General features: G+C 42.4%; 1 protein-coding gene across 1 annotated transcript; it reads right to left on the minus strand.

The window, feature by feature from the left end:
• Positions 1 to 16,384: 16,384 nt before the first annotated feature.
• Positions 16,385 to 101,468, minus strand: GLRA1 (glycine receptor alpha 1). The gene is made up of 9 exons (XM_063120893.1): positions 100,826 to 101,468; positions 71,379 to 71,509; positions 56,012 to 56,079; positions 34,308 to 34,531; positions 29,634 to 29,716; positions 28,618 to 28,755; positions 24,268 to 24,482; positions 22,550 to 22,696; positions 16,385 to 16,699 (listed from the first exon to the last, which is right to left on the minus strand). Exons 1-9 carry the CDS (start codon positions 100,879 to 100,881, stop codon positions 16,385 to 16,387), a joined length of 1,377 nt encoding a protein of 458 aa, XP_062976963.1. The 5' UTR covers positions 100,882 to 101,468.
• Between the last annotated feature and the right edge of the window lie 42,711 nt (positions 101,469 to 144,179).

A 144,179-nucleotide genomic window follows, 5' to 3' on the forward strand; every position in this document is an offset into this window, starting at 1 on the left:
ATGTGTTGGACTGCAACTCTCATGATCCCAGCCAGTGGGCCAATGGACATGCCTATTGGGGATGATAGTAGTTGTAATTCAACCCATCTGGAGGGCAGCAAGTTGGGGATTTCTGCTGCAGAGTGTCTTCCAGTTCAGTAAATTGGATATGCTCTTCTATGGATAACACAGGTTATCCACAGAAGCACAGGATGTAACATATATAAATGGAAGCATAGGATGTAACATATATAAATGTGGCACTTCATTTGGAGAACATTGCTAGATGGAATAATATTTATTTATTTATTTATTTGTTACCCGCCTCTCCCTCTGGAAGAGAACTAAGTTACAAATTTGGCACTACTTAGCACTTTAACTAATTTCAGGTATAATATTGTTGTGTAACACTCTCTTCTTCCCCAAATCTTAACATTTCCTCCATAATAATACTGGTGCAGGGCTTAAACATTACAATTTGGTCCTACCTAGACTGTTGAAAACAGCTTGCAGCAGTTCACCTCTTCCTGTGCTGCTACAGTTCACTAAATACACAAATAACAGCTGGTAAGACCCATAGTCAGGCTAAACATGCTTTATAAAGTGCACAGCGTACAAGTCTCTTACATTGAACAACAGGAGGCCTCAGGTGCCCATGTTTTTGGGTAACTAATTTGGATACTCTGTTGATAGGCGAAACTGGAGCTGAAACAGATGGGGCTGAATCCAAAGAGTGGCTTGTGGAAAGGGAACTCACTTCCACTCACACAAAGATGAGAGGGTTTCCCAGTTTCCATGGACTGGTATGGACCAGCAGGCAGGTGAGGTTGCTAACTGCCCAGAGAGTTTCTGCTATTGGGTGGTATAGAAATGTAATCAACCAATCAACCAATCAATCAAATAATTTGGTTCTTTGTTTCATTACTAATACGACCTCTGTGGATTTGAGCTCAATCTGATTCAACCCAACGTTAATCTTAAAACAAAAGGAAGTCCCACTGTAGGGTGGCCAGATGCAAAAAAAAAAAAAAAAAAAGGGGGGACAGGCAGGCTCTTACACCTTTAATGGTTGTGCAGAAGAGAGAATTTCAGCAAGTGGGACTTCTTGAGTTTCATTAATGCTAATCATTTCAGAGCATTTCGTGGGCCCATCCATGTAGCTTTGTTAATCTAAATGAAATGGTCTTTGTAGCAGGCCTGATGATTTTTGGGATGCTTCGGAACAGCAGCCTATTGATGACTCCCTGGCTGCAGCCAGGGTGGACTCCCCTAATTTAACCACCCTGTGTTCTTTTACATTCCCCCAAGAGAGCATGTTGACAAGGCCTCACTAGAAAACCTGACAGAGCAGTTGCCACCATCAATTTAGCTCCTTCTCAACTTCAACTGCCATCCTAGAATTTGGCGATCAGCTGATTTCAATCAAACATGGTGTATTGCTGAGGACCTCCTTTCTAGTTGTGATTTATGTGGAATGCTGCTCCTAACTTCTTGTTTGTGTCTATTCCATTTTTCATGGAAACGTGACCACTATCTAAGAGCTAGTAATTACTCACCTATCCTTCTGGAAGATAGCAATACGATTCCACTGTCAGCATAGATGTCTAATCTGCCAGTTCCAAGTAATGAGGCAAAGTACTGAAGGCTAGTGGTTCTGCCAGGGATCACCCTTGAATGTAGAGCAATCAATGCCTCTGTGGAGTATTTTCATGAATGGTCCAGGCCACAATGCAATTTATACCACAGATGTCAATGCCGACTCATTTTCCTAAGCTTGGTGGTACCCAGCATGTGATGCACTACAGCAAGAAGTGAATCATGGTTAGGGTATCTCCTGCTGATACCCTACAGAAGTTAGCTTTCCAAAGGGCACAACAGACTGACTCTATTACTGGGGCCAAAGAGACTCCTAAATCAAGCTCTCCAGAATAAAACTGCTGTGAATTTTTTATCTCGCACTCAGCTTGTATCATCAGGGATGGTAAGTTACAGCCTTGTCATCCATTGCAAATGTCACTGGGGAGACCTTTACATGCATTTCAAACCTGTAACTATCCTGCTGAATTCTTGACTGTTCAACTTAACGCACAACCTCCTCCAATTTGCTTTGACTCTTGCCAACCGGATGGATACAATTTGCTGTTCTGGCCCATTGCTTTGACATGCTACAGCTGCAAGCTTCTGGAATGCACGGTCAATGCCTGCCTGGCTTGGATCTTTGAACACAACAAACTATAGCCAGTGTAGATTCTGCAGCCATCAGTCTACTATTAATCACCTGGTTTGGTTGGAAACTCTGGTTTGCGATGCCTTCCTGAGATGAGGATGTCCAGTGATTTGTATTATTGTTTTTTATCCTGAAAATGTGTATGACTCCTTTTTAGGAATCTGGAATCCTTAGATCGTTAAGATTTTAGAGACAATCTGGTTGTTTTAAATGGATATTGTATGTAATCTGTTTTTATGCTTTTTATGGTTTAAAATTTTGTATATCTTGTTTTGATGTTCAGTGTTTTAATCTTTGTAAACCACCCAGAGAGCTTCGGCTATGGGGCGGTATATAAATGTAAATAACAACAACAACAATAATAACAACAACTACCACTACTCATGTTCATAGAAAACTCTTTGAAGCAGCATACGTTCAAGTTTTGCATGAGCAGGATTTATTCCAAGCCCTTTGATCCAGAGGAAGATTTTCCTCAAGCTCTCTGTACTTCCTCCTCTAAAAGTGAAGCGGCATTGCCACATCACTGCTTTGTGCAGTTTACAATTGGTTGTGGGGAGAGAAACAATGGCTGCCATTAAGGATGTCATTGATTCCATCCTTTGCACTTTGCTCCAGTTGATACAAAACAGACGTTAGTCTACTGTTGAATCTTACACTTTTACATGCTTCTACCTGGATCTCAGTGTCCTCCTAGAACTTGCCATATACTTGCCCAGCTTGCATGGCCTATGACTACCTCTCTATAGTGCCAGCAGTTGTATCACGAGCATTGTTAACTCTACAATGATTATGCTGAATTTTTTTTACAGATGGTTCCCAAATTCAAGATTATGTAAGAACAGCATTTATCCACAAGCATGAAAGTGTAGCTAGAAAGTTCCCAACTGATTCATTTGTGTTGACCTTATGCAGACTCTTTGACCTTGGATTATATTAAATTTCTGGCCTTGCGAAAAATCTGCCACATACACTAACTCCCAGCTTAATCTCGAACCCGTCCTCCCACCCCAAAACTGGAGACTCTTCATTCTGAAGACTAGAGACTGGACTCTTCATTCCCTAGTCTGGACTCAAGACTATTACGTTGGGTCCATGGATAATTTAGCGTTAAAAGCAATGAAATGGCAGTACAGACTGCCAGAATAGTAACACAGCCTAGCTTTAGGCACAAGGGACCCTGTTTTAAGTATTTTTTACAACCTACAACATTTCTATTGGATGGAAAGGTGGGATATAAATATATAATGTTCTAAGATGGACCTCTCCCATTCCCAAATATCCAAGTGCATATTTGTTGAGGTGTTAAAACTACCATCCTTGTCTCTCTTACTAACATTATATAGTTTAAGCTCCATATAGATATGTCTCTGTTACTAGTAAGGTGCTTTCAAGCTGTGATTTTGATAGCAAAATGTGAAACTGCCATGGAAACAGAAATATGAAACTGTAGGGACAAATAAAATGTGTGTTGTGTCGAAATGGTAAAAGAGAACTAACATAACACAGAACCCTGATCCTAAGAGTTGAACCTATTAAGGTGGGTAAAACAAGTTACAGATTTTTTTTAAAAAAAATCTATGACAGTTTATAGATTTTTGTTATACAGAAAATCATCTACATGTGTGCATTTTTTCACATCAATAAACCAGACTGACATTTAGGACAGGCTTCCCCAACCTTGTGCCCTCCAGATGTAGCGGACTACAACTCTCATAGTCTCAGACCATTGGCTATGGTGGTTAGGGCTGATAGGAATTGTAATCCAAAACAGCTGGAGAGCACTGGGTTGGGGAAGGCTGATTTAGAGTGGCTGGATTAGTGTTGCCGCACATGAAATGGGTGTGATTACTTATACCCAATTGCACATTTAACTCAGTGTAGTTTAGTTTATGGCAGGGGTGGGAGACCTGTGTCCCTCCAGATGTTTTAGCCTACAACTACCCTCACCAATTGCTACTGCTGATGGGAGTCCTAGGCCCAAACATGTGGAGGGCCAAAAATTGCGCATCCCTGGTTTATGGGTATCATGGGACAAAGAGACAGGTTGGCATCACCTATAATCCAGAAAGGATGAAACTGCATTGCCTCTCAGATCTGCCTTGGTAGGACATGTTCATACTTTAGATGTAAATCAGTTTCAAACATGTTTGAGAATTCTTGGCAACTTCACAGTTTTTACAGATTTGGGGTGGGTTGGGGCAGACAAGAAGCCATGATAATGAAACAAGAGAGGAACATTGTACTGTAGACGTGCTCTTAGTGAGAGTGTGATTGGTTTAGGATTAAAATGAGGCATTGTAAAGCATGTCCAGTAGCAATACAGTGCTTGGATGCATAGTCATGTCCCTTCATTGCATCCAGATATGAAATCACACACACACACACACACACACACACACACACACACACACACACACACGCTCACACGCTCACTTAGGGCATAATCCTATGCATGTTTAGACAGAAAATGGTCCTACCGGCTGGCTGAAGCATGCTGGGAGTTGGAAGACTTTTTTTTCTGCCTAAACATGCATATGATCAAACCCTTATTATTGTCGCAGGTGGCTTCTGTGGCCCAGTGCTGTCTTTGTGTTTGCACCAAGTTAGAGGAGAATAGGAATAGGATGCTTGGAGTGGAGCTGGGGAAGAGAGTTATTTGGGTAATATGAGGCTGCAGCTGCCTGCCTCAGGATAGCGACTCAGATCCAGATATGTGGTTGGTTAGAAGCAGTCAGAGGGAGGTTCAGCTCCTTGCCCTAAAAATGAGATCTGTGGCTATTAAACTCTTATCAGACTCAAACCTGTATGTCACTTTCCCAGTATGTCGCTTTGCCTCCAATTTGTCCCTTTACCCTTAGCTGCTTTTCCTCACTGGTGGGTGCCTTTTTATCCTCCCTTTCCAATTCCTCTGGAGGTACTGCATAAGTCTTGCTTTTCTTTAACAAAAAGGGCAGCACAGCCTGCGAAGCAGGGGAAAAAAATCAATTCACGGACGCAAAATGATTAGTTTCAAATGTGAGTCTCCATGCTGTGCTGAAGTTACTTCTGATGGCATCAATGAAGTGCCTCGAAAGTTTAGCTTGAGGGGAAAATGCCATGAGCAAAATTGATTCAGTTTGGAGTACAGACATACCATAATAGGCCAAAGCAATAGGCAGAAGCGGTTGAAGTGCTGGGCCTCTCCAATTATTTTGTGGGTTTAAGCACAAGTTATGGCCATTTCTACACCTGCCTTTTTTCCAGAGATCGTCCCACGATGATCCCTGTGCATGCAATTGACACACAGGGGATCCCAGGAGCAGGCAGGGATGATCCCTCCATTTTCCTGGGATAAGCTGTAGGTGTAAAAAGGGCCTATGTGGTTTTCTCACAAGAATGGGTGTTTTATGTGGCAACGATGGATTGTGAGCTGCTGCTGCTGCTGCAGTGTGGTGTCATTTTTCTGAACACAGCTCTGTGTGCGTGTGCTTAGCTCTTGCCTGAGAAAGCCAAATCGTGAGACTAATGAATTTAGCCTCTTATCTTCAAACTTGGACATTTGGAAGTGGTAATCAATACCAGTTAATCTGTGGTCCTCTACAAACTGATAACATGATGTAGTGGTGCCACCTCTCTCATCCTTCAAATCCTTTCTCAAAACTCTTCTGTGATGGCTTTGGCAAGTCTTTGGGGCTCACTGCCACTGAAACAAAGCTTAAGTACATATAACTGCGTTTACACGTGTTTTTATCCTGTTAGCCTTTTCCTTTGTTTTTCTCCTTTTCTTCCCCCTGTTGAAATTTAGATTGTGAGTTTTTGTGGAGTAATCCTTTGTCTTTTTGCTTATGCTTCTCTGTCAAGAGAGCTTCGGCTATTGGGTGGTATAGAAATGCAATAAATAAATAAATAAATAAAATTAAGTACCATGTGCCTTGTAATGCTCCATAAAGAATAATTCCGTTTATTTAGGTCTCCACTTTCATTGAAAGTTGCAAGCATGATTATTCTAGGTTTCAACGTTATACATACATATCTGGGTATAAGCCCAAATCAACTCAATGGGGCTTACTTCTGAGTAGACATGCATAGGATTGCAGGGTTATTTAATTTATATACCGCCCTGTAGCCGAAGCTCTCTTAGTCTTGTCTGATGCTTAAGCCCCAAAAATGTGTCAGAAAAAGCACAATCTTATTTTTCAGAAATAGCCCCCAAAACGTGTCAGAGAAACATTATCTTTCTTTATGAAAAATAATCTACTTAAAAAAAATACACTGGATAAATCTACTAAATGCCTGGATAAATTAAGTACCAACAACACTTGAAATGTCTTGTGGTGTTTCCCCGCCCCCTTACTTAAAAAAACATTGTCCCTTCATCTAAAAAGAAAAAGCATTGTTGAGGAAGCAATTATTTTCATGAAGTCTTGGTGTAGTTAGTAATTTTAGATTCTGGTGTACAATCCCATACACTTATCTCAAAGCAAGTCCCACTGAACTCAATATAACTTAGTTCTGAGCATACATACATGGGATTTCATACATTAAAGACTGTTAATGGTCTTAAGGGATCTCCTCTTTAGATGGTAATGTGTATTCTTTTACTTCCAAATGTGACAAGCCACATTTGGGGGCCCTCCTGCTGAGTGGAATCCTGGACCTCTGCCCCAAAGTCCTGACCTTCTGGCATCACTGGTCCTGATGACGATATTAGAAAGGTATGGAACACCATCCTCCTACATTGTGACACTTCGGCAAGTTACACAATGATGCCATTGCTGTCCATAGGAACGGGGTTTGGAATGCACTTTATGAGAGTTCCTGATCTTGCTGTTATACTGATCTCTCACTTCTTCAACTTCAGTATCAACTGTATCAACTGTATCAACTGCTTCTGGTGCCAACTATGAATCTTGTTATGCCTCCATCGCTCTGCAGGACTGAAATCATTTGGGAGAAGGGAATTTGATCCTGAATGGGCCATATGGGCTATCTCCAAAAGGATGCAAACATGGCTGGATAGTGCTCATAAAGATCTATGAATATACATTCATTTGTACAATTTATTTTAAGATAACTCCCCCCCAATGTTATAAATGATTAGAATATTCTATTGGAACTGCCATATACGTATTAAAAAGGGGGGGGGGAAGGAAGTGGTAGGGGGAGACAAAAAACTCCAGTACTTTTTTCTTCGGCAGCTCTTTGTCTTCTGAATGTCAGAGCCAAGGAGGGATTGAGCAGATGATTGATTTCTTAACATCTGTTGCTGACAAAAACATCTCTTTGGCCCATAGCAGTGTGAGCTCCAGGAAGCTTCTGATTTCTGTTTTTCCTCACCCTATTATTCAGAATCTCTTTTCAAAAACATTTATGCTTTTAATCAGATGTGGAATGATAGTTCTAAGGGATTCCACACACATCCTTTGACAGAAACTACATGCATTTTTAAAAATATGAACTCTATGTGTGTGCATGTGTGTATATGCATTTATTATTCTGCAAATAGGATGAAATATTTAAGATGAAATCTGCAACTCACCATTAACTCAAGCAGTGATTTGATGGAGGTTTCTGTGGAATCTTTTAGTAGGGAAGCTTGGGCTCAGACTCTGTTGTCCCTGCTGCTAATTCTTTCCTGATTTCCAGATGTATAATAACTCTCTATGTTTCTTATTTTGTTGTAATCCATATGCCAACCCTGTAATGTAGGGAAGCATCTCCACACTGCAGACTAAGGGGTGACTAAGTCTGCCATCCTATGGGCTCCATGAGACAGAGGGAAATCACACTTTCCTACCGTTGCTTCTCCACCCATGCATTTATCCCTCATTACTTCCTCTTTTGAAAGAGGAAGTAAACAACGTGCACGTGGCCCATTCACTTGGCAGTTCTGATCATGCTGCTTCTCCGATGCACACATCAGACCTACTGGGGTGGTTTTTTGTGGCACAAAGAAGGCTAGAAGGGGTGGGAGGTGCTCAGGAGGCAGACATCATGAGAGGGTCATGTGAAAATCCATGAGTGCCCAGTAACGAGCGTGCAATAAAACACTCGTCTGATGGAGCTCCATGCATACTTACAGAAGACTAAGCCCCACTGAGCATAGTGGACCTTACTTCTGAGTAAACAGATAAAAGGGTTCACTACAATGCTGGAGAAAGTGATTTGTCTAAACTCAGGGTTTTTTGTTTGTTTGTTTAGGCACCATGCTATACCAGCTTCCTAATGCATGTATACTAACTTGCTTTAACAATGTCATATTACACATACTCCTCTTCATATGTTAAATATTTGCTATTCTGTCTATCCTAAGGCATGGTGGGAATTTCCTCACTGAACAGATGGTTGGAGTCGCCAGTTTTGACAGTGTTGATCTCCTGTTGAGGTGGAAGCGGGTGCTTCCCGCTCTCAAGCAGAGGACTGATACAGTCAAAGCTGACAGTACCGACTCCCTGTTCTTTGCTGTATATAAACCCAATCTGGCAAAGGTCACTAGCAGTGCAATCCTATGCATGTTTACACAGAAATAAGTCCTACAACCCCCAGCATCCCGCAGGCAGCCTATGTAGCCCCCTATGTTGGATGAACTTTCTTTTACTGTTTGTAAGCACCCTTTTGTTCATGCAAGATGGCATCCAACTAGGAAAAAACCACATGTTAAAGCTAGACCAAATATTTGGCAGGGGAAAAAACAGTATCATAAATGCTGTTATCATATATTTTGAGATGCTATGGACATGAATGTTTTAATACTGGAACAAATATGCTTTTGTTAAGAGTCAAAGGTAAATTGAATTCATGACTTCAAGGCTTTTCTGGAAATGTTGTAGCTCCCACTCCCCAGGTGTGGCCTTAAATTGCCCTAATTTTGCCATAATCTCCAACTTTCCTACAAAACAACAACAATCCTATTGAATACATGTCCCAGCAGTTTCACCTATTGAGCTGCAACTTTAAACACATAGACCAGATTTGCATGACATGACAGTCCACCATGAATTACGGTAATCATAGAATCATAGAATAGCAGAGTTGGAAGGGGCCTACAAGGCCATCGAGTCCAACCCCCTGCTCAATGCAGGAATCCACCCTAAAGCATCCCTGACAGATGTAGCCATGGAAGCAACTGACAGCACCAGGCTCTCATAACACAGCAAGCTATGAGTGCACCATGGGTCACATATTCAAAATGGCTGCTTGATCGTGCAAACAGGCCCAGAATCTGACTCTCTCACTTCCCAGTCAGTTGGCTAATAGGAGGTACCAACAGTCCTGGTCTTACCTTAGCCTCTTTCTACTGATTAATAGGTGGCATCTACTCTCCTTCCCCAAATCATAATAAAATAGCAACTCCTCGTATTGAGTCAGGTATACGAGCCATAGACCTATTGGACTGCTTCTTCCACATGTAAACACTCCTGACAGGAATTAATCTTGGTAATAGGCCTGAACTAAATCACCTTTTAAAAACAATACATATGCTATCATTTATTTGATACTATTGATTTAGTTGAGGCCTGTTAGGGACAGCACTTCTCCTTTCAACCTTTAAGCAGAAATCACAGATAGCAAGCCGAGTGTTATGCCAGCAGACAGAAAATGCTTCCTTTCTTTCCCTTTGCCAGCAATTTCCATTTGTACTGTTGAATCTCTTATCTAATTGCTCTGTACAATTTACAGATACAATAAAACAGTTCAGTGAGAAGAGGAAGGTCAATAAAAAGTAATGCTATGAAAAAGGACGTGCATTACAGGCTGAAGCCGCATGTTCTTTTGGCAACGGCCTTTCCAGCCCTGTTATTAGCTATTTGGAAGTGGTTCTGTAGTGAATATAGTAGGGTTCCATCACAACTGATTTTAACTCCACTGCGGTCTTTTCCAAGCAGGGGTGTAGGTGGACATTCAAGCATTGAAATTCACCAACAGTGGCTTCCTGTTACATGTGAACTGGATTATTATTGACTTACTGACCCAACTTGAAAATCATGACAAGCTACTGTCAATTAATTAACTTTTGGGCTGCCGTAGCACGTGCCAGTCTGCCATTTTGAATAAGCAAGCCCTGGCATAACCCAAGGTCTGTTCTAGGGCTATGTTGGCTTTGGAGGCCTAGTATTATGATAGAGCAACGTCATGGGAAGTATGTGGCATGCAAGGCCTCACCGTGTCCTCCTGTGGGACCCCTTTGTTATAGCACTGGGAGAAATTTAAATGCTGGCTGGATCTAACTTCTCAGGGTGTTCACAACACTAGCCTAGGGTGGGGATGTTCAGGGAAGGCATCATCGGCAGACTATCAGGGCACTGGCAGTGGAGGCTGGTGGCTCCAATTTCGGTGGGGCTGTGTTGCCATTCTGCATTGAAGTTGGAACTAGCCAGAACTCCAGAGGAGCTTTCCAAGATGCTGAACCCACTTGGGGCTATGGTTCAGTATCTAGGACAGCTCCTTTAGAGTTCTGGCTGGTTCTGGCTAAAACCCAGAATAGATTCACAGCCTCACTGAAATTGGAGCAACCAATCTCCACTAGGTGCTGGGGCCCCTTCAGCTGCTGAGTAGAATGAGGAACAAAGTGTTAAAAATGGTTTCCAGTGGGACTTGCAGCAGCTTCATTTAGAATATGATATGCTCAAACCACAGAAATGTAAACACCACTGATAAGAGGAAGAGCGTGAAGACCTCAGGGCAGAAATCCAGCAATACCTTAGTGTGAGGGGAAAAAACTTGGTGCAAAACAATTTCTGTGTCAGAGCGAATTGTAATGCTCTGAAGGATGACGGATTGCTATAATTATCTATCAAAAATAATGAACTGGCTTGATAAATACAGCTGCACTGTACTGGTCTCCCTTCTTTTTTAGCCAGATGCAGCTGTAAGAGCAAAGTTGCCAAAAGAATGGCATTTCTGTGCATTGAGGGGCATCTAATCCTGATGCAGCGGAACAAAGAGGGATGGTTGGTTTTGGCTAGAATGGGGTAGGCAGAATGCTGTCCCCTACACACACACACAATCTAGTGCGGGGTGGTGGGAGAAGGGGTTGCTAATAGTAAACAAGCTGCAGCTGCCAAGGAAAATGAAATAATATCTTTTAGTCTCAACTAAGCTCTCAAGATGTGGGATTCCTCATTTGAATTGGAGAGGATAATTTTGTGGTTGCATAATTATGTCGCAACCTAACTGAAATTAAGGATAAAAATGCAGAGATCCCACAAGCCCACTTAGCTGCTGCAGTGCAAATAATGTTTTGGGCCTAGCAGCAAAAGAAACACCACCTTTGACTTGATGCATACTATTAGAGTGCAGTGCTACATTGATAGTTGGGTTCCTGGGCCATTCTGATAGATCTTGGGGAGCCATGTGTGGGTACACTGCGGCATCTCTTATTCCCTGCACCTGCCAGCACCAAGGAAAGATCTGACCTGACATTGGGCAGGATCTACACTACTGCTTATAACGGTTTATAATGGTTATGACAACTGTTAAGGCCCAGGACACATTACAAATACCACTTTCATACTGTTTTTAAAGTGTTATATCCTGCTTTGTGTAGATCGGCCTAGGGGAAAGCACCAGTGTCCATGACTACTGCTATCCTGGCAGTGGGGTTAGGATCAGTCCTTGACTTTAAGACGCTTAAGCCTGATTTGATATGTACCACCATATTTTTGTGAACCGCCCAGAGAGCTCTGGCTATTGGGCGGTATAGAAATGTAATAAATAAATAAATAAATAAAACCAGTAAAATTCAAAATGCTATCTTAAATCATTTTTTTTAAAAAAGGTCTGTGCAGTGATTTAATCCAACTAATCTAGACTAACTCTTCAAGCAGAAAAAGGTTGAAGACTATGGTCTTGAAAGATGGCCAAGAAATGGATTAAATCAATCCATTCATGGGCTAAATAAACAAAAAAGGTTAGTAGCAGGCTTTAGCTGTATCTAAAGAAGTCATACAGTATGATGTGTTGATCATGAGGAAAGGGCATTTGCACAAGTGACATTAAGCAAAGCTTTTCATCTGGAATGGGGCACTTGTGAAGGTTATGCATGCGGAATAGAAAGCAAAAGGGAGCCACTTTAGAACACAATGTACAGTTTGATCAATGTATGCTTGATCAAATGCATGTTACATAGGCAGAAAATCCACAAACCAGTTTGGTCAAAAAGGACATTGGGTCATGGTAGATCACCCCCCCCCCCCATTCTACTCGCAAAGCAAATAGGAGGGGCTGGGGAATGTCTTCAAAACATGCCTATTTAAAGAGTAGCATCCAGCCATGCTTTGACCTCCTCTCAAGCTAGCGGAGTTCCACCCAAGAGAAATTGCCTTGGTGAACACAAACCCAGTCAGGCAAGTCTGGATTTAAAGCGGACGAACAGCCGTGCGAGCCATTATTTAATGCGTCTTGGTCTGTAGCATCTGTGCCAAGGTGAATCTCGACTCCATTTCACATAAGTAAAGAAAGAAAAGGAGAGGCAGCCAGGGATTTGTGTGTGTGTGTGGGGGGGGAGCGGGGCGAGGAAGAGGCAGTAGCTGTACAGTCTGCTCTTGTATCAAAAAGGGCAGGTAGGGGAATTCCTCCATCTGCTCACTCACTTTAGACAAGAACAGGACGGCCAGCGTGCTTACCGAGTATACAGCTAGCACAACAGGCTCTTCATGCTGCGGCTGATTCAACACGCAGGCTCAACCCAGAGGCAGCTGTGGCCTCTAGATGCAGAGTGCGCTCTTCAGGTTGTAACAGCAACTCTACTATAACACTTTGCTTTAAGAGGGCGTCGTGTATGGGTGCATGCACAGGCATGCATATGTACGCACATGCATGTATCTGCTTTCATTGGGAAGAAGCCTTTATGTCACGTTGTGAACCCCTCCCCAGAAAACTTATGAATGAAATGAATGAATAAAGAGGAAGGAAAAACCAGGCATCCCCCAAGATTGAATTTATTTGAATGGAGGGAACTGTAATGGGGCATAAAGGCCTGCTAATAGCTTGTCTTTTCCTTATAGTCTATAGCAGCTTTCCCTAACTTGGACTGTTTTGGACTGCAACTCCTATCATCCCCAGCTACCATGCAGGCTAGGGATGATGGAAGTTGAAGGTGGACACATCTGGATGGCATGAGATTGGGCCATACTGGTCTACCCCCTCCTGCTTATAATGGCACACATCACCAGACCCTTTAAAGTCACCTTTTGCCAAGGTTTTAGCCAGTCCACCAGAGTCTTAAAGAGCCAAGCTTTGACCGATTATTATCCGAGTTCATTATGTACAGTGCCAGTGCCAGGCTTTTGTGGTTCTTCGAGGAAGAGGGTATCGATGGGCCTCCCTTATCCCATTTGGCCCTTTTGCCATGTGAAGAAAAAGTAAAGGAAGACAATATTCTTTTAAAAATGTACAAAGTGCTCATTCTTGATCCTGCATAATGCCAGCCAGTCTCAAAGCAATGTGATTTAGGGGAGGGAGCTTTCAGGCAAAGGCTGCTCTTTCCAGGCAATATTTCTCATTTAATTTTACACCCAATCAGGAAAGGTTCCAATGATGTGTTATTGTTGAGCAGTTTAGAAAATATGCCTTTTTGCTCCTCTTGCCATTCCTTCTTCCCATGACGGGAGCAGAGGCCATGTTTACAGACTGGCACCCTGAAATATAGGGGAGGGATCCCTGTGTTTTGAAACCTAGCCTGTTCTCTAACCCTACTGAAACAGCATTCTGCTTTATCCAGTCGTTTTGAAATTCTGAATATTCTGTATATTGCTCAGGCCATTTGGATAACTGTATTGCATTGTGCCTGATGATTTGTAATGGAAGCACTTATTGAAACAGGCATATAGATGTATATTGACTGAAAGGAAGGGGGCATAGCAATTTGGAGACCGAAGGGCAATCTGTTTTCCCCACAGACACAGCTACAGAGGAAGTCTGTTCACACTTTCTGAAACTTTCTCTTTCCCACATGTGTTAATCCTGACTTGAAAGTACAACTTCCTTCACACTTGGAGAAGGACATTTGATCTCCAGTACCTATTTCAGGTTTAGATGGTTGGACTGGATTATGGAAGTTAAATGGAGGCTATCAAAACTTCTGCAGATGTTGCCCCCTATTGGAGATTCAGGTATGAAAAATGTGAATGTAATTCATGGCCGATTCCCCAAAGTGGGGGCACCGCAGCACTGTGAAGAGAGCCCCAGTGTGTGTGTATGATGCCCACACTTTATGTATTTGCTATGGGGAACACCAGTGCAAGACTCATATTACCTATAACAGTTGTAAGATGTAGAGCTGCCTTAACTTGGGCTACAATTATATTTGCCAATCCTGTCATTCTGGGCTAATATTTGAGTGTGAAGTGATTGTCTTTCTACTCGCTAAATCTCTTTTCATTTTAACTTTCTAAAGTGCAAAAATTGGGAAATTAACCCCAAAGCAGCAAATTAGTGCCTAGAAGATTGTATCAAAGGACATTGCGATTGCTTGCACATTTCCATACATGTCCCTATGTGTATCTACAGACACACATTCCCTTCCTCTTCTCTCCCCCCCCCCCCGTTCCCCACCCCAAACACTGACTAAACATACTGCTACCATCAAGGGCTCTGCAGTCAGTTTTAACTTCCCCCGTGGAGCTGGTCCCTTCCCCAGTCCATGTAAACGTTGATGACTGTTTCTCTTCCCCTGCAACGTAGCATTAATGGAATCCGGGGGGGGGGGGGAGAAGTTATATACCAATGCCAAACTGCAGAGGAACACAGAACATCTTATTTGTGTTTTGCTAGCCATGACAGCTAAATGCAGCACCAAGGAGACTTACAAAAATATAGTTGGGCTAGCAATCCCGCTTGAATATTACTAATGCTATGAAATGTCAGAAAATAAAGATTATCTCAGAAAATAATGATTATCTTTTCTGTATATATATAGCATTCTTTCCCATATCCCACCCCAGGTTTACCAATTAAAATTAATTTTCTGTTACTTCTATTTACACACACACAAACACACACACATGTGCGCGCACACACACACACACACACACACCTTTTTCCTTCTCTCCTGAAGTGCAGATGTGGAATATCTTACTTAAGTGGATTTTGTTTTAAAGCCGTGGCTTCTCATCATAAGAGCGATTCAATTTTGATTTTTTGTTCTTTAAAGAAATATGGCAAGCTTGTTAAGATTAACGATGCTTTTGAAACGTTGTAGCGTGACTCTGGCATCATGCTGGGGGAATTCCACTGAAGTCAAGAAGTGTGAGTTGTGACTGAGCACTGCCGCTCCAGAGACACAGCTCCCATCACTTCAGTTGAAGTACAGAAGGTGCAACCCATGTCTCACTGAAAACAGTGGGAACATGGGGAGGAGGGGGGGGGAATAGCCAGTTGCTGTTAAAGGCTGTAGGTTGCAATTTTAGATGAATGCCATTGAGGCATTTTATCATTCTCATCTGCACCACTCTCTGAAAGGGATATATGACAGGACTCTTACCTACCTATCAATCTATACATTAAATAGGGCGTTTTATTATCATCGTGATTGCTTTCTAATACGCAACAAATGCACCCTCCAATCCTTCCAGCAAACCTTAACCATTTCCCATTCTCTCTTTTACAACCCCCACCCCCCACCAGCCCAAATCATTCCATCTTCAAACCATACATGAACAACATGGGGCAGTATACAGTTATATGACTTTTTCTCTCACTTTTTTTGTTTTGAAGTGCTTGCTTAGAACTGGTATGGCCTTATAGAGCAAGAGTCTGGTTTAAGCATAATTGCAATCCTCTTTGCACATGGAATCATGAATCATTCCATTGGCTTTAGATTCTAAGCTGTTAATAGGCTAAAAAAGGATTTCTTTTTGCATTATAATTAAGCATGAATATATATTTAATATATTACACTGCTTGGACTGCCGCCATAGCAATCCTAAACTTCCCTATGCTGTAAAACAACTTGTCCCTCCCATTATCTCCCCGACTCAAGATTTTTTTTGAAAGCTTTCTTCCCATAGCACCCCCCACCCCCTATATCCCTCAGTTCATTTTTTTTAAAAGTCACCCACTTTTTAAAATAGATATTGCCACATTCTTAAATTCATGCATCACTGCATTGCTATTGCACATGGTGTGTATAGAGAAACCATTTATCTTGCCTTCGCAACCATCCATTCTCTTTAAATGTCGCGTACGAACACCCCCTCATGGCTTGTGTACATCTTCCCTTCGGACAATCTTGTAGATGATCCAGTAGAAAATGTTGAAGATGAGGAAGGCCATGGGGAAGCCGATCCGTGAGATCTTATCTATTTTCTTGGCTCGCTGGACAAATAGCTTGCGCATTTCGTCAGAGGACTTTGACGGGGGTGGGGCTGGGTTTGCTGTGTTGTTGTTGTTGGCTCCTTTGACTGAGATCCCATCCTTGGCTTGCAGGCAGGCAGGTCCCATCCCATAAGCTGAAAAGTTGAACCTGCCTTCTCCAGTATCATCCTCCTGAAATATATTAAACATAGGGCTCTACTTACAAATAAGATATAGACAGTGCACCCTTGCTATAAGGCTCTGCTGTCATAGCTCCCACAGTCACTGGGGACATGTATCCCATGATACCTGGATCAAGAGGGGCAACCCTTCCTTGGGGAGATCAGCCTTATAGATGGGTGCAATATGACGCACAGAGGCAAAGCAGGGGATCTATTTACCGATGGAAAGTGGGCTGGCCAGTCTTCCCTTCAGGAACCATCCTTTTGTCTTTAACAAAAAAATATCCCCTGTTTTGCTTCTGCCCCTCTTCCCCATCCATACCTTCTTTCGTCTTGGCTTGCCCAGAAGGAGCGGGCTCCATGTAACTCTTATAGTAAAAGTCATTTCATGAGTATTTCTATGGAGTTACATGGACTTTTAGCAGAAAGGCTCATTGCTTAAAAGATATCTGCATGCACGGTTAATTTAACAGTGAAACCGTATTCCCTTTGGAGGTCCTTTTGGGCTTCCCTTCCTCACTTTGCTCCCTTGCTCAGATTCTTAGATAGGTCTACAAGATCATGGAGACACATCTATGCTGCAGGCTTAAACTGGTTTAACAGTCATCTCAGGGAACTCTGGGCATTCTGCGTGTGTGTGGTGCTAGCAATATCAATCTGAGAATTCCCAGCATCCTCCCTACATAGTGGCTTCAAAAGTTTAAGACTGTGAAAAAAAGTGAGAATATGGGTGGAGATACTTACGGTACGTGTATATTTGCTCCCATACATAGGTAGTATATTAAAGAATAAAATATGTCGCTAGAAAATATTCATTGCAGTTCAATGAATAAAAAAGAACCTTTGACTTACTTTTGAGGATGGAGAAGGGGTCTACAGAACTGGATATTATCCCTGTTTCATAGATGGAGTGACTGATTTGGGCTTACTTGGCAGGGCCCAGAAGAGAAGCAAAGTAACGGATGGCTTATTTGTTCCAAATCTGAAATAGCTGTTATGATGGCTAGGGCTGTACACAGCTCCCCCCTCACCTCAGTGGCCATTTTGGAGCCTCAGAAATGGCCCCAATTCAACTCAGGGTACTTTGGGGCTTGGCTGCCTTGCCTTGGCACTGAAGCTCCCGTCCCCACCAAAGTGGGTCAGCCAGGCACAAGGCTGACCAGGAGTCCATTGGACTCCCCGTTCGCTCTAGATCTAGGGTCACAAACTAGGGGAAATGGCCCTTTAGTTTGTAGTCATAGATCTATTAAAAAAAGAGAGCTCCTGTGATCTTATCTTTAAATTGTGGCTCAGCTCTCAGGGAGGAGGACACAGTGGTGGTGGTGGTGGCAGCACAGTGGTGGGAGGTGACTGGGGAGGGAGAGGAGGGTGGAAAGAGATAGGGAAGTGAATCCAGTGAGTCCAATGGCTGGCCTCGTGCCAGCTTTCCTGGGTGGGCAGGTGCGGGGAGGGGCCCACCATTGTTTCGAATTCACCCAAGGCACCCTGAGGGTTTGGTACCAATTCACTTTGGCCTTGGGGTGCCTCGGCCGACCTGGTACCAGCTTGGATTTGGGCCGTGGCAGGCTGAATTGATCCGCCTTGGCTCAGATTCAGGAATTCAGCCCAAGGTGGTGCTCAGCCCTACTCTAAACACAAAGTTCACTTAGCAATTCCAGAAGTTTCTGCCCTAGATATATGGTTCTATTTTTCTAGTTTACATACCAGTTCACATAAGCTAGGACATCTGATTTAAGACTCCAAATAGACACATTCATTAACTTGGATGAAATATAACCTTTCCAAGTGAAATGTCAGGAATCAGTATTGCTATAATGAAAATCATCATTAATTAATCCCTCTGGTGGGCTTTGATTTAGAATGATGTAGCAAGCCCTCTACGTATGCTTCTTTTAAAGCCTTCCTTTGCAGAGTATCTTTTAAGAATGGCCCTGCTTTTCATATTGCATGGTATGGATGAATTGTACTGCCAGATGTTTACAGCAAGGAAGTATGAACAGAGCTGAGAGCACTTTGGTAAATCCAAGCAAATAACAACAAATGAAGTTTTGGTTCATCTGGAGTGAGCTGCAAGGCATATGACTTACCTGCAAAACCCTTTAGTCTCAGCAGAAGGATAGATCTGCAAACCAATTTCCATTTGCTGATAGCACTCCCTACAGTCAACACCCAAATAATGGGACCTCTGCCTTATGTACATTCATCTACCTGTTCTCTCCCTTCAGTGTTTCCTTTTACGACTCGCACCAGCACAACGCTAAGTTTGTTTGTTTTTTATCGGACCACAGAACCATTGTTTTTAAAAGAATACCATTGTTTTTATACTGTTTATGTTTTTGATGGTTTTAAATTTTGTATACTTTTTAATGTTCACTGTTTTTAACTTTTGTAAACAGCCCTGAGAGCTTCGGCTATGGGGCGGTATATAAATGTAATCAATCAATCAAATCAAATCAATATTATGCTTTCACAATTCTTCAGAAAGCGTCTTCAGGCTTTCTCCCTCCTGGAAACTTTTTCAGTTGTCAATGGTACTAATGGCAGGATTCAAAGAGCTAGTTTAGACTTGCTCAATGGCTTGGGCACATCCAGTGGACATTTTGACTTCTTCTTTGAATGACAGCCTCCTCCACCAAATGCTGTAGCACAAACTGCTTTAGAAAGTCCCCTAAGTTTCCAAAGCAGCTTGCCCTGCCATATAGGGAGCTGCTGTTCAACAAACAGAAGTTCAAAACTTGGTGGGTGTACCGAACTAGGCTGATGTAAAGAATTCCCTAAAATTTCACTTTTATCTATGTTGCTACCTCCTTGCCTCCACTTCCTGTTCCTGGTATCTTTAAATAAAATATTATGGTTCGGTTTTTTTTAAAAAAATTAACAACACACTTTTTAGAATTTATTCTTGGCTGGTTTTATTGTAAGTTTGCCAGTTTGCTTTTCTTTTCATTTTTTTGCATTAAGTTACTCGAAACGTCTGTTTAAAAGGAAGTCCTTTCTGACCCTGTTTAACCATACTGGCATTTAACATTTAGTTGATACTACAAACAAGCATTATGTACATTGAACAAAATCTATTTCCAGTGTCTAGGAATGTCTCCCGTTCGTCCTTCTCTTTTTATTTGAGGAATGGTGAAAAGAAGAACAGATATTGTGCTGGTGTAACAGCTCTTGGTAATAGGTAATGTTCTGTGCTACATGCAGTTGTAGAAGACTTTCAAGTACTTTAATATATCTGTACACTAATATTCCTCCTGGGGAATTCCCACGCATGCATAATATTTGTCCTCAATTAGAACCAAGATAAAAGGAAGTCAGAAGTTCATACAACTATTATTTCTACAATTTTTGCGCTAAACTATGAAAGAGATTCCAATTTATTCAATAGGCAGATTTAGATTATGGTGACACAGGAAAATGTGGGTTATCAAGTTATTAAGTGGTTTTTGCTATTTTAATTTACGTGATAGATGAAGCATTGAGAATTACCATCCATTGAAAAGTGAAGTGGTGAATCAAGAAATGGGGCAGGAGGCGGCTTTTCTAACCTCAAGATAATGTGGGGGCTGCCTTCACAGCGCAGGGTTGGCGCTGCCGCTCTCTGAAAACCCTACAGTTTACTTCTTCTGGGCTGGCGGTGGGCAATCCCAACACTGAGGAGAGAGTGCAGGGCTTCTGGGTGGCCCTTTGGTTACCTGGTGGAAGCCAACCAATTGCCCTCTTCCTGGTGGAAGCCGACCAATCGCAGGTCGTCTTCCATCAGGCACTGCCCCTGTATTGGCCCCGGAGCGACATCAGACGGCAGAACAGCTGTACTGACATTGCTCCAATTGAAAAAGTCAGGGTAAATCCCAGACGTTTTCAATCTGCAGCTTCTTGGTGTTTTTCAGAGGTGCTTTCTAAAAATGCATTGCCTGCCCATCTTTTCATGTAAAAAACAACAACACCTCTTGCCAGCAGGTGGCAGCAATGCAAAGATATATATATATATATACATACACACACACACACACACACACACACACACACACACACACACACATCTCACATACACACACACATCCAAGTCAAAGTCTGTACTAGAAAAACAGTCTTCATTTTCATTTCATTTCATTTTTTATATTTCTATATCACTTCATGGCAGAAGCTCCTTGGACTGTTCATAAAAATTAAACTGATTAAACTCATGGGGATAGAAGGTGAACACTAAAGAGCTACATAGGAAATTGTGAATAGATATTCCGGTGGGTATATTTACATTTGTGGACTTACAATTGTAACCGATTGTAATACTAAATACTCCCCATCGGGCTTCTCACCTACCACTTGTGATATTTTCCAAAGGTAATTTTTTTAAAGAAAAAATCGCCAGGGGATCTGGTTCAATGGCTGTCTCTCCTGAACTGTCTCCTTCCTTCTCCCCCAAGTGAAATTGGGCCACTGAAAAATAAGGCTGTGGTTCCTTAAGCATGCAGAAGTATGTAGATCTGAAAATTAAAATGATTAAAAAAAACAAAAAAAAAAAAAACAAAAATCCAAAACCTACGTGCTTCCAGACTGTGTAGAATGTTGAGGTGTCAGTTGAAGGGGGAGAGGAAAACAGGGAATTGGCCCATACATTACAGCTGATAGTAAGAATTCTGGAGATGAGCATATGTGGGTCAGATGGCTGTATGCTGTGTAGTTTAATCTCCACCCTTGCACTATAGAGGGTAGCAGCTTTCCAGAGTCTCAGGGAGAAGTCCTTTTCATCACCTGCTACTGGATCTATTTAGAATAGCAGGGGAAAGCCTCAAGGAGGGTGGGTGGGTAAGAAAAAGGTGTCTTTTCCCCCTCCTGAAACACCTCTTGCTTTCCCATTGTGGCCTGAACAACCCATGAAGAAAACCCATGGTTTGTGGTTGAGTTGTGAACTGTGGGTTGTTTGTGGGCAACAAACCATGGTTTGTTATTGTTGCTGGGTTCAGACCCATGTTTCAGTGACAACCCGCACTCAACCCTTGATTGTGGGTTATCATGCTGTGTGAACCCAGTCACTATATTTGTCTCTTATATGCCATGTATCATCACAAAACCTCTTTGGAATGGGCAGTTTGAGGTGTCACAAGGAGTACAGGCCTGCAGAATCTATCCTGCTCAGCTTGAAGTCACTCACTGGCAAAATTCAGATTAGTCAAGTGAAAAACAGGACATTTGACCAGTGAGATAGTAGGTTCCACTTACCTTGAGACTATATGAAACGGGTTTCTTGAATGCTGTTGTTCTAAGATCATCCCTGCCTCCCAACCCAATGAAAAAAAGCAGCATGGACCATGAATGATATTGCAGAACGTGAGGCAATGAGAGAACATGACTGGGAGAGCTTCCTTTACAGGTACAGGTTTTTGGATTGGCAAAGTTAACATATTTTGCTAAATTGCCAGAGCAAGCTGAATGTCATAGGAGCAACGACTGGATTGGCCTTCTGTGTTGATACCTGAACACCAAATCTCAACTGCCCCCCTCACCCCCGTAATATATTTGGGGCTGTTTTGCCTTTTACACAGTGGACCAGTTTATAATGTATCCACTGTGAACATCCATGAGTAGCATAATATCTGAAGAGGAGATGGACACCTGTAAGCACATAAGAATAGTCACTGAAGATGTGCCAGGGAGCATCATTGGGCTGTTGCTCCCAGCCACAGGCGAGTGCACTTTACGATACGCAAATCTCCCTTTTAAACATGACAGCGTTCATCTTGGAGACACATCGCTGACATGCTAAAATCGGGGCTGTCAAAGAAAAGTGGTCCCCGTGCCAATTCTTGATCAGGCTGGCCATGTGCTGCAACCCATCCATTTCAGCTGTGCTCTACATTGTTGTGTTGACTTGTGTATTGCTTACCTTGTGGTGCCTTCTTCTTCTTCTGAACCTGAGTAGCTCTTTGTGCTGCCGGGACACAAAGTTGACAGCAGCATACTCCAGAAGAGCTGAGAACACAAACAGCAAGCACACAGCCATCCAGATGTCAATGGCCTTAACATAGGATACCTAAGGGAGGACAGAGTATGAGATTCGTAACTGGTTTCTGGTGCTCTCTAGCCAGGTATCACAAGATTAACTAAGTTCGTCATTCCAAGTTATCCAGCTGGTGTGGTTAAGATGCATCATCCTGTCCTTGAGGAAGTGGCAAACGTCCTTCAGGAGCCAATCACTTTTTACTTTCTCAACATTTTAAGAAAGGAAAAAACAGTACCGTAGAAATTATGAAAACGAACATAGTATAATGTTAATCACTAAAATGCTAAACAATCTAGTTCATTAATATTATAATTCTTTTATAGCCAGAGTAAATCTGCCAATGCAATTTGATTAAAGTGAGCTTTCTAATAATTGACTGAAAAAATCCAATTTTCAACAAACATTGTAATTCTATTTGCTTGGTCCCTCTCTTCTCTAAATCTAATTAAATCTGTAAGCTTAACCACTTAAAAATATCCCATGTTCTTTTTAGCCAGTAAAGTATTCTGTGCCCTTTTAAGTTGAGGGTCTTTTCTTTTTCCATTTATTTAGTTTTTTGAAAGTATTCCCTGTTTTTCCAATTCTTGCTGCAAGTATCATATTATTAACCAGTTCTTGGTGGCCTCTCAAGACCACATCTTAATGGAGACATAGGCAATATGCACAATTGAATGTACTGCTCTCAGCGTTACTGGAGGGATGTTTCAAGAGAGTTCCACTGAAAAATCATGTACATCCATGCGGAGAAGGCACCGAAACACATGGCCATGTACTGTTGTTTTACTGCTTTTATGGAGATTTATGGGAAGAGTTAGGGTGGTACAATGAAGCACTTCTAAACAATGGGTCACTAGTAGTGATCATCTGATTTGTATGTAGCTGGTCAATTTTTAATTTGACAATTTTGTTTGTTCTGTTGTGTTTTTGGAATGATGTATTAATTGCAATGGCTTGAGTGTGGTGTGTGTGGGTGTGTGTATACACACACCCACACACACACACACACACACGACTCTGCCACATCCCTCCAATATTCACAATGATTTCCATATTTCCACCACATCTGGAAATAATCAGCAATGGAAGACGCGCGGCGCCAGTGCATACCCTAACTCTTTCCCTACTGATTTTGCTTAATTTAACTGGGGTTAAAGACCAATTATGGAGGACTTTGAAATGATCCTGCTCTGCTTTCCAGTGAAGTAATCAAGCACACATTTGGAAATATATTAAAAAGAGAGAGAGAAAGAGAGAAATTCATGGGTTACATAGGCCAGGTGGAGGTGGGTCAGAAACAATCGAGGGATGTGGCCAGTAGATATCCTGAAAGATGTTAGCTGAATAACTTCACTTTAGGAATATAGGAAGCTTCTTTAGACCAGGACAATATATTTGTCCATCAAGCCCAGTATTGCCTGTTCTGCCTGGCAGTAGCTTTCTTCAAGGTCTTGAGTAGAGTTTTTCCCCCCTCCATCACCTGTTACCTAATCCTTTGAACGAAGATGCCAGGAATTGAGCCTGGGACCTTGTGCCCACTGAGCTACAGCCTCTCCCATAAGGAGTTCTGCATTGCCTGCTTTATAAACAGGAGGATATGTTACCTTGGGCAAAGATGCTCGAGAACCAGAGCTTTGCGTGGTCATAGTGAGCACAGTAGTGATACCCAGACCAACTCGGGCAGGTGCAGCATCCATGTTGATCCAGAAGGAGATCCAGGACAGAATTACAATCAGCAGGCTGGGGATGTACATCTGGATCAGGTAGTAGCCCATCTGTCGCTCCAGATGGAAACGGGCTTCTATGCAGGTGAACTTGCCTAGGAATTACAGGAGGTTGAATGAAAAGATTAGCCTGAGGGGAACCCACGGAGAGCAAGACAGATTTTTGGTACGATGAAGCACTTCTAAACAATGGGTCACTCGCATGCTTCACCATTCCTGCTCTGGCTTGTGTACAAATTCAGGGATACTTCAAAGGTGACACTTTCCTTAAAAAAGTATAAGGGGCAAAGATGCAAACTTTTGGGCACAGAAAAGTAAGAATGAACTTGTTCATATGACATGACAGCCAGCCAAGATGTAATTAACCTGTGGGGGCTGTTGTTTTGTGCTGGGTGTCCATAGATGTCATTTTACATGGTGTCCATGGGCATCCAACTTGCCACAGCTTGTTATGTCATGCAAACCCAGGTGGCAGGGTTTGTTTGAGGGTTAGACACTCAATCACTAGAGTTGTCTAACCCTCAAACACTCCCTGGCACCTGAATTTGCATGACACAACAAGCCATGGCAAGCCAGGCGCCATACAAAAATGGCACCCATGGGCACCTGGCATGATGTGACAGCCCCCGTGGGTAATTTAAGCAATAGTGGGATGTCATGTTGAATGATCCAGATGGCTGTCTTCATATGGCAGTACAATAGACCAATAAATATTCAGAGGTTCCTTCTATGCAAGCCCAAGAAGAATAGCAAGCAAAGGCTACTGTCAGCACAAGAAAGTTGAGCTTTGGACAAGCTCTTTGAGTTTTGTTAAAATCCCCTCTGGAAACATTATGGCTCTGAAGACTGCCATCTAAAAGTGTAGGCCTGCGTCCATCAGGATTGATGGCTGCCACAGAATTTTCCCCAGTTCGCCTTCTTTTCCAATGGTATCTACTATGAGCAGAAGTTTGGAATCAAGAGGGGTGAGCTTGATTATACCTTCTGGTTGGCAATGGTGTTCTCCAAGGAGAGCTTTGATAACTCGCCAAGAACTTCTTGTCTATGTGCGGGGGTAACAATGGCTACATCTTCATGTCCATGAAAGAAACAACTGTGAGTAGCTACTGTTGCCACATTCTCAATTATGGCCTGACTGTCAAGCTCCTTTAGGCATCTGCAAAGACAATCCAGTCCAAATATTTGTTCTGAGTCATGGTCCCCCATCTGTTAAATGTCTCTAACATATTCATGCATGTATTGAAATGTTAGTCACAGAACTAGAAGAGACTCAGAAAATAATTTTATTTTAACTTTTTTTTAATGGATTTTAAAAATTGTATCTGTACTAGCTGAGCAATATAGTAAGCTGCTTTGTGAAGGCTTTTTGTCTTGAAAAGTGGGATTTATTATCTCAAATTTGCTGGTCTTGTGACCGTAAATAAAATTCATTCATTATCTCAATTGATCAGTCAATCAATCAATCAATCAAGACATTGCAATCCATCTGTGTGGATTGTCAGGCTGAAGCACCCACATGTCTAAACTGAAGGAATTCCACAAATCAGAGGCATCCCATATATAAAATGGAAAATTCTTCCTTACTGAATCTTGTAGAGATTTACTTGTATGTTCTATGGACTGTTAAGAGTTGATAGATCCTACTTTGAGAACAGCTACTGCAAAGTATAGATGATAGATAACATAATTCAAGTGTTTTCTGTCATTTGAGCATTGTATTCTTTTGCCTGTGCCTTGAGTGCTATATTCCTGCATTGAGCAGGGGGTTGGACTTGATGGCCTTATAGGCCCCTTCCAACTCTGCTATGATTCTATTATTCCTTTAGTGTAAAGGTTGGATATAAGTTATCTGAACATAAATAAATGAAATGTGTTTAGATACATTTGTCCTGAGCTCTTGCTTCAAAAGCAAAGGGCTAAGTTTGGGGAAAGGGTCAGTCCCGAACTAAGGTCCCAACCACCCTTGACACTAATGACTCACGTAGCTGTTTTGAAATATTAAATACCAGGTGTACAGGTGGGCAAGAGGGGGAATAGTCATCAGCATGGCAGTGAATAGCAAGGAGAGGTTTAGGTCTTCCATCATCAGCTGTGACCTCAGCAAGAGTCACCCTCTCCTGTATGGCAATGAGCATTTGGGAAAAAAACCTCTCATTGGCCCCAATGGGAGGTTTTTTTTCTAACATCAATTTCTATGTGTGTGTGTGTGGCATTACTGAGATAGTTGCTGGAATTGAAGGAAAGCTTAAACCTCCCCTCACCATGCTCTGCAGTGGCAATGTTTATCACTGCCCCACCTCAAACCCTGGCCTGGTGTTTAGTTTTTTTAAAAAACAAAACAATGATGTGAGTGTCAATTTAGGCCTTAACTTGCATGAAATCTTTGTAGACTGGGGTTGGGGGAAGTGCCTGGAGACAGAAAGCACCTCTACAGTAAGGAGAAAACCTTCACCCTTACAATTTCTTCTTCTTCTGGGGTCTTTCCGCCGTGACTACAATTCCTTTAGACAGCAACCACATGATTTGTAATTGAAAACTTCCCCTTTCAGCAATGTTCTGAAAAGTTAACTGAAACAGTGGCCTATGATATCCCATGATAATTTTAAATAATACATTATTTCTGATCTTTTTTAAAGGGAGATTACCGGGGGAAGGCACAGGATACGTCTGGAGGTTGACAGTGACATGTAAAGGACCCACAAACTTCTGTAAGTGGCCAATCATGAGCATGCAATAAATCACTCATATAGAGAAGCTCTGAGTTTGAAATAAAGAGTGTAGGCAGGTAAACCTTCAGGTTTAGAGACAGTAGGTCATTGAATACCAGTGCTGAGGAGAAATACAGAGGGGGTTTGCCTAACAGGGTTTCCAGAAGCATCTGGGTAGTCAATGTGTGAAACAGGATGCTGGACCTGATCATATTTTGTTTTAATCCAAACCCCACTCTTGAATCAATTTCTGCTTCCTCTAAGGTAGGAGTGGACAGAAAATAGATCTCGAGATGTTTTGGACTTTAATTCCCAGACTTCCTGACCATCATCCATGCTGGCAGGGGTTTCTGGAAGATGAAGTTGCAAATATCTGTAGGTTTACCTTCTACCCACCTTTGCTCTAAGTTATGTAAGACTGAGGCTACTCTGCTGGAGCTGGTGAAGTGATACTGCCTGGACACAGTTTTGATTAACTCTGTGGAAAAGCGCTCTTTACATTTATTGAAAGATTTTCTTATCAAAATTTGTCATAGGAAAGATATTTTCTTCCTGGAAAATGAACATTTTGATGACATTTTTCTTTGCACAAATCAAACAATTTTAGTTTCCCTGTTTTTTTTTATTCCTCCAACATCCATTGTTCTCTAATTTAGAAGCAATTTGATCAAATTATTTAAGTTTTGGAAACCACAAAACCATTTTCAAACTTTTCAAATGCATGCTTAAAAATATACAGATGTAGCCCATAGCTTCTTTGCTGTTTTTCCCCTTGCACACACATAAGCATAATAAAATCCTCATTTGAGGCTGTTCCTACACCAGCCTGAAAATCAGGGCTGGTCACAGCCGAGTCCCTGTGTGTCCAAATGATGCACAGGGACTCCTGTGATCAGGAGAGGACTAGCAGGGGTTTTCCCAGGGATAAATAATCCCTGAGAAAACCCGATTCTTCCCACAGTCTCGGGATCGTCCCGAGACTGTGGGAGGTGTGGGCAGCTGTCCCGGCTTCTTCCCTCCTCCCCGCAAGTAGCGGAGGTCAGCAGAGAGAAGGAACTGGGCCGGGGGCAGCCCAGTACATCGGTGGTGGGGTGGGGAGTAGGGTTGGGCTTTTTTTTTTCACTTACTTTTCGCTGGAGTGCAAGCACGCTCTACCTGTTGTGCCTTTTAAAAAAATGGCAGATGTGATGGATGTGACGTCCCTCTCCACTTCCGGGACGTCGCGTGGCCGTGTGGACACAGGGCGACGATCCTGGAAGCAGGTGAATCTGGGATTTCCCCCCCCTCCCTCCCTCTACACTCATAGGTGTAGAAAGGGCCTTTCATTTGAACTTACTGTGTGCTCTATAAATAGTCCCACGTTAATGAAAATGGAATTGTGTTAGGTCAGATAGGTGGCTCGTTGGACAGGTTGAATGATCTCTGTTTATAACTAAAGTAAAATATAGGGAGCTGGCATCCTGATCCACTGATTATTTATTTTTTAAAGACAAGTGCTTAGCATATATGTGCCCATACTGACCCGTGTTGTAATGCTTAGTGCAGTAGCGCAAGTCCTTTTCTTCCTTTAGGATGAACTGAGGCAGGGTTAGATCATCAGCAACCTGCACAGCTCCTTTCTCTTGCCATTCAAAGATCAGATCATTCATTGTGTAGCCGACTGTGGACACCAAGGGAACAGGCGAAACACATGAGCACAGACTGGAACTTAGAGTTAATTCAGACGACCAGGTTAGTATTAGTACCTACTAGTACAAAACCTTTGTTTACTAGCAGCAAGATGCTAGTACTGAACAAACTTAGAATTAATGCTACTCTTGTCCAGAGAGTTTGCAATCTATGTGAGGTCCAAAACTACATGCCTAGGTAAATATGCAGCTGCTATTAAAACTAGACACTATGCATTTAGTTTTCTCTTCCTCTCATCTAACATTGTTCAAGTGGAACGTGCCTGGTGATGTGCTGTCACAACATTCTTCATTTCTTGTGTTCCACCATTGGGCTCCATTATCTCCTGCTAGTGATGTGGAGAGTGGTTGGAGAAAAATGGAACATCATGCGCACGCGGCATGGTATTCTATTAGTTATCAGGGAGAAAGAAACTACTACACACATGGCAGCAGTTTTTGTTGACAGCAATTTGTTCACCATAATGTCTACTTTGGTCCTTAAATGGACTGGAGAGGAATGAAGGACAGAGGTCAAAAGCTGATAAATAATGAGTGAGCATTGTATCCTACAGTCTTCTGCAGACAAGGGATTCCCCCCCCCCCCGCCTAACCCCAGAGTATTCTCCAAGGAGAATCTATGCTAAATTTAAGCTGGACTGCTTGAACACTGGCAGGGAGTGTGATCAGAGAAGCATGAAAACTTGCACATGACACACAGTCTGTCCCGATGCTTCATCTCTCCCTCCTTCCCTCCAGTTTCTCTTTCATAATTGGAGGATTCAGCTAAGAGCTGAACAGATGATGCAGCATGTGGGTGCACGCACACAGAAGGGCAGTTATTTTTAGAGGGGAAACCTTCAGGACTCACAGCTCTCTAACTGCATGATACACGTCTGGACGTCCATGGGGAAGTTCTTCAGATCCATGGGGCAAGCCAGCGTCAAGGTGATCCTGGGAAGAGATTAGAGACAGCAAAGTAATTCTTGACATGACGAGCACGTTTTATTCACGCCATCAGGGTGAGAGCAAGCATACTGGGGTGTATGTAGGACAGCATCTGGTACTGCCACTGCACCTCCGCTGTTTGTGTGGCGCCAGTGAGACTAGGGATTCCACACGTCGTACTGAGGGCGCTTCCATGCACCCCCAGTGCGCCTCCAAAGCGATCGTGTAGCTTGCCTGGCGAAGAGACGAGGAAGAGGCGTCCTTGCCGCCGCCGCCGCCGCCACCCACCTCCCTCCTCGCCGGCGGCAAGGACGCCTCTTCCTCGTCTCTTTGCCAGGCAAGCTACATGATCGCTTTGGAGGCGCACTGGGGGCGCATGGAAGCACCCTCAGTACGACGTGTGGAATCCCCCCCACTGCTAACGTAACAGGAAGCTAAAGCTTCCTAGAGCAACTTGGAAATGAGCTGAAATGTCAGGAATGGGACACGACCCTTCTGACCTGTTCTGTTCCAGAAACAAGACTTACATTGTCATTCTGGAAATGCTAACTTCCTGTTGTACTTGTGGTGGTTTCTGCTGGCTTTCAAGCAGTACTGGATACCGCCCAATCAGGGCATTACCCTCTGTGCTGGAAATATTGAAATTGTATTTAATCTGTTTTTAAATTTGGCATGTTCAACAATTTTGAGGCATTCAAACACTATACAACATTTTAGTATAATGTTGTAATGTTGTATAATGTTTTAACAGTTGTATCTTTTTTTCTGAGCTGAATTGTTGTAAACTGCTCAGAGAGATTCAGCAGTATAGAAATGAAATAATAATAATAATAATAATAATAATAATAATAATAATAATAATGGTTAAGTTCGAAACATTACCTCAATTTCTCCTCCACATCCTCCTATCTACTGCTGCTTAATATTTATACTCTCCTACATAAATATGTGCATATATGTACAATAATACAAACCTAGAACATCCAGAAAGAACCTTTTCCCTGCCATGTTAGTTTTGAATGTGCAGACGATGCGTTAAATCCAAAGTTGTGTGAGTGGATTTCTGCTTATGCAACAGACTCTCCTCTTGCTTTCCTTCCCCCAGAACCCCCCCCCCTCCAATCTGCTGTGGAGGGTCCTCCAACCCTCTGGAGCAGATTTGGGTACTGCTGCAGGATCTGTTCTTTCAGAGTTACTTGTTCTGTTGGTGGACGGCCAGCCCTGGATCCAACCTATTTTTTTTCTAAACAGAGGAGGGACGTTAAAACATTTGATCCCCTTAACCAGCTGTTTGATATGGTACAGCCAGCAAAGGTACATCATGTGAGGCTGTTGATTATGCATGCTGGATTCTCATCTGCCAGGTAATGAGAAATCAGCCACCATGTTTTGCAGGAAGACAAACAGAATAAGACCCATTTTTCACAACAAGAGCACTTCCAGGCAATTACATGTTGAATATCAATTCAAATGAGGCCCTAAGTGTATATGACAAACTGGTTAATGTGCACAGTTAAACTATGGAATTCATTACCATAAAACATGGTGATGGCTACCAATTTGGATGGCTTTAAAAGGGGGTTAGACAAATTCCTGGAAAAGAAGGCTATCAATGGTTACTAGTCCTGATGACTATATGCTACCTCCAGTATCAGAGGCAGTAAGCCTGTGTGCACCAGTTGCTGGGGAACATGAGTGGGAAGGTGCTGTTGTACTCATGTCCTACTTGTGGGTTTCCTGTGGACAATTGGTGGGCCACTATGTGAACAAAATGCTGGCTAGATGGCTATTCATATGGTGTTTTTTAAAATGTTCTTAATGCAGCCCTATGGAAGATGCTGCCCTCCCTTCAGTCCCCACAATTAGCCTTGCTTAAAATGTCTAGATTAATAGAAACTCTAGCAAGAACTGCTGACATCTTCCCTGCTAAATCATTCCACCTATCCCCTCCCCAGCTTACATGAGTATTGCCTTTCCGTATACTTTTCAGACAGCAGAAGTATAAGAACACATGTCTCCCACCTCTCCGAGCAGAACAATAAATGGTAGGTCACCTCTGGTGGCAGTTGTTTTATTACCTACCTATTGTTAGCTGGAGAGCATTTCAAGCAGCCGTGTGAATTAAAGCTTTAGGTTCCCAAAGACCCGGGCTACGTGCTTTGGGTACTGCTTTGCTGTCTGGTGTCTGCTGTTTGAACTGAAGCCACCTCCTGTTTTTTGTCTGCATTACAATACTGGCTGTTTATTTTGTTCCTCGGCACCAGCACAGCACCTGCGACATGAGCCAGGTGTCCCAGTGGGATGTGCTCCTTTGCATTTTGGGATTGCACTGCCAGGCTTCAGCAAGCCGGTGTTTGCAAACATAGCACGAGTTCACGGAAATGTAGTCTTCAGAATCTATTGTCAGTGTTTTCCTCTCTAGCATTAGACTGCACTTAACAAGAAAATTGCATGTTCTTAATTGCATTCTTTTTTTGAGGGGGGTAGGGGGGAAAGGGAAATTTGGAGGTGGCTAGAATTGATTATCTCCAAATTAAAACGAGTTCAGTTATTTCAGTTCACATAGCATTAATCTGAAATCCAATGATCCAGAAATAACTGTGTTGAGAAATGCCAGGGAAAAAGCCAGCTCTATCTGGTTCTACTGTGTGATTTGCCCTCTCTCGATCAAAATAATTTCCATTCCCCTGAAAGCAAAGGAGAGCAAGCTAGAACATCTTTCAGACTGTAATAACCCAATGTGTGGAAAATCCCCTTTTATATTCTCAAATTGGGCCAGATTTTCAAAGAACTGCTTTTGTATAGGACGGGTTGGGTGGAGGGGGAGGTATTTCAATCTTGCATTGTCTGTGATTCTTCTACAATCCTGTGGTTCAATTTATAAAGCAAGAATACATACACAGGAATCTGGAACCATTAAGGCATAATTAATACATGCTATGTAATCCTTAATATGGCTGCAGTCATATACACAGTTAACTGGTATTAAGTCCCATTGAACTCATTAGGATGTACTTCTGAGGAGACATGCATAAGAATTTGCTGCATTGTTTTTTTCTTAAGAAACTAAGAAGAGCCTCATTGGATCAGGCCAATGTCTGATAGATAGGCTACATTATTTGTAAGAATCCCTGCAGGCCCAAGGTTGTACACAAGTGCAAAAAAATCTACCTTCTGCATCTCCTGGTTTAGGGTAATAATAATTCTTAAAGGAACCCGGGGCAATTGAAAAATTCAGTGCACAAAAACCCTTTGCACACTGGCACTTTTTCTGCCTTTATGACACAAGGACAAACAATATCTCAGCCTTTGATCCTGGTGTGCATAGAACCGAAAGGTGGCAAAATCGACTGCTTGAGTTGAAGCTGAATTTCACAAGAATGTCACAGTAATACCAGCAACTTCAGCTTTCATAAGCAAAAGTATACTTCATGGGCGAGAGCTGCTAAAAAAGGTGACTCTGCTGTAGTGTTGTTGAAGGGGTCACACGGCTGCCTGCCTAACCTTTAATGCACGTTAACCATTCTGTCGCCTTGATGTCAATGGGACAGGTGCAGCTAACCATATCTTCTTTTCTATTTCCATGTGCACTTGTTTCTGAGCCACCATAGGGATCGAAATAAGAGACAAATGAATAAATGTGAAGTTGCAGTATGGTGCAACTATGGTATAGATGATTAAAAACCCACAGGTTTTTCTCATAGCATTGTACTCATGCTAGAAGAGATCCAATGACAACAACAGGGTATTTTGCTCTCCAGGGATGGACGTGGGATTGGAGAAAATATTAGATGTTTTGCAGGCAGGGGGGAGCTACATTCCTGTTCACTGACCAAAAATCAGGATGGATGTGCTCTCCATTTTTGGATGTAAGAAGTGCACGGCTTCCAACAACTCCATCCAATGGCAAATCATTGCTGAAGGGGAATGGAATAGCATTGTTGATGTTTCCTAAATGTCTAAGAACATAAGAGCCCTGTTGGATCAGACCAAAGATCTATCTAGTCCCACAGCCTGCTTCCCACAGCAGGCATGCAGATGTTTTTAAAGTCCTACATGAATGGTACAGAAGAGGAAACATTCAACGTCTAATGGTTAGTGGGAGTCATGTTGCTCCTAACAGATTATGTCACAGGCATCATCCAAGCGCACAGCAACCATATCCCAGGCAGCACTCATTGTAACAATGGATGTGCTATTAGGCTGTGGGAAGAGATTCCATTTCTCTGTGACAAAATATTACAATTTGAGCAATAGGAAAATGACACACACTTGAGCTGAAGGGCTTCCCTGCAGAGGGGATGGCATTATTCTTGATTAAGAAGGGAAGGGGGCATGCATTTTTCTTTCCCTCTTTATAAACAGACACTCTAGTTAGATCTTGATACTCGTGTATTGTAACAGGTGATAATTGTCTTTGCATTACTCCATCCATTTACAATGCCTTTTCAAAGGGAACATTACTCCAGAATGAAAATGTTGGCTAGTTCACGATTCATACAGGCCTGCAAACGCTGGGCTTGCTTCCACTTTTTATCACGTGCAGGACCTACACGCTGGAGACCTGCACATGAATTCTACCCCTCCTCCCCCTCACCTGATGCTGTACAGGACGTCGCCATTCTTGGAGATGCGCAGGAGTTTGTTATCTGTGGTGATCTCGTGAAAGTGAGCCCCTTTCTCATTAGCAAAGAACAAATCCGGCTTCCAGATGGAGTCCAACATGGATGGGTCCAAATCAAGGGCATCATCTGGATACTCTTTGTATGACAGCCGGGGGTCATTCCATTGCTGCCGTAAGAAAATATTCACTCTATAATCCTGCATGGAAGAATGAAAATAAAAGTTAATGGTGGTTGCCCAAAAGGAATGTGTCAGAAATGGCCTTTATTTTTAGCTCTTTAGCCAAGGGGTTGATCAGAGGGCAAACAGCTGCAGTCCGCAACACCTGCCCCCATGCAGCGGTTTTCAGACCGTACTATGACAGACAGTGTTGTGGTGTCTCTAACTGAAGAGGAGAATTTCTCCAGCCTCTCAGATAGGCAAAGCATTAACCACTTCCAGATTGGGCAAGGGTTACAGTAATGAGATGCCTCCTGTGTATGCTGATAATGTGTGCAGGATGAAAAACAGGGTATGGAAGGAACAGCCCACATGTTTCTGAATTATTATCATTTCCCCAGTGTCTTTAAAGTGTGCAAGCTACTCCACACTTCAGTTTCACAACAATCCTATGAGACATAACAGGAGCCATGAACATAAGAGGAGCCATGCTGGATCAGACCAAGGGTATATCTAGTCCAGAATTTTGTTCACACAGTGGCCAGCCAGCTGTCGACCAGGAACCCACAAGCAGGACATGAGTGCAACAGCACCCTCCCATCCATGTTCTCCAGCAAATGGTGTACATAGGTTTACTTCCTCTGATACTGGAGGTAGGACATAGCCATCAGGACCAGTAGCCACTGATAGCTACTCCTCCAGGAATTTATCTAACCAAATTGGTGGCCATCACTATGTCTTGTGGTAGTGAGACAGTCCACCATCAATCCCATTTTATACATAGGTCAGGCAACCAAGAGAAGGACACTGAAGAGGGAGAAGAATGGATGTGGGAATTACTTGCAGAATGAGCCCCCAGAAGACCCCACTCAGCTGAGAATGCCATGGACCAAGACTGCAACCATCTCTATGGCCTGAGGAAATCTCTCTGCTTTCCACCTCTGACTCTGAAGACGCCACATCCAAATGCTCAGCTGAGCAGGAGCACCCCACCTCACCCCAGCTCCACTACTGAAGTCCACCAGGGGGGGATCTACACTACTGCCTTAAAGCACTTTAAAGCGCTTTATAACAGTTTTGACAACTGTTTGGGCCCAGGACACACTGCATATACAGTTTTCAAAACATTTTCAAAGTGCTTTAAAGCGCTTTAAAAGCAGTAGTGTAGATCCCCCCCTGCTCTGCCTGAAGAATTGAGCATTGCCTCTTTAAGTACTGATAGGGTAAAACTAGAAACCTGGACCTGCCTACACCCTGCAAAACACTTTAGTTGGTTCCTGACCTTTGCTGGAGCAGCATCCTAACTTGCTGCTTTTGGGTGTCTGCATTTATTTATCTATTTACTGTATTTCATTTCTACACCACACAATAGCTGAAGCTCTCTGGGCAGTTCACAAAAAGTTAAAACCATAAGAACAGCATAAAATATAATATGAAAGCTTAAAACCACAATATCAAACCACAACAAAAGTACAACCAGATGAAAACAGAGCAGCAATGCAGAGATTTAAAATGCACATTTAAAATAACAGAGTTAAAAGACTAGGATAGTAAATTGCTAAAATATTGGGAAAATAAAAAGGTCTTCATGGGGTGCCAGAAAGAGTATAACACAGGTGGCAGGCGAGCCTGGAGCTCACTCTACAGCCAGGTGCCACAGCAGAAAAGGCTCTCCTCTTGGTAGCCACCTGCCTCACTTCCTTTGGCAGGGGCTCATAGAGAAGGGCACCTGAGGATGATCTTAGGGTCTGGGCAGGTACACATGGGAGGAGGCAATCCTTCAGATAAATTGCCCCCAAGGTGTTTAGGGCCTTGAATGTTACTAGCAGCACTTTGAATCAGGCCCAGACATGGACTGGCAGCTGGTGCAGCTGGAAAAGTAATGGTGCAATGTGGACTCAATGGCCAGTCCCAGTTAACAATCTTGCTGCCCAGTTTTGGACCAGCTGAAGTTTTGGACGATTTTGAAAGGCATTCCCACATATAATGCATTGCAGAATTCGGCTGAGAGGTTATCAGAGCATGGATGACTGTAGCTAGGCTATCTCTGTCCAGGTAAGGGCACAGTTGGTATATCAGTTTAAGCTGATAAAAAAGTGCTCCATGCTACTGAATCCACCTGTACCTCAAGTAACAGTTCTGGATCCAAAAGCAGCCCCAAACCACAAACCCAATCCTTTGGGGTGTGTGTGTGCAACCTCCTCCAGGACAGGTTGAACATCATCTATCTGGGCAGACAAACAACTCACTAATAGTACCTCCGTCTTGTCTGGACTGAGACTCAGTTTGTTGGCTGTCATCCAGTCCATTACTGTGCCCAGGCACTGATTCAGAACAGCCACTGCCTCACCTGGGTTTGATGAAAAAGAGAGGTAGAGCTTGGTGCCATCCGCATGTTGAGGACACCTCAGCCCACATCTCCAGATAACCTCTCCTAGCAGTTTCATATAAATGATGAACACATAAGGGATAAAATAGAGCCCTGTGGAACTACATGGCCTAGTTCCCATGGTGCAGAGCAATAATCCCCCAACACCACCTTCTGGAATCGGCCCTCCAAGCAGGGGCAGAACCACTGCAGCGCAGTGCCTCCAACTCCCAGCCCAGACAACCTAATCTATCCTGAACAGTTCCCAACTCCACTTGGAGCTGTCCATGGTCCTACTTCTTGCCTGAACTCTCCCTTTGTTTTCCACTTGCAGACCCCACTTTGAACAGGATAATGGAGAGAGAAAGAGCAAAGTCTGATATCATCCATGTGTCTGGTTTAATCTTATTTAGTTTTATTTATTTATTTATTAAATTTATATACCGCCCCATAGCCGAAGCTCTCTGGGCAGTTTACAAAAGTTAAGAACAGTGAACATTAAAAAAGTATACAAAATTTAAAACCATCAAAAATATACAGAAACAACAGTATAAAACAGTATCCATTTTAAACAACAACAGTTCTGGGGTCCATTAAAAAACAAACAAACTTAGCATGTGTTGTTAAATGCCTGGGAGAAGAGAAAGGTCTTGACCTGGCACCAAAAAGATAAAGTTGGTGCCAGGCGAGCCTCATTGGGGAGATCATTCCATAATTGGGGGGCCACCACTGAAAAGGCCCTCTCCCTTGTTGCCATCTTCTGAGCTTCCCTCTTATGTGAATAATCTGGATGACTGCAATGCATTATAAGTGGGGCCACCTTTGAAAATAGTCCAGAGACTACCTTTACAGTGCTGTTAAAGTGCTTACTACAGTAATACTATATACAGTTTTTGGAACAACCAAATATGCTAAGAAACAATAAGCCTTATTACTTAAACCTCATTTTCCTTGTCCTGAGCTCTAAGGAGGATGAGGGGGACATAAAAGTCGTAAATAATGACATCTTGTGTGTTCATAAATGCTCAGATCCTGGCCTAGGCTAGGCCAATGTATTTGTTGGGTTTCCCCTTCATACCATGAACCTCTTTTTCTATGCATAAGAAGAGCAGTCTCTCTGTGTATGAGAGACACACACACAGAGAAGACACACACACAGAGTGTGTGTGTGTGTGTGAGGGAGAGAGAATGAAAAATGGGGCTATTGTTATTAGAGAGACCTCTGGTTCATAGGGTTCTTGCATGTGGCTGCAAAACTAGACAGTGCTACAGACTTTATGGGCCTTCCCTGTAATTTAATTGGAATGTGTCTCACTAGCACTGTGGGGAATGACTTTTGCTTCATAACCTCATGTCTTACAGCTCCCCTGTGTAACTCCAGGACAGGCCAAGCCAGACCCTTTCCCAGGACAATTGGCGGCAGCAGGAGGGGGGGGAGCTTTGGCTTCCTTTGTCTGACCAATGGCTTCCATCTGCCATCTGCCCCCTTTCTCCTCAACTTCACAGAGAAAAGAAGCAGGTGGCCTTTGATAAACAAAAGAGGTGATAAAAGCCCAGAGTCCCTTCCTTCATTTGCATTTTCGATGTGCTTGAGGAATGGCAGGCCGTAAACCAATTTCACTGCCCTTGACCAAATTAATTGTTAGGATTAGGATTTATGTTTTTTATTTAGTGCTTCTGTTACTTGGGATGACCTGAAGCAGTGAGTCAGAAGCCAATAATACAGTGAAGGTGCATGCAGAAGCCATTATATGGCTGCTCATTGCTAACTAATGCAGAAGCAGCTGATCCCCTTACTTCTGCATGCAAGTCAATGGTCTTGCATTGGCTTTAGAATGACTGGCTATTTTGGGATATTTAACCTCAGCTTGAGAAGTGTGAAAATACATGATGGCAGTGGCCTTGAGCCTGCTCCACAGAAGGGTTCCCTAAGGCTGGTTTGGGAATGGTGTATATAAACTGAAAACAGGGAACAAAATGGCAGTTGAATGGTGGGCAGGAGAATTTATGCTAGATGACGACTTCTTCTTCTTCTTCTTCTTCTTCTTCTTCTTCTTCTTCTTCTTCTTCTTCTTCTTCTTCTTCTTCTTCTTCTTTGATACATGCCTTGGTAACTTTTGGACTGGATTACTGAAACATGCTTTATGTGGATCTGTCTTTGAAGATGATGAGGTTAATCAGCACCTAGATTTGTCTTATTGTTGATCGTTTGAAATTGTTTTAGTTCTATATTGTCTGTGTGCATGCTGTCTGGTTAAATGTTTGTCTATAAATGGTTTTACACTTTGTATAATGTATTTTCTTAATGGTTTTTTTTGTCTTTGTAAGCCACCCAGAGAGCTTTGGTTATTGAATGGTAAAGAAATGCAAAAATGTAATAAATGAATGAATGAAGAGTGTTTTTATTTATTTAAAATAAATAAATTGTTTTTGTGATCTTTTCGGTGGCAAGTAAAGAAGTGATTTCTATTTTATTTATTTTTAAAGTTCCAAGGCTTTTTAGCTGTTCAGGTTTAAAAATTCTGTTAGTGCATATTTAGATTTTTGCACTGCTGTTGACTTTTATCTTGGTTACTTGCATTGTTTTTATTCTCTTTTAAACTTACGGTTTTACATTATGTTTTGCAATGTTATTGTACTGGATGGTGTTAAGCTTTGTCTTGTAAACTGCCCAGACAGCTTTGGCTAATGGGCAGTATACAAATGTAATAAATAAATAATAAAAGAAATAATTTCTATCCTTCCTTTCTGCCAAAAAAATAAATAAATAAAAAAAATGGTGCTCAAAGAGGCTAACAATGGCCTGGTTCAGACAACATACTAAACCATGCTGCAAGCAGCATGGTTTAGCATGTTGTCTGAACCAGGCCAAAAAAATCTTGAAATCTTAATAAACACAGTGGTATAGCCAGGCAATTTTAGACCCTGGACTTACAGGTGTTACGGGGGCCCCTTTAGGCAGCCGCATGTATTACTTCACTTGGAAAGAACACAATCAACATTCCTTTTCTCCTGTCCCTCCCAAACATACTCAACCACCATTCCATGCTTTACATCTGCTTCTAAATTCCTGAGACGTTTGAACAAACAGCAACTGTTTGCTAACCCTGATAAAACAAAAAGAGAAGTACTCTGAGCATGTGCACTTTCACATTTTAAACTCAATTAAATGGCTGCTGTGAAAAAAGAAAGGCAAATTCCACGTTAGGCATAATTAGGAAAGAAATTGAGAATGCAACTGCCAATATATATTACCCCTTTACAAATCTGTGGTGCGACTACACTTAGAATACTGTGCACAGTTCTGGTAATCACACCTAAAAAAGTGATATTCTAGAGTTGGAAAAAGGGCAGAAAAGAGCAACTAAAATGGATAGGGTAATCATAGAAGCTTTTCTAGACTCAGCACAGCAACCCCTTCTCAGCTTTTGTGAGGTTTTTTCTGGAGAATTTCTTACTCCCTGGATGTGTGAGCTGTATAGTCACCATGTGTGCAGGTGTGGCTTTTAGCCACCTCTGTGCATAGCCCAGCAGCAGTGGCAAGAGAAGCTGAGGAAACTGGAACATGGCATGTATTTCACTTTAAGATGCTCCAGTTGTAGTCATTAAGTGCCACCCACGCCTCTCATGTACCAGGCACAAGAATACAATCTAAAACCATCATAGCCTTTTAAGAGAACAAAGATTGTTCAATATATGTACACAGGGTGGATTTCCATTAGTATGCAAGGCATTGTGTGAAATGCATGTTGAAACTCTGTTTGCAAATATCTTCATATCACTTTTGCATATAGTTAGTATTTCTGATAGAAATTCAGGATTTGTCTGCTGGATAAAGTCCCCATTTTACCCTAGACCTTTTTGCATTGCTAACAGTGCCACATAAGGTCTTCCTACTGGCTCCTCACCTCTATTTGAACTTGAAAGTACGCCTCAAAGAGGCATGAATAAAACTTTATTCTGCTCTTTGTGAGGAGGGCTGGTTTTCAAGAAGTCACCTTCACATGTTCTGGTTAATTACCCATTTCTTTCTCCCCAAGGTAAGATGTCTTTAGGAAAATGTTGAATAGCTGAAGACAGCTAATAATGGGATTGGCCTTATGCACAACTAACCAGTCACGCAAGTCTGAAGTCAGGGAAGAAAGATGCTGGCAAAGAAAATGGAAGGATTTGAAGTAGAAAAGGGGATTGAATCTCTGCAGACAGCAGCTACCTGAACAAATCAAATGCATTGATTTCCTCCCCTTTTTGTTTGTGAAAATCAGTGATGGCTGCAGTCAGTGAAAATCAATGTAATTGGCCTAACAGGCAGAAACCAAAAAGCTCCTTTGCTTATTCAGCTACAAACCAGCTGAATGCTGGCAGGTCAACCCTGTTCCTGTGCCTATTTCATGTAAGACATGAAATAAATCTATGTAGTTGAAAGACTCCAGTGGGAGCTGCTCAGAGTATTGCCTTGCATGATGAAATGCTGCACAAGAGGAAAGCAAGGAAGCCATTGCTTGGAGAATTTAGGACTTGTGGAATAAATGGAGATTTGAGAAGATTGCCCAAGAGCAGGGGATTGAGGGAAGAAAATGCCATTTACCTTCAAAAGGGATTTTAGCAGGAGTATTCCAATGTGAGGGCATTTTCACACACAAGCCTGAAACCGGTTTTTGCTGAAATTGTTCTCTAATACAGGTGTAAAAATGTTGTTAGCTAGACTGTAGCTCAGTTTTCTCTTCTCTACTATGTCCTAATTTAACATGGCATAAATAGAGAATGTTCTCGCATAACTTGTATTTCTGTCCCCAGCATATATGACCTGGGGGGATTCCACACGTCGTACTGAGGCCGCTTCCATGCGGCCCCAGTGCGACCCCAAAGCGATCGTGTAACTTGCCTGGCGAAGAGACGAGGAAGAGGCGTCCTTGCTGCCGCTGCCGCCACCCACCTACCCCCTCGCCGGCCAGGACGGAGAGCTTGGCGGAAGAAGGCGGGGTTCCGCCGAGCTCTCCGAGCCAGCCGGCGAGGAGGGAGGTGGGTGGCGGTGGTGGCGGCGGCAAGGACACCTCTTCCTCATCTCTTCGCCAGGCAAGTTACACGATCGCTTTGGGGTCACAATGGGGCCGCATGGAAGCGGCCTCAGTACGACGTGTGGAATCCCCCTTAATTGCTTTTTGTTCTGTACTTTTTTATATGATTCTTCCCACTTTTCACTTTCTTCACAGAGATTTGTGGTTAGAGAGTAGCAAGAGAGAGTGGGGTTTTGGAAAGAACAGGGTTAATGGATCCAGGACTCCTGCTAGAGGCTGCCATAACAGCCCTGGGGTCTGTGTATATATGGGGAAAGCCCCACGGTGGCTGTGAATCTGCGCCAGTTATATGACATAGCCACAGATTCACAGCCATTGCGGGTTTCCCACTTGCTCTGACTTTTTCAGTGGGAGTGAGGTCAGTATGGCTCTTCTGCCGTCTGACCTTGCTCTGGGGCCGATCCAGGGGGAAGGTGACTGGTGATCAGTCATTTTCCACCAGGAGGAGGGACGGATGGAGGCTCCAGTACCCGCATGACCACCAGAAACCCTGTGCTCCTTCCTTGGCGTTGGGATTACCCAACGCCACCCCAGGTAAGAAAAAATGCAGGGTTTGGGGGGGAAGGTGGTACCAACTCGGTGCCATGATGACAGGGCCCTGGAAAGCTGCCAAGTATGTTCTTTGTTACTTTGTATGTCCTTTGTTAGGTTGATGGCCCATAACTTTTAGGAGATAGTTTGAGACACCTTTGAGAACCTTCTTGGAAAAAGGGGATGCCTTCTCCCCACTCCCAGCTACAAATGAGGTGATCAAGATGTCTCTGTGTGAAAAGAACAATTGATCGTAGTTTAGAGAGAGAGACTGGAAAAGGCAACAGGCCCAAAGAGTTCACAGAGTCCAATAATTAAATGGAGAGTGTTTTGGGTTGCTAGCTATCCCCTGGAGATCTGATGTGGGAGCAGGGGACTCTGGCCGTCTGCTGGAAGATTTAAGCTGTGCCTCCACATCTATGCTCAACCTGTACATTTGTAAATAAACACAAATACTACAAAATGTCAATAAGCCTCCAGTGACCTCCTTCCAAAGGAAACTAAAACCAGGTAAATATCGTGTCCCTGGAACAATTCATCTTGTGGAGATGTGGGGGTGAGCAAAACACTATTAATACCCATTTACCAAAGAAACACCTTATTTGATTTAAGAGTTCATGTCCAGATGACTCCCAACAATTATTTTCAGTTAAGATATTTCCAGCTTCTGGATTCTTGTGCCCTTATTAATCTCTATAGCTGCTGTGGTTGTACTGTGGTTGCCTCTAAGGTCACATTTGGTTTAACCTTTTAAAGTGAGATGGATAGCATATGAAATTTCTTTAAATAGATTACATTATATATAGATCATATAGATACAAAAGGGCATACAGAATGAGGGTTCCAAATGTCAGCTCTTGATCTTTAATTTAAAACTCACTTTTGCAACTTTTGCTTCCGACTCTGAAGCACTCAGAAGGAATGACCTGTTTAACGTCAATTCATTTTGTATAATTTTACGTGGTTCTATCTCATTACATATTTAATTTATTAAAATGACAATAAAAACAACAACCAGATAGAAACATTATTTTTTCAATACTGTCTAATAGCAAAATCTCTAGTCAAAAGGACCAGTCCCAGCAGCTAAAATGTAGAGATTGGTGAATCTGTCATTTTCACTTTTGCCCACATTCAGTTAGTTAAAATCTCATGTTCTTTCTATCCCCAATATTTGGAACTTGAGGTAAATTCTCATAAAAAAAGAACTGAAAAGAAATTCTAACACCCCACCTGCACCAGCAAAATTCAATAGGTACAGCTATTTCCAGCATAATGAGGACCATGATATACAGTACCTGTCTGCCATATAGCTGTTAAAGATGAGCAGTCTGTCAGGAAAATAGAGGTGACAAGCTTAATTCTGCACTAAAAAGGTTGAATACACAGGGTTTCAAAGCCAGACTTTTGAGACCAAACCCACTCAAAGCCCTGGACAGGGAGGGACAAATCTGTCTATTTTGTTTTCTTCCACCTTCAGGTGTTTTTTTTTTAAATCACAAGTTCCTTTTGTCCTAAATATGGAGAACTTTGTGAATTTTGATATAAATATATTTATCAAGAACAGACTGAAATTAAATTCTCACCCATCCCTATTGAGAGTTTACAACAGCACAGTTTTGGCGACAAGGGCCGTTGCTAGATGAGGAGTTAGCCCGGTGTGAGGCCCGGTCTCCCTCCTGTGCATCCAGATGATGCACAGGGGATCCCAGGGTCAGGCCGGGCTAAGTCCTCCCTTGACCCGGGATAAGCGGATCCACTTATGGCCTGGCTTTTCCGCAGCCCCGGGCTGAGGCCGGGGCTGCGGAAGGTCTAGCAGGGTCCGTGGCTTTTCCCGGCTGCTCGCTTACTCGATGGCGAGTAAGCGGACGGGTGGCGGATGGGCATGGTGAGCGGGGACGGGGACAGGTGTGGTGGACGGGGGATGGGCATGGTGACGGGGGATGGGCAGGGGGAGTGGGGAACCCTTAAAAAAAAAACACCTTACAGTTCCGGAGGTGCGCTCCTGTGCACATGGCCCTTTAAGGGCGAAAAAAATGGAGGACGCAACAGGGCTTCCGTTGGCCCCGTCACGTCTTGCGTGTGGACGGGGCCTACAGGCCGCACTACTTCTAGTGTGGCTTGGCCCTTCCTCCCACATGGATTATCTGGTAGGTCTAGCAAGGCCCAAGGTCAACATGTGGATCTCCACTTTGGAGAGGACATTCTACAACCTAGGCAGTGCATCAAGAAGGCTCTGTCTTGTGTTTGCACCTATTGCACTTCACACAGCTGGAGGACTTGGGCTTCAAAAAAGTGCTTGAACAGGTACAGGAAGAAAAAGGCATCTTTATAGACCAATTAGAGCTTGGAAATTTTAAGACCATGAGTTTGAATTGAGCCTGGAAGCAAATTGGCAACTAGCTGAAACAACACTACAATAAAGAATGTTTTACACCACACAATAATCTGACTGCTGCAGCCTTCACCAATTAAAAACAGCAATATGTGCAACATGTTACACAACAGCACTATGTAATCCAATCTGGATGTGGTGTGCACATGAATAGCCATGATGAGGTCCAATTTCCCCCAAAAGGGACATAGCTGGCACACCAAAGTTGCTGAAAAGCTGGAGCATCATTCTTGATGTGTGAATCTGATTCTTTGCGTTACTCCATTCAAAACAGACTGAACCACAGTACCCAGATCAATGGAACTTCAACCAACACGCCTTCCATCTTGTCTGGTTTAAGCTTCAATTTTTTTACCCAGTCCCTCTCCAGCCTAAGACCAAGTTCAGGTCCTCTTCTGCCTCCCTGAGACCGGAAGAAAATGAGGGATAGGACTCATTGTCATCAGCATACTGACAACATTTCAAAATATTTGGATGTTACACAGAAGTTTTATATAGGTGTTGGACTGCGTGGGAGACAAGATGGAACCCTGTGGTGCTCCCCACAGCAAACACCATGTGATAAAACAGTCTCACAGAGACCCACCAAATTACAGCATATCTTAGTCCCATTCCAAGAGGTGGTCCAGAATGATACCATGGTTGATGCTGCTGAAAGCCACTGAGAGGTCTAGACTTGACAAGGATGCACTACCCCTGTCAATCTATCAGTGTAGGCCATGCACTCTGTTTCAATTCCAAGTCTAGGCTGGAAGCCAGATAGCTAAGGATCCAGATAATCAAAATCCTCCAGGAATGCCTGGGGCCGAGATGCCATTATAAGATCTATTACCTTGCCCAGGAATGGCAAATTGGAGACTGGGAATAGCTAGTTAGATCAGCATGATCCAATGCGTTTTTGTTTGTTTGTTTGTTTTAAAGATGGGTCTCTCAACAGTTTCATTCAGAGTCATGGGAACTATGCCTCCCTAAAAGAAGCATTTAGAACTTGTCACCATAGAAGGTGCCAGCTTCCTCTTTGGCAGCTTTAATCATCCAGAAAGGGCAAGGGTCAAGAGCACAAGTGGTTGATCTCACCTGTCCGGAAATCCAGTACACATCATTAAGTATCCACAATGGGACATGAGGGAACTACAGGCACATTCAGGGCCTGTTCTCTAACTGTGGAGTCTAAGACAGAACAGATGTAAGTGTAAAGTGCACAGCAAAATGTTCAAAGCAGGCTACCAAGGGCTCTCCTAGATCCTCACCTGTGCCAGTATGTAATAGGTCATCAGAGGCTACACTGAACAGGTCCTCTGGACATCATCTCATATATGCAATGAGTGCAAAGAGTGCAGAGTAATCTCTAAAATGGGTTCCAACTTGCGTATGGTTGGATTTATCATGGGTTTTCCACCACCATTGTTCTAGCCATTACCACAACACTTTCAGAGTCCCCAGGACTTCTATAAATTAGAGACTTCTTCAGCTCTACCCAGGAGGAGAAGGGTCTAGGCATGGTAATGTCAGTCATCCTGGTCATCAACCAGAGATTCAGCTGAATAGGCAACGCTATCAGAAGAAATAGGGCTGTGCTCTGCTCTGATTCGGATCACGAATCGGATCGGGGGAGCTGCGGATTGAGGCGAAGCGGTTTGCCTCCATCCGGAGTTCCGAATGCAGGTAAGTGGGGGGAGGGGGGGCTCACCTGGCGCCATGCATCAGTTGAAGCCTGCGCTGGACCGCGACCGACACAGGTCAATGCGGTGACGGCGGTGGATCCAGGTAAGGGGGCAGGGGGGCTGCTTCCGTTTTGAGGCCTTGGCCTCAGTTGAAGCCTGTGCCGGACTGCAACAGATGCAGGTAAGTGGGGGGGAGGGGGGCTAACCTGGCTCCACCACCGCAGTCTGTGCAGTGATGGCGGCGGAGCCAGGTAACGGGGGGGTTATTCGGCCCCCATTCACCGCGGAGGCAAGTAATAGGGAAGGGGGGGCAAAATCTCAATCTGCCCCTCCAGATCTTGCTCCGTGGAACGGGAGAGGGTCGGATCAACCCAAAGTGGTTTGGGCCTGATCAGAAAGTTCTGGATCGGGCCACAAAACAGTTCAGGGTGTGTGTCCATGCACAGCCCTAAGAAGAAACATATCATAGAATGATCAGAATACCAATTGAATCCATCAGCCTCCGAGGATAGAACATTTCTATAAGGTCCCCCATCCTGGCAGTCTATTCATACTAAACTTCCATGAATATCCAAAGCCCTTTCCCCCATCCTGATAATTTTTTGTCTGTCCAGAGCAAACCAATAGATAAAGATATGACCAGCCAGATGTGTGTGTCAGGTATTCTAAAGCTACAATTCCATGCACACTTGGGAGCAAAAAGCATTGATCTCAATGGAACTTCTGAATAAACCTAAAAAGGTTCAAGTTTCATGAGTATTAAATAAATACTTTCACTTTGATTTCAATATCATCCTCATCTAAAATAAAACATTTTATTTATTTAAATATTTTATCCTGCTTTTTTATGAATTAAAGCATTTTACAAAATTAATGATATTTTAGGGTGAAATTTTATGCATGTTCAGACAGAAAAAAAAGTCCTACAATTCCCAGTATTCCCCAACCAGCATGGCTGGCTGGGGGATGCTGGGAGTTAAAGGATGTTCCCCCACCCCCTGACTACACATGCATAGGGTTACACCCTAAAATCATTTAAAAAGGGGAAAACTCTAATCAAATTATGTAACAACTATATCATGTACTGTGAAGTGCAGACAATGATATTGCATTACAATCCAATTCACCCCTACATTAAATCATTAAAAAAAAAACTTTTCAGAAAAGGAATGCCTTGTAGGATTTTCTAAAATGTCTTCAGGAGGGTCTATCATAATGAATGTTTCCCCAGGTTAGAAGCTTGCCCCCAGCGCCCTAACCAAAAGCACCTAACTGGTGACACTTGAAGCAGGACCTCTTCCTAAGAAAAGTAATAGGGGATATATAGGACAATATGCAAGGTCACCTATAGATGTTATAACCAGTGCTGCTGATTGGGCTCAGAAGCAAATAAGCAGCAATGCATTTAAAACAGAACTGGTCTCATAAGTCATACCCTCCAACAATTCACAAATGCAAACAGCAGTTCTCTTGTGTACTTATAACATGGCTCTTTTCACATCAAAGATCACTTCCTCTGTGCCCATTACACACCGCCTGAAGGCCCTTTCCGCCTGATGTATGTTAAACTGACCATAGCAGTTTACTTTAAGACACACACACACACACCACCACCACCTCAAAATGTTTAATAGGATATTTAATTCCACCATGTATCAGGTTGTACTTCTTAAAGACTAGCTGCAACTCAAACATCCAGAACTTTTATTGTGTACATAGGCAGGTATGGCAGGGGTGGCATGAAAGGGAAAGGGTATAGTGCCATTTTATGGCTGGGTGCATTCATTTGGATGCACTAGAGTCAAGATTTACACGTCCTGTTCTGAGATTTAACAAGAGAACTTGGAGTGGGCTGAACTTGGAGTGGGCAAATGGGAATGAAACAGAGGCAGCATTTTAACAGAAACTTGGGCCTCTGTTCTGAGTAAACAGAGATAGTTGGATATGTTCTTATTGCCCTATCCTCATAAGGAGAAACATTTTCCAAATAGCAACTTCCAATCAGTTTTCAGCATTGCCACAGGCAGAATTTGTGAGTTTGCAAAGGCAGGGATGACCGATGATCTTCATTGTCCACAAAGTGCCTCAGCTGATGCAGAAGATGGAAAAGGATACTCCACGCCATTCCTGGATCCTGCATTTGTAAGGGCAAGCTAGAGTTCAGAGGGCTGTCTTCACAGTGCCGAGTTGGTGCCACTCTGCCACCAAACCCCACACTATCACTGGTGCACGGTGGTGGCAAGTTATTTATTTATTTATTTATTTATTACATTTCTATACCGCCCAATAGCCGGAGCTCTCTGGGCGGTTCACAAAAATTAAAAACATTCAAAGTATAAAACAACAGTATAAAACCATAATATAAAACACAATATAAAAGCTCAACCAGATAAAATATCAGATTCTTTGATATACTGGATGAAAAGAGCTATCATGATTTAAAATGGGGCATATAACATAAATGGCAGGCAATTCTTATGTTCATCTCACACATTCTTAAGTTGTCCTCGTAAGGGGAGGCAGCATGGGCTTTCTGGCATGCCCCCTCCCCCCAGCTTCCAGCAACCAATCATGGGTTGCCATCTTCCCAGGAACACCCCTGGAGTGGCTCTGAGTGAGGACAGACTGGCAGAAGGGTTTGGCTGACCTTACTCTGGCTGGAAAAATCGAGGTAAGTCTGATTTTTGAAGGTAAGTCCATGCATCTTTGCTCTGGGGTGGCTTCGAGTCTGTGGCTGCATCATATAACCAACACGCATGGATTCAGAGCCACCCTGGGGCAAAGATGACATCAAGACAGGCCCTCAGGAGTACCTCCAGGCTTTGAACTTGGCCAATGATGGATTGACAAAGTATATCAATGACAAGCTTGTTTCCTTTTCTAGGAAATTGTGGTCCCCAGCTAGCCTTACTACTTTTTGGATGGTTTCATTCTTTGCATGAATTCATCCAGTTTGCTCATCCTTATCCATTCTACTGTGGTTCCAAGACACTGGTTGCCCTGGTTCAAATAAAAAAGATCCAGAAATGTCACTACAACAACATTTCAAGGCAGAATGAGCTTATGAAGATACCTAGGCCCATTCATCCATCTGCCTAGCTTGCATAGGGATTTCTCTCTCTTTGATGGCTTCAACTCCTTAAAGTAACTGTCCAGGGTTGCTTGAGAATCAGCCGAAGGGTTTCTAAAATTTGGCTGTCGTTACTCTTCTTAAAAAAAAAAATGACTAAAAACCTGGGCAACTAATTTACTATATTTCTGTAGTAAATATAGCTGATGATATCAGCTTGATGATATTACCACACAAAAAGCTGATCTTTATGTTATGTCTAAAGGGTGGTGTTTCGAGTTCTGCGCTATTGTGGTAATGTTTCAAATACACAGGGCAACGTAGGAATGAGTGGATGATGCAGTTATTTCCCTTCCAATACCACTAGCTCCCGCTAGATCCTTGTGGGCCTCCTGTAGGTGTCTGGTTGCTCATTGCGGGATCAGAATGCCAGACTAGACAGGACTTTGATCTGAACCTGCATGGCTTTTCTTATCCTCTTGTGTCCTTATTTCAATTTTTTTAAAAATTATTATTATTATTATTATTATATAAAATTATTATTATTATTATTATTATTAATAATAATAATAATAATAATAATAATAATAATAATAATAATAACAATTTATTTCTTACCCGCCTCTCTGATTGGATCGAGGCAGGGAACAACAGCAAGCATAAAATACATAAAATACTAATTAAAAACAAAGTATACACTGTTAAAAAACATCCTAAAAGCATCCTAAAAGTATCCTAAAATTCTACTGGATAGAATTACGGCTTTCAAGAAGGGCATGTGAAAAAAAACCAAAGGCAAGGGGTGGAAATGAAGATGTGTCTTAGAAAATATTTACTTTTGCCAACGCGTTTCGGACTTATGAAGTCCTTCTTCAGGGCAATTCAAGTAAGAGTATAATTTCAATTTTCTCCAGAGCAAAATGATCTCCGAAACGCGTTGGTAAAAACAAAATCAATATTTTCTAAGACATATCTCCGTTTCCACTCCTTGCCCTTGGCTTTTTTTTCACACACTACTTGGAGTTTCCTTTCGTTTTTGGCGTCTTTCAACAAGGGCATCTGTCCCTATTGCAAACATTGCCAAGCAGAGATGCAGTTTTAGCTGGAGGTGCTAGTAATGGAAATATGTGCTGTTCTATTGTTCTATTGTAATGATTGCAAAAGACAGACAGATAATGCGCTTCAGAAAGCATCTGTCTATTTACATGTGACCGAGGAAGTGCATCAAGCATTAAATGTATTTTCCAGCTTGACCCCCTCAGCTGAATTTAAAACAAATCGCATCAAGCAAATATAACAGGACTTCTCCAGTACAACTAAAAGCTCATAAAAATGCCACTTTTTTTTTTGTCTTGGGTTACAGCAAGGTTCATCCACAAATTCATGCACACCACTTGATGGTTCAGCTCTTGAAAGCTTATCACTTGATGATTCTCAGCTATATGTGTGAGCTGCCTCCATCGGAATGCATTGCATTTTCTCCCTCTCTCACAATACTAAAACCTGGGGTCATCCTACAAAACTGATTGGTGAGAGATTCAGACAGATAAAATGAAGTACTTTCTTTACACAGCATATAGTTCAACTATGAAATTCAAAATCACAAGATATAGAGATGGCTGCCAATTTCAACGGCTTTAAAAAGGGGTTAGGCAAATTCCTGAAGGAGAAAGCTATCAACGGCTACTAGTTCTGATGGCTATATGCTACCTCCAGTATCAGAGGTAGTAAGCCAGTGTAAACCAGTTGCTGGGGAACATGGGCAGAAGGGTGCTGTTGCATCATGTCCTGCTTGTAGTTTCCTGGTCAACAGCTGGTTGGCCACTGTATTAAGAGAGTGCTGGACTAGATGGACCCTTGGTATGATCCAGCAAGGGTCTTCTTATATTCATTTGAGGTGGTCTGCTAAAATGAAAATTATGTTTGTAATGTTTGATCTGAGATAGCTCTTTGTTCCATGCAAGTCTTCACTTGGTGGCAACTGACCCTAAGATCATGGCTTATGGAGTCTTTTTCTAGAGATTTTATGATATAGGAAGAAACACATATTCATCCAATGTGGCCCATTGAGCCCTGAACACTGTATATGAAATTTTGTGGCTGATACCAACTACCATTTTGAGCATCCTGCATATGCTGTGCACTACGGAACAGCGGGAAGTTGACCTTATTCCCATCCTTCAACCCCTAATGGCCAGTGACGTGGATAGCTAGTGAAATTGCTAGCCACTACTGCAGAGAGACTGAGGGAAAAGAGAAATTTCTACCTCTCTTTATTGGGAGCCAGTGGAAGAAGTGGGGTGTCCCTCAGTTGGCACTGTGCAAGTGCGCAGTTGCCGACTGGCTATGTGGCCTCACTGATGTCAGCAGCTTGCACTGGTGGCATCAAGCGAATCAGCAACTGCTTGCATGGATGGCGCTGACTGTGATGCTCTCTGCCTCCACTGCTACTTTCCGAAGGGTATCATTAAGGGCAGGGCTTCCCCTTTGCCCTGTAGGAATAGATGGCAGTTCCCACTAGCAGCTTAGGGTGCCCATGTGAAAAGGAGGACAGGGCACCTGTATCTTTAACAGTGGTATTGAAAAGGGAATTTCAGCAGGTGTCATTTGTATATATGGAAAACCTGGTGAAATTTCCACTTCAACACAACAGTTAAAGCTGCAGGTGCCCTCTTTTAAATCTGGTCACTCTAGTATAGCTCCTGCACCTTTAACCGTTGTGATGAAGAGGGAATTTCACCAGGTTCTCCATATATACAAATGACACCTGCTGAAATTCCCTTTTCTATGCAACTGTTAAAGATATAGGAGCCCTGTCTTCCTTTTCATATGGTCACCCCACACTAGCACTGCTACTTCACCAGCTGACACTGCCTTTCCCCAGTGATAAAATCCTGACATAAATAGCTGGGTAACTGAAAGATAACAAGAGGGCAGCCCTGCCTTTATTCATACATAAAGATGTTTCTTCACAACTGCTGTATTGCTCTGGTGCAATGCAGTGTGTCCCCATTATAATGAAGAGATATATGGGCATGCACTTAGCATCTTTAAAAGCTGCTTTGCTCATGGCTGTCACACCTGAGGACTGTGTTATGCAGCTGAGAAAGAGTTTGTTACTCTTGACTGAAGCAGTAGGTGATGGCAATTTTGATTGTTACTGGGAACTGGACAGAGATTTACTAGAACCTAATCTACAGACTGACCCAAAGAGCCTTAGATTCACACAACTGTATATTATTTATGTAGCATATATTGACCTAGGACACAACATTAGGGTCGTTGAGCATAATGATTTTAAGGTGCTTTTTCTTTTGACAGTCCATTCCAAAAATAAATTATTATCTCTTTCTTTTATTTTTTATCGTAGCATGCTCTTTTCTTTCTTGCTTGCTCTTATTCTGTGAATCTCACCTCTGGCAACCATCTCTTAGTAATTCCCATGTATTTAACGTCTTTCTAGTTTCCACTCTTACTCTCACTCATTTTTGATGACTACAAACCTGCTTCCCAGAATTCCTGCCCATCTAATCTCTTGATAATGTCTTTCCTTTACTGATGGCCTTTGTACTCCTTCCAGCTCCTATTATTCTCCTTTGGATTGTCCCCCAAACTGTGTTTGTGAACTCATTAGACCTTTGCATGTTGACACAATGATAGCTACTGATTTGTGTGCTGCGAAGATTGCCTCTAGTGTCTTTAAATGTCAACATTAATGTCTTATGTGTGGACTAAAATTCCCAATACTGGCACTTTTACAATCTTTCTAGATAAAAGTTGAAATTGTAATAACTATGTAAATATCACCCCCAAGGGGAGCAGTGTTCTCATAGTGATCCCCAAACTAAAGTGTATGGCCATCAGACTCTGCTGGGTATATCTGATCAGAAAACCAAAAGCTCATAGCTTTAGTTTTCCACATGAAACTCCAAAATGACTTTGAAAAGCAATTGCATTTTAATCCTGAAGAAACTGGTTTAGTATTTTCAGTACGTTGAAAAACTGATTTGCATCAAAAAAATTTTTTTGTAATTGATTGCCATGAGTAAAACTGACATCTACCATTCCCTAATGAAAAGCAACCTCCTGTATTTCAATTAAAACCCCCAATATTAAAGTGGGAAAACATCTTTCAAGAATAACAGCTACCTCATCTTCAATGGTTTTATGACAAGGATGGTTTCCTGCAGCTTCCTTTCTTCCGTGACAAGAAATGGGAGGCTCACAAAGGACTTTGGAACTGAAATCAGGAAGTGTGGTAGATAACCCTCTGATGTGGGCACCACTCCACTAGTACTACCATGAAGGTTGGGCTACCTCCAACATTAGATGAGTGGATTTCCACTTGAGCAAGCCGAGTTCCTCCTCTCCCTTAATGGGGAGCAAAGAATTGCAGGGGTGAGCAGGCTGGCAGTGAAGAAAGAAAGGCTGGTGAAGTGTGTCTGCACAGCTGTAGCAGCACAGCCCCAACAGCTGCATCTCCTTCCCAGAAAGTGACTGGTGAGCCAATCAGCATGATGATAGGGTGGGGCCAAAGAGGTGGACCCAGCAGAGTGAGATCTCTCCTTTGTTCTGCCTCCAGTTCAACCTGAGGCTCCCAAAGTCAGACCTTCCACGTGGCTCCAGGATTGCAGTTGCTGACTTCTCCAAGGGTAAATCCATGGGGGAAAGAGATCACTGAGCTCGCGAAAGAGCTCCAGAAGATGGGCTTGACAAGGAGCAGGCCCCCTGCCCACAAAGCAGGAGCAGGTTAAAGACCTCCAAAAGCCAAGCAAAGAAGAGCAGCATTGCCTCCGCCACCATGAAGCCAAGGAGCACACCCGGAATCAGTCAGCAGGTAGCCTGGCCGATTACAGGACCCATGCCCTATGCTGTCACCAAGCCTATTCCAGTGAGTCAAAAAAGTTGTGGCCAATTTATTATGCCAACTATGCCTGTGTGTCTATTTGTTCTCGTCGCTTCGTCAACTGGACTCAATTAAGCACTCCCCACAAAATGGAAGTCCCTCTTTCCCTTCTTCCCCAGAGCGGATTTGTGGGACACATACAGGACTGAAGGAAGGAAGAAAAATTCTATCTGCCAGTGGTATCTGTCCTACTGGTGGAAGGATTCCATAATGGTTGCATGAGCAACTGTGTCCCTGCCAAGCTGATGTCATGCTGCAGCCACTTATGAGCATGTGGCATCCAACTAACCTTGGATATGGTGCAAATAACATTGGTTGTGCAAATAACAGTGGTTCGCCTGGCACCTACGTTATACTTTTTTCTACACCAGGGACATAGCTAGACAGGGCGAAATCCCGGGGCTATCCCCGGGATCGTCCCTGTGCATCTACATGATGCACAGGGGATCTCGGAACAGGGAGTGATGATCCCTCCCTTGCCCCGGAATCTCGCCCTCCCGTTTGAGCCCATTTTTTCCATGGTCTCGGGATGATCCCGAGACTGCAGAACGTGTGTGGGCATCGTGGTTTGTCCCAGTTCCTTGTGATTCCTTGTGAGGAGCTGGGACCCACCCACGGGGCGCAGAGCTCCTCAGGAGCTCTGCACCCATCAGGGGTGGGGTGAGAGGGAAAAATTAATTTTTTTAAAGAAGACTTACTTTCTGTGCACGAGCATTCGTGCCCTCTTTCTTCTTTAAAACAAACAAAAAATAGCAGCTGAGATGTCGCGCACTGCATGTAGACCAGTGCGACGATCTCACAATCATAAAATTGTGAGATCGTCGTGGTACAACCCCCTGGTCTAGCTGAGGCCCAGGTGAAAACCTTTTTATTTTCCCGGTATTTTAACAGTTTAACTTTGCTGGTTTAAATCTGTACTTTAAATCTGTATAAATCTCTGCATTTGCCATTCGGTTTTATCCAGTTGTGCTTTTATATTGCACTTTTACAATGTGTTTTTATATTGTGGTTTGCTTATACCTTGAATTGTACTAGATGGTTTTAATTTTTGTGAACTGACCACAGAGCTTCAGCTATTGGGCAATTTAGAAATGCAAAAATAAATAAATAAATATCTTGGATTCACCTGAAAAACCCTAAACCTGTAGCATTCCTTGAAATGGGAGCTTTTTCCCCCCCTGGTTAGTGATTACATAGACAATGTTTCCACAAACCTGTAGTTTTCAACTGCTGATCCAAAGCAGGAAGGGAATCTGATTAACCTTCTGCTGCTCACAGGAGAGATTCCATCTCCCTCTGCTTCCAAGAGAAAACTGTGACATATACATTGAGTTTGCTACTTCGCAGTGAGCTTGCTACTCACTGCTGAGAAGGGAGAAAAATGGAATCTGGAAATAGAGAATCAATGACCCTTTCTAGCACAAAGTAAATGGCATACCCGACTTAGAACAGCTGTCTCATGATCTGGGTATGCTTTGCACAGGCTATATATTTAATTTGTACTTACCATAGTGGTTTCTGCAATAGATCCAAAGCTGTTGATGAAAATATTGCAGCTGACATTCACTGCAGGGCCTGAAAAACAAGTGTAGATTGGTCAGGAATTCTTTGTGTGTCAACTGGTAAAGGTAGATCAGTACTCTTGTACTAAGTGTGCCTTGCTGAACATATAGTTGCAGTTAAATTTGTATAATGTAGAAGTTATATTTGATTATGTTATGTGGAGCTATTCATGTTAGTAAAGTTTATATTTGTTTAGGTTACTTTATTCTGTGTCCACCCCCCACCCATTTCTTACAATGTCAGCCATATTGTTTCATATTTTGTATTCAGAATTAAAACTGAAAGGCTAAATTTAAAGTTACATAAGTGGACCATCACATGCACAATAGGAGTTTCCCTTCCCATCCTTCCACTCCCCACCCCATGCATGTCCGAAATCTACTCGAGAGCATCTTCCAAGGCTCTGCATCAGATTTATACACATGGGAGGAGGGGGGAACTGAACAGGGAAAGGGAAATTCCATCCACCAGTGGTGTCAATTCTGTTGGTGGAAGGACATCACTGGATACAAACCAAAATGATGAAAAGGGGCATTTTCATTCCCCTGTGGAAAATTTCAGGTGTAGTATTAATAGTCCCCTTTCATACCATCTTCCAAGCATTTACAGTGAATGTGTGGAGGGAAATCATTGAGGACTTTCAGATGGGGGAAAATCGCATTTCCTTATCATGACTCTGCTTCTTGCTTCTCTTCTGCATTTCAAATGAGTTGAAATTACATGAGGAAGAGAGCAGCGACCACGTGGCTTGTACAGTTCAATGGGACAGCGCCATCTAGGGGGTGTTTCATAGCAAAACTTTGCCTGCACATGGCAAGAAATCCCAACGTATCTCAGAAGAGTCGGGTTTTCTGAGGATTATTTTTTTATCGCTAAACCTGGGGAATGGAGCTAGAGAAGTGCAGGAGGTTCACAGTATCGTCAAAATGACTGGGAACTTCTGTGAGTGGCTGGTCACGAGCATGCTATAAATAATAATAATAATAATAATAATAATAATAATAATAATAATAATAATAATAATAATTTATTTGCCTCTCCCTGTGGATCGAGGCAGGGAACAACACCAAACGCAATATAATACATAAAATTAGTTAAAACCAATACAATATTAAAATAACAATCACAGCATCTTAAAATTCTTAGGTTTAAAATTCAAAATCACTCGTTTAAAGAAGCCCATTGTGCTGCTGTCCCTGCTCCCATTGTGTGTCCATTTGCTGTATGTGCACATGCATTAATTGTACACCCCTAGGCTCTGCATACCCAGGAACATTGCATGGTGATTAGCGGTAAGGAGAGCAGCGCAGTCTTGATCCCCATTCATGCATTCAGCATCACCACTGGAAGATGGTATGAAAAGGGCTTAAATGTGGGCCTTACTACTTACTACTTAATTAGTTATTTACAATTTACTAATTAGTTACAAACTAATTTACAAATAACTAATTAAGTTGTAACTAATTGTAAATTAGTTATAACAAATAACTAATTAAGTAGTTATCTTACTACTTAATTAGTTATTTGTTGCATTTATATCTCACCTTTCCTCTAAGGAGCCCAAGGTAGTGTACAAGATCCAAAGCAGGAAAGGAATCTGATTAACCTCCTCTCCTCTCCATTTTATCCTCGCAACAACCTTGTGAAGTAGGTTAGGCTGAGAATTAATGACTGGCCCAAATTCACCTTATGAGCTTCATGACCGAATGAGGACTAGAACCAGGATCTCCCAAGTCTCAGTCCAACACCCTAAACACTACACCACACTGGCTCTCAGCTCTGATGCTGCTGTCATTGCTCTCTTGTACATTTCAGTATGTGTGTAACTCAGTGGGCTTGAAGGATTAGACAAGACATTTAACCAACCCAATGGTTCAGTGCATAGGAGGAGTGTTGCTTTGTGAGTTTCTCCCCATTTGCCAAGGTGTGTTGTCTTTTTCAGACTAAATCTTATTAGATAACGGGAAGGACCGCCGAGTAAGCTGGGCATGGTTCACTGGAGTTACATCACCTAAAGACCTTCAGCTCATTGACTCTTCGTTACAAAAGTCTAGAAATCCCTTTGGACCAAAGGCACAGAAAGCTTTGCGTACCCTTTCCAATAAAGGGCAGCCCAGACTGGGGAGCAGCAGGAGAGGATTCCAGGAGGAGTGAGAATCACAGGTGGAGAACGGAGCCTCTAGTGTCATCCACCGAAAAGATCAGACATGTGCCACTCTGAACTTTGCTCATTGCACATTTGTTTTAATACTTACAGTTCTACCTTGGAGAGGTTACAGGATTAAACAAGCCAGCAAAGCTATTCCAAATCAAAATAAATCTTTCTGAGTAGCAACAGCAGACTGCAACTTTCAGTAAGGATAATGTACCAATCTATATTCAGGGCTAGGATCTGGCTGGCTGAGCACGAAGGGGAAAGGGGTGAGAAGAGATCCATCCAGCTTCAAAGGCCTTTCTGAGAAACAGCTGTAACTGGCTGTCTGGACACACTGAATTCCTGTAGGATTCCTTGATAGAATCTGAGGTCTGCTTCCTACTTGCATGAAACCTGCTAGATTTTTCTACATTTGATTGCTGTATACTGGGCCTGGATTAAATCTTCAGTGTTCTGCACCTGATTACTGCAAGAGTGCGCTGGGCTCTGTTGCCAAGCTCACAAAGGCCGGCAGCAGTAGTTTAAGGTGCACTTCTAAGCGAGCACTAATTTGGGAGTCAATTCCTCTAAAATCAATTGGGTTTACTTTGCAATCAATATTGTTCTGTGCTGTTCCCTTTCTGAGCAGTGAGAGAGGTCCAGGGACAGCGCTACAGAGTCCAGTGACCTTTGGATGTGATAGCACAGGACACTAAAGGAGCAATCCAAGATTCTCAGATGGAGTGCTCCAATATTGCAGAAGCAAGGAGGAAGTGGATTTGTATTCCTCCCCCTCACACCCTGTGAAGTCGTTTTGTTTCTGGGGGAAAAAAACATTCCCAACCATTCATTTAGACTAGCTCCAGGGCTGGTTTGAATGCTCCCCCATGTTGGAGGTGTGGTTGCAGGCTGGGAGGGCTATGGATTCTGTGGATCCACAGCCACTCCCTCCATACCACTGGCACCCCATGACACATCCCTTTCCTCTCCTCCTTGCGGTTGGAGTTCCAACCTCTGGGAGAAAGCTACAGTGGAGGTTTCCATGGTGGGTGGGGGAAAAGAATCCAGGGTTTGATCTTTCCCTCTGAGGGCGAACCTTTTGCTCTACCCTTGGATGGGAAATCCACCCTATTTGATGGCCTCTGGGACACCCTCATAGAGATCATTTGATTGCTCTCTTCCCTTCCCTTCCCTTTGCAATATCTGTTTATTTACAAACATACAAGCTGAGCAAAGTATTTCAGCAGCAAGAGGAACCTTCCAGCAGGCAGCATCAATGTGACTCCTTCTTTGGCTTCCGTAATAGCAACAGTTTTATCCTCCACTTCAGGCAAGAAGGACAGCTCTCTGTCCTATTGTCTCTATCAATTTATTTATTTATTTATTACATTTATATACTGCCCCATAGCTGAAGCTCTCTGGGTGGTTTACAATGTAGCTTTTACCACAAAGAGCGTCATCAGACAAGCATTTTATCGGACCCTTGTTACGAGCCACTCATAGATTTTCATGGGTCCTTTTCACAATACCATCCGCCTCCCGCATGCCTGCCGCTCCTTCAACTCATTTTTCCATCACACACACGCACAAAAAAGACCCAGAAAATCTGATTCTTTTGGCTGTGATGAAAGTTGCTGCCATTTCCTGCTGTGTGCAGGAGAAGTGGCACGATAAAAATTGGCCATGTATTGTTGCTTGCTTCCTCTTTCTTCCCCGTGTGAAGAAAGAGGAAGTTGTTCATCCCTATTGTGGGACAGGAGCAGGAGACAAAGTGATGGTAGGGAAATGCAATTTCACCCCGTCTGATGACAAAGACTGGTCTCAGACCCCACACTGCAGGTCAATCACTCAGTCTTGAAAAATCCCTAGTCATTCACACCCATTGAGGAAATCTCAGCTGATCATGCCTGACCATTACTGCAAGCAATATATTTTTAAGATCTGAATATTAGCCTTAGAATTGATTCATTGAATGGAAAAATCTGGATCCCATAGAATTTTTTTTGAACCTAGATGAATTTGATCAAAACCAACATTTAATCAGGACATCCTGGCTTCTCTGGCTCTTTCTCTCGTCTTGCAGCCTGCAAAGTACCGGCCTTCTGCTCCTTTCCAGCTTGCCTAAGAAATAGGTTAAGCTTTCAGTTTATATTAATGGTAATAATGTGTTATTATTTTGAATGTAGGGACTCCCTGAAAATTTATTATATGATAGAAACAAAATGAAATGAAAAAGGAGAAAGACAGAAATTCAAAGGGTTGATTTTTCTTAAAAACAAAACTAAACACAATGATTTTTCTTCTTTTAAATGAGTTTTGACTGACCTTTAAATTGCCCTCATCCTTTTGTCTCGGTATAAAATAATTTGCAATTTTAATGGTAAGGACTCATATGTATTAACATACGCTAATAAACTCTTGTCAGTTTCACCTTTGGGGAGAGCCAGCAATATTATAGGATTCGTTTTAGCTACAGGCTAGAAAGCCTCAAGATGTAGCATATCTGATGCCTTTCTTTAAAAGTGTCCAATGTTCCTCAGATATGAACAGAGAACGCAGGTCTCCTGCAGCTTTTGTCTGGCAGTTCATATGCAGCAAATAAGGTCCAACATGCTCTAATGCTTTCACTAAGGGTAGCTATATTGAAAGCTCTGGCCGCTGGCTACCTGGAGGCTGCATCAATTATGAAAAAGGATGTTTTCTTGTCCTTTTCCACAGTGCTGATAGAGATTCTATACTATGGATTCTGAATTAGCAGTTGAGCTGCCTGGTCCACACTGATCATCTCAGGATGTACAGTATCTACGATGCAGTCTTAAAAGAAAAGGTATATACCACCAGGAACTTCACCAGGAACTAGAAAGTGACTTCTGACCTGGAAGTCCCACCTTTTATTAGGTTCTCCCTTCAACAGACTAGGAACTGTGAAGAAACAAATTCTATGATCACTTCCTATACACTACAGTGGCCTCCGTCAACTTGGTGCTCTCCAGAACTTTTGGACTTCAGCTCCCATCAGCCCCAGGCAACGTTGCTGGAATGCTGGGAATTATAGTCCAAAACATCTGAAAGTCATTTCCCTCATCTTAGAGAACTCTGGGAACTGTAATTCCATCAGATTTATAGCAATCCCTAACAGAACTTTCATCCTCCTCCTCAACTTAGGGCCTTGCTAGACCTACCTGATGATCTGTGTGGGAGGAGGGGCCAGCCCCAGTCTACATGTCAGACATGACAGGCAGAAGGAAGGACCTGTTGCGTCCGCCATTTTTTAATTTTTAAAGGGCCAGGTGCGCAGGAGCGCACCATTGACTGGTAAGTTTTTTTTTAAAGGGTTCCTTGCTCCCCCCGGCTCTGATTCCCCCCTGGTCATGATTCCCCCCCATCTCCGGTTCCCCCCCAGATCTCCTCACCCCCGATCTCTCCCCCTGTCCCGATGGGCCCAGCGCTCCTGTGGAGTGCTGTGCCCTGTCCACCGCTTTTCCTAGCTACTTGTGAGTAATTGCGGTAGCTGGGAAAAGCGGCGGACCGGTCTACATGCCCATGGTCTCGGGCTCAGCCTGAGACCGCGGGAAATACTGGGCCACAAGCAGTGCCCGTTATCCCGGGCAAAGGGAGGGTTACCCCTGCCTGAGCCTGGGATACCCTGTGTGTCATCTGAATGCACGGGCTCACCCGGGGCTCGCACCGGGCTAACCCATCGTCTAGCAATAGCCTTACAATTCTCAGGATTCTTTGGGCGAAGCCATGATAGTACAGTTGCCACAAAATCAACATATGTTTGCAATGCAGAAAGGGCCTATATTGTTCATTCAAAGCAGCTGCAGCCGGTGGTGTAGTTACTTAGGTAATTTTAGATTTGGAACTTAATGAGATTGCAGGGACCAACCCATAGATGTGTGCAAGGGGTGTGCTGGGTGTGCCCAGGCACACCCTAATGTCTCAAGCAATAAGGACCAAATTGAGGGGGCCATTGGGGGATCCAGACGCAGTGGGAATGGTCCTCCAGCTGCTTTGCCACCACATTGAAGAATCACTGCCTTCGAGAGAGCATTGTTGCTCCCAGCAGCAAGAGTGAAAAGGAATATCTCTGCTGGGAGCCTCTCTGCCACTAGGCCTCCGTTGGAGTGGCTGCGCCAACCAATCTTGTGCCAACAGAGGCACGTGTAAATGATACCGGGCACATGCCACACCAAAATGCCCACCCACACAGTGGGGACAGCCTTCCAGCTGTCTGCTGTTGCTCCTGGCATCAGGAGCAAAAAGGAATCGCTCTTTTGGGAGCCTCTTTGCAGGGAGGCTCCCAGAGAGGCTCCAGGAGGAGGGCCCCCAAAGGCTAATATCACCTCATAAGTGCCTCCTCCAGCCAGTATCACAAGGCCCCACCAATGCTGGGGCTTGAAGAGCATCTCCTCATTCCCCACCCCACCTGCAACGGCCCTCCCGTGATCTGGCAAGCTGAATGCAGAGTAGGGCCTCAGTGCCTACAGTGTTTAATAAATAAGTGAATAAAAGTAATGTCCTTTATGACAGAGTATTCAATAAATGTTCTTCTTTAAACTTTTTTTAAAAAAATATTCCCTGAGTGCACCCCCTAATGAAATGCGCCGGGCACGCCTATGGACCCACCTCTCCAGATGGTCATGTGTATTATTATTCCACTGACTTCAAAATGTGCTAAACCTGCCCTACTGCACTTGGGGGCCCCACTTGTTCATTCTGCTTAGAGGGCCCTGGCACACCTGCCCAGAGTCCCGTCCTGACTGAGCTAAGAGCATTCATTATACCTTTCTCATTTTGGATAGCTGAGTAAGATGGGTCACAAAGGCCATAAAATCACTTAATGGATGCTTCAAAGGTAAAACTAGTTAGAGTTGCTACCTTCCCCTACCCTCCCTTAGCTCCATTTATGTGGGAACCATGAACTGCAGTTTATGTTGTTTGCTGATAATATGGGTAAGTTTCATTTCCTTTGTGGTCAGTATCTAAGACAGCAGGAACCTGGCCCCTCTCCCCTACACTTCCTGAATGTCAAGTACCGCTTACTCCATTTGAGTGTCCCTTTGAATGCTATAGATGAATTTCTAATTCAACTCCACACAGGATGAGAAACATCCTTTTGTCTTCCCTCAGTCTAATTGTTCAATACTTAGAAGCCCTGGGTTCAAATGCCCATCCCTTTGTATGATTCTAATGAAAGGGAAATGAACTACACCTGGGCGGGATCTATACTACTGCTTATAACGGTTTATAATGGTTATGACAACTGTTCAGGCGCAGGACACATTACATATACAGTTTTCAAACCATTTTTAAAGTGTTGTATCCTGCTTGGTGTAGATCTGGCCCAGCTCCAGGGTTGGTGTAGTTCTTTTCCCATTCCAGGGGCATGTTAGGGGCACAGGACAGGTTTGGGTCTTGCCTCTCCCAGAATGCCTTCTTTTTGTGCTCTCTGCTGTTGGAGTTCCCAAGTTGATATCCCAAGTTGATATAGGCATGGTATAGACATGCCCAGAGAAGACTTCCGACATTAGGGGCTTCTCTAAATGAGCTATTTATAGCGTACTCCTTTCTGGCCACTCACAGAAGTTTCCAGATCAATTAAATCCCACTGTAAACAAACAGGACATCTTCCACGGCTCTCCCCTCCCCATTATTCTGTTGCAAAATAGATCAGAGAAAAGCTGGAATAAATCCTTAATGGCGTGAAATCGGCAGTGTATAAAGCTGGCGTTGCGCTATAAAGTTGTCGAGGAAGGACTTTAAATGGAGGGAGAAGAGGGTAAAATGCTTCTCTGCAACAAAGGGAGGCAGATCTGATCCCCATGAGTCTACTCAGAAGTAAGTCCCATTGTGTTCAGTGGGGCTTACTCCCAAGTAAGTGTGACAAGGGCAGGATCTACACTACTGCTATATATCTTACTCAGAAGTAAGTCCTGACTTTCAAGGAGGCTGCAAGGAAACAGATGAAAATAAAACTCCCTCCTCCTTTGCACACATATCATGGAGTGAGTGAGCGAGCGAGCGAGGCACACCCTCAATTCAACCGACCATGCCTGCAATTTAAAGGTGCCCCAGGAAGCAAGATCTGTATTAAAGAACCAGGAAGCACAACAGCACCTGGTAAACAATGGGATTTCCCTTAATGTAGAGACACCCTAGGTCTCTGTCTCCAAGACCTTACCTCAGAAAGAACATTTTTTAAAAACTGATGCTCTATGCTTTCCTCAAAAAGGGCTCCCCCTCCTCCTCCTCCTCCCTTTTAATTGTCACTATGAGAAATAAAGAAAGAAGGGAAGAAAGGAACTGACCCCGTGCAGCCATGGTATTATTCTCATTTAAATCTAAAGCATTAAAATGCCTCTGTGACTTATTGCCAGTTCATTTAGATGGTGTGCTCAGAGAGCTACAACCCCAAGCTCTGCTGCTGTGACTTTCATATAAATTGGATACTGATTTATGTGTGACAGACTAAGCCAGCAAACTGCCCCCACGGGGGAGGTGTAGTTCATTGAAATAAATCTGAAATTAAATTATCTTGAATAAAATTACAATACAACGGCCTTCAGCAGAAGGGTAATGTATATATTTCATTAAATATTAAAGTTTAATTTCTTTTGTGTATACGTGCATGCTGAGGTGGGAAGACGTTAATTTAACCCTGCGTTTGATTTTTCTCCCATTATCTGAGGCCTTCCCTCTAGCTGGAAAAAATATATATCCTGATATCGATGGTTTGCAAAAGTTAAGTGACAAAGGTAGTTCAAGTTGAACTGCAGAGATGGGTTTAAGCCCCAGCAGAACTATTGATCACCCTTGGGCGAGCCTCTGTCTCTCATCTGTAAAATGCCCCAGCTCTGCCACAGGGAAAGCAAGTTAAAGACGATAAAACAGTTCACACATCAAAACCACGCCTTCTGATAGTGAACCCAGGTGGTGAATGCCAACTAGGGATGTTCAACGGCTTTGCTTGGTCCACATTTCTAAATGAACTGACCTGATTTGCACTTCCTGGACTATGATGGAGATTGGAACACTGTTATCATTTGGTTTTCGCACTACCCTGAAATTTATGAAACACTTCTTGGCTAAAACAAACAAAAAAGTCCCCAAATGCAGTTTTTTTAAGGATAAGATAAATAGAAAAATATGTATATGGTGAAGAAATTTCATGTTCCCACATGTTTTTGCACTAATGTGTCTGAAAATGGTGCACATCAATATTAAAGTTTAATTTCTTTTGTGAATACGTGCATGCTGAGGTAGGAAGACATTCATTTAACCCTGCGTTTGATTTTTCTCCCATTATCTGAGGCCTTCCCTCTAGCTGGAAAAAATATATATCCTGATATCTGTGGTTTGTAAAAGTCAAGTGATAAAGGTAGCGCAAGTTGAACTGCAGAGAGATGGGTTTAAGCCCTGTTAGATTCACAGGAAATAAACAGATCCATCCATCCAGCACTAGGTGTAGCTTTCCCACAGGTAATGGAACTTTTTATAACATGACTTTTTACATCATTTATATATGGATACTTGTTGGGTTTTTTTTAAGTGCTTCATAATCTTTTCTGTTGTCTTTTCTCACTACAACCCCACAAGATAAGCCACAAGGTATGATAGATAAGTAACTATTATTTCCCATTTTATAGGTGAGCAACTGAAAGAGACAGAATTCAGATGACCACATGGAAGTGGCCATCTTAGGGTGGCCATATATCCTGGTTGATAGAGAACAGTCCTCTATTTGAAAGGCTGTCCTCTACTTGAAGGCATCCTTTATTATTTGAAGGACTGTCCATGCCAAGTCTGGTTGAAAGAAAAAGGAACATAAAATGGAAGTGGTGGGGCCTTAAAGTTGCCCATTGACCTGGGCAGAAAACAGAGCAGGCACATAGATCATCTAGTTACAGACTTCTCCACTATGGTGAGATGTACTGTATTTCTATTTAAATCATAATAATTATTTCTAAATTTGCATCTATACATATAAATCAGCATATGCAAATTTTATACAAATCTATATCTTTTGTCCCTTTTTTTTGTGCAATCCAAAAGTGGCCACCTTAGGTCATCTGCAGTGTACAACACACAGTTAAGCCCAGTGTTACTTATAACTTGCCCACAATTGATTGAAAATCTGGTGAAACAAGAGGATAGTAATAATGGGTTGCTACAGATTCATGTGGTTGCAGGTTCCACATGACAGCTTTTTAAACAGCTGCTGTGTGTTTCTTGTGTATGTGAATTCACTTTATTAGTCTCCCAAAGAAAACTCCCAGATCCAGTTTCATCAGACCATATTAGCTTTCTTGGGGTTTGCCTTGAACATTTCCAAAGCCCTGAGCATCTGTCGCTGCTTATTTTGGTCCATGCGGGCAGATCTAAGCTGGCAGGTTCTGGGGTTTAGTTTCTGTTAGATTTAGCGATGAATTGGATTTCAACTTAATTTTAATAGAAGGTTTGTATTTCTTATGTTATTGCTTGCTCTGGGCCTTTGAAATGGGGTAAACTATAAGTTTAATGAAATGAATAGTCATGTGAATATTTGCAACTGGACTGCTGGAGTAGTTATAGCTCCTCAGGATTATGTACTCAGCGTTGTTCTTTTATTTACTTCTCACAGCGCCAAGACTCAAGACACAAGAGCAAGCACTCAGCTTGTTGATCTGTGTCATCCTCCTTAGTTCCCAAGGAACCATTAAAGATCTTAGGAAGGGATGTTCAGAAATGCAAGAACACACTCAGGTTACAAGGACAGAAAGAGAGCAAAAAGGATCCTTTGGTCTCAGTCACTGAGTGGTTTGCAAAACACTCATGCATACACCATTTTGAGAACTACCAAGAGGGCACCGAATGTTACTGTTGTGTATCTAACAGCACTATATATCTATGGGGAAAGCCTAGGGTGTGCTCACCTCCACTCATGTTAGTCCATACTGAGATGTTTTTGGCCATGTACTATCACAGCTTGAACGTCAACAGAAACCACCTTCAATGTGGCTGTATACAGTGTATAGTGATGTGCCAAAAGCCAAGTCCAGTTTGAATTCAGCCAGTAGAGGTGCAGGTTTGCTCTAAGCACAACCTCTTTCCTGTAGGCTGCTACATGCTAAAATAGTCATGTGATGCCCCTCAAAATCAAAAGAACCAAATGGGCAGAGTGACAATACATCCATTCATCTCTCGAGGAGCAAAGCTGTCTGTTGGTTTGCAGAAACAGAACTGAATAGCCATGGCCCTTGCTCAGCTGGTGGAAATATAGGTGGCAAGGAGGACACAAATGGCAAACCAAGGGCTGTTTCCAACTCTTTACAGGGAACTGTGATCATGATCATCAACACCACTTTCATTAGTACAGCTTCTTACTTTTTCCTTTGGTAGTTACCATGGTTCTCCCCAAAACTGGGATGAGAATTTCCTGGCAGCTTGCATGTTATCGACTTGGGATGATTGGGCAGCTTTAAATACTGGGGGTACTTTGAGTAAATGTCTTATCTGTATGCTATAGCAGACATTTGGAAATGCCCATAAATGTCATGGATAAAGGGGTTTTGTGAGCATGAAAGAAAAGACCATAGTATTTGTTCCAAAGAAGCTTCCACACAAGCTTTTTCTGATGAAGCAAACACTCGCCAGGCACATAAAATTGGCTGTGGGATTTTAATATCACTAAAGGGAGCTAGAGAACAGTAAGGAGAGTAGCTGAGCTGAAATTAGGTGAGTGCCTGACCACATGGTCTTCACTGGCCAAACAAAATTCCTGTGGGATGCAGAGATGAGTCACCACCGACGTCTGCTCTGCTCCGAAGCTGCAAAGTGGCTCCAGGGAAGTGGCAGCTGGGAGAGTTCAGTTCCACTTGTATGGGTAACTCAATGTTCAGAGGCTGGATGGCTCAAGGGTCATTATTGCTGATCTGCTAAATTTGGATGTGAGGAATGGTCATGAGAAAATAGAAACTTTGATTTTTGCTCAGCCTCCCAGGGCAGTTAAACACACACACACGCACACACACAAATGTGCGCGCACGCACACACACGGTTTGTGCAAATTCCTTTACACCTGATCGCACAGTGGCCCTTCCACATGGGACGACCAATCTCAGCAACAAAGGGTACATTCAGATGGCACACAATCCGCCAGAGTCAACATCCTCTTTGAGATATGCAGCTTAATCAGAATGGATTTCATGCTGTGTTCCCATGCAAAGCCGCTCTTTTGGGCAGCCCTTGCTGGGTGACCGCTCTGGCAAAATGTAGCATGGCTGCCCAGGGCTGATGGAGCAGCTGCTGTGCATTTGTCAAAGGGCAAGTTCTTTCATGTGATATGAAATCATCTCCGATAAGCAGCTGGTTTGTGTAGGTGACATGGATGAAATCTACGCCCTCTAAAAGCATCTGAACGTTGACCTGTTTGTCCTGCCCCTGCCCCCTCATTGATTGCTATGGGTTAGGGTATTTTTGCAGCAAATGCATAATTTGTGGAAGTAATACATGTAAGTACACATGCCTTTAAGCATCTGTGTCTAGATATCAAGTTTCCCAGGTGCATGTGCATGGCACATAGGCTGCAGAAAACACTGGTGGAATGCCAGTGTTTCCTGCACCAATTATAACATATAGCTCCACCCACAGTCTGCCTTTACACTTTCATTTGCCTGCCTCAGTGCATGTGCATTAGGATGGTGGTAGTAGTTGATGATGATAGATGATGATTGATGTGTATATGTGTGGTTCTGGGTCACATGCAGGTGAGTTTTAAATGAAGGAGAAAGTTCATTGGAAAGTCTGTGAATTTACAGCTGATTCCTTGTGAGATCTTGGGTAAATTGTCATTGTAATCTGCCTTAGTACTAAAGAAGCAGGCAGGAGATGATTGCATACATTAAATCAATCACAGTGGCTGTAAGGGAAATAATGGAAATACATAGTATTTTGCACAGACTGGAAAACATGATTTGTAAAAGCATATATGCTTTTAACATATTACAAGCAGTAAAAGGCGCCCAACGAAAATGAAATCAACATGTGGTCATTTCTATAGAGGCAAGTGGCATTCCTGCCTCCCCTCCCCCTATATAATATATATTTGTTCTGGGCAAGGCTGCCAATAGAAGCCTTGCAACTAACTTTGGAGAAGATAAATTCATGGACAACAAAGATTTCTACAACTATTGGGTTAGATACTCACTAAACCCATCTGTATGCTCAGTGAGTCCCTAGTAGATTGCTGGAAAATAGGGGCGGATGGCAAGGGACAGTATACTAAGAACCCAGTATCAGAGGCAGCAACTATATACACCAGTTGCTGGGATCATGGGCAGGGGAGTGCTGCTGCATTCGTGTCTTGTTTGTGGGTTCCTGCTCCACAGCTGGTTGGCCACTGTATGAACAGAATGCTGGATGTTTGTTCTGATCTAGCATGGCTGTTAAGTCCTCATGATCTAACCCCATGTTGTCAAGACTTTGTGGAGCATCTTTACAGCATCTTCTGCTGGAATCAGAATACTGCACTAGACGGACACATTAGGGCCAGATCTACACCAAGCAGGACATGACACTTTGAAAACAGTTTGAAAACTGTATATGGAATGTGCCCTGGGCCCCAACAGTTGTCACTACTGTTATAAACCATTTTAAAGCAGTAGTGTAGATCCTGCCTTAGTTGCCATCCTATAAACAATTACCTGGGGGTAATCCTCATTGAGCTCAGCAGGACTTATTTCAGAGCAGAAATGTTGGGAATTTCATTTGGTCTACAATTTTAAACAAATTGACCTAATTCACACTCCCTGTACTAATATGCAGATCAGAACCCAGATACCTCTGTGCACGTCTCTGAAATTTGTAGTGTAGTTTTTGGCTCCAAAACATGCATCAGAAATGCATATTTTAGGGGACATTCCTACAGCAATGCATATTTTAGGGAATATGTGCATACAATTTAAATGTAAATTGTTGTGCATTAAAAAGAGAGAGAGAGAGAGAGAGAGAGAGTGAGAAAATGGGACAGGATGGATTTATGACTGAACACATGAGAAACTGACATACTCTGGAAACAGACTGATCTGTTCCTGAGCTCTCCCAGGCATTTGCCAGATATGATAAAGTTTTAATCAGTCTTGGGATTTTTATTGTTGATAGTTTTTAAATTATTTTTGTATGTAAATGGTTTTTGTATTATGTTTTATATTGTATTTTTAAGGTTTTAATCTTTTGTAAACCAACCAGAGAGCTTTGGCTATTGAACTTTATGGGGATGTGATAAATGAATGAATAAATTAATGAATGACATGTATATGATTATGCTGTTAAGTGCACAATCCTATACATGTTTAGACAGAAAAAAGCCCTACAACTCGCAGCGAACCATATTGGCTCATGATTGATGACATTTGTTGGACTTTTTTCCGTCTAAACTTACATAGGATGGCAACTTAAGTGTTTTAACAAAACAAGATTATTCCATGGAGAATTTCATTAAATTGGTGATAGCATTATAAGTTTTTAGGCTTAAACATATGTCCTTCCCAGTAAGCAACTCTCAGTGTTTACTTTTTCTAAGAGTGTCGTTTGTGTGTCTCTTCATTTTTTCATACAGGCTTAGGCTGGAATTATGCATGCAGCAAAATGAGTTGGAAATAAGGCGGTAGAATGGATTGGGATACTTTATAGTGCAGCAGGAGGAATTGCATCCCTAAATTCCATCCTATGTAAAAAACAACACACACAGATACCCAACAAAAACCAAAGATCATCCAACCATTTGTTTGTATGTTTTATGTAAATGGTTTTCAAACCTTTACACTGTTTTTCAATGTAATCTAAAGTTTATGTTTTTAATCTTTGAAACCACCAGGGAGCCTCAGCTATGGGCTGGTTAATAGCAATAATAATAATAATAATAATAATAATAATAATAATAATAATGACAAAAACGAATATGTCAGAAAGTGGCTTGGTTAGAAACTTTCTCCTTGAAATGCTGTTTTTCTGTGTGCGGGACTTTTTGTTGTTGTTGCTTTAAGTAGATGAACATTAAAAATGGCTAGGCAGCATGTACAGAGTCTAGTTCTTTAGGCCCACAAATGGAATCTGGTGAAAACAAACCTAGAGCTCATGCTCTGATCCAAAACAAAATGGAAGTGGGTGGGGTGGAATCAAGAGATGGCTGCATTACCTTTAAAATTGGGCCTGATTCTGGCATCGTATCCTGATGTCCTTCCCATCAGTTTATCCAGGAAATCTGAAGGGGACATAAGTGAAGGAGCGGATCGGGCTGCTGCTCCAGTTTCTTTGGAAGCGGCGAGGCTGAGCCAAAAAGAAGAGAGCAAGCAGAGATTTAATTAGTAGCTTTTCTTCTCTTGTTGAAATTGTATCCTTTGCCCCCTGTTGTGAGGATCTGGGATCAGAATTCTTTGCAAGAGAGCACACTGTTCCCATTATAAGCCATGACAAATACCTCTGTGGATTCTTAATGAAGCTGGTCTCTGCTAATTTGTTTGCTCAGCCCAAACATTCCTGAACACAGAATCCCAACTGCTATCTGCGATCAAGCAAGGTGATGGATGAAGAAAATCCCTCTGCTAATTTAGGTACAGACCCAGAGCCTGACGTAAATCAGAAATGTGAACTTTAGCATTCTGTTCCCTATGGGAAAACACACTTTGAGATTAGCCATGTTTTATTATGGAGCATCAATTACCATGTAATTACATGGCAAATAGCAGAGGAGAGTGTGCAGTATGTTGACATTTTCATTTTCTAAAGAGTGGGCAGGGTGTGAGAGCTCAGTTGGCTTCCATTTGCTTTAATAGGTAGCCTGAGCCTAAATTTCCTGCACAGCATGGTAAAACTTCAGGGGACTATGATTTCTCCTACCTAGGTTGGTCATTACCTGGTACAGAAATGTGGCTGCCATACTGGGATCAAGGCACCTCAAAAGTCTCAAGTTTTCAGTCTGAGATCCAAACATACTAAAAACAACAGAGATCTGATTTAATGTTGGCCTTTATCCTTCAAATCCCTTCTCAGGTTAACGATGCATGAGTTGAAGAGTTAAAGACAACCATGCCCAAGTGAGGCTGAAATCAGTACATTTAAATTACTTATGATTTATTAGTCCCATTAATTTAAACAGGATGTAGGTAGGGACTTGATTTCTCTGGAACTGGGCCATAAAGTCTAGTTTGGGAATTACATTGATGGTCTTAAAAGAAGTTTAACCAAGGGTGCAGTCCAGCAGGAACTAAGTATCAAACACCTGGCTGTTGGATGTACAGTATGTGGAACATCAAGAAACTCGGCTGACATCTAGACTTCATATCATTATAAGTTTCGCATGCAGTGCTATCCTATACATATCTATTCAGAAGTCAAGCCCACTGAGAACAATGGAACTTACTCCTAGACAAGTGTGGATAGGATAGCAAGCCTTCTAATAGAAGATTGCAAGACCTTCTAATGCTTTGGAGCTTTAACACTGAGCATTGTTTTCCACCCCCCACCCACAATACCATGGGCATCATCTTCTTCAAATGTGGAAGGGCTGTGTAATCAGTAGAGGGACTAGATCTTACGGGGCTTGTATAAGTCATTAACTTTGCAGAAAAGGATCTAGATGTGGTATTGTAGAAATTCCACGTGATTTTGCATCTAGCCAACATAGTACCCCTTCAGCACCTATCTAACAAATAGGGACATAAATGGATCTTGGATAGTATACTATGTTTCTATGATAAATTGCACCCATCTTTGGGCCCAGTGCCACCTGTCATAATAAGAAAGGCCTCATCTAGCTGCACTGTTTCCCCTGCTATCCCCTTTACCTACCATCTCCTTGGGCTGGATAGATACTTGTCTAGGTACGGTGGGTACACATTCAGACACTTGTCTGGCTACACTAATTGGTTGAGCTACCTCACCAGGCAGAGGACAACTAGTCTGACCAGCAGAGGGTGTAGTTGGTAGATCAAATGCATTGTGGTATATCTAGGTTTATAAATGGTAGTTGTAGGGTGGCCACGTGTCCCCTATTTGAAGGCTTGTCAGAGGACAGTCCTCTATTTGAAGGACTAGCCAGCCCTAGCTTGGTTTAAGGATAACAAAGGGAGTATCACAAGCCTTGAAGTTGCTCACCCAACAGTTTGCACCTGGACAGCAGACTGATCAGGCAGGCACACAGGTCACATGGTCACAGTCTACATTACTATGAGATATATTGCATTTCTATTTATTTATAATCATTGTTTTTTAAATGTTCTTCTATACATATAATTTAGCATATGCAAATTTTATGCAAAGTGGCACCCCCTTTTGCCTACAAGTGGGCCTCAGTAGCTGCCTGACAATTTTGATCCCTGATGTCAGCTCTGTGAAGAGAAATTGGGGGCAAATGAGCCCCGGTGCCAGTCGCCTAACATTCATGGCAAGAATTGGCTTCAGTATCTAATAACACTTGTTTGGGGCTGAGGTGGTTTTAAAACAACAATCAAGCAGATTTGTTTGAAAGGCCCTTGCAATCAGTACTGGATGCAGGTTTTTGAGGAGCTTTGGGCAGGTCACTTCCCTCCCTCAGCGAGTCTACCTCCTCACTGCCATTGCCTGCAGCTCCTATTGCTTCTCCTCCTCTTTCTATTCCTAGCTTGCTTGCATGCCAGACAGAGGGACAGCGAGCAAGTAGGCAGTGGCATCTACTGCTCCTTCTTCTCACCACCATCAATTGTCTGGGCCAGGTGAGAAGCAGGTGAACAAGCAGGTTGCAATGATGAAGGAAGGGAGCATCTCAGTGCGTCCTTGCAGTGGTGTGGGTCCTTGGCAGCTGCCCAACTGTACCTACCCTTGACGCCAACCCTGCTTGTGGTGTTTTAGTTATCTCCCATCTCGTTAAATGTTTATAGATCACAGAAATCCATGTTGGTCTGGGCCTCTCTCTCTCTCTCTCTCTCTCTCTCTCTCTCTCTCTCTCTCTCTCTCTCTCTCTCTCTCTGAATGTATGTAGGGGGGAAGAATTTCCCTGGGCTTCAGAAATGGCAGGCCCTACATCAAAATGGATAAGTAGCATGTTCCAACTGAAAAAAAATTAACATTGGCCCAGAGTATCATGAGGAAGGCTCCTCCCCTCATTACTGCAAATGAAAATTCAGCCCTAGTCCCTCGGGCCTGAATGTATGGAAACATTTCTCCTGTTACATTAAGCAAACAAAGGCCATGTTCGGACGACACTTTAGGCAATGGAGGAGGGAATAGGCAATGCACAGTACCTTCTTTCAGAGGTACTCCCCACACAATATGTTGCCCCTCCCCCCGTCGCGCGGCTGAAACTCCCAGCATCCTTCTGGGTGGCTGGTTCTCCTCCCTCCCTCAGACTTGCCAGCCCTATCCCATCATGCATTGCAAGTTCTGCCAGTTGTACAGGAGTGGCGTGGGTGCTTTTGGCTGCTCTTGCCAGAGAATAATGCACTTGATGGGGGAGATTACACAACGGAGCCAGCCACACGACATGTTAATCAATGGGTAATGGAATAAACAACAGAGCAGCCCATTCCCCCCCCCCGTTGTTTAATTCAGAAAATAACATATTGTGAGTTGGGTGCCCATTGTGTGTTGCCCCCCAGATGACACAATAATCAGCACAACAGATGATTGTCTCTTTACCCCCCCCCCAGTTGATTATCGTGTTGTCCGAACCCAGCCAAAATGTACTAGTAGACATCCATATTAAAGAGCAGCGAATTACACAAACTGTCACTTTACATTGATCTAAAAGAATTGCCTGCATCTTCAAAGGTCACAGGTAACTACACAGAATCCACATGAAGTATACAGAGTGGGTAAGCAAAATTCTGCCAAACTCTGTCTACAATGGCTGGCAAATAATTAAATGCAAGGTTTCATATTCCAGTTCTTAACCTTCACGAGCACTATCTTTGACCTCCAGGAAATTATTAATGGAATAATTTCCTGCAAATTACATTGGCTGCACCAGGTTTATTCTCCATCCCCTCTTTTCCATTTGTTCTTGTTTCATTTCACCAGTAAATATGTTCTTCTGCTTCTGCAAGGTAGAATTTATGGCCAGAAGTGATCTGGAATATAAAATCAGGATTTTGCTTGCCTGCATTGCTCTTTCACAGAGAGTGCCTCCAGCTCCAGAATGAGTTCATTTATTGTTCATTTCAGGTGATGCATATATCTAGGGTGCATTCTACCAACCGCTGTTTCTTTAGAAGAGCCATGCCTTTCCATGGTAATTGCCTAAGTGTAACTCTTCAAGGACTCCACACTTAAATGTCAGGTCAATGATTCCTTGAGGATGTAGGCACTCCTATGTGCACATGAAGCTTCCTTTCTGGCAAGGGTTAACCTATTCACTTCAGTAGAGGGGTCATGAAAATGTGCCCCACGAGTCATGAAAATGTGCCATCTTCCTTGGAATGAATAGGAAAAGCTGCTCAGAGAAATACAAGAGCTCTGCACATACATTGGAGTGCATGGGAAAAACTGCATGGGGAAACCATTAATTAGGAAAATACGTGCTCTTCTAAATGAGCGATTTATTGCATGTTCCTGGTTGGCCACTCACTAAAGTCTTCAGGTCCATTATTTCACATTGTCAATGACCAGGACATCTCCTGCGGTATCCCCTGGAAATCCCGCTATGAAAAGAACCGCTTTTAATGTAGTAAATCCAGGAAAAAGCAGGATCTTCCACCACTAAATGGCGCTGTCTCAATAGAAGTGAAGGGAGGGGAAGTATTCAATTCAAAATATGTGGTTGTCTCTCTCCGCCACTGTATTGCAGCCCATAACAATTGTGCCAAAGAACCAGGAAGCACAGAGCCCCAGGTAAGCAACGTGATTTGCCCTTAATATAGTGATGTTCTATATTTGTCTGAAAAGTACCCCAAATGTGGATGTACAAAACATATAAAACCAGAACTCTCTGAATCAAAATATAGATTGTGTGTGTGTGTGCGTGTGTGCATGCGCATGCTTGAATCTGTGCAAAGGAATAAGGAAGAACTTGTATTAGTAATTACCCCTTTGGAAGCAAACCTGCAGAGCAATCTGGGGGAATAGGCTGTGGTTGCTTTAAAATATGGTATCTGTGCTTTGCAAGCTCAGGAGAAAATGGGGAGAGAGGGAATCAATACGGGGCTATAAATCTGCATTCTAAAAGAGGTTCTGCATGGAAATGAGCTGGGAGAGAAAAAAATTCAATTAAACAGCAAATGAGTTGGTGCCCAAAGAATCCTGCCAGTTCAGCAGAGAGGTGCCAGAAAATGCAATATACTGATTTCTTCTCATTAACCACGGGCTATAGGAAGGCTATGGGGAATAATGCAATAAAATATCTAAGAGTTTTGGGTTAAAAAACAACAACAGCCCAAAGATATTATATGCATGAAATGAGACAAAGAACTAGGCAAGATCAGATTGTTTTTTTCTTCTCATATGGATGCCATTTATTCTGGTACACAATGAAAAAGAACAGGCATTGATTGGCAAATCTAATATTCTTGGAGTTTTCGCTGCTCCTTACATGTGGTTGCTGTGCTCAGTGCAGCCACAAATGATGGGTATATAGAAAAGGGCTCGGGGCAAACCAAACCCATGAGCTGTAAGATGAACGTTATGAAGTTACTGTATATTTCTTTGCCAATAGGGTGACCATATGAAAAGGAGGACAGGGCTCCTGTACCTTTAACAGTTGCATACAAAAGGGAATTTCAGCAGGTGTCACTTGTATGCATGCAGCACTGGGTGAAATTCACTCTTCTTTACAACAGTTGAAGTTACAGGAGCCCTGCCCTCTTTTGTATCTGGTCACTCTAGCATAGCTACACAGTAAAATGAAACTACACAGTAAAACTACTTAACACCAACTTATGAGTGACTATGTATAAGATTTAGGTATGATAGGCTCATTTGGTGGCATCTCATCTGTTTGCAGGTCCAGTGCCCCAGGGATACCATGGGTGTATTTCTCAGTATCTGCCTCTGATTTCTGGAAGCCTCTCTGGCAAACCCCTCATTCATACTTCCCCACCCTAAATTATATGCTGACATAAAGAGCGCTGTGGGAGGCAGGGAACTAAGAATCGATTTGTGTGTGGAAGGACCATGATCTCCATTTAGTTCTTGTATTTGGGAATTTGGTTCTTCCCCAGGCTCCAAATTCTTTAATTCTAAGTGTATGTCTTTTCCACCAACCTTCGTTTGGTGCATTCTGAGGTTCTAGTAAAAAACAAAGGTAGATCCTGCAAGCCTGAAGTCTGCCCACATCTCAAAATATTCATAGCTGTCCTTGAAATGATACGCATGGGTCCTACAGCAATGTAGAGATGCTCTCTTTTGCCTTCCTGTCTTGCCACCTTGGGAATGTTTGACTCGATATGGGTGGGGCCAATTACGGAAATCAAAACGTTGAACTTGATTTATCTATCTATGCATTTACTAAATTTGTCTGCCACCTTTCCATCAAATGGTGCTCAAGGTAGCTAAGAGCAAATTCAACAAAAGGCGAGGAACAACAATAAAACACAAAAGTAGAAACCCCCAAAAGGAAGCAGGTAAAACATGGATGAAAACCAATTATAATATATTTACAAGCCAGTTTATGACCCAAATGTTCATCTAAATAAAAACATCTCTGCCTGAAGATGGAAGGTCATCAGAGACAGAACAGAGCTTGTAGTCACCAAGGAGGCCCTTTCTCTGACGCACGTGAAATATGCTTCAGACGTGAGACAAACGGAAGGTCCTCTCCTGAGGATCCTAAAACTAGGACAGGCTCAAATGGGAGAACATGGTCTTTCAGATAACCTTGTCTGAAATCAGGTAGAACTTTGTCCATCTTATAACCAGGGCTAGATCTACACTACTGCTTTATAGCGGTATTGAAGTGCACTGATAACAGTTGGGGCACAATCTACATTCCATATACCATCTTCACAGTGTTATATCCTACTTTTTATTCCACATTCATAAGGTGCAGATCTTTAAAGGTCGCTGCACCTAGATCTCATTACACTAGTCCAAACCTTGGCTGGATCATGCCCATAATTACTTGTGGAATGAATGGTAGCACATATTAGGCAGATGCAGAACTGGACTGTGGGGTAGTGGGGTGCAAATTAAATGGAAGCACTTGAAGACTGTTAGAATATTAACAACAGGACTAGTTGGGAATCTGAGCAAGCTCAACAGATCATCTGGACTGCTGGAAGTACCTCTTGTCAGTAAACTGGCATTGGCCATCAGTTCCTGGACAGGAGCAGATCAAAGTTCTAAATAAATAAATATGATAAATGTATAGTGCCATTTGTCCTAAATATATTGTGGGGAGCATAATATTAAAGCTGACCAAAAACAAAGGATTAAAAAAATACTGATGCATCAAGGGATCAAATCTACTCTGAGTGCTTTAGGTGTTTTCTCTTTTCCAATAGGAACATCTCAAAAGAAATTGCTCTATTCTGAACTGCCAGGAGTTGAATTGGCTTCTCTTTCCACAGGCAAATCATATACTTTCCCTAAGATATAAACCCATCATCCTTTTGTGTCTGATCCTGGCTCCCCTCAATAACGTTTGCAGTTCCCAGTTGCATGTACCACCTTCAAGGTGGTCAAAGTTGTTACATGTGTGGGCTGCCCCATTTATTTGGATGAGGAAGCAAATCTGGGCAGTTTATGCTTAATTTTAGCATAACTCTATGCTTAATTTTAGAGAAAATGCCTGTATTTTGGGTATCCAAACTGTGTGTTCTGAGAAGCTGAATGCTGTAATCTGAGAAAATGTGCATAATTTCTTCTTTTTTGAATTCACATTCTTGAGTCAGCCAGTGTTTACCATTTCCCATCATCTACTCTAATTGCACTAGTTATAGGGAGGGGCAAAGATCTATGCAGCACAGCGAAGCCCTTTTTCTAACCATGGGAAGGAAAACTTATTTGGCTCATTCTCTGGCTTCCGAGATTCCATCAGGCATGATTACCCACAGACCTTCAAGCATATCTTTGCAGCCATAAGGGATAGAAATTTTCAAAGAAAATGAAAAATGAGGTTCTCGGGAAGGTGAATTCTGCACGTAATATCACATTCTCAGGTTTCTTGGTGTTGTTTTTTTTTGCAGGGGGAGGGGTTGTTTTGCCCCTTGCATTTCTGTGGAGTCACAGCCTTCTGTGTACTTCTATATGTAGCTACTCTGAAAAAAGGCTGAGAATTTGGGCCACTTCTGACTTGTCAAAAAAGAGGACAGTGATTTGCATAACATCTGCATAAGCTAATTAAGATATATAGATGCCAATTTAGAAATAATATTTATAATTTAAATACAAATATGTTATGTCCCACCCGTGGAAGACTGTGATCAAGTGTCCTGCTGCTCTCCCTGTTTAGAATGCGGTTCAGGTGCTAACTGAGGATGGGCTACTTCACACCCTTTGCTGCTCTCCCTTTTTATAGATCTTTATCTTTAAACCAGACTTCGGCTGGACAGCCCTTCAAGTAGACTACTGTTCTCTGTGAAAGAGGGCACCTGGCCACCCTGTAAGAGAATGTATGTGTGCTGCTTCTATTGCCACTGTTTTTGCCACGTTGCTCACTGAGAAGTGAAATGGTACTTCTTCCTCGCTTTGAGGGTTTGGCTAGGGAAGCCATGCCATACTGGCTGGGGATGATGGGGTTGTAGTCCAACACACCTAGAGGGCACCAGGTTGGGGAAGGCAGCCCTGATTAATGGACAAGGCTGTTTGGTCTGGTGACTGCAATGGCTGCTGTGTCCCACCCTATGATAGGTTGCTATTATTATCCACAACCATTGGGACACTTGCAACTAAAATAAATAATTGTATTGGATGGATGTATAGGCACTGCAGGCTCCTGAAGGCAAAAAGACCTTACAGGCAGTGTACTGGCAATGCAGGTGCATGTGCCCACACTAGGCTGCCTGGTGGCGGGCAGGCACACCAATTGTGTGTGGGACGGGAGGGAAGAAGGATTGCAGAAAGGGGCAGAGGAAGTCATGGGGGATCGCAGAACTGAGGGAAGGGAGGGAGGAGAGGGGCGCGGTGGGTTTCCCCTTCAGATGGTAACCTGCCTTGGGTCATTCCTGCCTGATGGAGTGTCTCTCCCAGTACAAACCTACTTTACAGCCCCATACACTACAATCAACATCTGAGGACTTCCTCTGAGTGCCTTCTCTGATGGAGTTTCAGAGGATGGCAACGAGGGAGAGGGCCTTCTTGGTGGTGGCCCACCAACTGTCAAATCTTCTCGCCACTGAAGTCCCCTGCTGCCAACATTGTCATCTTTTCATGCCAGTTTAAGACTTTCCTCTATTTTAAGGGTTTTAATTTCTATGAAGCACCCAGAGAGAAAGAAGAAAGAAGAAAGAAGAAAGAAGAAGATATCTATCTATCTATCTATCTATCTATCTATCTATCTATCTATCTATCTATCTATCTATCTATCTCTATATCTATATCTGTAAGGAGATCTGCTGGGCCAGGAGGCCATAGCCACTGCTGTCTTCCTTACCCTTAGTGCCTCTGGTCTCTGTCCCTGAGATTCATATTGGGTATAAGGAAGATGATAAGATGATGCCATTGGCAAGGACTGTAGCTGCCTAGCCTACTATCACTTCTCTTTACAGCAGTGGGCTAAGGGAATACTGAGCAGCTGAAGCTGTGCTGCTTCCCCCATGTCCACCGCTCTGCTCAGCTGCTCATGACTGCTCATTCCCATTCTCCCTTCGGTAAACTTTTGTGGGGGAGCACCAAGTAAGCATTTGTGGGGATACTGGAGGTCAAAGGAACATAGGAAGCTGCCTTATGCTGAGTCAGACCCTTAGTCCATCTAGTCCAGTATTGTCGACACTGACTGGTAGCAATGGCTCTCCAAGGTATCAGGCAGGATTCTTTCCTAGCTCTACCTGGAGATGACTGGGATTGAACCTTCTGCATGCAGAACAGGTGCTCTGTCACTGAGGCCACAGCTAGACCTAAGGTTTATCCTGGGATCATCCAGGGTTCGCCCCTGCCTGAGCACTGGATCCCCTGTGTGTCACCTAGATGAACAGGTTTGACCCCTGGACGTTCCAGGGATAAACCTTAGGTCTAGCTATGGCCTGAGTTACAGCCCCAGGCTACCTTCCTCAGGGCCCTATCAAACCTGACAGAAACCCTGATTTTAAGGAGGGACATATAATACAGATGTAAGGAGCAGGTCCTTTCCTGTTGTAGCCCCTACACTTTGTGCTTCTTGCCAAAAATCACAAATGTGGCTTCCTCTGTTTTTTTTTTTAATAAAGAGAAATGTATAAGGTGGTTTATTTCAGAAGGACTTTCACAACTGCTGCTAGTGTAAATTTATTTTTGAGGCATTAGTACTACTCCATTCCTGATCTGACTGTTTGCTGTGATTTCTAGTTTTATTAAATATTATTGTTTTAGATACATTATGTCTATTGGACCTTATGCCTTTTTATTGTAATCTGCCTTGATTACTGTGGAGGAATGAATATTTATTTCAGAAAATTTTAAAACCAATTTTCTTTTAAAATAAAACAAAACCAAAGTGATTCACAAAGTAATTAATAATAAAATATAATAAATTCATTCCATAAAACAATAAAAGAATAACATAGAGAGCTTTAGCTATTGGGTGGAATAACAATGCAATAAATAAATAAATAACATTAAACTAAACAAGTGTACCTGGCAATGCTGGTGATCAGGAAAACACCCAGGCCAACAAATACGTCTTTATTTGTCAGCGGAAACTCTCAACACTCAGAGCTCACCTAATCTTGAGTTCAGATCTGAATTCTGTGATAAAATTGAAAGTAGACACAGAGTTTTTCTATACTAGGCTGTTAATCTGCTGTATCTAACTTTGGTTTCATCGCAGAACTGAGATCCAAGCACTACACAAAGAGTGTTTCCTTTCCTGCTTTTCTGCTACATATCCTCTAGGTGGCACTGTGATATAGTGGAATAGCACAAATACACAAATGGAAAAAAGCATTTTCTTTCACAAATAGTACTGAATTTTCCTTTCTCTGGAAGAAGAAGAAAACCTCGCCAAAAGTGCTGTTTAAAAACAGAAGTTAAATTGGAGGGTCTGGATGTCATCTAAACAACCCGTAAACAACTGTGTGTAGAGAATGATGAGCACACAATAAATCCTCATGTAGAAAAGCTCATAACCATTTAACAGCCTCGTATAGAAAAGCTCACGATGCCAGAACATGTATGCCTGCAATCCATGTTGCTTCCAGAATCTGGAAAGTAGTAGCTTGAATTATTTCTCTCTCAACTGAATAGGGCACAAGCCACTCAGATATATTTTATTCTTCTTCTAATGACAGATCAATTAGATACATTTATTTGGTAAACAGCACCTTTCTCATGCAAATTCATGCATGTATATTGACCTTGGTTACATTCAACGCCTCTACCACTGCGGACATTTTAATACACTTTCCGTTAATTGTCAGCAGTTTTCTCTGTCAGCATTACTGATGGTCATCATATTTGGAGTCCTGTCTAATTGTCCTCCCCACCCTGCCCCAGAAAGATTCATTCATAATAATACAGCAACAAACCAGTGTGTGTGCAGATCTGACCTTAAGCATACCAAGAGCTAGTTCATACTAGCAAGCCATCACCAGATGAAGCCTTTGGAAATAACTGAAGGGCCACTACAAAGCTTGTGGTCAGGAGGTGCTCAAATGGAGCAACATTTGTATGACGTAGTGACCCCATGAAGAGGCTGAACATGTGGCCACTGCAATTCATGTAACTATGGGGGTCCTTCCATTGAAATGGAGTCTCTGCATGAATGCCCCCTGAATATAAATCCAGTGGGAACCCTGCACACTTCCAATGTACTTTTACAGCATTAGTACTTACTGGTCTTTAGATGAAAGTAAGTTCTACATAGAATTAGATCTCAATGATGGTTGTGCATCTGTTTGGGATAAACTCAAGCTTTAAGTCATCACCACCAGAGAAGATTACAACAGCTGGGATTGCTTAGCTTGGAAAAAAGGAGGCTAAGGGGAGACATGATAAGAGGTGTACAAAATTATGCATGGTGTGGAACATATGGATAAGGAGACATTTTTCTCCTCTCTCATAATACTAGAAGCTGGGGTCATTGCATGAAGCTGATTGGTGGGAGATTCAGGACAGATAAGAGGAAGTACTTCTTCATACAGTGCATAGTTAAGCTATGGAATTCACTACCACAAGATGTAGTGATGGGCAACAATTTGGATGGCTTTAAAAAGGGGTTGGATAAATTCCTGGAGGAGAAGCTATCCATGGCTACTAGTCCAGATGGCTATGTGCTATCCGCAGTATCAGAGGCATGTACACGAGTTACTGGGGAACATTGGTGGAAATGTGCTATTGCACTTGTATCCTGCTTGTGGGTTCTTGATCAACAACCACTGTGTGAACAGAATGCTGGACTAGATGGACTCTTGGTTCTGATCCAGCATGGCTCCTCTTATGTTCTTATGTTCTAAAAGCTATTACTTACTGTATCTCATCTTGTTCTTTAAGATATGACAAGAGTTCTCTTAACAATACTACCTGACATATTTTGGTAGGAAGAATGCATAGAAATGCTTTCTTGGTAGCTTCCCCACAGGTAATGGAAACTCTTCTACTTCATCCAGTATGGTTCCTCTTATGTTCTTATCTTCTTACCAACTATATAAATAAATCTATTGGGATTCATCTTCCCTGGGATACTAAGGACATAAGAAGAACTCTGCTAGGTCAGACCAAGGGCTTATCTGGCCTAGAATTCTGATTTCCACAGTGGGCAGCCAGATGGGAAGCCCACGATTAGGATGGAGAATCATGGCTCTCCTGTCACAGTTGTCTGTAAAGCTGCCTTGAACTTGTTTCAAAACATCTGCTGTAAACCTATAGTCTGAATGCCCCTGGGGTAACTTCTCTGATGAAGGGCATCAGACAAGCGTTTTATATTATGCTCTCTACTGCCCACTCACAGTTTTTCACTGTGTGCAAGAAAAGTGGCACAATAAAAATGGCTCCTGAATGGGGCACGTGGTCTTTGTTTACTTCCTCTTTCCCCTCTGGGCAGAAAGAGGAAGTAATGAGGGACAAACACACACACACAGACACACACTACACACACAGAATTCAGTTCTCCTCAGACTGCTAATAGTCTTGTTCACTTATGGCTCCTGCTTACCTCTCTTGATATATGTAAAAAATGGGACTCTTGTGCTCTCAACTTTTCTCCAGAGTGTAGCCCTAAATTTTTATATTAGCACTTTTGCAGTATATAAATAATTGGTTTTAAATGCCTCAAAACATTCTGAAAAGGCGTAGGTTCTTTTTTTTCTTTTTTCTTTATTTTGTAAAAAAAAGATTAAATATTAAAATGGCAGCTCAATCAATATTTGTATATAATTCAATTAAAAAACCAGCCGGGTTCATTTTCTGAATGCTTCTGTTTCTGACGTGTGCTGCCTCTGAATTGATGGTTTGCTGCAGGATATGGAAGAGCTTTTAATGCTCGTGATGTGGCTAAAATATCCTTCCTCTGTCTGTATCCCTAGATGCATATTGGAGTGGGGGAATGGGACACATGTTGAGGAATTTTTTTTTTAATAAAAATTATTAATTATTTTCTTTGCAGTCAAGGTGATATACCAAACAGCATGAAATAACAGTATGTTACAGGTTTAAGGCAGGCAAGGGATTTTTGAAATTTGACTTCCCAGCTCACATTTTACGGGTTCTTGGAAGCTTGAGAGCCCAGGACATGGGGCCAGAGGGAAAAGCATGATACCAAATCCCACTGAAGCAAAAAGAAGCACAGTTGACGTACACATGGTGAAGATTAAGTGATCTGCAGAGGGTGAGGGAAGTGTGTGTGTGAATGGGTTGACTACGGATAATGGTACACAGACATGAAAAGGAGAAACCCCCACTTAAAATCTGTTCACATATTGGATGTTTTCACTATGAGTTAAGCTATTACGCAGCATGACTTTGAGCCTGTTGTTTGAACAGCTTGTTTGCTTAACCTCATCAGTGGCTGAATTGCATCCACAGGCAGAATGCTGCCAGGGGAGCTCAGGGAAGGTGTAAAATTCTGGCGTTATTCAAGCTGCACTCTATACTCACTAGGTACACAAGAGGGGCTGTCTGTTCTGTCTAACTCTAGGTCACAAGCCCTGCCGGCCCCTGGTTCAATCTGCGGTATGTCAGCCAAGATGGCTGCCATTCTAAGGGTATGGCTGCTTCGGCCTGTAAAGTGTCTGGGGAGCCCTGCGCAAACCTTCCGTCATCACTAGAAAAGACAGGGGAAGGCACTCTCAGATGGTGGGTGTAAAATGGCCCTCATGCTGGATGTTAAGTGCTGCTACCAAAAATGATTTCCAAACTGAAATACTGGGAAAGGATCGCCTGAACACTTTGCCTCAGACTGCAGCAAAGCTTACGGCGTACGTGCCCAGTGGCACATCCTGTCACCTGCATCTCCTTGCCTGCACAAGCCTCTTCCAAGCCTATAAAACCACCCAATTAGGCTGATTAAACCAAGGCAGAAATTGCAGTTGGGTCCAGAGAACCAAAGGGGTGGCTTGGTGTTGCAGAGCAATAGGAGAGGCAGCGTGATATGTGGGGAAGCAAGCCGGGCGCTAGGAACTCTCAGGATGAGCCAAAGCCTGATGCCAGAAATGGTTTAACAGAGAAGGACCGCTGCTCCGTACAAATCCCACGCACACAATTCATGACCCCCTTTCTCTAACATATCACCTTAATGTACTGCTGCCACATGGCCAGTTTTTCTCTTTAATGAACATAACCATACCGGGAAGGAGCCACTGCAATCATCTTGATGGGATCCAAATGACAGCTGCATTAATGAGGAACAAGCTTTCTCCCCTTTACTGCATTATTTGTTCATTTTAAATATAAATGCTTCTTCTCAAATGGTTAATATTCTCTTCTCCTTCTTCTTTATTTGCATTGCTACAATATTGGGTTCACTTTACGTTTTACTCTTTGTAAGTGGCTGCAAAGCGGCAAGACTCATTATAGGCTGTCTACAAGCATAATGGCAGCTCTGGCTTTCTTATTTTATGCCCAGGGAAAAATGAACATTCTCCATCAAGCATACTGTTAGTGACTTTCCAGAAGACCCTGGCTCCAAAGTGAGGCAGGCAACTGGAAATGTCTACCCCTGATCTAACAATGCTTGCCGTTAATCCCAGATGAACTGGTACACATGAATGGACCACTCTTGCGATGAAATGTATGGGACAAGCAGTATTAAGTGAAGTGCAACATAATTATGATCCTGTAACATTTTCTATTAGACGAAATGTGATCATGTCATAAGCCATATTCATATATATATCCATATTGTAACATGTAGTGGTTAAATGCCTGAACCACTGGTCCAGAAAATTCTCTTTTCCCATTTAATCAGAGTTGCAAAGTCCCTTCATAACTTAAGTCTGGGATGGGGAATGTGTGGTTTTCCAGATGTACTGTATTACAACTCCCATCAGCCCTAGCCTGCATAGCCATTTATACTGCCAAATAGCCAAAGCTCTCTGGCTGGTTTACAAAAATGGTGAGGTGTGATCAGGGTTGCAGTCCAATAGCATCTGGAGGGCCACATATTCTCCAGCCTTGACTTAGGTAAATCTCATTCTTAGCTAAACATCTGTGCAGGGTTATAATACTACTAGCCTATCTTACAGTGATGCTGTAAGGATTAGTGAGATGCTATACCTAATAAATAAATAAATAAAGGCACCCTGAGCATTTAGAAGAGGCACGGTGGGTTGGAGCCGGACTAAGTCATGCTTAGAGTAGACCCACTGAAATCAATCAGACAAGTTAGTCAATAGTAACGTGTCCTGTTGATTTCAGTGGGTGTACTCTAAGCATAACTAAAGGTGTAATCCTAACAGAGAAAACTCCTACAACCCCCACCATTCCTCAGTTAGCTATGCTCCATCATGCTGGATGGGGAATCCTGGGAGTTGTAGGACTTTTCTCTCTCTCATCATTTCAGCCTAAGTCTGGATCCAACCCAATATAAATGGTAAGCATTTTTTCATAAGGCTATGCAGAATTTTAAAATCTTTGATATTGCTTTATTTATTTATTTCTATATTGCCCAATAGCTGGAGCTCTCTAGGCAGTTCACAACAATTAAACAATTACCATAGAGCAAACCCTGAGCCTGTAAAAGACATGCACACATGCTTTATTTTGAGTACTAGTAGTTTCATACAAGTCCATAAGTACATTCCTGCACTGATAATGATCATGGTATTAATGTTGCAGTCTTAAAGCACACTGAAATTAGTGGGACTTGTTAGTGACTATGTATAACATGGGCTAATCTTGACGGCATCTCATCTATTTGCCAAACCAATGCCCCAGGGATACCATGGATGTATTCCTTAGTCACAATTTCTGGGAGCCAGAATTGCAAGTACTCCAAATCATTGGAAGCATTTTCATTGCCTGGTTTGGATATGACTCTTGATTTTCCCATTACGTATCTGAAGTCATTCTGTCTATATTTCTTCATTTTAATAACCTTTGTATTTGCATGGAAGTGGCACATAGGCATAGTTTGCGATATTTTTATATGTATATTAAGAAAGCAGTTCCCATGCAAGAACTGTTATCATTTGTTCAAGTTGGATAAGAGATTACAGCTGTGGTTTTGTATAAGCAGTGGATTCTCTCTCTCTCTCTCTCTCTCTCTCTCTCTCTCTCTCTCTCTCTCTCTCCTGAACAGCAATGTAACATCTAGCACCCAGAATCTGTAGTTGCCTTTGATGAAATTGCACAGAAAACCTTTTAGAAAATAACATCCTGATAACTGAAGCAGCCCTTCACAGATCTTTAAAATCACACATACAGTGCTGCTTCTTTCTTTTTTAAAAAGAAAGAAATGCAGAATAGGCAAAGTGATATCATACAGAATGAAACTTTTATTGACGTTGGAATGTGAAAACTGCCATCTCACATAGAACTCTTCAGCAGGCAGTGATCTGATAAGAGTGTTGTGCAACTTAAAAGTTGCACATTCCTATATGCTCAGAAATTGGTCCAGCAAAAGAAATGATATCGTCTATTTTGCATTTCATAGTTTCATGCTGAGAATTGTTATGGAGTCTTTGTAAATGTGTTGTTTTTATAGATAAGGGATGGACTAATTCACACATGGCTGTTCATTGCTCAGTCCCTGCAATGCTGATAAGTTGCATATGCAGTAGTTAGCATTGATTAAAAAAAAACATAGAGATTTTGCCACTTGAAATAAAGGGATCTTCATTCAGATGAAGATCTAGGAATGTCACCAAGTGATGAGATACTGAATGATGCATGTGAAATATGCATGTGTGACTCAGTCCCAACATCCCTACCCTAACAGGAAGTGCAATTCAGAGCACGGAAGTAAACTGGATTGTTGCCATTTATTTCAATGGAATGTGGAGTACTGGATGTTAGCTGCTGGCTTCTGTGGATTGCCATTCTTAGACAGGACCCACCAGTAACACCTTCCCCCAGTGTTCTGAACAGGTCTGGTCCTAATCACCATTTTAATTCCCCACAATGCTCCCAACATAGCATCATTCCAGGCCATCATGGGAAATTGAAATGGCAGCCAGATCCAGACTCTCGCTTACTGCTCAGGACGTCACTCCAAACACTGCTGCTCCTGCCTGCTGCTGCAACCAAGTACACCTACTCAGAGCCTACTGAAGGCCACCAGGAAGTCACTTTGCTCAGACCACCATCAAACCTGAAACCAGCCTGAATTAAGATTATGTGAACTGAAATCAGTGAGGTTTGTTTTCAAGCAAGTCTGCAATTTCAATCATGCTTTTTTTTTTAAAGTCAGTCCTACTGAAATGAATGAGACTTACTTTCAAGTAAAGATAGTTTGGATTAAAGTGTAAATGTATTTAGCACTGGGGTGTATCAGGATGATATTTTAAAAAATTATTGTGAAGATCAAAGCACAGTTTTGGATTCCCTGGGAATAAAGGCACCAATGGTTTAGGAGACTATTTGAAAATGATATTTCTGTTAGGTAAAACAAAGCTAATGAAGAATAGATCAGCTCTTGAATAAATATTCACAGTCATTCAAATATTTGGGCCTTATAAAATACAGCTTTTGAAATGAAAACGTAACATTTCCACTCTGCGAGAAGGATTTAGAGGCAAATGTACCCTGTGAGCTGATTTCCCTTCTAATACATTCTCATCAATGATGCCCAAGAACTTGTTTTAAAGGTAAGATGCAGCTATGGCTGTTGAGCTGGGACCCCCTAAGATTCCTCAGCTCAGCATTGTTTACAGACAAAGAGCTTTCTGCTCCTGTCAGAACTTTGGAATCCACATGACTCCATAAAATGCCTTTGACTCAGGCCTTAGCTGGACCTAGCAGTTTAGCGGGATGGAGGGGTGAAGATCTCATGATTTTGTTATGGCAAGAACTCCGTCTCTGTTCACACGCAGCATACGATGACCTCAGTGGGAGAGGCGTCGTGCCCGCCATTTTTTAAATTTTTAAAGAGACTGGAGCACATGAGCGCTCGTGCACACCAGTTAAGTATTTTTTTAAAAAACATATTTTCCCCGCTTCTCCCACCCCACCCTCGATAGGCGCAGAGCTCCTGAGGAGCTCTGCGTCCCGTGCGTGGGTCCCAGCTCCTCGCAAGAAACCACGAGGAGCTGGGACAAACCGCGGCACCTGGCCACATGTTCTGCGGTGGCTGGGTGCTGTGGACCTGAAGGGGAGGGTGAGATCCAGGGGCAAGGGAGGGATCATCCCTCCCTGATCCCGGGATCCCCTGTGTGTCATGTGGATGCACAGGGACGATCCCGGGGATTGCCCTGGGATATCACCCCATCTAGCTAACGCCTCAGTTTCATTCTTCATCAGGACTACTACATGTACATTGATGGTGCTATATAAATAAATAAATAATAATAATAATAATAATAATAATAATAATAATAATAATAATAATAGTTGTGCGCTAATATTTAATCCCACTGATTTTAAAGGTGGCCTTGGTAGATGGAGCAGAGCAAAGAGGGGCTGTGCAGTTGATTTTCAGACAGCAGTCATGGCCTGTTTGGATACGAGGAGAGGTGGTGGGTGGAAAAAGGAAGCCTGTTTTCCTTCCTAAGTCAAAAGGATTCATAAGAAGTGTGTCTTTGATTGGGGTAAATTGTGAGCCTTTCTACAGAGGTCTGGTGTGTGTACTGTTTGCAACCCTTCTTTATAGAATCCCTAGGCTTCTTTAGGCTGACAGACTTTTGTGACCTTAATTCCACTTGACAGTACTTAAAAGAAGGCTTTGCTTTTACAAGACTGAGAACTTGTAGCGTTTGTGTTTCTCCTTTATACTTCCATACTTCAGGAATAAATTGTTTGCCTGGAAACCCACCCACTGTATTTTTATGGGGGGAGGGAAACAATTGCGGAAATGTTTTATGATGTAAAACAGGGGTAGTCAGAAGGTAGACCTGGTTCTACTTGTAGATCTTTGGCTGATTTGTAGTCAATCAGCAAGGATTTCTGACTCTAAGGCTGAAACCTTATGCATGTTTAGACAGAAAAAAAGTCTTACAACTCCCAGCATGTCCCAGCTAGCCATGCTGGCTGTGGAATGCTGGGAGTTGTAGTGTGTGTGTGTGTGTGTGTGTATATATATATATATATATATATATAGAGAGAGAGAGAGAGAGAGAGAGAGAGAGAGAGAGAGAGAGAGAGAGAGAGAGAGAGAGTCTAATGCATAGGATTGTGCCATAATGAGTTTAATATAGGGTGACCATATAAGAAGGAGGACATGGTTCCTGTATCTTCAACAGTTGTATAGAAAAGGGAATTTCAGCAGGTGTTATTTGTATGCATGCAGCATCTGGTGAAATTCCCTCTTCAGCACAACAGTTAAAGCTGCAGGAGCCCTGCACTCTTTTGTATCTGGTCACTCTAGTACAGCTGCTATTGAGTCTGCAAATAGTAGAGTCTGCTGAAATGAAGACAGCTTGCAGTAACAAGGGCTGGATCTTCACTAGTGTTTTATAGTGGCATTAAAGTGGGGCACAATCCACGTTCATAGTGTTAGATCCTGCTTTATACTTCACATTCATAATGATTTGATACAAGGTGTAGATCTGGGTGGATTTTTGTGTGGAAAGACCATGAGTTCCAGTACCCAAAACAAGTTCCGGGGCTCAGAATTAATCACTTGTAGGTTTATGTCTTTGGTACCTGAACTCCTCCCCCCAGTAACCAGTTGGCACATTAATAAGAAAACTGATGGAAGGCTTAGGTTGGGTGGAAGGCAACAGTAGGAATTTCCTCCTACGATGCTACTTGGCTGCTGAATGGCCTTGAATTATAATACATTCATTCTCCCATTGAGTTCAGTGGAGTGAAGGCTCTGATGTGCATGTTTCTTTGGAATCTGTGTTGTTAATGAAAACAAACATGGAGGGGAGTTTGTCTTGGGAGTCATCTATTTGATTTTGGTGTGTCTTGGGCTGCCGCCGCCAGCTTGCATCTGAAGGCAATGTGCTGTGATTGATGGCACTGCAAGAACTGCTGTACCATACATGCAGTGATCTTCATATCAGCAGACCCTTGCTAACTGTTTCTCCCTGTCCTTAGAATGAAGGGCATGTGTGTTTGCATACATCTCAGGTTTCTGAAGGTTCTTTTACAAATCTAACATTCACCTTTTTAAAAATGAAATGGGATATGAGAGAGTATCTCTTTGTCAGTCAAGACATCTTATGCTTTATTTTAAGCTGACGCAACAGACACATATCTACTTGCCAGCAACCTGACAAATTTACATGATGCAATGTGTTAGCTGAGTTATTTGTTTACACAGTGCAAGATACCGAACAAACAATTGTCTCTATTTAATGCATTTTGTTCTGTGTAATTTAAGAGCATATTCCTTCCCTCTCAGTCTCTGTGTGTGGCTGTGTTTGGAGAACACAATAGACAATGGTTGGTTAATAGGCAACCCCATGGTTGATTATTGAGAGGGTCCTCCCCACACAACATGATTATAATCAACCATGGTGTGGATTAAGGCCAGCGTCAAGTTTACTATTAATCAACAGTGTGTTTGATTGATACACCCCTTGCCCTCCCCCCAATCTTCCCGCTAGTATCCCATCAGCCATTGCCAGTTCTACTGGCTGGACTAGAGTGACAGCCACTGCTTTGGTTGCTCTTGCCAGGGGACTCTGTAGTCACAGAAAATAACCAACTGTGTATGAGGAAATACTCAACAGTGCCTGACATATGTCATGATAACCAACAGTTGTTCAAATTATCAACTCTGCACAGTGTTGGTTATTTGTGTTGGTTATTTTGGCCAAATAACCAACTGTGGTGTGAAAAAGTCCTGACAGATGATACAATAACCAACAATTGACTATTTAATCCACTGTTGACCATTTAACCCACCATTGGTTATTGTATCTTCTGAACCCAGTCTCTCTCTCTCTCTCTCTCTCTCTCTCTCTCTCTCTCTCTCTCTCTCTCATAGTTAATGGTGTGCTAATTTCAGAGGGGAAAGGTCTGGCATTTATTATTATTATTATTATTTATTTATATAGCACCATCAATGTACATGGTGCTGTACAGATAACACAGTAAATAGCAAGACCCTGCCGCATAGGCTTACAATCTTGGCTTCTCTGAATATGTGAACTTAGAAAATCTGGCAATGTTACGCTTGTGTTTTATTCGATGGAAATAAATTTGCTTATTTGCCTTAGGTATTTGTTGTTGTTTTCCTAGAAGACTGCTTGTTCATTTGTCAGTGAATAATCTTATTCACTGTTACGCTTTGCTGGTGGTATGCTACAATCAAGATGATGATGATGATGATGATAAATATATGGGGCAAATGAGGCTTCGTTAAGGTAAATGAGCTTGCTTTAAGGCAGAAGGTTGGTATAAATGATCACTGAATACACATCACCCCAAAGTCTCTGATTCTACACATGCAACCTATGAAATATCATTTGGGTCAACAGAGCCCTCATTTTGTAAGTTGTAAATTATTGTAACTTTCCCAATGTTTATAGATAAAAGCACAGTGCTTAAGACTATTGGAAAATGGTGGCCTAAGAACTTTGAGTAGAGCAGGCTGTCAATCCCAGCCTATGCAACAATGGAATCAGTTACCTAGGGAGGTTGTGGGCTCCCCCACACTAGAGGCATTCAAGAGGCAGCTGGACAACCATCTGTCAGGGATGCTTTAGGGTGGATTCCTGCATTGAGCAGGGGGTTGGACTCGATGGCCTTGTAGGCCCCTTCCAACTCTGCTATTCTATGATTCTATGATTCTTACTTCAGGTCTATCAGTTAAGAATTTGAGAGAGTATCATGGATATTCTATGGAGAGACATCATGGATATTTTATGACAAGAAAGGAGGATGAAAAGTAATAAGCCAATGAAATGAGCTCACCAATGAAACACTTGAGTATGGTGATTTATTTTCCAGTGCTTGCTCTCCTGTCAATTTGTACATGCAAAAGTAGGCTTGTCTTTGATTGGGTCATGGGAAACACAGTCAAAAGCCACTTCTTTAGGTGGTAAATTATTTCATCCATTTTAACATGCTGATTTATCTAGGGTGACCATATGAAAAGGAGGGCAGGGCTCCTGTATCTTAACAGTTGTATTGAAAAGGGAATTTCAGCAGGTGTCATCTGTATATATGGAGAACCTGGTGAAATTCCCTCTTCATCACAACAGGTAAAGCTGCAGGTGCCCTGCCGTCTTTTAAATCTGATCACTCTACTATAGCTCCTGCAGCTTTAACTGTTGTGATGAAGAGGGAATTTCACCAGGTTCTCCATATATACAAATGACTCCTGCTGAAATTACCTTTTCTATGCAACTGTTAAAGATACAGGAACCCTGTCCTCCTTTTCATATGGTCACCCTAGGTTTATCCAAATCCTTTGACAGTATGCAAAATAACTTGAAACATTGCAATCCTAAGAAGACTTGTTTGAAAGTCCCACTGAAATCAATGGGACTTACTTCCAAATAACTGTGTTTAGAATTCTATTTGCAGCTTTGCAGTTAGACATGGAAATGAGGTCCAGTGGAATGCATCCCCCTGCTAAGGAATGGAAATATTAATCCCCCCTTGCGATGCTGCCGCTAAAAGTTCTCAAGACAATTAGAAACATGAAATTAACTAAGGATACAATCCTACTGATGCTTGGACAGAAAAATGTCCTGCAACTCCCAGCATTCCCCTGCTAGACTTGGACTTTTTTCCCTGTCTAAATCTGCATAGGAGATTTAGGTAACAACAACTAAGGTAACAACAACTAATCAGAGTAACAATATATGGAAAATAATGGGGGGGGGGAGCCGCTGTGAACGTCCACTCACAGCACAATTCTAAATATGCTTATGCAGAAGTAAGAACAACCACAAATACTTGGATTTACTGCCTAGTAGGTGTAGGCAGTAAACCCTTTAACCCTCTGACATCAGCAGATGTAAACAATCTAAAAACCTGGACTTAGCAGCCATTTTATGTCTTGTAATTTTGGATGTTCAAGCCTATAGATTTGGATAAATGACAATGGCCCCATTCAGACAATACACTAAACCATGCTGCTTAACCACAAAATGGTTAATGGAACGTATTAAGGTTAATGCATTCTGTTAACCATTTTTTGGTTAAGCAGCATGGTTTAGCACGTTGTCTGAATGGGGCCGTATAAAATTCTAATTCTGAATTAGTATTTACTCATATTCTGAGCTGTGTGTTTCTCCAACAACCTTGAGGCAGGTTGAAAAAAATATCATCACATTTCCTTAGTCAATAAACTGCAGTTAGGTTTGATAAAGTAGGTTTTGTGCATTTACACAGAAATGGCTCCATGCGCTAGCATTTGACATGGGCACTGAACAGAAAAGCAGAGGCACTTCTCTGTTGGTTTGACTTCCCAGATTAATTTCTTGCTGGACATTGACTAACAGCTACATTCAGATGCTGGAAACGTTAATGCGATTTGACCAAATGAGTAAATCTTGTGAGAATTGGGTGTTATGAATTCCGTGAGGTGACAGGACGACCCTCTCATGGGGACTTGTGGCTGCTGCAGTGCATCTTCTCTTCCAAGTGCTTTCGTTATAGAGTTGAGTCATTTTGTGGAGAAAGCAATGAACCCCCTCAGCCTGTAGGACTATTGTTCAGATCTAATATACGTCTGCAAATGTACGTGAACGACTCCCTCTCTCCTTATCCTTTGACTCCATCTAGCACACACAGCTTGTTGAGGATGTAGTCAGAGGCATTGTACAAACAAAGGGACAACCTAAGATTATTTTCAACATCCACCAACATTTTTTAACCCTGAAAGCATCTATTTGATATACCTGAGATCACAAAAGGCTGAGATGGCTTCAATTGCCCGTGATGAAAATACCCTCCTTTTTATTTTTAGGAACAAAGGAAGCTGCTTTATAGCAGGACAGACCATTTGACCAGTACTGCCCTGTGGCTATCCAGGGTCTGAGCCAGAATTGTTTCCCATTACCTACTACCTGATCCTGTTGACCAGAAATGTGAGAGATTAACCGGGGACATTGAACATGCCGAGCATGTGCTCTGCATCTGATCTATGGCCCCTCCCTTCTATGACCCCCACTCAAGTGCCATTCAAGATTAAGAAGAAGTTCACAGCCTTGAGGCTTCTCACAGAGTAGAGCTCTAGTCAGACCAAGTTCTAGTAAGAGCAAGTGTGGCAACTACTTACCTAATGATGTAGGAATGGACACCAATTCGGATGCCTTTAACGGGGGATTAGACAAATACATGGAGGAGAAGGGTATCAATGATTACTAGTCTTGATAACTGTGTATTACCCTCCAGCATTATAGTCAACATGCACACTTGTCCTAGCTGGTTGGTCACTGTGTGAACAGAACACTGGACTAAATATAGGCCTTTGGACTGATCCAATAGTTCTTACTGTTCCTTATTATGAACATTTGGATCGCAATTCAGTATTAGGCTTGTTAAGCTTCCCAGCACATTGGGATGGTTACAATTGCAAAAATAAAATGGTAGACTAGATGTACTTTTGGACTAACCTAGATGGTCAGTTTCTATATCTTACAGGAATCCAGCAGGGATAAAAGCAGCAATGAACCATAGCTGTATTCCATGTTGCATTTTGATAAATTATGCCAATTTGGAATGCATTCATTCTGAAGTATCTCTTGTAGGCAATTATGTATTATTTTGATTGTTCATAAAATATCAAAAGGGTTCTCTGAATTTTGGTTTGAGAATTGCATGAGAAGAAGCAAATACAGAGAGGCATCCCATAGTCTTGAGGAAGTGGGAAGAGGAATATCTGTGTCATCCTAATGAACCTTATAGAAATTATTTTAAAAGTGTAATTTGTTTAATAATGAAATGAATATTAGAAATATGGATTTTTTTTAAAAAAAGATATAATGTAGCATAGAAATGTGAAGACAATAAACTAAAATACATGGCCTGGACTATTATTTTTTCAAGGTATTAATAATTACTTAAAAGGGGATCTTGCTGTTGCTTTTATAGACTCCATGGATGAGAACAAAAACCTTTATTTTAAAAATATGCTAAAGCCCTTAAAATGACTTCTGGCTAGCACAACAATACGTCTTCCTCATAGTTTGTGCGCAAAGAGTTCCTTTAAAGAAGAACAACAGGGATTATAGCTAGCATGAGGCACATAGTCCTAGAAACCTCTCTTGCGGCCTCATTTGCAAGTTTCACTGCAATGTTATCCAGCATTGCAGAGGTATAGTGGACCAACTTGAAATCTGGAATCTCGGCTGCATTTTAGTGGCTCAAGGGCAAGTCCATTTCCCTTTTTTTAAAAAAAGTTCTGCTCCAGGGAGATGGCAAAAATAAATAAATAAATAAATAAATAAATAAATAAAAAACTGATCAGTTTAACCTTAAGGTAAGGAAAAACCGAAATTTTAATATGGTCACTTCTCATTTATTAGACTGTGTTTGCAATGGAAATCAAAAGAACACAGGAAAATATCATATGAAGTAATAATAAGTATATCCAACAGGTTTTATAAATGGCCAGCAAGTTGCAGTATACCAACCAGGTCTCACTGTAATTCTTCTTAGCAAAAATCCATCACTACAGGAAAGGCCTGATTCATGTACAACAGGTCTGGTTCTAATATCGGAGGTGAAACATAGCCTCAGATACTACGTTTCCTGTAATCCAAAGCCAGTCAACCTACCTACCTACCTACTTAACTTCTGGGAAGTTTCATCTAATTTATTTCAGCACAAGGTATCCAAGAATCAAGATCAATCCAATTTAATGGACGTTAAAGAAACACCAATATTCCTTTTCATCATTGCACATTCCAAGCTTATGTCTGTAATAGACCAGCTGTTTTGCAGTTTGAGTGGTCACCTATGATCTTTATGCTTTGCTAGAATTATTTAACACCATGAGATGATACAGATGAGACTATATTGAAAACATGGCACATTTTAAAACAAAATTATCATATTTGCAAGCTCTCGCATTCATACTTGCAAAGACTTTTTGCATGGAAAAATAGGATATATATATATATATATATATATATATATATATATATATAAAATCTGTTTTGCAGGTAGGTGTTTCGACATATCAATATCTCCATATTAATTGGGAGCAAAATTTTACACATGCATTTGAGGATGCAATAAAGCAAGGCTCCTTTGTGCTAATAACTGCACAAGCTTTGTAGAATTATGCACATGGCAAGGTTGGTGGAGAAACCTCAGTATTTGTCCAACATAAATGAAATTTCTTCTTCCCTTCACAAGTTTATAATAGTTATACGCTGAAACCACTTCATTCTGTGAAGGCATGCATATATCTATAGGAATACTGATAACAGAACTTCATCTATAAATGGCAATAGTGAATAAATTGCAAATTCTTTCAAAAACGCCCCAAGTGTAACAGAAACAAATATTATATTGGCAATATCATAATGTTTGCAATCACACACCAGATGTTATTTGTCCCTACAGATTTAGTAGGTTTTAATGGCTTACAGAAGGCCTTATGTTTAAACAGAAGCTTAGTTTTCTTCTCTGTAATTGCTGTATGTTTTCAACTTCCTCTTTTATTTTTAATTTGCAGATTATGTGTTGACGCAGTATTGACTCTTAGTTCAATCCAAATCTATTTTGGTTTGACAGATTGGTGGGGAGGGTGGATATCCAATTCTATCTAATGCACCCCATATTTCTGTTCTACTTTGGATTATTGGATTACTAGGTAGTTGCGTTTTTAGTATAACACTTCACTCTCTACAGGAATAATTGGCTTATATTAACTTCTCAAATAGTCCTTAATCCACTACGCTAAAATCTCAAAAATGATTTGTGAGTGAAATAATGTTTGGGACTTTCAGTTGCAAATAAGTACCACAGTCATGGAATGCACTAGAGATAAGTAGAAACTCTTTTCTACAACCACTGTTGCTTCTAGAAATATTTGCAGATGACAACTTAAGTTTGCTTCAAGTTCCTTATACCAAGAAGGCTCATTACAATGAATAACAGAAAACACCCATGTACTTAAAGCTGAACACCCTTGTTTCTATGAAAAGTAGGGAGATCACAAAGTTTATTTTGTTAGCATATTTTGCTAAAACTCCCATGGAATGTAACAAGACTTTCAGTTGATCAGGCTCCTTCAAAATGCGTCTGCATGCACATGTTTTATATAAAATGTGGGAAATGTATATATTCTAATCTGTAACAAGATGGGGAGAGAGGAATATAGAGGTATATTTCCCCTGCTTTTGAACTAACCCACTGACTAATGGAATGATATTTCTCTGCAATACTCAGACCCTGCTATAACTTTCATTTGAATGCTTTCTAGTTCCTTTCCAGAAACATTATTGACATTCTGAACTGATTATGGATGCAATGTTACATCATACCCTCTTGATATCTCTTCTTAAATATTGCACATTTTCCTTGCATGCCACTGATACCTGTTCACCATCCTGCATGGGGATTAGTTTGACCATACTCCACAAAGGCACCTGCATATCAGATATTAAAGCATACGGCACATTTATCTTGAACTAAGGTTGCAATCCTGTACACACTAAGGCAGTTTAAGCCCCACTGTAGTCCAGTTTAAAACTCAACTGTTTGCCAGACTGCATATTTCTAATCAAGTACTGCATGTGTATGCTTTGACCATGTAGATTTCCTTTATAATATGACCTCTGATGGGGCAAATACACTCCTTACTAAATATTAATTGAAAGATTGGAAAAGCTTCCAGCACTGACCTTGACATTCTTAGGACAAAGCTAATTCACTTTCACAATCTAAGAAATTCTAATAGTATATCTGTGTAAAGAAAGCAAGAGATACCCAAAGAAGAAGAAGGAGGAGGAGGAAACAAAAACAAAGGCTTTTGCAATGGTGTGTGTGTGTGTGCTTGTGTGTGTGGTCGGTCTATCTATCTTTTATCTATCTACATAACTACATAGGCACTGACAGTATGGTTCAGCATTCTTTATCAAAACACAAAATATTGTTCTTCTAAAACACATAGAGGGTTAAGTGTTCCACTCATGCTACTCAAATGAAGTGTAAGACTGATGAACTCTGCAGGTTCCCAAATGCATGTCTATGACACCTCAGAAGATTGCATTATTCCCACACAGTACGGCAGATCATCAACAATTACCGCTCCCTCCATGTGCTTAATAAGAACTTTTGAGAGAAGTATTATGGTAGTATTCATTATGACACACAGTTAGAAGACAAATAATAATAAAAAATACACAGTGACTGCAATCTTGTACACATTTACCTGGGAGTAAGTTCTATTGGATTCAACATGTACAGGATTGCACTGAAAATCTTGCCTTCTTAAAACAGTTGAAGCAAAAAGAGATAAATCTTTACTAAGGGGGGGGGAAGGATAGAGAAAACTTGTGCGTAAAGTTTCAAAAAATTGAACAATTTCACATTAGGGAAATAGTAGAATTAAGCCTGTTGAGCACAATAGGAATAATCCTCCTGGTGCAAAGCAATTCTTTTTAAAGGTTGCATTATAAATAGATGATGGAAGCATAATCCACTTTGTTCATCTTAACTTGCTTTTCTTTTAAGTTGGAAAATGAATTATTTTGTTTCGTGGAGACAAGTGTAACCCTCACTGTCACCACTAGTTGTCGCATTCCTACCAGTTTGAGCACCGGGTGTTTTCAGCACTGCGGTTACAGACAGAGAATGCAGTGCTAATTACACCGAGTAACTAATAAAGCTGTCAGAAGTCCTTATACTCAGGATTAAACAATTAGAAACAGAAAATAATGGGGGGGGGGAGAAGAGGTATGTGGGGGAAATCCCAAAAGATGACTTGAGAGTGTTCTGGCATGCAGGAGTCAAGCTAAGGAAACATACCAGATCTATGATGGCAATCTCAAACACCCAGACACCCCTAGCTCAGTGGTTTAGAAAACAGCCTACCTGAAGAATACTATGGTCTCCCAAAGGTAGACTCCAAGTGCATTGAGGTTACACATTTTTTCAGATCGGATGGATTTTGTAGTCCACGAGTCAGAAACAATAAATTGACACTTAGAAACAAACAAAATAAAAAAAATAAACAAATACCAGACTGAATAAAATGGTGGAAATTTCCTCTTTGCTAATTTTGTATACAATCCTTGCAGTTAGAGGTGGCGTGGGAAAGCGAAGGAGGCAGCTGAGCTTAGACGGGTGAGGCGCTGGGAATTCAGGACCCTGGACAGGAAACCACCCCCCACACGTTTCAGCACCTTGGAGAGAAAAAATGGGCATTTAAACTCCAGCGCTGTGTTGTGAACAGTCTTGCTTGGATGACCAGGTCCCTGCAAAAGAAAACCTCGTCTTTCAGGGGGATCCCAGCGCTCGCACGGGGCTTCTGGACCAGGCAGGACGCCACGAGAATATATTGGCCATGTGGGGGGGACACAGGCATGGGTGGGAGGAAGGGACCCAACGGCTAATCTCCTCGGGCGGCTGGGGTGTCTTCCTCAGTTATATCCAAGGGACTTTGCAATCCTCCCGATGCATTTGCTGCATTGTTCCGGAAATGTGGCTTCCCCGGCGGCGGTCGACGTTTCTCTGCTGCTGCCGATTCCTGCTTTGCCGGGATATTTTCCCCAAGAAGAAGTTAGGATTGCTGCAGGGAAGGTGTCCCATTGCTCGGGGCTAACGTGGGGAAAGGAGGCGAGGGCAAGTTTCATGGGGCTGGGATTCCCATGGTGATCACAACAGAAGAAGAGAAAAGTCTCTCAGTGGTCTCTCGATCCAGTCCATTTTCTTCCTCGTCCCATCTTTCCCTCACTAGAACTCGCCAGATCTTGAGACTTTCTTTGCTGCATTAATTTACTAAACTAAAAAAAAAAGGGGGAGAGAAAAAGACGGGGGAGGGGAGAGGAAATGTTTTTCCTTTTTTTTTTTTTAAAGAAAAGAAAAACCCCAACATTAAGCCAGCCTCTGTAGCATCCTTGCTCCGCCCACTGGCTCCTCTCATTGGCCAGTGAGACCGAAAAGCTACTCTCTGTTGTGCTTGGATCAAACGCCTGTTATTCGGCAGAGGAAATTAACCTTTAAAGTGCTGGTGCCCCCCACCCCCCGTTTTCTCTTTTGAAACCACCAGCTTTCAAAGTAGTCTTCCAAATCTCTCTGTGACATGACACGTTCCCAACAAATGTAACACAATCTCTGAGTCTCGATCAATGGAGCGATCAGCGTGCTTTCTTTTGTTCTCTCCCCGCTTCTTCCCCACCCCATCCCCACCCCCTTTCCCCCTTGAATTTCATTTAAACAAGAGTTGGGAAACCGCAGAGATAACCCGCCAAAGCGAGACAGGTAAGGAGAACACAGATCACAGAACGAATAGCATTAAGCTTCACTATCTTTTGCTGGTCAATATCACGCAATAGAAAGCATGTCGGTTTCTCCAAATCAGAACGGGGGAGCCTTAAAGGTTATAAACAGAGAAAAGATTCAGCTTCTGTATTTTTATTTTAAAGCACTTGAGATTCAGAAGAGCTTGAGATTCAGTCATTAGGGTTCCTTGATTCTCCCTTCCCTCCCCGCCTCTATTGGTCTGATCCTTCTAATTGTTTTTCTTTCTTTTCTTCTTTTTAAATAATTGCAATGCTTTCCTTGGATCAGATGTTTCTCCCTGCTCTTCTCTTCTCTTCGCCTCTATTGACACTATCAGTACAGTCAATCTGTGGCTACAGTTACTGAAATTGGGTTTAGTTAAGCTTGTTGTGTGGAATTCAGTTCCTCTTTGCCTGGTGACTCTTCCACACACAAGCAGAGTTTTTCCATTCTTCCTCCTGGAAGGCAACCTTTGAAATCAGTGTGCCATCGCTCTGTAAAGTCCTGTACATTTAAGACAGCATTAGCTCATTTACCCAATACTTATATTTTCGTTTGTCACAAATGTGCTTTCCTTCAGATGTCGTCATACCATTGGGTGGTGTGAATGGCAGCCTGTACTTGCTCTGATGTTCAGAGACACGAGTTCCTTTGCACGGAGTAGTGCTGGGCTACTCTGATGTGGCATCATGTTGCTTGCCTATTCACAAATCATTAGTTAGCCTTCCATAAGGTAACGGTAATGCATGTAACTTAGCTGTGTTGTATTAATGACTAAATGGAGTGAGGGCACGGGAGCCCTAGCCGGTGGGTGATACCTTTTCACAGTTGGTTGACGTCTCATTGCCAACAGCAGTGAAAACGTCCAACCAAAGAGAAATAATCCAATCAGTGGGACTTTATGGTAAGAGAGACCTTTTCCTCTTATTTGCTTCTATCAAAGACAATTCTCTGTTATGCACATCAATTCTATGCATGTTTACAAACATAGCTTTGGCTTTTGGGCGGTATAGAAATGAAATGAATAAACAAACAGAGACATTTACACATAGAAGTCCCACTGAATTTAATGAGGCTTTCTCCTGAGCGTGCTTAGAACTGCAGCCACAGCCTTTTCCAATAGCAACCACATTTTAAATGCCAGCACACTTTCATGTGTTTAATATTTATTACAGGCACAATCCAACTGAAGTTATGCAACTTTTTATTTCAGTGAGGGAGAATTACATACTAAACTCTCCCGTTCAAATAAACTGGAGCTGAGGTGCTTAACTTTGGCTGGATTATGCCAATGATGTTTTCATATATGATAGATTTGTTTATTTGTCTGATATTGCATATTGTGGGGGCATACATGTTAATATAAATAAATGGATGTCTAAAGGGGGAAGGGTTGATTTAAACTGTTACCATAGTGCAGCCTTTCCCAATCAGATGGAGATGCTGGGAATTGTAGTCCAACACAGGACACCAGGTTGGGGAAGGTTGCACTAATGTTTTAAAATATATTACTACTCCTCTCCCAGCACCTTTCATCAAAGGCTCTCAAAGCCATGCACCAGCAGTAAGAGAGTTAACTGTCCCCTTTGCTTCTTCTGGGCCTCTTCGCACATTTGCATGACAATTGTGCCTGCCCAGGAAATACCACTATTTCTCACATCAAACAGGTGAAATATGTATAGCAGATGTGCATTGTTCTCTGTGTACACATGCCTCTGCATTCCCAACACATGCACATGGGTGATTAAGGATGTGTGTCTATACCTGTGGAATTATGTGTGAAGAAGAATTCAGATACACTTGAGAGCTTACAGTGAAGAAAACCAAAACTCTCTACTGGCACCTTAAAGGTTTGATAGGCTATGTGCATGTTACGCTTGCTTGCCAGTTAATATATATATATATATATATATATATATATATATGACATGCTTTTACATTATTGTGTGCTTTTAGAACATTAATTAATTAATTAATCAATGTAAATACAGTACTTATACAATGCCTTTTTAAAATAATTGTTCTCAGTAATAATATTGACATATTCATGAAAATGTTCATCATAGTGGTTCATAGTAATGCCCATAGCTGGTTGGGAATTGTGATCCAGCACATCTGGAAGGCACCAGGTTGGGAAAGGTTAGTGTAATTTCTTGCAGTTGTATGTTCATGGTGGTGGGAAGAGTAGCTATTCCCATTTCTTGATGTGCTGAATTTCCCTTCTGGTATACATCTTTCCTTCTGCCCCAGTATACTGCATCAGCTGGAGTGCTGGTCTTGGATGTGATCCTAATCACTGGGCAAGTCTGATTATCAGACAGTATTAAAGGTCTGGGGGAAAATACGTAAGTTTTTGCTTCCCGCCTCAGACATTTTTCTCCCTCCTTCAAAATTCTAGAACCCGAGGTCATCCCATGAAGCTTATTGGTTGGAGATGCAGGGCAGATAAAAAGAAGTACTTCTTCATACAGTGCATAGTTAAGCTATGGAATTCACTACCACAAGATGTAGTGATGGCCACCAATTTGGATGGCTTTAAAAGGGGGTTGGATAAATTCCTGGAGGAGAAAGCTGTCAATGGCTACTAGTCCTGATAGCTATGTGCTACCTTGAGCAGCAGAGGCAGTAAGCCTATGTATACCAGGAGGATGCTATTGCACGTGTGTCCTGTTTGTGGGTTTCTGGTCAACAGCTGGTTGGCCAGTGAGTGAACAGAATGCTGGACTAGATGGACCCTTGGTCTGATCCACCATGACTACTCTCATGTTCTTACGTTCTAACAGAGGGATCATAGTAGGCAGGTTTCTCTTGGCAGAGCTTTATTTAGATATGGAGTTACAACAGGAAACAATCCTCTTGTTGCTATCCCTACACTTTGTTTTTAATGGAGTTGGGATATGAAGCTGAGTCCCAAGTGCAGATTGTACAGGGTGGGGAGTCCCTTAGCGAGGAGGTGCTCTAAAATAATAAGAGTTGCTTTGCTGGGCTAATTTGCTTTCAAGTCCCAGCAGTGGTCACACAGATGTTTCTGTGTTCATGAAGGTGATAGCCAAGCCTTCTTATTTTTGTCCTGCACCTGGTAGCCACAGCACACTTCTGTACATGGAAAGTGGAATGTCCATTTGGTTATTATGGATGATGCTTTTGCTTTGTGCCAATGATGTATGTGCCAGGGAGGAGGGGAGGGAGACAGAGGGAAAGTGGTAGCATGTGCCTCAAGGAAGAAGAGAGGCAGAGAATGAAAGAGTGAGACTGTGGTTAGGATCTTGGAATGGGAAGTGGGGTCTATGGTAGGAGGGAGGGGGACAGAGTGAAGCCTGGGGGTGGGGATGGGAAGGTGGTCTGGTAAGAACAGGTGACAAAGGTGGCATGATGGGAGGGCATCCCCCAGTGCTCTGTCGATTGGTGGTGGTGGTGATGTCATGTTTGTGTGGATATTGATCAGTCACATCCCTGGCTGCGAACCTCTAATGATTATTGAAAATAAGAATATTAGGCCAGGCCATTCACAGGGTTGGGAGGCAATGGAAATCTCTGGTCCAAACTCAGAACAACCCAATCACTAGCCTTACCCCCACCAAAACAATTCATCCAATGATGTAAGTCACAAGCAAAGAACAATCTACTGAACAAGGTTCCCGGTCAGTGGAGGCTGGTGGCTCCAATTTTGGCAAGGCTGTAATTCAGGGTTTCACTCAAAATCAGCCAGAAGACTAAGGTGCTGGACCTAGTTTTGGGGGTGGTGTTCAGCACATTGGACTGTTCCTTTAGAGACCTGGTTGGTTCTGATTGAAACTCAGAATGGATTTACACCTGACCAAAATCGAAGCCCCCAGCCTCCACTGATGCCAGTAGAAAAACACACACACACATCAAGATCATCTTTCCTCAACCTGGTGCCCTCCAGTTGTTTTGAACATCAAATTCCATCAGCTCCAGCCAGCATGACCAATGGCCAAGAATGCTGGGAGTTGTAGTCTGGAGGTTGGGGAAGGCTGATCTATATCACTCAAGCAAGCTCCAAGGGAAGAGGGGAACTCCCCACCCCACAGATAGTCTTTCCCTATTGGAAAATTATTTCCTGAACTCAGACTCAGGCAGGTGATGTCATTGCTCCTGCTTTGAAAACCCCCTCCCCCAGAGCTGCATTCTCTCATTCTATATGATGAGAGAGGCCTTGAGACCCTGGAGAGTTGCTGCCAATCATACTAGATGAACCAATAGTCTAGATGAACCAATAATCTGACCTCGTATAAGGCAGCTTCCCCATGCATCTTGCTGATGCACCAATCCCACCAATGCAAAAGGGCACGTGACATTTATTTATTTCATTTCTATACCACCCAATAGCCGAAGCTCTCTGGGTGGTTTTCAGAAATTAAAACCACAAGGTATAGCATGCCATCCAAATGGGTGATGAAGGAAGCGAAACCACTCATGGGTTCAGTGAAGGACCTCACATGTGCTTAACTGAGTTCCTTGGATCCTGGCCAAAACATTTGAGATGGAACATTGATTTCAACTGAGTTTTCCCCACATCTATTTCCTTGGATTTTACAATCAGATCAAGGAGAAAGAGAAAGGCTGTGGTGCAATTCTCCAAGTTGGTTTTGGATTTGGTGGCATTTCTTTGTTTGGTGTGTATGTGGGTTTTTAAAAAAACCTTTGAAGGTGTAGCCAGTAAGATTGCAGTCCTTCCTTAATGAAGAGATAGATAGAGATGATTCTGACCCTATCCTAGGTATTTTAACACAGGGGGAAGCACCCTCTGTAATCTGTGAAAGCTGGCAAGCTTCCTTTTAAAATGTCACCCCCCACCCCCCAAATGTGTTCAGAATTGCTTTTCTTTTCCCTTTGATGACTTAACCATGTGGGTATACATGGCTGTGGAGTCTCCTTTTCCTTGCTAAACCCAATTACTCAGAAATGATTTTGAAAGGCACGTCTTTCCCACGATGGCATAAACTTCAAACTTGTGTGATATACACAGGAGGGCAAGAAATGCAAACATCAGAACTTTTACATCAAAAGCAACCCTCTTCCCTACAGAGGTGGTAAAAATAAATAGATCACAAGATCTTAAGTTCACAATTGTATAAATAGCTAACATGGTCTGCTGCCTCCTTCAACCATCATTGGCCTCTTATTTTGGAGCAAAGGAATCAAGACGTTTGTTAGATTATTGATGTTCATCCAATGGCAGAAGGATTGTCAAGGGGTCCAACCTTAACTTTCTCACCCAGGCTCTTGGCTGTACTGGCTGATGCTAGTCTGTAGATCTGACGCTAGTCTGTGGGTGGTTTTATATGGATTTATTAAAATATTTATATCCTGGCCTTCCACTACATTTGCAGTGCCCAGGGCAGCTTACAACATAAATGAATAAATAAATAACCCTCAGAAATTACATGTGGAAGTGGTCGACTTCACACTTTCAAGGATCTTAAACACATCCTTGGGCTCCACAAATCAAAAAGTATTCATAATAACAGAACAGGCAGCTGTTTCCAAGGTACTTCCTTAGATTCTGCTATAATCAAGGATTTCAAATTGGAGCAGATGTGAGTGACTTTATCTGCAAATATTTTCCAGAGGGATAGCTGTGCTAGTTTATTGCAGCAAAAACAACTGTCATGCAGCCTTAAAGACTAAGGATCTGCCTTCTGTGAAAGGAAGGGATCTTCGGTGAAAGGACGTGCTCCGGTCATTCAGGTCCATCTGCCTGATTTTGGGGAACTCCATTCCCCTCCCCCCTCACAGCTCTTTTTATTCAACAGGATCTCCTGACTCTCTATGGAGCATTTTTAAGGGGTGGAGGGAAGGAGGGGTGGAGAAATCCACTTCTATTAGCACAGTGGATCCAACTTAAATCTGGATCTAACCCTAACACATTTATTATGGCATAAGCTTTAAGGGTTGATTTGATGTGTACCTTGTTGTTGTATCAAGAAAATGGCATCCAAGAAGGCTAACAATCATAGGAACCAAAATTTTAAAGTAAAAACTTGGTTAAAACAACAAGAAAACAAATACATTAAAACCACAGTTAACACTGCTTTCATGGATTAGATCCATTTCATCCAATGCCATAAAGTGTTATCCTACATCGGCAGGCATATATACACATAGCTGTGGCTACTGGGTGGTAGAGAAATGTAATAAATAAATAAAATGTGTAACCCTTGGCTCTGCACTAAGGGCCTGCTTCAGCAGCTAAGATTTATTTCCCTCCTTTTATATTCACATCTGTTTCGAGCCCCAACCCAATTAAAGCCAACCTGCCTTCAATTAGCTACGTCCCATCCTGAAAAATATTTCTTTCTCACAGGCTTTGACTGGTAGGACTGTCCTTTCATACAGACTTTCCCCTAACCTAAACCAGCAACTCCCCGGCAATAACAAACCACATAACAGGAACAACCTGATATGCCAGCTGTGTCCCCATATCTACTCAAGCAATACTGTTACTCAACCTAATAATATCAGCCACAACTTGATGGGTTCATTCACCTGGTCATTTTGTAATGCTATATCTACTATCATCTGTGCAGGGTGGCCATGTGTCCTCTTTTACAGAAGGCAGTCTTCTATTTGAAGAGTTGCCAGAGGACCATCCCTTCCTGTCCAACTCTGGTTTAAAGGTAAAGAACCATACAAATTCCCCCCTTCAACATCCCCCTTCAACAGTTAGCATCCGGACAGGTAAAGCCAGAATTCTGAAAGCCCCTTTAAGCATATGTCAATGACACTTATTTATAACTTTCTTGAAGCCAATGCCCTGATTCTGAAATAAAATCCAGCAATTTGGAATGTGTAAGACTGACTCTTCTTAACAACTCCTAGACCAGTTATCAGATATTCCATGAGAGAAAGCTGTAGGGAGCTGGTGGTTAACAGACCACAAATTGACTTAAGATGAAGGCTGAGGCTATTGCTAAATGAGTCATTTCATTTCAACAAAGCACCATTTCCTGAACAGCGCAATATTGTTCTTTATGTAAAAAGATACCCAAGAGCATAAAGATTATAGGAGCATTTCCATATGCTTGGGAGCACCCCCTCTTGTAGTAAATCTAGCCATGTGCAGATTTCTTAGCACGGATTCTCTCAGCGTAGATGTTTTAATTGTGCCTTGCAACTTCAAGGAAGATTCTACCCACAGACCAAACTGTACGCCTCATTAGTGACATGTTTTCCCTACATGCAAGAAGTCTTAATTGTGCCCAATAGGCAAAGCTTTGAATAGGGGGTGGCACAGATGCAAACTGTTGGAAGAAGAAAGGGTAGTGGCATTCTGCCTTGCCATTTGTAAAGTGATGGACCTCTCCATCCCCAAAATATCAGGTGAGATGTTGTATCACTTTTCCATGCTATGAATGGTCTCTACCATTGCAGGGGTGAGCAACTTAGGGCCCTCCAGATGTTTGGCCTACAACTCCCATCAGCTTCAGCCAGCATACCTAATAGTGAGGGATGATGGGAATTTTAGGTCAATATATTTGGTGTGTCCCAAATTGACTATCACTAATTTAAATAGTGAAAAGAAGGAGGGAAAGCAAAGCATCAAACAATTAGGGAGTAACTAAGCTGTCGTCAAGAGACTTGGATTCTGCATGGCAACACCCAAATTCTGTTATCAGCGCACAGGTAAACTATGGAATTCACTACCACAAGTTGTAGTGATGGCTACCAATTTGGATGGGTCTAAAAGGAGGTTGGATAAATTCCTGGAGGAGAAGGCTAGCAATGGCTACTAGATCTGATGTCTATGTGCAACCTGCAGTGGAAGAGGCAGTAAGCCTATATATGCCAGTTGCTGGGGAACATGGGTGGGAGGGTGCTGTTGCACCATGTCCTGCTTGTTCATCCCTGGCTGATGGCTGGTTGGCCACTGCGTGAACAGAGTGCTGGACTAGATGGACCTTTGGTCTGATCCAGCATGGCACTTCTTAAGTTCTTATGCTCTTATTTTTTTAAAAAAGAAGACCACTTCGGACACATTTGTTTTTCTTGCAATTGTAGTTCTCATTTTATGTTATCAGTGGGAGAAGTTGAAATGGGTTTGGCCCTCTCAGCAACAAAAGAAATGCAATAAAGGACCTCATGTGATACTGTTGAAGAACTTCACCCAGCTTCTGAGGACTTTCTTGTTGTCTGCCAGATGTTCAGCTGGTGGGGATGAGAGAAAGGCCTTTTCTCATTGTGGTCATCCAGATGTGGCAGGAACAAGGGGGCACAGCTTTCTCAGTGGCGGGGGTCCTTCAAGGGACTCCCTTCCTGCTGCTTTGCACCTTACCCCCTTTCTTTGCAGGCTGTCAAGAAAGTTTTTAAAATATATTTGTTCAAATTGGCCTTTCCTGGGGAGGTAGTCAATGCATATTGTACTGAATGAATGAATGAATGAAGTAAAGTGGTAGTTTTAGCCTGAAATATAGGAGTTAGAGATGATAAGAACTGTGTATGAGGTTCATAAAGGAGTTAATTTGATATATATGTTAATGTCTGAACTTTTGAGGGTCATAGGCTTTAAGAAAGAACACATGGGTCCTGCAACAAAACATTGCAGTGTGAAGTACTGCAGGGTCCTAGCCAGCCAACAACACTCATTTTCAGAATGGCCCATTCCATTTCTCCTCCACCCCAGTCTTCCTTTTATCCCCATTGTCAACAGTTAAACAGCATTCCATGCCCACTGAGCAGTCCTCACTGGGGTGTTTTTGGTCATTCCCTGCCACCCACAGTTTTAATTTCCCCCTCCCCCTAGAAGTTGTTTGTATCTTGAAGTCTCCTCAAGCTTGCTGGTATCTTCCTCTTGTGCATGGGTAATGCACAAGGACTGTGCATTTGGCTGCATAAGGACCCACACTCAGCCCTGAACTTTGGAAATAGGGGGAATGGTTCTTTTCAACCTCAATTCCTAGACATTAAGTGCATGCATTGTAAGTAGAGGATCTGCTAGAGTCAGTCCCCAGCATCTCCAGCTTTGGGCTTTCAAGAAGCTGGTGGACTGAGATAGGTTATCATCTGTTTGAGCCACTGGAAAACTGGTCCATTGGCACAACTTCAATTAGAAGTCATCTCTTCATATCCTCTTTGGTGGATATCCATGGAAGAAGAAGGAGAAGGAGAAGGAGAAGGAGAAGGAGAAGAAGAAGAAGAAGAAGAAGAAGAAGAAGAAGAAGAAGAAGAAGAAGAAGAAGAAGAGCAGCAGCAACAAGGTGTAACAGCTTATCTATGCAGGCAAACCACCCTTCAGTCCAAAAATCTCTTTCTCAACTTAGGACTAGTTCATTCAGTATGGATGAGTAAAAATGAATTCTATTTAAAATAATGCCTAGGAACAAAATATGGTCATGGGATTATAGTCTCCCGGCACTACAAAAAGGGTCAGCTGCTCCTTCAAAAGTCAATGGCAATTGATCTACTAGCTATTATCCTCCTTTGTTTCTTTTGTACCAAAGAGCTGTTGTACGTACAATAATTTGACTCAGTATGTCATAGCAGTAGTGGAATAATGGACAGCTAAGTGATATCTGTCACAACTGAACTGAACTCTCATCGACCGTAACTTTGCATCTGCATATTCTGTAACTAAAAGTTCCCTTAATTTTTTATAAACTTTGACCAATATAACATCATCCCCTCTCAGGATGAGGAGGGATAGAAAAATGTACAAATAAAATAATATTCTGCCACTCATATTTTAGTTTGATTTGGACAAACAGCTTTAAGCTAGGAGTGTGCTTTGGGTCTGGTGGAATCCCACACCAAATTGGGCTGATTTGGAAAGGTTTGGGAGATATCCGAATCAAAGCAAGGCTCCTGCAAAGTTGGCCAAATTAAAATCTGAACTCTCTCAAAGCTTTGTTAGCGGTTTGGATTCAGAGGGACCCAATTAGTGAGTCTGCAAAAAATTTATACACTTCTCCCCTAGCTCTCCATATAAGGAAAACACCAAAGTGGAGAGAGAGAGAGAGAGAAAGAGAGAGATGGGGAGAAGGGGGTGTAGTTTAGTGACTGTCAGTTTCAATTTCTAATTTCAGTGGGTGGTTTAATCAGGGCTCTATAATTCAAGTGTTTTGTGGGCAGGGATGCTGAAGTAATATATTACCGGACTGTTTCAGTGTCCAGTGCTGTTTACATTTTCCCAGAGGCAAGGCTATTGAAAGAGATTTGGTGGAGTCTGTGGGACCTGGGAATGTGTAGCACTGGGTGCTTGCTTGAAAAAAGCTGAATGTTCAAGACCTCCTGCCTCTGCCACTCTGTGCCCCACAGCCATCATCCACCCCTGACCTATGGCACTTTGGAGCCAATTGAACAGGAAGCAAAAACAAGGCCTTAACCGGTTTTTCATTCATCATAATTCCCTAATCCCTACACCTATCCCTCTGAAACTGTGCAGGTTTCCTGCCTAGGGACACCTCATGCAAACCACAGAAAATTCCAAAAACCATGGGCAGAAGAAAGGGTGAAAAGAATCACTTCCTGTCTCCCCAAAAATTGGAGACCCCCCTTCCACTAATACTCCTGCACCCATTCTTCTGTAATTTACAGGTTTCATAGCTAGAGCCACCCTCTGTGCTGAGAACATAAGGGATACATGTATCCTTTTATGGAACCCCCCTAAATTGTATAGGCTGCTCTTGGCAGGCCTGATCCCCTCAGAAGGGGAAATTAGGCCTCCAGTTCTCACCAATTTTTGCCAAGCAATAATAATAAAAAGTAATTGACAGTTTGCTTTTAAAAATATATCAGAATTTAAAGGCATCTACACAAATCCCTTGCACCTATTTGTCTGACGTTTGGCAGGTTTCATTCCCTCAGAAGCAGCTACTATGCTACGAACTCCATCCAATTCTGTCAAATAGCAAAAGTCTTATAGTCATTTATTCATAACCACTTTACAGTCAATGATTCAGATTCAGCCCAGAGTCGAAATGGGTGGCTTCCAAATCAGTCTGAAGAGAACTGGGCTATTTTCTGAAATTCCAAATTGGGCTCCAAATCAAATCATGTGGCTGGTTCATAACCCTTGTTTAAGGGACCATCCATGAGAGAGTTCCCCTTTGCTTCCATTTCAATGGGACAGGTGCAAATAACTTTGTTGTTGTTGTTGTTGTTGTTGTTGTTGTTGTTACTACTATTACTGTTACTCAAATTTGCATTCCACTTTCCACAGAACATAAAGTGGTTTTCTTAGTTTGGTTTAATTACATGATGGCTGTGATTAAGTTGCATTCATTTTTTTAAAAAAATTGATTGATTTAATCAGCCTTTCACACCCCATTAAAATACCTTCCAGGCATTTTCAAGAATAAGTCTTTCCTTATGTTTCGCATTTATTCATCTTTAAGTGGATGAACCGCTAGAGCATTGCTAAAATGCAGCAGTAAGAGGTGTCTGATCAGGTTGTCTTCAAAGGGCCCCTCCTGAGCCTGTAAACTGACATGCTGCAGGCCTGTTAAATGCGCAGAAGAAGGGTTAACATTTGTACCTGAGGAAACAAATCAGACTTGATTAGTTTAATTGAAAACTATCAAGGTGGACATATTTAAGATCGAGCCTTTTAAACGTTACCCTAATAGCAGGGGAGCCTCTTTGCTGCAATCCTTTTTCCCACGCATTTGAATTCATGGACTCATGATGAATAAGGCTAGTATGGGTAGAGACATAAGGATGAACTGGTCTGAACATGGATATGGCTGCAGCTCTTCCCAAGATTGCAGCAGTTGCAAAAAGCATCACAAGGGTTTTTGTTAAAACCATTCCATCTGTGTTTTATGGATTGTCCGGCGTCTGCTCCTTGAATGTTTAAAACCAGAATTTCATTCTACTTGTGCTAATTTGCACACTTTCACAAATGCAAATTAGTGCTGATGTGAATTTGCACAAATCCCCCCTCTGGTTAAAAAAAAAAAAAGTCTGTAGAATCCTCATGACTCAGGAAAAGTGGGTCTGCTGTGGAATCTGCGGGTTGAATTCATAGACATCTGAACTCATTTGAATCCATTGTGGGCATCTCCAGTTAAAATGTCAGTAAGCCAATATACACCAGTTGCTGGGGAACATGGCTGCGAGGGTGCTGTTGCACCATGTCCTGTTTGTGGGTCCCTGGTCAACAGCTGGCTGACCACTGTGTGAACAGAGTGCAGGACTAGATGGACCCTTGGTCTGATCCAGCCTGGCTCTTCTTATGTTCGTATGTCAGGTAGCATGGGATGAAAAAGGCCTCTGCCTGAGACCCTGGAGAGCCACTAGCTGGGCAAATACTCTGACCTGGTATAAAACATGTTCTTATAATTGTGGGACTGTAGATGCAAAGAATCAGATTGTGAGAACTAAGCCATGTATTGTGTCCAAGGCAAAAGCTTACTTCATTTGATGCATTGAGAAATCTGAGAAAGTTGGGATATGTTAGAAGATAGAGCAGATTAACGAAATGTGGGCTAAGGCTATTGGTAATACAGCATTACTAGAACGCTGAACTTCTATGGTACACAAAGTGATGCACAATGTTGAATAAAATGAGAGACAGTGCATTGGTTATTGGAGAGCATAAGGGAACCATTCACAATCCATGCTTAAAATGTCGAGAGGATCAGCATTGTGAATGGATTCCAGTTCAGCAGCTTCACATTGTAATCACCCTTGGATGTCTAGGGTGAGGAAGGCAATTTCCAGGGGGTGAGGCAACCAATTGCTGGTAGATCCAATTGTAGTGGGGCTGTGGATCCAATCTGGGTTTCAGTAAAAATCAGCTAGAACTCTAAAGGAGTTATCCAAAGTGCTAAACTCTACCCTGAAAAACTTCTTTAGAGTTCTGTCTCGTTCTGACTGAAACCCAGAAGGGTTCCATAGGCCCTTTGAAATTGGAGCCACCAGCCTCCACTGGAGACACCCACATCATCTCCTCTTCATTTGCTGCTGCTAAATTTGCTGCACTGGTGGAAAACATGGTGATCATTTTGCAGGGTAACAAGGTGCGTGCCTTGCTTCCAAGCAGAACTGTGGTTCTGAGAGGCTTCCAGGAGTATGAGTCAGTTTACAAATACCCCCCCTCCCAACCACCAAAATCACTGTGTTTTTTGCCCCAGTAGTGCATTGGGTGCAGAGTTGGTAATGTAAGCAGCTCATCACCAGCATGTCACACCTACACTAAGGGAACTGCACTGGCCGCCTATATGCCACCGGGCCAGATTGAAGCCGTTGGTACTTGTTTACAAAGTCCCAAACAACTCTGGAACAGGAAACCACAGAGATCACTTGGCTCCCCTATTTGGTTTCTGTATTCATAAAGGGATACTCTCCTAGTGATGCCTAAGACATCACAGCTCTGGCTCAGAACAAGGCCTTTAGTATCACAGCACAAGTGCTCTGCAATTCCCTACCAGTACCAGACAGGCACCAACCCTTCTGAGGTTTTGGCAACTACTGAAAATGTTTTCCCCCCAACAATCTTTCCCAGAACAGTGACCTTGTCTTCCTCGTTGCATGCTATTGGCTTTTCTAAGTTTTATACAGTATTTTATTCTGTATAGTTTGTACATTTCTTACAAACATCTTGTAAATGTAAGTGCTTCAGAAATATGGGTAAAAACACAAATAATAAGGTGATTGTTCTTAACTTTCTTATTTACTTTGGACTTTGCATTTCAATCCCCATCATTTTGCGCAATGATTTTTACGCCGTGGAAGACTAGAGACAGTGTCATTGTTTCTTGCCCAGTGTCCAAAGTGCATTTTTGAATTGTTGCTTTCATCATGTTCTATGGCCACAATCAGACCTTGCATGAACAGAGATCATTCTTGTGAGTGCCATGAGTATCAGTTTTCTTTCTATATTGAAAAGATTACCCATTGTTAATATGTACAGTGGAGGGAGACATGAAAAACATTAAGAACACACACACACACAAACAAAACAAACATGAAACAAACAAATACCCCCCAAGATATCCTATATGTTAGGATTCTAACTTAACAATCTTGATTCTAACGTAACAATCTTGATCCTTTCCTCATTATTGTGCCTCCCCAGAGTGAATTTTTGAAGAGACACTTGCAACCCCACAGGGAAACAAAGCCATACCTTGTACTTCATATGAGACACAGGAAAGGATTGTGGGAATGATGATCCATCTTAGCGCAAACCTTGTAGAAATACATCTACCCTCTAGCTTGTATAATGTAATATAGATAAAAATAAAATAATTGAGGTTGGATCCAGCATTATCATGACTCCAACGGAAGGATAGAACTGGTGGAATGAGATGTCAGCATCTTCTTCTTCCCCCTGCATGCCCTCCAAATCTCATCTGGAGGTCCCCACTACCCTCTGGAGTAGATTTGGGGGGACAAGACACATGAGAGGCCATTGGGGGAGGGAGGAGAGCATGTGGACGTCCCATTCCACCAGCGGTATCCTTCCCCTGGCAGAACAAAGATGCTGGATCCTAGCCACTATTTCTGCTTTTCCAGAATTTTTTTAATTTCTTGGTAAAAATAAAATTAAATGCATTTTTTTTTAATTCTGGGGGCTATTTCATTTCATACCTAGTATAAGGTTCAGTTGGCAATATTCTAACTGAACACCATTTTCACAGATGCTATGCCCATCAATGCCTATTAGTCATGGCAGTCAAAGCAGGATACCTCATCTGGACTGGAAGAATACTTCACAAGTGTGAAATCAAATCCCAATTTATCCACACCTAATGCCAATTTAAAGATGTACAGAACAGTAATTAAATTAGTAAACATGAGGCAAGATGACAATCAGCCCATAGACAAGCAACTATATGTCCTCAAGAAAAATTAGACACACAGGTTCTTGCTTTCACCAGATCACCATTTTACTTTGTCCATATTGATTTGACTCATTGCAAGTCTTCTTCAAGAATTGGACTGTTGCAGCATCATTTCCATAATTTATGAAAAGGAGATACCCTCTGATTTTCGGAAGCTAGAAATGGGTGGGGTACTGTTGATTCCTGAGGACTAGCTGGTTTGGATCAAAAAGTGCCAGACTGAACTAGATTCCCTAGTCCAACCTTTGCTGACCTGGTACCCCCAGGTATCTTCAATTTTAATTCCCATCAAACCCAGCCAGTATGGCTAATGGTCAGGAATCCTGGGAGCTGTCTCCTAAAACATCTGGAGCAGACCAAGTTGGGGAAGGTTGCACTAGTTCTTGTAATCATTTTCAAAGATATACATGGAAATCCACAGAGACACCAAAAGACAACCTTAGTTACACCATCTTGAAAATAAAATCTCCACCCAAACCAAACTGAATTCTATAGCATTTTCAAAGGACAAGTGAAGTCTTGTGGCCACAACTCCGTGCATTTGGGGAATTCTAAATCTATTACTATCATTTTGCTCTTTAGCAAAGAACTAATGAAGAAATGCTGCCCCGAGAAGGGTGGCTTGTTTTCCAAGGCAGAAAATTTAAATTGCTACTGCAGCAATTTTCTCCTTCTTGATAACATTTAAAATAAATAAAGCTTTTCAAAATTGCATTAAGCTGGGAAGCTTTCAAAGACTCCAGTAAAGTCCGATTAAAAGGATTTCTCTCGGCAATAAAATATCGTAACTCCAGACAAATGTGAATTCAGCTAAATGAAATTCTCCAGGTAATACAATCACCCTAAACCTGCATTCCCACTTCACCAGTGCTGATGAAATAGCTACAGTCAATGTTTATGTAACACTTTCTTCAATAAGCCTTTAAGAAACACTTTCCAAGAATAATTGAGTAAAGCGGTCTAGTGGAACGATTAAAACAAACATGTCTGGAGTCTAATTGTTGTCACTTTAAAATTATATTTCTGAATTGTCCCACAGCTGGGGTTTGATTGGCAATGCACAGTAAAGAGTTAAAACCATTTATAAACACAAAACCAAGCAAATCAATTGGATTTGCAATGACAGCATGGTACTAAAATCCTTCAGATAGTTTGTGGCATACTATAATGATTCTGAATGAAATGTCAAATGCAGCCTTTCCAAAACTTGTGCCCTCCATTTTTTAAAAAAAGTTTCTCAAGATTGTATTGTTTATAGCCAATGGCCATCACAATACAAACACAAACCACACATGTATAAAACCGAATAAAACAAAAACACAACAAAATGATCAGGATTTAAAACATTCCTTCTGTTCAACCCCCTTAGGATTTGACGGTGGTATGATTTAGAAAGGCTGCTCTTATTTTTCTTGCAGCTAGCGCAAATAGAGCTATTCTATAGCTGAAAGTGCCCTCCAGTTGGCCGCCTCTTGCCCGTAATGCACTGCATGTTCGTGGGGAACCAGGTGCTAAATCATGTGTAGACGACCTGTTTCTGGGTCAGGGTTTCATACGTAGCAGACTCAGTTTGCACGATCACCACAGCCGCTGCAGGCACTACATTGTCAATCCATCATTGTCACTTGAGGCTCAGGTGACCTCAGTGGCACAGAGTGCCTTCTACAAACTCCAGTTGGTGGCCCAGCTACGCCCCTATCTGGTCAGGGATAACCTGGCTTCAGTTGTCCATGCTCTGGTACCCAGTGGAGGCTGCGATTTCAGTGGGGCTGAGATTCCATTTTGGGTTTTAATCAGAACCAGCCCAAACACTGAAGGAGTTATTCAAAGTGCTGAACCTACTTTGGGGTAAGGTTCACCACTTTGGATAGTTCCTTTAGAGTTCTGGCATGTTCTCATTAAAGCCCAGAATGGAATCAGAACCCAACCCAAAACACAGGCACCAGCCTCCACTGGATACGCCCACCTTATCAACAGCTAGCACTTGGATAATGAGAAAACAACAGGTCAACGAAATTCAAAGCACAAGTTGTTATAGCTGAGTAAATGTTATTTTTCCTCCAGCAAGCCCATCTATTGTAAACTGCAAATACTGTGTAGATTGAAAATGGTTACATGAGTGCTACAGCCACCTTTGGGCTAGTGCCCATGTCTCCTAGTGACCCATGTCTCCTCTGTGCTTGTGTGATTTTGAACTATTTTAAAACTTACAACTGTTGGCTGGAAACTCAGGACCACTCCAGCAATAGTGCTTCTTTAGCCATTGCAATTTAAAAAGCAAAGTAGAGCAAATGCCAAAAAAAGCTAAAGCTTCTTCAAGCTCTCCCTGTTACCTGAGCTTTTAAACTTTTTTTTTTGGTATTGCGGATAGAGGAAGAAGAGGGGAAATAACACGCAGAGGGGTAAACTAGCTTGGGTAAACTAGGGCCTCTTTATTTAAGATTGGGTAATTCACCCCTCCCTGGATCTGCACGTGAAAGTGTGGGAATCTAATCACTCTGTCTCCAGGCAACTAGCCTGCATTATGGGCGAGTCACTCAGCCAAGCCAGGAGTCGGGTAAAACTTGGATCCTTTCTTACACTACATGAGTGTGCTTGAGGGTAACCACCCCATTTTACTCCCGTTTGCACTGCTCGGGCCGCTCAACTCTGAGTAGGTGAGACAGTGAGGTCCCCAGAGGCAGGATGTATCCTGGGTTGAGAGCCACTCAGCCCCCAGAGGACCAGGCCTCAGAACCTGCCAATCACCATAAAGGTGCCCAACGAGTGCTCATCAACCTTATCTGATATCCTAAGATTCCCACACAACCCTGCCTCAGTGCAATTGACCTATTTACCCACGCTCTACTAAATTTGTTCCAGTATGGAGTAGGTGAAAACCTGCACACTAAAGCCAATCCATGTCAGGCAAAATTCCTACTCAGCGCCCCCTGCAAAGGGGGCAACTGGCTAATCCCATGCTAGCTATAGGGAGGGAGGGTGGGAGCCAGAAATGAAAGAGGCCTGGGATGTGTGCGGGGCTTACTTTTAAAGTCAAGCACCACCCATGCCTCACCATGATCAGGGGTAAAACAGGTAGGTTGTCCTTCCTCCCTCTTCCCATCCGCAAAAGCTTGCCCCCACCCTAGCCATGCTGGCAGGGCAGGAGGCTATGGGCGCCTCCTTTTTTGAGGGTGTATAGTTAGCGTAAAAGGACAAAGGGTGCATAAACTTTTGTCCTGAGCACTTTCTTGCCTTTCAGATCTATATAAACCTGCCCACTTGCTTCTTCCCCCCATGACAACCTTCCCCCAACTTGTTGTCCTCCAGACGTTTTGGACTACAACTCCCATCAGCCCCAATGGGAATGGTCAATAGTAGAGCTGTAGTCCAAAACATCTGGAGGGCACCTGGTTGGGGAAGGCTGCTCCAGAGTAAGATAGATGGTAACTATAGACATGGCCTTTTTGATTGTGTCACCTTCTCCCCTTGTCCATTCATTGACCCCCTTTTTTGTGATCTTCAGACACTAGCTAAAGATGGTGGTGTTCACCCAAAGATTTAGTTTATGTACAGCACCATGCACATTGATGGTGATATATTATTATTAATAATAATAATAATAATAATAATAATAATAATAATAATAATAATAATAAATTTTCCTTGCTGTTTTAACTGTCTGGTGATGTAATTTTGGGGTTTTTAATTTATATACAACAGAAATTGACAGCCAATTTATATGCATATAAAATACACAAAAAAACAAACAATTTAAATCAACAAGCTCTATTCAATTTTTCTTACAGCACAATTCTATGCATGCATACTCAGGAGTGTCTCACGTAGGTGTCTATATGATCACAGCCATATTCTTCTACTAGTAACAATCTTCTGTAAACACATCAGTACACTATGCAACATTTTCTTATTTCATGAACCTTTGTACATCATTTAACAGAGCCATTTTATGTGCCAAAACTATATTTTGTACCTAAAGACATCACTGTTATTGTTTCTTTTGATCTCGGTGGAAATGATTATTTTAATTTTTGTGACGGTTGTGTTTTTATTGGATTGCTGTTGCTTTAATTTTTGTTGAGCGCTGACTCAGAAACCATGTCGCATCAGGAAGGCCAAAGATTTCCTACGCTGTTATTAGAAAAAGCATCCCTATCTGCAGTCTGAAGGTTCATTCTGCAACCACCTAATTCTTCTGTACAGGTGGATCACGGTGACCATATGGAAAGGAGGACAGGTCTCCTGTATCTTTAACAGTTGTATAGGAAAAGGGAAATTCATCAGATGTCATTTGTATGAATGCAGCACCTGGTGAAATTCTCTCTTCATCACCACAGTTAAAGCTGCAGGAGCCCTGCCCTCTTGACCAGATACAAAAGAGGGCAGGACTCCTGAAGCTTTAACTGTGATGATGAAGAGGGAATTTCACCAGGTGCTGCATGCATACAAATGACATCTGATGAAATTCCTTCTTCTATACAACTGTTAAAGATACAGGAGACCTGTCCTCCTTTCCACATGGTCATCTTAAGACCACATATAACTAGGCTTTGGACATACTTATATCCTTGCCTCCCCCCCAATCCCCATGGCTGACTGTTGCCCCTTTTATTAAGATCTGAAATATTGTCCCCTTCCTAGTGAATTTGAATAGGCTCTCCCGTGAGCAAATTGCTTTACATCCCAACACACCTTCCATTTCTAACTGCCACGACTAACCCCAAAGTGAAACTCTTTGCCGAGAAAGTTTGACAGCTTGACAGAAATGCCAGGCTATTACAGTGAATTCAGGGGCCTGAGTAAGCAAAGCTGAAGTAACCTCCCCCTGCAACAAACGTTTTCAGATGGTGAAATATCTCACATGCCCCAGTTTGCTCGTGGAACAAACTAGCATAATTTATCTTCTGGAGTGAAAGGAGCAAAAATGCTGCTTACGTGGGCATTTTGCAGAAATACCTGAGCAGCAGACACCTGATGTAAAAGCTGTTTGCCTAGAAGATTCCTTTGTTTTAGTCATCGAGGCTTACCCCTAAACTCTGCCCACTTAGACACCATTCAAAAACTCCCCAAATATTACAGAATAAGGTCAGAGAACTGCTTTAGTAGCAGCTTTACATGCCCATAGAATAGGAGGATTGCCCACACAGCCTGGAATAAGAAGAGATGAGAGAGAGAGAGAGAGAGAGAGAGAGAGAGAGAGAGAGAGAGAGAGAGAGAGAGAGAGAGGATCTCCTGGGTAGAAGGAGTGCTACAACTTTATTTAGTCTATACCAGTCTGCCCTTTGACTTAAGGTTATTCAAGTACCTCAGGTACATCATGTGTCAACAAGGGGAAGAGCCTTCTTGGTTGTGGCCCCCCAACTATAGAATACCCTCCCTATGGAGGTGCAACTGCCATCATCACAACAGTTTCTTTTGTTTACATTTTTGTTTACCCAGACATTTCAATTGGTTGGTTTTGTCTGTTTTATTACATTTACTTGGTTGGTTCCAGGATCTGCCTTCTATGACAGGAAGGAAACTTCTGCAAGATGAAGAGGCCCACTCCCAGATTCCTCATCCTGCCCATACCACAGCTCACCCTAGGCTTCTTCATTTCAGAAGCTTAGGATGGAGCAGCAGGTAGTGATGGTGGAAGCCTATTTGTTGTTGCTTTGTTCAACAATAGTGAGTCAGAAGCACATGCAGATCCACTGAAAATCAACCAGAGATCTATCAGTGCATCCCAATCTACAACACGTCCAGCCCTGGCTAAAGAAATATTCTACTGTAGGTTTTCACATTTGTCAAGGGGCTCAGACAGGGCCTCTTCATTAAGATGAGGTGGGATTTGGGATGGGCAGTCCCATATAGGCACTTAATTAGGGAGCCCCACCTATCTAATTTTTCTTTTCAAGAATTCCTTAAATGAGAAAACATATTCTGCAGGGGCAATGCTGTGAATAGTGAGTATTTAATTAAAATGAAATAACAGAAAGGGAGACATAACTGAAAAGTCTGTAACTGATAGGAATGTTTCTCCCAAATATAATCTCCTTAGATTTCTTGCGAGAATTGAAGTGTAGCTCTTTATTCCACTCTCTTCAGGAACATGTTTAATTAAACATGTATATCCCTCTTTTCCACCAAAAATGATCCACAAGGCAGCTCATAGACAAAAGATAAGAACCAATAAAACCATTGTAAAAACATAAAATGACACAGCAGCTAAGCAGAAACAAAATGCAAAGCAATTGTTTTATTTGTAGTTTGTCGTTTTGCTCTCTGCTCTCTGCCTCCCCTCTCAAAGGCTTGATGGAAACAAATAGTTCTATCCTGCTGCCCAAGTTTAAAATGGAAGAAACCAGGGACTTGTCTTGATGAAGGGTTTGCCCCGGGGTGGATTCGGAGTAGCGGCAGGTCATCTACATGATGCAGCAGCCATTGCGAAGCCATCCAGGGGCGAACCCCAGAAACTCCACTGAAAAAAAGTCAGGCACTTATCCCAACTTTTTTGTCTGCAGAGGTGTGTCACAGCTGATGGTGCTCCCTGATTGGTAACCATCAGCTGGACATGAAAGGGGGTGGACCTCCGGGAGCTCAGGAGAGCCCCACACATCCCTGTAAATAAATAAATAAATTAAAATGGGGTGGGGGAAAGGAGAGAAACGGTTTAATTTTAAAAAAATCTGTATCTACTTCTACTTCTACTCCTCCTCCTCCTCCTCCTCCTCCTCCTCCTCCTCCTCCTCCTCCTCCTAGGATTCCACTAAAGAGAAGGCCCTGTCTCTTGTAACCAGCTACAATGCCTTGGACAGTGGAGTTATATGACACAGGGGCAGGATCTGCACTATTGCTTTATAATGGTACTGAAGTGCACTGACAACTGTTGGGGCCCATGACACATTTCATATACCATTTTCAGATCACTTTCAAAGTGTTATATCCCACTTGGTGTAGATCTGGCTCCTCTGTAAAGATTATATATATGACAAAATCAGCAAGTTTTAATCAGAAGCAGAAGTTCTGTAATCTTGATTGAACTGCTAGCCACTAAGGCAGGCATGCCAAACCTTTTTTTAGCCTGAGGACTGAATTCAATTTTAGAGAAACTGTGGTGTGTGTGTGAGAGAGAGGGGGGGAGAGAGAGGGAAACGAGAGGAGAGGGAAGAGACTGTCTGGTCCTTGACCTTCTTGCCCAGAACCGTTCTGGCCAAAAGATTTCCCCATTCCTGCACTTGGGTGGCCAAAGCAGTCTCTGTATTTATTTATTTCATGGCATTTATATACCGCTGAATATAATAAAATCTCTCAGCAGTTCACAATATTAAAATACAATATTAAAAACACCACATTAAAACATACAGTAGCATCAAAAACGCTTCCAACTACAGGAAACAATCAAGAAGCAATAAAATGGAGTGGCATAAATAATTTAAGATTGGGTGTTTTCAGGAGGCATTTAAAAGATGTCACAGTTTCTGCCTTCCGAACCACATGAAGGAGGGTTTTCCAGGGTGTTGCTACAGAGAAGGCCCACCGTCTGGGGACTTCACGGTGACATTCCCTTCATTTTTGGAATCACCAGCAAGGGCTCTTCTGCTGACCTTAATGGTCGCCTAGGTATGTACAAGGGAAGGTGGTTTGCTATTGAAACCTGAATGAAAAGTGGATTGGAATTGATCCAAATAAGGTGCTGCTTCATCCAACAGCACCTGGAGTTGTCCAGCAAGTGCCGTCTCAGACACCCTTACTTTTAAAAAGCAGGTCAGACACTTATCTGTAATCACCCAGTTCAATGTGGTGTAGGACTGGCTTCCTGATGGGAAAGAATGGACTGCAGCCTTGTTTGTGGCAGCTGATAGGGAACTTAAAAAAGAAACAACAACAAAAAGATGTATTGGTCAGTAAATTGATCCATTTAGACCATCGGTCATGGCAAGATGTACCTAGCAACTATCGGCCAGGGTCAAGAAGGCAAGCTGTGGTGTGGACGTCCTCCAGCAAGGTATCCTCAGACGAAATCCTGCCTCGATTCCTTGCTGTTTGGCTCCCTAGGCAGGCCTCTGTGTCAACTAGGTTAACTACACTGGAAGAAGCGAAGTTTGCTTGATTGGTACCTTCTCATGCTGTGCTCTTGTTCCATGCAAAAAGCTGAAGTTGCAAAGTCTGTAAATAGTTTTGTTTAGCCTCAGTGGCTGGCGTTATCATGCAAAGGAAAGAGAGCAGAGAGAATGGGCTTGAAATGAAGCTTATACACAGTGCTCTGAGCTGGTAGAACTGTGCTAGCTAGCTACATTTTCCTTAAACAGCTGATTTTCCTCCCCCCCACCTGTCCCTCCCCCAGGATTTCAGAACTGTGTTTCTCTTGCAAACAGGGGCTTAGAATTCAGCTGAGGAAAAAGAAACCAAGGCAACCTTTGCCAACTTGGTGCCCCCACAAACTGGCATGGCCAATGGTCAAAACATCTGGAGGTCACCAAATTGGGAAGAAGGCTGGTCTAGGAGATGGAGTTGTTAAGGGCTGGAGAAACAGTGGACAAAGAAAGAGTTATACTCCCATCCCCTTCCTGCAGCTCTTCTATGCAAATCACCTCCTCTTGACTCCAGAGGAGAAGCAGCTCCTTGGGTTTCAAGGCAGGAGGTGGACATACACTGCTCCACCTTGAAGTTCTAGCATCTGTGCTAGCTTCTCCCAGGGAGAGGGACCACAGCTCAATGGGAGAAGCCCTGACATGCATGCAGAAGGCCCCAGGTTCAGTTCCTGGCATCTCAAGTTAAAATGATCAGGTAGCAGGGGATGGGAAAGACCTCACTCTTTACCTGAGCTGCTGCCAGCCAGAGGAGACAATATTGTGCTAGATGGACAAATCGTCTGACCTGGGCCAGATCTACACCAAGCAGGATATGACACTTTGAAAACTGTATATGGAGTGTTCCCCCAGCTGGATTATGGGCCTCAACAGTTGTCACTACTGTTATAAAATGTTTTAAAGGAGTAGTGTAGATCTTGCCCTGGTGTAAGGCAAATTCCTATTTTACAGCCTTTTGCTTCAGGAGTGGACAAACTTCAGGATTGCGGGATCTACTTTGAACCTAGAAACCCATCAACCAGAGCCTACTGCAATATCATACACTTCTGCCCACCTGTTTTATTTGGAATGCTTTAGAGTTTGGACTCTACAGAACCTGAAACATCTTTCTCTGAGTGCAAGGCTGTATGAAGGATACCTCTACTGTACCATCACAACTGCCAAGACTACCTAGAGTTCTTCCCAGGGACTTCATTGCTGATTTGTAGACTTGCCACTCCAGGACCTGAATCTAAGGGCTCAGTGTCACAACCAGTGTTTCAGGGTGTTCTCCCTCCCTCTATCCCACAACCAGAACTGACACATTTTAAGATAGCATTCTATATGTTTTGAAGGGAACTCAGAAGAATAAGTACGTGTCATGGTGTTCTTCCCTAATGTCTAATGAACATGCTGAAGTCTCTTTTGTAATTTTTCTGGGGCAACTGTGGATGTTCCAGATGAGGCTTTTATCACACCATTGCCCTGCCTCGTTCACAGAATTTCATGGGGGTCCAAATGCCATAATCTTCAACTTGTAGCCCTCCTGTGTTTTGCCACTGATTCTTCTGTCTTTTTTCCTATCTGGGAAAAAGATGGTTAAGGAAGAAAAGATGGAATAGTTGCACCATGCATTTTGAGTGGTAGCTAGGAGGCATCTGTCTGGAAGCGCAACGCATTTGCAGGATCCTTTAACTTTTCTTGGTTATATTAACACTCTTACATTTCTGAACTTTGGAAAAGTCTCTAAACGGTGAGATTTATGATTTAATCATGAGAGGTGGCAACTGCAGCTCCTATTGCCCCAGAGACATTTGCAAGGAGACAAGAGTAGCAGGGTTTAATCTCTTAATATTTAATAATCAGATATAGAGAAGACACAGGAATGCCTGCGCTGACTCTGTCTGGAATATTGCTATTCCCTGGTTACCTGAAAATAATTCCACTTACTATATTGCTTCCTGGGATTTGAACACCATTATGCTTCTGGCAAACTCATCTATAGCTACAGCAGGTTTACTCTGGGGCAGCTCTGTTCATTTCAAAGGAGTTACGTCTCTTTCATAGCAGTGGGGGTGAGGGTAGTTCAGAATTAGACCCTGAGATTCTTCTCCTTCTCCCAACTTTTAGCAGAAAATCAATCAGTTTATAGTGCTAAGGTGACAAATAGGAGGGCAGGTTAGTATGAAGGGAGTGCAGATTAACAAGAGTAATATGAACCAAGAAAGGTGTGGAGTTAATTTGGATAAGGAGAAGGTGTGGGACTGAGATAACATGAGGTGAAATATTGTATCAGCACCAGCCCATGCACTCCCTGAAATGGAAGCATGAAAAATGCAGAAATCCCACTGTCACTCATCTTTCTATGGTCTGCTGCAAGTTGCTCACTGCAAGCAGGTTTTACTTTAAGGTTGTATGACAAATAGACCGACAATCCTTTCTTGCCTTTGTGGGTAAACTAACGCAAGAGAAAATGGCAACAATCTACCTCAAAGCCTTGTCTGGTCCCCTATGTCTGAATACCAGGTTTCAATGCTGGGGTGAACAATGTACTATTCGATAACCTCTCTGGAACAATTTATTGAGGGTTCCTCTGCTTTGATTGGTTGTGGAAATTGGAGACCTGGATCTTAGACAAGCCATGCTGCTGTAGTAGCCCTGGCAGAAGTAGATCTATTTATGTTAACCCAGTTTAGCAGTGACTTCTTTTCCTTTTACTGGCCTGACTGGCTTGTCTGCATAAAACCACACAGCTGAATAATTAGGACAGCTAGTCTCAACCTTTTTCTTTTCACGGACAATTCAAAAATTGCTGGGGGTGTCAGCATATCAATCAGGGTGGCCACTTATACCTTACCAGAAGAGTGGATATGCATCACCAAAAACAAGGACAGAAGAGGGCAGTGATTTACGTAACTTTTGCATATTTTAATTTGTGTGTATAGATGAATATTTAGAAATTATTACTATAACTTAAAGAGAAATACAATACATGTCACCATGACCGTGTGGCCCTGCTCTAGGTTATCACCTGGACAGCAAGGGACCTGCTGCTTTCCCTTCTAATACTTGGTTTTCCCTATGACGGATTTAGACTGAATAGCCGTTCAGATAAAGAACATCTTCAAACAGAGGACTGTCCTCTGATAGGACTGCCCCCTTCAAACAGAAGACCATCCCCTATAAAGTAGAATCATAGAATAGCAGAGTTGGAAGGGGCCTACAAGGCCATCAAGTCCAACCCCCTGCTCAATGCAGGAATCCACCCTAAAGCATCCCTGACAGATGCTTGTCCAGCTGCCTCTTGAAGGCCTCTAGTGTGGGAGAGCCCACAACCTCCCTAGGTAACTGATTCCATTGTCGCACTGCTCTAACAGTCAGGAAGTTTTTCCTGATGTCCAGCTGGAATCTGGCTTCCTTTAACTTGAGCCCGTTATTCCGTGTCCTGCACTCTGGGAGGATCGAGAAGAGATCTTGGCCCTCCTTTGTGTGACAACCTTTCAAGTATTTGAAGAGTGCTATCATGTCTCCCCTCAATCTTCTCTTCTCCAGGCTAAACATGCCCAGTTCTTTCAGTCTCTCTTCATAGGGCTTTGTTTCCAGACCCCTGATCATCCTGGTTGCCCTCCTCTGAACACGCTCCAGCTTGTCTGCATCCTTCTTGAATTGTGGAGCCCAGAACTGGACACAATACCCTAGATGAGGCCTAACCAGGGCTGAATAGAGAGGAACCAGTATCTCATGTGATTTGGAAGCTATACTTCTATTAATGCAGCCCAAAATAGCATTTGCTATTCATATGATCACTTTAAGATCACTTAATATGCTCCCCCCGCCCCCTGGCTCCAACATCATTGTCAAAAAAGCTCTGTAGTATTAAAATCATAGTCCTAGGACAACGTGCTGAGAAATGATCCTTAAATGCAATTAAAAAAATAGAAAAACCAGTAGACTGTACTTAGGGTGACCAACTGTCAGGATTTCCCCGGATTTGTCCTGGTTTTTGTTCTTTCCATGGTGTCAGGGGGGATTTTCTATAATTTTCAATAATGTCCTGGAATGACACACCTTCCCCTTTAAGGCTGCCATTAGCATGGCAGGAGGGAATGACATGCTTTCTTGAGGCACATCATTCCCCCACCCCGAGCTCCAATTGAGGTCTTAAAGGGGAAAGTGGGTCATTCGTGGACATTATAGAAAAGGCCCCAATTGGAGTGGATGGTGGTGGTGCAGAATGAAATCCTTTCCCCTCCTCCACTCCAATCGGGTTCTTTAAGGTGGCGGGGGAATAACGTACTTTCTGCAGGACTCAGAAAGCTGCTTCCCCCCCACACACACCAGGTGTCCTCTTTTTTGGTTTCCCAAATATGGTCACCCTACTGTACTGTACTATGAAAACCGCAGGCCCTAAGCCAGGGCCTTGTTAGCCTATTTGATAATCCAGCCCTGGCCAAAATGGCCTTATCTCTTCTCTGTTGTTCCTGCAGATGATTTTTTTCCTGACAACTATAGATATTTTTGACAGTTCCACAGACTTACTGCAGGCTTGTCGAAACTTCTAAAACTTATGTGCCTATGAAGGATTGGTTCCAGGATATTGCTGTGGCTTTTCCCACAAGGCAACCATCCTGTGCCCCCGTCACATTTTATTTATGAGAGACTCTGCAAATCACTACGGTACAATGTCCATTCCAGATGCAAGCGAGTGGGGAGAGGAGCAACTAGATCACTTGGCTGGGGAAGAGTAGCTGAGTGGCTTTTGAACCTGAGGGTGGGCGTGTTTGAAGGCCGGAGAAATGAGGGCTCAGCAGCCTCCAAAGGAGGAGCCCGCTTCGTGCAATTGCATGACAGTTGCAACAAAACTTCGAATTGATTATTTGAGAGACGAGTTTCATTTTCTCAGGGATGAAATACTGTGGTTTGAACACGAGCCCTGGGAAAATGTGATAGCCTTCCGTAGAAGCATACCTTCAGGGGAAGATATATGAACGGTGTGCAACAAAATGAGAAGTGTGTGTGTTTGCTGATCATCTATAAACTGATTGCCTGGAAAGGTCTTAAAGCAAGGCCTGGTGATTTGTCATTCCCCCATTCCTAGGAAAAGCATTGCCTCTTTGCAATTATGCAGGGAAAAAGAGTGACTGATAGCCTACGTCTAAGGCAGATTGCAGGTTAAACAGACATGATTTCCCACCTGCAATCTACCACATAACATAACCTTACAAGAGATGCAGGATAAAGCGGACTCTCTAACACAAAATCTGGAAAGGTTTCAAATTCAAAAAGTTGAATATGAATTCTGAAAGTCTTCTAGGGATACCCTCCACTGCAGCTGTATCATTAGTTCTACAAGTTTTCCTTTGCTTCAGAAGCAACCACAGCAACATGGTTAAAATGTGCCCTAAGAAGACTATATATCCCATGATACATCAATCTCCAATCTCCAATAGAGGACTAAAGAAGATGAGCTTCTGTCATGTCTCAGCCAAACATATGAACACATGGCTTCTGCCTCAAGGCTAGTAGAAGCTATTCTTGTTTTTATTTTCTGTATTTTATTTTTGTTTGTTTGGGAGGGACAACTCTACCAGCAAATGTTAGGATTACACCCGCACGTATTAAAATAAAGTGTCAGAAGGAACAATTTTAGTGTAGCCTATGTGGTTCTTGAACCACAGAAGTGGTGCAGTCAGGCTAGGAATGTCTGAGAAATTCGCAACGAATTCAAATAAGTTTGGATTTTTATGAATCTGACCTGCAGATTCCACAGCAGACCAGGGTTTTTTTCTGAGTTGCGTGGAATTCGCAGACTTGTGGATCATTTTTTTTTAAAAAAAAACATTTTTTGGGGGGGGGGATTTGTCCAAATTCACACTTGTGTGCATTAGTGCAAGGGCACACTTGCACAAGTAGAACAAAATTCTCATACATCCCTAAAAATATTCCATTGGAGCAGATGACAGAGGAAACTATCTATGTCACACAGATTGTAATGGACTTTACAAAGTTCATACATCCCTAGTCAAGGGCAAACTAAGGCTAGGTCTTCACTGCTGCTTTATAGCAGGATTGAAGTGCACTGATAACTGTTGGGGCACATTACACATTTGATACACCACTTTCATAGTGTCATTTTCTGCTTTTTATTCCACATTATCTGAAATACTGCAACAAATGTCATTGTATGTCCGATGAGGTATAGCATAGCATTATCATGATGGGATCGATTTGACACAAGGTGTAGAGCTGGCCTAAGATATATACTACTGCTTTATAGTGGTATTGAAGTGCAGTGATAACTGTTAGGGCACAATGCACATACCATATACTGCTTTCGTAGTGTTATTTCTTATATTCCACATTCATAATAATTTGACACAAGGTGTAGATCTGGCCTAAATGTGACATTAATTGTGTGAATGCTTAAGTAGTATGCATTCTACTTAAGGCCCATCAAAATGAATTGGGCAATGCATCTGGTGGCTTGTGTTCTTTACCTCTATGCAAGACGAAGTTTGCAAATTATTATTACATGCATTATTATTATATTATATAGGTCACCTTCTTTATCTTCCTGTAGCATAAAGGGCACATGTAAAGAGGCGATTGCATGAGAGGATAAGGGCTCATGTTTTTCTCCAATGAAGCATCTCTAAGGCAGCTTTGGATTGCATAAAGTGTCCCCTGAGACTTGTTTTCGTGGGAGACATCTGTGGTTTGTTTGAGGCAAAGACTTTCTCAAACATGCCGACCACCATTTAGTAGGAGAGTTCCCCCCGCTTCTTTCTGAGCTAGCTGTAATGCAGAACTCCCCAGTGTATTACTCTGAGATACGGCAGGAATTACTGTACATGTCTTTGTACAAATACTAAAAAAGACAGAAGCAAACATAGAATCCTGGGCCAGCTTTTGACTGATCACAAAATCTGTGGAGTGCTGCACTGGCAAACCTCAAAGCTTACAGAGTATCCAGCTATCTTTAAAAGGGTAAATAAACAACATGGGTACCATTTAGTTTGTTTCTTGGTCCTCTGTAATCTTTAAAGATGCTTGGACACCTTTTGTTTCAGCTTCAGCTCCCTTCTCCCACCCCTCCCCCTGCCCCAGCCATCTAAAAGAAATAAATAGAAAAGCAAGCCGACATTCTCTGGATTTTAAACCCCCTTGCTAGGTTTTATGGCTGAAGAAGGGGTTGAAAAACCCGAAAGGATGTCAGTGTTGCTGCATCTACACTTCACCCTGGTTACTCCATTTAAATATGATGTATTGTCTGTTAAATTGCATCCAACAGCATATCAGTTTTCTGTATTGGGCAGCTGTATAAAGCTGTAAATCTCAGACCTCTTGAACCTTGTCAGCTAAACCTTCTGTTGGCCCAATAAAAAAGGGATCACATGGGCCAGCTGTGTATTAGAAATCAATACAGCTGCACTTTCTTTGCAGGGCTGGGGGAAAACAAAAGTCCCAGAGATTGATGTATTGTACTCAACAAAGAAAAGACAGGATATTTGAGGGAGGAGATTGTGGCTGCTCTCCCAAAGAATCCCTCCAATTTGGGGCCTTAACTTTACTCATTTCTAGATCTCATTTGGACGTCACAGGCGTTTATTTGTAGGATCGGTAAAGAGCCTGCTGATTTAACTAGCCCATTTGCAGGCAGGCAGGTCTCATTCCAGAGATGATAGTCCTCAAGAAAATCAATTGCCATTTAATGAGCGCATTGAGCTGCCTTAATGCATTCACAGTGATTGCTTTGAATTGTTTGGGGTAATTCGTGTTTCCATATTGTCTCCACTCACTGGGTCATACTAAGCAGATCTGCATACAAAGCTTAATGAAGCCATGCTGTATTCTACCCGAGGCTAATGTAGCATAGTGGGCAAGCAACTGTACAGTGAAGTTCCCAGTTCAAACTTCACCTCTGCTTTAGGCAAGCCATTATCTCTCCACCTCAGGCCTCTTCTGCAGTCAGAAGATAATAGTACTGTCTTAAGGATTGCTGAGATGAGATATATGATATTTTAGAGGTGTCCTTTATGTATTAATCAATATCCTCTGTCCCAAATGGTGTCAAATGCAGAATGAACAACAGGCAGCCATTTTGCTTTATGAGGCCATATCTAGACGGGGCGAAATCTCGGGGTGATCCCTGGGATCGTCCCTGTGCATCCACATGATGCACAGGGGATCCCGGAATTGGGGAGGGATGATCCCTCCCTTGCCCAGGGATCTCACCCTTTCCTTTAGCCCTGGTTTTTCTGAGGTCTGAGCCCGAGACCTCAGAATGTGTGGCTGGGTGCCGCGGGTTGACCCGGCTCCGTGGGTTGACCCGGCAAGCCGGGAGCCATGCACAGGGTGCAGCGCTCCTCAGGAGTGCTGCACTCATCAGGGTTAGGGTGGGGGGAGTGGGGAAAATAACTTAATTTTTAAAAAATTACTTACCTTTTATGCACAAGCATTTGTGCACTGCTGGCCCTTTAATTAAAAAATTGGCAGGCGCGATGCCTCTCCTTCTGAGGTCATCGCACGTCGCATGTAAACAGAGGAGGGATCTTGCGATAAACAAATCGTGAGATCTTCCTTCCTCCATTGTGTGCTAACAGGTAGGTCTAGCTAAAGCCTGAGACTGGTCAACTGGAATAAGGTGGAATATTTTAAAATGAAGGTTATTGCCCTTTGGGACAACAGTTGCAGGATTTTAATTTTCTTTAATATTATGTCCTATGTAGACTGAGAGTGCTTTACCCTGGAATGTATTTATGTAATGTCTCATTGAACTGGACCAAGTATGAGACAACTGGTGGCAAAATCAGGGCTGGTCCTACCATTGGGCAGAGGGAAGCAGCTGATTTTGGATGTCATGAAAGGCAGCAAATTATTTAATTTATCATTGCGTTTTTGTTGTCAGGCAGTAGAAAGGGAGGCGCTAGTGTGATTTTCTGCCTCAGGTCCCAGCATAAATTGACCAGCTTTGGCTACTATTGATGTTGATTTGAGGGTGGGGTAGTGGGGTGGGAAGGTGCCATTTACTGCTCTGCCTCAGACAACAAAATGTTCTGGGCTAGCCTTGAAAGAGATGGTCAATAGCTGATGACTAAAGAACTGGATGTCAGGTATGAGTTATGGCTTGTGAAAATTCCTCCAGGGACCAATTTGATTTTTCCTGACATAATGGAAGGCCATATGGGTGTGGAATGGAATGATTAAGGTTGTCATGTAGGGTGCTTTGGTGTGCGTGAAGCTGACCAATGTATTCAATGGAGAATGCCTGTGAGCAAGCATGTGATGTACATCAGCCACCCCACAACCTGGTGCCCTCCTGATGTTTTGGACTAGAACTCCCATCATTCTTACCGATGCTGTCAAGGGCTTATAGGAGTTATAGTTCAAAACACCTGGAAGGAACCAGGTTGCCTCCCCCTGATATATTCAGTCTAGAAAACCTCCAGCCAACACACAAGGCTCATAAAAACAATAAAAAATACTATAAAAACAATATTAAAATAAGCAGAAAGCAACAGAGCACAGCAAAGTGATAAAACACCACCACCAATAAAAACCAGAGCAGTTTAAACCAGGTTTGATGACCTGCTGGAAGGCCTGGGCAAATAAAAGGTCTTTGGTAGTGCCAGGAAAGGCATTCCTTATATAGGACACCACAGCAGAGAAAGCCCTTTCCCTAGTCACTACTAACTTCCAAAGGTGTAGGTACTTGGAAGAGACCTTTGCTGAAGAGACAAGCTGTTATTCAATGGAAAAAACAAACAGCAACAACACTGTGACTCTTTGTTCATGGGAACTGTTGTGCAAAAATGTCAAACGAATGTCTGCAAGACAAAGCTGGCTGCCTACCAGCTTGGTTTTCCAGATTTACACCAAGCAAGATATGACACTTTGAAAAAAGTTTGAAAACTGTATATGGAGTGTGTCCTGGCCCCCAACAGTAGTCACTACTGTTATAAACCGTTTTATTTATTTATTCATTACATTTATATCCATCTTTTTTCCTCCAAGGAACCCAAGGTGGTGTACATAATCCTCCTCCTCTCCATGTTATCCTCACAACAACGACCCTGTAAGGTAGGTTGGGCTGAGAGTCCAACCTACCTCACAGTGGGTTTCCATGGCCGAGTGGGGGCTAGAACCCAGATCTCTCAACTCCCAGTCCAACGCCTTAACCACTACACCACACTGGCTCTCTGTAGTAGTGTAGATCCTGCCCTTTTCCTCTACCCCTCGCCCAAACACAGTGCCAGCTTCAGGTTTTTGAGGGGCCTTAAGCAAGACAGCTTCCATGGGCCCCCTCTCACCACCATTGTCACCAGCTGCTATTGCTCCTCCTCTTCTTTCTCAGCATTGCTACCATGTGCTTCCTCCTCAGGCAGAGAGCAAGTAGGCAGCATTTCCTCCTTCTCATCACCTCTGTCGACTGCACAAGAGTGAGAAGCAAGTGAACAAGCAGGTTGCAATGATGAAGAGGAGGCGCAACACCTCTAGGGGGTGCTTGTTAGTGGGGCCCTGCTGGGGTGAGGATCCTCAGCAGCTGCCCAACTACGCCTACCCTTGACGCTGGCCCTGCCCAGTTCTTTGGAATGGACCTTGAAGCCAATTTTAACCCAAGTTGCTTCTCTGAAGCAGTCCTATTCATTTCAGTAGGGCTTATTTCTAAGATGTATTGTATCCTCACAGTGCGATTCTGTGCATGCTTATTCAAAAGTGTGTCCCACTGACTTGCATACTATGGGAGCCACAGTCTTTCAAACACTATGGCATTCCTTAGCTTTTTGTTGCTACAGCGTAAAACAGCTGCTGTACTGGTAATTATGCCATCGACAGGCACTCAGGACTCTGGGGCTCTACATGGAATGGATGAAATGTTTGGCATTACTGTGGGAGGGATGAAATTAAAACTGCTATTACTCAGTTGCTGCTAAAATGTTAAAATATTTATTTTAATAAATCATTTAAAAGGGTTTGGAGCTATATTTTACTCGCTAACAGTAAAAAAAACTGTTAGCCAAAAAACAACAACACAAAAACCCACACAAGAACTCCTCACAATAATCCTGGCTCCCAGCAAACTGCCACCATGCCTGGCTTCGTTACGTATTTGTGATTAAACCCAGATCATATTTTTAAAACCCATCTTATGCTTTGCTCTGTAGAGTACTCCTTGCCATATATTTATCTCCTGCTTTGCAAAAAATAAACTGCAAATTATGAGAGAGAGAAATACATAAAGCACAAATTAAAAGAGAGAGAATGTTAAAGTGCATTAGTTAGGTGGAACTTACTCGATACACATGGCTGAGGAACAGCGATTTCCATTCCTGCAAATCCCTACAGGGCTAGAGGAGGAGGAGAAGAGGAGGAAGTGATGGTAGAGAGGAGTCCGCTTGATTGGCAAGAAGGGAGTTAATCACCAGTTTAATTCACTATATTCAGGTCTTCAAAGGATCTGCTAATAACTGTCTTTTGCTTACCCTCCCACTCTATCCCCAAGGAGCTGGGGAAAGACACAGACTGTACTGATCACAGGAATGAAATTGCAAAACAGAGGAGATGTCCCTGGTGGAAACCTTTTAATTCATCGCCAGAGAGGGCAATTTGTGTTAATAGGACAAAAACGGTAGTGTTTAATACTAATTGTGCAGTTTGTTGGAGGGGGTGGAGAAAGAGGAAAAGCAAGCAACTCATGAAAGGAGCCCAAGATTTGATGGGAATGTTTCTTCTATTGCAGGAAGAAATAATTAGAAGGATGATATGATAACTTTCAATCCAGAGGAGGGCAACTGAACTGTATATTTCTCCATGGAGAAAGATCCATTTCTTCTGAGAGTGGTGAAATAATAGTTCAGGTTAATGGGCACCTCTGAATGTCTGAGCTTGTTTCCCATGTAGGTACCATAAAGTAGAGTTGGATAGCTTCCTCTTTTTTCTGGATTCAGAACCGCAAGGGGTGTGTGTGTTTCATGAATCCAAGGTGCTAGACTTTGGATGTTCAGTTCCCTTCACCAACCTCTTCTCCTAACAGGTGACCAGCATGGCGACAAATCTCACCTTGAAAGTTCTTATGGCATCCATATTTCTGAGGAAGTATCAGCAAAAGGGCCTGATCTCCTTATTCTGTGCTCTGCCCATTCCTAATAGCTGATTGACACTAGTAGGCTTCTCTCTTTCTGCTGCCTTGAAGATGCTGATTGAAGTGGAGGGAAAGCATGTCATTCCTGTCTCCCCATTGCTCCAATTGGGGCTGAATGGAGCAGTGTGGGACTGGCAGTAAAATATGGTTTCTGGGCCCCCCAGAAAGCATGAATGACATGCTTTCTGGAGTCCCTGGAAACCACACATCCCCCTCCTCTGCACCAATTGGGCCCTTAAAGGCCCCCATTGGAGTGGATGAGGGGAAAGTGTGTCATTTTATTTATTTATTTATTTATTTATTTATTACATTTTTATACCACCCAATAGCCGAAGCTCTCTGGGCGGTTCACAAAAACTAAAACTTTATCAACAGTCTAAAAACACAAATACAAAATACAATATAAAAAGCACAACCAGGATAAAACCACACAGCAGAAATTGATATAAGATTAAAATACAGAATTTGAATAGTAAAATTTAAATTTAAGTTAAAATTAAGTGTTAAAATACTGAGAGAATAAAAAGGTCTTCAGCTGGTGACAAAAGGAGTACAGTGTAGGCGCCAGGCGGACCTGCCTGGGGAGCTCATTCCACAGCTGGGGTGCCACAGCGGAGAAAGCCCACCCCACCGCTCCAATCGGGGCCTTTTCTATAATGCCCTGGAATGACACACTTTCCCCTTTAAGGACCCAATTGGAGCAGAGAAAGGGAAAGCACAGTTTCTCTTCTCCGCTCCAATCAGGGCCTTAAAGGGGAAAGCCTGTCATTCCCAGACATGATAGAACACCCCCCCTCCCTGACACCCAGGAAACAGAAAAAAACAAGACAAATCCAGGGAAATCCACCCATATGGTCACCCTAGCACTGGCGGGTTTCCAACCATCCCGGGCAAATTTGTGGGAGGGCACATGAGCGGGATGAAGGAAGGAGAGGGAATCACTCCTGTTATCTGCTGATGGAAACCTTCCTTTGGTGGATGGATGCTATTTGGATTTCTACCTCCCCCTTGCACCTCCCCCAGCATCCCACTACTGCCACTGTGAAGCTCAGTATTCTAGTGTATAATAGAAATAATGGCACCATGACACAGAGCTGCCTCCATCAATCAGTTAAACCAGAAAATATCCAAAGCTGGTGGAATTATAGATGTGCAGCATAGCTGATGCTTCATGTAAAGGTATGTGGAGTACTCAGCAGTGCAGTCATTTTGATTTTGCCTTTTGCTGCTTTGCTTCATGGTGTGCCAGATTTGAAGAATCAAACCTTCACTGCTCCTTTTATTCTTAGGCATATATATTCCCTGCTGGACCAGTGGACAGCTGCATGCATCAAAAGACCCTAATTACATTTAGGCCCAATTCACACACACACACACACACACACACACACACACACACACACACACTGCAGATTTAATTATCGCCAGCTATTTGGGTCTTAGCATGACAGCCAAGGATATTCTTGGATTATGCTCAACAGGTGACATTCAATTACAACTCACTGGGGCAGGGGTGACTGGATGAGGACCTGACTTGATTTCAAATGAGGGTGACAGACAATTAAAAACAAACAGACAAACAAACCCTAAATGAAAGATAAAAGAACATTTTGCAACTATAACGAAGCCAAGAGGTGATTTGGTCAGAAGCACACAGGTTGTTTAGAATGTATTTAGGACTAAAGTTGAAGCTTGTCCACTTGATCACAATTAGGCCTTGGCCTTAGTTCTGTGTTTCTTATGAGCGACTATAAAAGCTATTGTGCTTTGAAACCTTGTTTGCTCTCTGTAAATAAATGGATGCTTCTGTGTATTATTATACACAGAATAATAAGCCCACCAGCGGCAGTCCCACCCCTGCTGGGGCCTGCCTTTTATGCCCCAGCTCCCAAAGTTGTTTGCAGCTGGGAGTGTGTGTGTGTGTGTGTGGCTTTGCTGGACCCAAGCCTGCAAGGAGGCAGATACAGAAAAGAAGTTACACAGGTCAAGCTACTCCCTGGACAGGCAGTAGCAGCAGGAGCAACAAGATGGAAGGTTGCCTTGCAGCGCTATATAACTCCCTGTCTTTGCAGGATATGATAGTAATTGGTTCCATTGTTGACCTTCTCTAAAAGTGAGCAAGTTTTTCCTGATGTCCAGCTGGAATCTGGCCTCCTGTAACTTAAGCCCATTATTCTGTGTCCTGCACTCTGGGAGGATCAAGAAGAGATCCTGGCCCTCCTCTGCGTGACAACCTTTCAAGTATTTGAAGAATGCTATCATGTCTCCCTCAGTCTTTTCTTCTCCAGGCTAAACATGCCCAGTTCTTTCAGTCTCTCCTCAAAGAGCTTTGTTTCCAGGCCCCTGATCATCCTCCTTGCCCTCCTCTAAACCCCCTCCAGCTTTCTTGAAGTGTGGTGCCCGGAACTGGACGCAATACTCAAGATGAGGCCTAACCAGTGCCGAATAGAGGGGAAACAATACCTTGTGCCATTTGGAAGCTATACATCTATTAATGCATTTGCTTTTTTTGCAGCCACGTCACACTGTTGGCTCATATTCAACTTGTGATCTACCACAATTCAAGATCCTTCTCTTGGGAGCTTAGCCATGCCTTGAGATTGAAGGTGCTTCTAGTTAATGGCAGATCAGTTAATAATAAGACCATATCTTGGGAGAACAGGACAAGATTTTTTTTATTATTATTTACCTGACACATGTACCACAACACTACATCACTGATATTGTTGAAAAGAGAATGGTTCAGTACTGAGACAGGAAGGGGAATTATATGAACTTTGTGTAATGCAAGCCCAAGTTATTCTTGAATGAAGAGAGGGAGAGAGTGAGTGAGTGAGCGACCGAGCAGGTAGACAGCTCTTGAGTTTTTTCTTATAATTTCCAGCAATCTTTTTGTTTAGCTTTTTTTAAAAAACAAACAAACCCAAAGTGATAGAAAAAGATGTCAGGAGATTTCAATTTTAAAAACATGCACATGAACAAAATACCTATTTCCAGTTCCTTACTAGATTAATGCCAGAAGGCATCCAATGTCTACGCCACTGATAAGGATTTTTTCTTAAGTTATGGTGCATGTGTGTGCAGTGATTCATTTTGAAGTCATACACTCCGAAGGGAAATGGATATTGTACTAGGTTTCATTTGACCTTTAAATTACCTTGCTCTTATCGTCACTGTTTTATCAGCAGCTCTTTAGGAGGAGGAGTTCTTGACTTAGAATTAATAGTTTCCCTCATTGCAGGAGTGTGACACAGGCCTTTCAAATACCACAGCCAGTGCGTGTTATATTGGCAGATACCATCTTCTGAGAGGATGGATAAACAGGAAAGGAAGTTAACCATTGAGAGTGCTTGTAGCATTTAGTTCCTTTTGGCCAATCCAAAGGTAGTGGAGTGTTCAGTGACTGCTGAAGAAAATAAACCCAAATTTTGCCCCAACCTCTTTCCATGCTCCTAACCACAATACAAGAAAAGAAATAATGACTGAGTTTTGTTGGGGAGACTCTGCTTTACATCAGGGGAGGGAGAAAGAAAAAGAAATGGAGGAGTTGTCTTCCTAAGCTGCTTTGATGGAAATCAATCACTTGTTCAGGGTTAATGAGAAAGGGCCTTGCACCTGTATGGCTGAACACATGACATAGATACAACCATTTTGTTATATTTACATCCTGCCTATACTTTAAATACCCCAGGTGAGGCAACTGAAGCATCATAAGAAGCAGGTTGGCTGAGAGCACAGTGGGTGTAGAGAAAGCCTGGTTCTGGCACCTTAGCTCCCATTCTTAGAAGGCTATGAATGCATGCCATGGTTAAAATTGGGGGAGACATGCAGTCGGGCTTGTGAGTTTCCCATCTCCCCCGCCTTCTAGAATTTAAATACTGGATGGAAGACAGTTACTTGCCTAATGAAATTCACAGCATACTTCAAAATCTTTTTGTGCATCTTAGAAAGCAGATAAATCATTGGGACTCTGCAATGAAAAGAAATCAAGCAAATGGTTTGAGAGTAAAACATTAATGCAAGAAAGGGAAAAATGATCCTTGGAGTAGGTTGATAGATCATAGAAAGTTTTATAAATGTGAACAGTTGCATCTATTTTTATAGACCTGGAAGGAACCACAGGTCATCTTGTTCAACCCTCTGTCCAAAGGCAGTGCCATCACCCACAAAGCCCACTGCCCTACAGATCAGCCTATGCCTCCAGTCACAGTCTGTCACAAGGAATGTTCTACAGGGAGGTATGTGTAAAGCCCAATAATTCCAAAAGAATCAAGAAAAGAGCAAAACCACTCTTCTCAGTGAAAGACAAACCAAACCAAACCAAAACAGCAACAACATTCCCTCCTCTAGAGTGTCTAGACAAAATAACCTGCAGGGAAAATCCTTCCTGACCTTGAATATAAGTAGAACTTAAAATAGATATGCTCTTTTCATTAGAAAATCATTATGACAGGTAGTGTGCGTATGTGTGCGTGAAATGAATGGCTTGCATTTAACAACAATAATAACAACACAAAGAGAAACAAAAGGTTTAAAATTAGAGTCGAGGCACTTACAATTGTCACCCATGCTCCAAAAAGCATGGCAATGGTAAGTTAAGGGACACATCTTAAAAAAGCAAAAACTTTGTACACATCCATCCAAGATACTGGCTGCCACAGAAAAGGCCCTCCTACAGTAGATGACACTCAAGTTTCCATAAATGATGGAGCAGGGTTAGACAATGGCCCTTTATTAACATAGCCCTTTTGCAGTGAATGTCCAGAATGTTGAGAATATTGACATTCACATGTGAATGTTGAGAATCTCAGAGAAATTATGTACATAGCTGAAAAGTAGAGATGTTAAAGAAATTCAAGACAGACTAAAATGAGTTCATATTTCTAAATATACGACATGCAGAACCTGCTGTGGACCGGCCTTCCCAGGCTGCGTAGAGTTCACAATCGTAAAGCTGAGCTAAAAACTTTTCTTTTTTCTAAAGCTTTTAAAACTTGATTTTGATCTTACTTTTATACTGTTAGTTTTACTCTGCCCTGTGCCTGTTTGGTGCATTCTCTTCCCCTTCTTGTTTTATTATGATTTTATTAGAATGTAAGCCTATGCGGCAGGGTTTTGCTATTTTATTGTTTTACTCTGTACAGCACCATGTACACTGATGGTGCTATATAAATAAATAAATAATAATAATAATAATCGTCTGAATGTTTTTGTTTTGTTATTTTGTTTCTTTACTTTCCTGAAATTTACGCAAATTCATTCTCAGGAAAATATGCAATTTTCTGCTGACACATGCCCGATCACCACACAGCCGGTACGGCTTGGGTGGAGGACTGTTTTTGTGGGCGGGGTGGGGGGAGCCAGAAATAGAGGAGGACACGGCTTGGAGGGGGGTAGTGGAGGCCTTTTACCCAGCGGACCAGGGTTGTAGCCTTCTTCTGTTGCTTCCAGGTGGTTGGGCGGGGACTAGGCCCCAAATGGTTAGGCCTCATCCCAAGCTCCTTCGGGGGGGCTGTAGGGCCATTCAGTTCAACCCTACTCAAGAGCCAGTGTGGTGTAGTGGTTAAAGCAACTGACTGGAAGTCAGACAAACAGGGGTTCTTGTCCCCACTCGGCCATGGAAGCTCACTGGGTGACTTTTGTGCCAGTCACAGACTTTCAGCCCGGCCTACCTCACAGGGTGGTTGTTGTGAAGATACAATGGAGAGGAAGAGGATTTCGTACACCACCTTGGGTTCTTGGAGTAGAAACACATATGCCATGCTGGAAAATGTATACCGAGAAAAGTCAAATGTAATGGGAGACAATATGCTAAAAGTTATGTAATAACATACATAATGTAAGTTGTTGCAAACTTTCTTACAGAATTATTTGTGTATTTTTCTGCATAATGGGGAAAAAATCAAATCTATCTGTGAATGGACATTGGAATGAACAACACTGAAAAATAGATGAAGCTCACGTGGGACAGATTTCACAAAATCCAGACCTTCCTAATGAAAACTTAGGAGATACACAGTGAATCTTGCCAGCTATCTTAATTTGATTATCAAATTTACTTGGATATGTTCCAAGTAATTTTAAAAAAAATAATTCACAACTTTTGGGTGGGATTATCTGTGTTCACGCATAAATGCTTGCATTAATCATTTTTTTTTATTTTTTGGTTGATATTAGGGATGCGCTCCGCTTCTAATCGGACTGGCGAATTAGAAGCGGAGCGGGGTGCTTCACCTCCCCTTAAGGTGGAGGCGAAGAGGATTGGGGGGCCGGCGGAGCGTGGCAAAGAGGATTGAGGTGAAGGCGGATCCTTCGCCTCGATCCGGAGCTCCGCCGGAAAGGTAAGTGGGGTTTACCGGGCCCTACCGCTGTCGCTGTTGCCCATGCAGCGACGGCGGCAGGGCCCGGTAACCCCCCCGCCCTCCTCTCCCGGCCTTACCTGGCACCACTCCCCCTCCACTGCGGAGCTCCGATTCGGAGCCGGAGCTCCGCGGCGAAGAGGAGTGGAGTATGGGCGGAGCGGTGCGGAGCGGGCCGATCCAAAATTTTCGGATCGGCCCACGGGGCAGAGCGGGGGGTCCGTGCACACCCCTAGTTGATATGACAGTGTATGATTGATATGACACTTTAAGAACTGGCTTTTATAAAGACAAAGATATTAACAACAATCTTGCCAGGTTTGTTTTTCAATGAGCGTTTCCTTCTACAAAGTTTGAAAAGTTTGCATATCATCCCTTTCCCAATAAATATGTCTGTTGTTCAGTACAAGGCCTTCTGTAGCAAAAGTGGAATGCTATCAATGTCTACTCAGAAGTAAGCCCCACTGAGTAGAATGGTATTTACTTTCAAATAGGTGGGTACAGAGTTGCATCCTAAGTTAACTTTGGCAGAGTAGCAATAGACCAAATGCTTATATCTGGTGCCCAGCAGATGTTTTGAACCAG

This window comes from Elgaria multicarinata, chromosome 3 (genome assembly GCF_023053635.1).
Source record: "Elgaria multicarinata webbii isolate HBS135686 ecotype San Diego chromosome 3, rElgMul1.1.pri, whole genome shotgun sequence".
Lineage (NCBI taxonomy): Eukaryota > Metazoa > Chordata > Lepidosauria > Squamata > Anguidae > Elgaria > Elgaria multicarinata.

Coding starts and splice junctions, on each gene's coding strand:
- GLRA1 (XM_063120893.1), bottom strand. CDS start 100,881: ATGTGTAACCTCAATGCACTTGGAGTCTACCTTTGGGAGACCATAGTA. Junction 56,080..71,378: donor AATCAGGCCCAATTTTAAAG/GTAATGCAGCCA, acceptor CTTGTTTTTCAG/GCCCTGCAGTGAATGTCAGC. Junction 29,717..34,307: donor GACGTCCTGTACAGCATCAG/GTGAGGGGGAGG, acceptor ATCTCTTCCCAG/GATCACCTTGACGCTGGCTT.